At 37.7% G+C, this 144,179-nt stretch overlaps 1 protein-coding gene across 1 annotated transcript; it reads left to right on the forward strand.

Annotated features, from left to right (window-relative positions):
- The first annotated feature begins 19,986 nt into the window (after positions 1-19,986).
- On the forward strand, positions 19,987-112,926 carry LOC149224722 (uncharacterized). The gene is made up of 5 exons (XM_089388264.1): positions 19,987-20,109; positions 22,805-22,946; positions 108,252-108,309; positions 109,268-109,429; positions 112,005-112,926. The coding sequence occupies exons 1-5, from the start codon at positions 19,987-19,989 to the stop codon at positions 112,888-112,890; spliced, it is 1,371 nt and encodes a 456-aa protein (XP_089244390.1). The 3' UTR covers positions 112,891-112,926.
- Positions 112,927-144,179: the final 31,253 nt, after the last annotated feature.

The raw sequence follows: 144,179 nt of genomic DNA on the forward strand, positions 1-144,179 counted from the left end.
GTGTTCTTCCATCGATGCCTTATCAACAACTTATGGTGGTTGCTTTTCTAGTTTAGGTGCCCAATCTTCCCTTGCATGAATGCTTATATTTTGTAACAGGGAATTTTTATGTCTATAGTGTTTATATTTTTATCCTATCTAGGTTGTGCTTCTAGATGGACAATTTTAAATCTCATTTGTAAAGTTTTGCTTAGTTGTTGTTGGTGCTTGTGGAGGTTGCATGCATGATGGACCCTTTTTCGTAATAGAAGCTTTGCAAATTATAATTTTTTACTGGTCAAAAGAAACTTTTATGTCTAAAAAAAAATTACTATTGTTATTTAGAAAGAGGATCATCATCAAGTACCCCAGTATATGTGTAAAATTTCATATGAGAGAAGGCCTACCAAAGCATATCATGGTAGAGTGAGGAGATTATCATTTTCGTAGGTCTCATCATTGTGAGAACTCAACTTTTCATTGTAGTGCTTGACAAAACATAAACATTTGTAAGATTATCATCTAATAGACATGATCCTTATGGGGAAAATCATGAAAAAAAGCTAAACTAAGAGGTTGGTGATCATTGGTGAGAAGAAACCTCCAAAGGCAACTCCCAGACCACATGTCAAATAATCAAGACCATTGACATTGGCTAAGAAGCCCAACCTTTATTCGAAGTGTTTTGATGTGGATATGGCCTTAATCCCTTTCCATTCTATCCAATGAGTGAAGGGTGAAAATCCCTATGATGGGATGAAAAGACATCATGAATTGTTAGATCTTAAAAGAAAAATTAATATCTCCACCCGATGTGGTTTGAGTAAAGTGTCTATAGTCCATCACACCTTTATTAATGGTAGAGACTTTAGCTAAGTTGGAAAAATATCAAAAAGAAAATGAAGGACATAAATGTTTATCATTTCTTCAACTTTGCAATGAATTGGTTTAAAAACAATACACTTTTCACTAAAAAATGTATTCACTTATAAATAAAGTTGTTATATCCCTAAAATCTAACATCATCTGATGAACTATTGTCTTTCTACTCCATGAAGAAAAAATGAAGAAACACATATCTTGTTATGGCTCAAATGACCTATTTTTTCTACCTTGGTTACTTCAAATTCCATTCGTATTAAAAGTTCACCATAACATATTACTCATTAATTGTATTTGTTAAATGTTGTAATATATTACTTGTACTAGTAAATTTGTTAAAAGATATTATGTTTCACATATCTCATATTGAGTTAATTATTACAATTAAATTTTGTATCTTTTATCTTTCATAAATGTATTTTCTCTACTGAAACTTCAACTTTAAGAAAACACGTGTACATAACCTATCAAGAAGGAGAGAGTTGAGAGAGAATGACCTATCATGAAAGAGAGAGTTGAACGAGAAAAAAGAGGTGAAGTAAGATACATTGTGAATACTTTCCTTATTTCACTCAATTGAATTAATCTGTGAATACCATCTTAATACACTAGCAGAATATAAGAGAGACGCAGAGTCGAGCAGCTTAGCTCCTTGTCCAATGCAGACAAGCGGGTCAACCTCCTTCAAAGTTGAAGAGAGAGCTTATATTAGCTAAAAATAACATCAATAAACTAATAACTATTTGTGGATACCATATTAATGATAAAGTATATATTATCTAATGTTAACATCAATGAACTAATAAGCGATGGGTAGACTTTTAAAAAACAAAATCATTCACTACTAGGTAACGTAACAAACACTTAAAGTCTACTTGTGAATTAATATAATTTTATTATTATTTCTCTTCAATGATTAAAATCAAGACCTTAGAGAGCCCTAACTAGAAGTCCTCACCTTCCATCCAATTGAAAACACTGTAATCCCTTACATATTTCAATGAAAGGCCACCTTCTTTTATTCACCAAGCACTATGTTCCAAGAGAACTAAATAATTATCCTTGGCATTATCTATTTAGTTGACAACCTTGTAATTCCCCCTCTATTTTAATGAAATGCCTTCTTTTATTCACTAATTGATTTGTTCAATTGAACTAAAATGTATCCTTAACACCTCAAATTGGTCTAAGAATAATTATTCTGCTCTTCTTGAACATAGTGCTTCTCAATGGTTAAATAATTAATTCTTCGACTTAAAAATTACCTTTAGTTTAATAATTAAAAAATGCTCTCCAACGGCTACATGTTAAAGTCATGATTGTCTTATCTGTATAACTTATGTTAAATTTAAATTAGATGAATGTTGTATATAATATATGATTCATCAACCTAGTTGAAACCAAAGGACACTCTAATGGAAAAACTACACTTAAAGACAAAATTACATACTAATTTAATGACAAAACTATCTCATGGTTAAATTTCCATACCAACCCACTGGCAAACTACGTGATGGGTAAATCAAAATTACATACCAACTCTATTGGAAAGGCAACAGCCTTTTCTATTTTCTATCGAAAGGCAATAAGAACTATGACAACTGTTTTGACTAATAATATATATGATTGCTAGGTTGTCACGGCTTAATAATATTATAAAAGTGATTATAAGAATCATTTAAGCTCAAATTTCAATGGGTATGCTTCTTATTATAGATATGTTGCAATAAAATGTTTTGTCCATAGTTTATGAGTTGAGTAATAAAATGTTTTTGTTTATTATAGTAACAATGAGAAATAAAAGAATAATGTGTATAAGAGCTTTTTCCACAAGGATATTGATTAATTATATTGATTAATTAATGGTTAATTATGAAATATGATTTAGTAGTTTATTAATATCATTAAATAAAATTGGACTTATTGATATAGTTTATATTTTTTATTTTTTGTAATTGCTATTTAAATTTACTTTAACATAGAGAAAAGACAATTATTTTCGATTTCATTTTTTTTTCTAGATTTTTGTTGTTATTTTTAGCACATGGGTATATTAATTTGTATCATAGTTGAAAATTTCAATCTATCAATGATCTCTCACAACCACACTCTAATGCAGCTAGCCCTTAGTCGCTTTCACTATATCTATTTTCTTCTAAGGAGTATGATTGGGTCCCAACGACCTCTTTTCACCTAATCTAGTGTGTTGGGTTTCTAACAAGCATTTGTTGGAGCTTTTTAGTTGAAGTTATATGGCACCAAAGAGAAACCCCTCTCCAAAGTAGACTTAGGGAATTGATTTGAGAACATTGGTTGAAACACAACAAGAAGAAGAAATAGTCCAAGATTTTTTTCCATTTTAAGACGTCACCTACCTTAAATCCTCACCCCTTCTAGCTAGATGCCAAGATTTATAACTATAATAGCACCATAAATGTCCACATTTCAGATTCTTGGATCTCAAATTTGCAATGATTTTTGTCCTCTTAATGATACATGATAAAAGCAACTAAGCTAGAAGTTGTAGGCATGCACATGACCAATCTTGCTCACACTTGGTGGTAAACTAGAAACTCTTCAATATCCACCTTCATTATGGAACTTTATAACCATTCTACCCAACCTATGACCTTATATCACCAAGGGAAGATCACCTTTGCCGAGCAATCAAAGAACATTTCTATCCTCTCGGAAATCATTAGTAACACTTGCCATGTTGGATCCATCCTCAGTAATTTCATGGTAATTAATTTAACATTTCATTATATTCCCTTTAGCTTTAGATCCTCAATATCTAGAGGTACTCACCATTAATTTTTTCTATGATTTATTAACTCCTCTTAAGGGAAAGGTTTCCACTACCCTAGATCAAGCCTTTCCTAGAGCCTTAGATACTAAACAAAAGATTAACCTTAAGCCTCCCTTTTCAACTTCACTTGATAGAGTCCTAACCCTTTTAAAAGAGTGTGCCCCCCTATTAATTCTATGCCATTATCACGTTCAAGCAAGTATTTCCACTTTCACAAGAGTTGAAACCACTCCTTTGATGAATGCCATGCCCTTTGTAGGGCTCAAAGAGTGAAGAAACTCTTTATGGATCATCACCAAGAACCACGTCATACCAAAACTACCAAAATCATTTCAATGGAAAACCACATCTCCATAAATCCATGCTTGGTCCTCATGTCACATAATACCATGGAATATGAAGTCACGCCCTTGGGATTTTCTAATCTTATTTTGGATCGTCCCTATTAATATGATCATAGTACATAATATAAATGGTGAACTTAACACTTGTAACCTCACCAAAGATAATAATCATGCAAATTCATTTTTTCTACACCACTCTCAACTTGATCTTCACCCATCTTCTATCCATCAATATTGTTATCAAGTAAATAGCCACTAGCAAGAGCCTCAACCTTTATATAATTCACCTAATCAAGGAGACAATACTTCTTATCGAACATACCCTAGTATGTATCCCTTGTCAAAATCATATATTAATGTGTTCAAGGAACGCCATGGACTCCCTCCCACGTGTTCAATCCATCACTCCATTGATCGTATCTTGTGATCCTTGATACCTAACACTCTATCCTATAATCTTTGTCTCATGAAAGCATTCAAAATTGATGCCCAAATTTTGAAGTTTCTTGAGGAGAGTCACACCCAAGCAAACACCCCTCCATGTTTCCCATAAGCATGCATCATTATGAAGAAAGAAAAAATTAATGGTGTATGGTCACTTATTCTAAGACCTTCCAAAAATAAAAATCAAGAACCATTATCCCCTAACACATAAAGGAATTACTTGATCAACTTTGTGGTTCCCAATATTTCACTAAGATGTATTTAACCTTCAAATATCACTATGTTTAGATGAATCCATTAGATAGTTGGGCAAAATCCTTTAAAACAAAATTTATCCCTTATGAGTGGTTTGTAATGTCTTGTGGTTTATGCAACATTACTACTACATTTATGAACCTCATCAATGATATCTTTCTCCCCCCCCTTGGTTTTCTTGTTGTAAACTATCTTGAAGATTACATCTTGATCTTCAATGACACAAGGGAGGGCCATTGGTACATTAGCAACATGTGCAAACAATTTTAGAATTGGTATCTCAACACATGTTGCAAGTAAAATATAAGAAGTATTTTGGATAAATCTCAATATAGTATTTACTATTTCTCATTAATACAATAAGGATTCATATTGACAAACAAAAGGTATAAGACCTCTCATAGTGACTAGTTCCAACTTCGCTTTATTAGTAACATCAAATTCTACTAAAAATTCATGAATTATTTTTCTGATATTTCCCAATCATTATATATGCAACTCTCCAATATTCATACTTTTAGTTGGATTGATGTAGAAGATAATTCCTTCAAAATACTTAAGGTGACACTTTTCTAAGGATCAATGCTCTACTTGCTCAATCTTGAATAGTCGTTTAAGTTCAAAACACATTCTTCCCACTATTTTATAGGAATTGTCCTTAAATAGGGAGAACACCTTATTGCATATCATTATAAGGTCTTATTTGCTAGTAAACTAAAACATAACACGCATTATAAGGAATTATATTCCCTAGTTTAGGATGTCAAGCAATCATGTTATTCTTTGTTGGGCAAGGAGACAATCCTACACAAAAATCATTGTTCGCCAATATTTTTAAATGCTCAAATAGAAGGTTAGATCCATTTAAAATGGGCCTCATATATCCAACAATTTCACCTCATTATTAAATACAAGAAGGGTACCTATGACAAGGTCATTGATCTCTTCAGTTATTGACCAATTAGTGTGTCCAATATTCTAAATGTTTAGTTCATTGCATATGGACATTGGAAACATATGTTTGAAACTAATCCCTTCTTTGGATTTGTGGTACAAGCATTAGACAACCTACAAATATCAATTAAAAACCACTCTTTCTAATGGTTTGTTGTAGTGCACTTTCATTTGTTTCGTAATGAATCATTGGCACACATTCTTTATGAGAATTGGAAAACATTTAATCCTAAAAGTGAGAAGTGATTTTTTATTGGTTATTCAAAAGATGTAAAAGTTTATCAAATTATTGTGCATAATACCACATAAGTCTTTGTTAGAGGAGATTCAATTTTGATGAAGGCATCTCAACTTATGTGCCTAAAACAACATGTATGTGATCTTTAGCTTATGACCCATCCTTGGCACATGTGTCATATGCTTTTACTCCTTCAATCCAATATTTTCTTCTTTTAATCATTTTTCTTCTATTATGGATCATTCTTCTTCTTCAAATAATGATGGCAATGATGAAAATAACACTCTAATTATTCATCCTTGTCCTCCAAACAATTTCTTCTTTCAATCATTTTGCTTATATTATGGATCATTCTTATTCTTCAAATAATGATAGTGAAGATGAAAATAACACTCTACCTATTCAACATTGTTCTCCATATGATTTATTTGTTTAATCATTTTTCTTATATTATGGATCACTCTTCTTATTTAAATGATAACAATCAGGATGAAAATAACACTCTACTATTCAAACTTGTCGTCTAGATGATTGTCTTGGAAATGAGCCTAATCCATATTCACATATGCCTTAATGGGTCCATACAAAATGGAAGTTATTGATGATCTAGTTAATGGTCCTTTTGATAGATGCTAAACATGTTTATAAATCCAACAAGCCTCTTCTCTTTAGTTCAAGTTATAAAGACTCCTGATCCAAAAACCATTTAAATAGGATTTTGGCCATCCAAAATGGGGTGCAACCATGAATGAATAATTATGTTCCTTGATGGTGAAAAGAACTTTACATCAAATCCCTCTTTCAAAAGGAATAAATCTTGTCAGGTGCAAACAAGTTACAAGATTAAGTATGGCATATATTTATTGTGGACCAACACAAAGCTCAATTAGTTTCTAAATGTTTTTTTAAGTAGAAGGAATTGAATATGACAAAACCTTTTTCCCTCATTGAAAACTATTCCATATGTATCGTCCTTGCCCATGTTGTCTTAGATCAATGGGAGGCACATTAAATTAATTCCAAATCCATATTCTTGAATATGGGGATTTGCAAGAAGAAATTTATATAGGAAAGCCTATTGGATTTGTGCATGGTGACTCTAGCTTTTCTATCACTTCAAGATATCCATCTATGGCCTCAAGCAAGCTCCTAGAGCTTGGTATGAAAAAATAGATGAGTTCCTTCTTAACATTGGACTTTCTAGATGCCACTCTAACCCTAATGTATATACCAAGCAAGTAGTTGATCATCTTCTCATACTTGTATTTTATGGTGATGGCCTTATACTTACTATTAGTGATAGTAATATAAACTTCTAAACCATGTCAAATCCAACCTTAAGAAGAAAATTGAAATGATAGACTTATGAACTTGCACTATTTTCTTAGCCTCCAATTTTTGCAAACCTAATAAGTTATTTTTCTTTCCCAACCTAAGTATGCACATGACCTTTTTCACCACTTTCACATGGATGATTGTAACCCAACCTTATCTCCCTTTCATTCTAGGGTTAAACATTCTACTCTTTGCACCTCACCCAAATTGGATGCCAGTTTGTGCCATTAGCTAGTTGACATCCTTTCATTTTAACCCATACTTGCTTTTTCATATCTTTTATTATTGGTCTCATTTCCCAGCACATGAAAGAACCCAGGAAATCCTTTAGAAAGGAGCAAACATGACACTTTAGTATATCTAAGGTACAACTCAAATATGTTATTAGCTTACAGATTTCAACTAGGGTCAGGATATTGATCATCATAAGTCTACTGCAACTTATGTCTTTAGTAAGGAAATTTGTAGACCCACTATCTTCAACTTATAATCATAAGTCTATTGCAACTTATGCCTTCAACTTATGTACACCACTAGAGAGAATTACATAGATTGGTAACCACATTGTGTGAAGAGAAGGTTATGGCAAGGAGGAGAGTAGCATCACAATGCCTATGGAAGGTTGCTTGGGATATTTTGTGGCTTATTTCTAGTGGTAACTTTCTCCTATTTACCTTCATTATGCATTTCAAATGTTAGTTATGTTGTGGAACACTCTCTTGAGGATGACAAGGACATTGATGAAATGGTGTTTTGTGGTGTGGGTGGTTTAGCCTTTCATTTTGGCTTCTTTGGTCTTTTCTTTGAATTGTGGGAGTTTTTCAATGACCCTTGCATACCTTCAATGTTCTCATTGGCAGTGTCACTGCATATCTAATGACTTCTTATTGTGGCATATTTCCATAACATTCTCTATTTTATGCTTTTGATAATGGGTCCACATCACAAACTTACATTGGAGGGATTGATTTAAATTGGTAGGTAGTGTTTTCTTATGGACATGTGTTTTTTATAATGCATGACTCATTTTTGCCAACATGGAACTAATAATGTGTGTTGATTTATGGGTGTGGTTTTCATATGGATAAAAAGGCCTTTGCATGTTGCTTCAATTATCTTTTGGTAACCATAATCCTTGTTGATATTTTACCCTAATTGGTGGCACACCATTGTGATACTTCATAATGATTGATTTTTTTTACTTCAATTGGTCTCTATTCACTATGGATTGAATACATGCTCTTACTTGCACACCCTACCCACAACTTGTGGTGGTTATTTTTCTAGTTTATATTATTAATATTCCCTTACATGCGTTATTTATAAGCCAAGGAAACTTTTAAGCCTATCGTGGTCAAACTTTTACCTAATTTGGGTTGTGTTTGTAGATGGAAAATTTAATTCCCTTTTTAATGTTTCACTGGGATTTCAAAGTTTTTCATGATGCACAATTTTTTGTATAAAACTTTGTAAATTAGATTTTCCTAGTGGTAAAAAGAAACATGTATGTCCAAAAAAATTGACAACAAATAGTTTGGAAGGAGAATCATCATCAAGTTACCCAAAACATGTGCAAAGGTCGATATGAGAGAAGGCCTACTAAATCATATCATGGTATAATGTAGATATTGTCTTCCTTCCTCAGTCTCAAGATTGTGAGAATATGAATTTCCATTTTATAGCTTGTCAATACACATATCAGTTGTAGGATTATCATCCAATAGCCACAATCTAGGGCAAAGCTTTAAAAACACTAAACCCAAAGTTTGATGATAATCAACGATGAGACTTCTAAAGGAAAATATCAAACCCTAGCCACAAATTGTTGTGTTTTTTTCTAGTTTAGACGCTTAATCTTCCCTTACATGAGCTATTTTGGAAACCAAGGAAACTTTTAAGTCTATAGTTGTCAAATTTTTACCTAATTTGGGTTGTGTTTGTAGATGGAAAATTTAAATCACTTTTTTAAGTTTCACTTTCTTTCAAATTTTTGCATGATGCAATTTTTTTTATATAAAACTTTGTAAATTAGATTTTCCTAGAAGTAAAAAGAAACTTTTATATAAAAAAGAAATGACTACAAATAATTTAGAAGGAGATTCATCATCAAGTTCCCCAAAACATGTGCAAAGGTCGATATGATAGAATACCTACTAAATCATATCATGGTATAGTGTAGATATTGTCTTCCTTCCTAGGTCTCAAGATTGTGAGAATGTGATTTTTCATTTTAGAGCTTTTTAATACACAAATAATTTGTAGGATTATCATCCAATGGCCACAAGATAGGGAAAAGATTTAAAAACACTAAACCCAAAGGTTGATAATAATTAGAGAAGAAATTTCCAAATGAAATTCCCAAACTGCATTTCAAATGATTGAGACCATTAACATTGGCTAAGGATCCATCCCTGCATCTAAGGTTTTGATGTGGATATGGCCTCAATCCCTTCCCATTCTATTTTTTTTCTAGATAATATATTTTGGGAGTGTCTAAGCATTTCCCCTCATTATGAGAATAGTGCCTATATTAAACCCTAGATTATTTACAGCATAAGGCCAATTCAAAAAATCATAAATAAATTATTTATAGGTCATGAACAATCATCTCATTAAGAGAAAACATGTCACAATGTGGGATTTGAATATGAGTGGGGAGGGTAACAAATTTTCCGCACAACCACTTGAGTTACATGTTCGAAAAGAAGACCAAGGAAAATTATTGATCCAGGTGGATATTAGTGGTGACCCGCCTATTCCACTTGGAACCTCATCATTGTTTCTTTCAGATTCCTTAATTGTAGCACATTTTACTATTTTTGGCAGTTTTTTGGGTCCTTAACTTCTGGAGCCGTTTTGATGCCCTAAACGTCATTTTTTGGGAAAACAGGCAAACCGTATAGCATATATCATGGGTTTATATTTGAAGTTTGTAGTCTTTGGATAGATCTTTCTAATGAGGTATCATACGTGTCAAACGGATATCGTATGCAAAAGTTACGACCCCAGGAAGTCGATTTACCAATTTACCCCAACGGGGCCCAAAGACTTTTGGTGCTTCGTCTTCTAGGGTTAGGTTTTTGGATGTTTATGGTTTTCCATTGTTTCTCAATAATAAATAGGCCTTCGAGCCTCATTGTAATATAGTTTAGAAGGCATGTAGTTGCCACATATTTTCTCAGAGATAAGCTACCATCGCCTGAGCTAGTTTATTTCTTTTTTGCATGTAAACATTTTTCAGTACTTTATTAGTAATGAATTAAGTTTTTTTTTTTCGTTGTACCTCTGTTCTTTTTCTCATATCTATATTCCATTTTTTTCTTGCATAAATCCATATCATTGGTATCAAAGAAGTCTACTCTTTCTTTGTTTTTATGTGCATGTCCCCAACAAGTTCAGGGTATAAGGTGTTCAAACTTGAATTAGATGAACCCTTGCAAGACTGTCCCCACCGACATCGATGACCGCCCATGGGGGAAGAGAAGAAATATGAGGGAGAAGGATAGCCTGTAAAATTGTTGCTCAAAGAAGCCCTCAAGCGACAAAGGAATGAGATGATGGATAACTTTTCCCAGATCCTTCAGCGGATGCCAACAAGCGACAAATCTTCATCCAATAGTCACTTTGGAGGTGCTTCCTCCTTCAAGGCACAATTTAACTTTGACATCCATATATCTGAAGTTTTAATAGATGTAGATTCCACAGATAAATGGTTAAATCTACTAGAAGGATATTTTTCGATTCATGATTTTTCCGATAGGGAAAAGATTACTTTTCCTCTCCTAAAAGCTACCTCCATGTCAAGGACTGGTGGGAAACCCACTGTGAGCAGAAGGATGAGAGGGAACCCTCCTTGTTTTCAGCCACAACCACTTGGAATTCCTTCCGAGATTCCTTCAAGGAAGAATATTACCCTGTCAGGAGCTATGAAGATAAGTACATAAAATGGACCACATTGCAGCATGGAAGGGACCAAGATGTGCGAAAGTTCACAAATATTTTTCATACCCTTTGCAGGAAGTTGGGTATCAAGGATTATAAGCGACATCTAGTACTCAAGTACCATAGATGTCTACACAAATACATCTAGGCTGAGATGGAGTTCCTGGACATATCCTTCCTCGACATCGTATATCGATACGTTGTAAAGATCGAGCATAAATTTAAATAGAAGAAGCGAGACTTTGTATTTATGAATATGAAGCAAGGAAAATGCACCCCCAAAGTGCCAAAAAAAAGAGAAAAACCATGGCGGGGTGACCCAAGACAACCCATTGAAGCCACAAGCAAAGAATAGCACCATGAAGTCAAAGAAAGACACGGGGAAGTGGTGTGAGTTCCATAAGAGCCCATTCACAACATAAGTGAGTGTCGTGCCAAATAGTTAGTAGTGGCTAACTTGAAGGCTTCAGATTCAGATGCATGTTATGAATCTGAGTTAGACCTTGACAACGGGAATGACAAAGGGAAGCAGATTATTAACACAGAGCCCAATGCCACCATTTCCACCACTAAGGTCCAGAAGATTGACCCTAAAGATACATATGAGGGGGAGCATCCCTTCCACTCACAAATGTGGGTGAAGGGTTATCTATTGTAGTTCATTATCGATAATGGGAGCCAAAAGAACCTCATTTAAACAAAGGTCATGAAGTGGTTGGGGCTAACGAACACACCACACCTGCAGTCATATAACATGGAGTGGCTTCACCAAGAACGAGATCTCCACATTAGCCAGTGGTATTGCCTTCCCTACAACAACAAGCCCTTCACGAATTAGGTAATTTGCGATGTTGCTCCTCTTGAAGTTTGCGATGTGTTATTAGGCCAACCATACTTGTGGAAGCATCATGTTGTGTATGAGTCTAGGCCTTGCACTGTTATTATTACTTTGGGCAATAAATTATACATGATACTAGAGGTAGCCCCGCCTACCTCCATCTCTTTTATCTCTACTAAGAAATGTAGTAAGATCATCTCCTAGACCAAGAAATTTGTGTTATTTTTTATTCACTCTCAAAGTAAGGGGAATATCTTCATCACATCCATGGCCCTCGAGAAAGGCTCCTCCATGCAATGGAAGCAAGTGGATAAGGTCGTGGAAGAATATAGGGACATCTTCTCCTCACTCACAAGGGTGTACTTACATTGTTAGGTCAAGCATTTGATTGATATGATCCTCAAAGAACCTCTACCCAGTGGGCCAATATATTGCCACTCCATTATGGAAAATGAAGAGATCAAATGGCAGATCTAGGAGTTGCTGCAAAAAGGGGACATCCGACCAAGTTCCTCACCTTGTGGGAGCCCAATTGTACTTGTACAGAATAAGGATAGGACTTAGAGGCTTTGCATTGATTATCCAACATTGAACAAAATCATTGCCAAGGACATGTATCCAATCCCACATATTGATGACCTTCTTGACCAACTCAAGGGGGGCAAGTATTTCAGCAAGATTGATCTGAAGTCAAGCTATCACTAGGTTCCAATAGAGCCCACAGATGTATGTAAGACTGCCAGGCCTTTTTGAATGGTTGGTCATACCCTTCGGGTTGACAAATGTCCTTGACACTTTTATGAGGCTGATGGATGACATCTTTTGGCCCTTCACCAACTCGTTTGTGGTTGTATATTTGGACGAAATTCTTATCTTCAACAAGAGTTGGGAAGAGCACTTACAACACATTCGACATGTCCTTCAAAACTTGTGGCAGCACAAACTATGTGCCGACCTAGAGAAATGCACCTTTGGCATGAGCGACGTCCAATATCTGGGTTACATCATAAATGAGCAAGGCGTACATGTGGATCCGGATAATATCCAAGTCATTTGGGATTGGCCAACCCCGACCACTCTCATAGAGGTTTTCTTTGGGATTCTCCCATATCACTTGGCCTTTGAGTCAGGTTACCAAGAGTGGAGAGAAAGAAATATTTTCCCGGTTTGAGTCTCAATAAAGGGAATTTTTTTATCGGAGGCACCGCCTCTGCTCTGCGCTTTTACTCACATTTCTATACCTACAACAGCCATTTGAAATCAAGATAGACGCCTCCAACTATGCTATTGGTGCAATGTTCACCCAACAAGGGCATCTAGTGGCCTATCACAGTGAGACTTTCTAACACAATTTGGAAATACCCCACCTATGATAAGGAGATGTATTCCATCGTGCAAGATTGCCAAAAATGGAAACATTACATTATGGGGAAGGAGACAATCATCCACATAGATCACCGACCCCTGTAATTTATACAGACCCAAGGGAAGTTGCAGAATGATTTCCATCAAAAGTGGTCCACATATATGCAACAATTCCATTTGAATATCAAGTACTAGAAGGGAAGCACCAATCATGTTTCAGATTGCTTCAGTCGGCCACCTATTGTAGCACTGACCACTGTTCTCAGCTCTTGTGGCCATGAGACCTTTGGATGGCCGCAACTATATAAAAATGATCTAGATTTCGCAACCACATACCAGATGCTAGTGGATGGAAAGCAAGTTCCAAAATTCCACCTCCAAGATGCATTATTATGCTACCTAGGCCACCTTTGTGTTCCTTCAAGTGAGCATGCCAAGCTGATTTGGGAAGCACACTACAGTGGGGTCTCATGACCCGGATTTAAGCAAGAACGCAACAAAGTACAGAAATAACCATAAACACAGAGATGCAACGGAAATAATACTTCATTTCATTAATGTAAAATACTGAAATTTGCTTACAAACAGAAATGGAAATAAACCAGCTAGGGCGATGGTAGCTTATCTCTGAGAAGAGATGTGATGGCTACATGCCTCTGAACTATGTTACAATGAGGCTTGAAGGCCTATTTATTGTTGAGAAACAATGGAAAACCCTAAATATCCAAAAACCTAACCCTAGAAGATGAAACGCCAAACTGTGGGCCCTGTTTGGGTAAATTGGTACATCAACTTCCTGGGGTCGTAACTTTGGCATACGATCTCCGTTTGACACGCACAATATCTTTTTAGAAATATCTATCCAAGAACTACAACTTTGGGAAGACCAACATTAGTCCATGGACCCATGTTGCTCCCAGATTTCCCAAAAAAATGTCGTTTAGGGCCTCAAAATGGCTCCGGAAGTTCAGGACCCGAAAAATTGCTAAAAATAGTAAATTGTGCTACAATTAAGGAAACTGAAAAACTGAAAGAGACAATTGTGGGGGTCCTGTAGAAATTTTGAATAATAAACATTTATTCAATAGAGATTATCCCGATTATACACTATTGCGGAATACATGCATAATACATAACCTCCTCTACGTTGATCATCAATTTAGCAGCATCAAAAACAATGAAACATCAATCGCATGCACACATTAACACATTATGTAACCCGAGGAAAGCTTACAGCTGAAAACCCCACACAATATGTATATTAATGATCGAGAACATGTAACATTACATAGTACAATACTCCTCTCAAGTATCCAGCACTATCTCCACCTGTTACACACAAAACTAGCTCAGATCCGAACAAGTCACATGTTCAAATCTCCTCCGCTGCTTTTCCTGCCTCTATTGCACAATACCAAGTGAAGATCACTCACACTGAAAATCACGTGAGCACATGCTATTTCACTGGGCATATACTGGGCAATCCTCATGGGCATACTCAATCCATTGATTGTGCAAGACCTCATGCACAACTATAGTCACAACTGATGGCAATCTCAACCTCTAACACCTGTCTCCACTGAACTGTACATGCACTCAGTTAACTGATGTATTCTTCAGTTGCATTATGAGTTAATAATTAGTGAATTAATTTAATCAGTTAATTCAGATCACTCATCACTAGTCTATTTTAAATTAGACTAATTACAACTAGTTTAACAAAGTCAAACTAAACACAACTCCATCAACTCCACATCCAACTCCACAAAACTCAACCACATGAGTTCTAACTGAAGTCCTGCATGCAATAGCTCAACTGACCCACAAGGAAAGCGTATTTCCTTCTGATAGCTGCATGTGCCACATCTGTAGCTCAAACTGAAGTGCTCCAAGAGGATAAGATAATGTTTATAGTCCAAATATTATTATGAGACAATAATATTCGACTGTTCTATTTTTAGCCTGGCAGTCTAAAAATAGAAACCTGCCTATATGTCTAAAAATAAAAGTCCATCTAATTTTACCAACATGACCAATCATCCACAAATAACATACTGCAACTCATAGACCATAATCCATATGTCTAAAAATAGACATAGTCTAAAAATAGACTTTGCACCAAAAATAGCCTGTGGGCCCACTTAGTGAAGGCGACTCCTTTCCACTAAGCTCCATCATCTTGTTGCATTCTCAACAGGTCCAAGTGGGATAGGTGAGTGGCCACCAAAATCCACTAGGATAATTCCTCCCCCATTAGGAATCAATGGTTCCCATTGCGTTGAGTTCCTCCATCTGCTGAACTTGGTCCCTGGTGAGTTGTTATGCAATCTCGGATGTGTCCACTAATGGTGGGAAGCATGGTCAAGGGCGGTACACAATGAATACGTGGTTCAGTCGAAGGAATGAGTGAATGATGTGCTCCAAAGCATCATTTCCCACAACCTTGGTAATGGTGTAAGTACCATGTTGGAGTGGTCCAAACTTTTGATGGGTTTTGGTAAGGCGTTCTTATTGCCGATGCAACCAAACTTTGTTGCCCACCTAAAACTTGTGTGGTACCCCTGTGGGTGAGGATAAGTTTTTCCTGTCTACTTTCATGACCGTATCCATCTGCTGCTGCTATTGCATGGAGGAACACTTTACGAGGGTCATGGATGTGGCGACAATCTTCCCCTTACTTTGGGAGCGAACCAGACAAAAATTGAATTTCCTACTCTGGGAGATAAGCTTGCTGCCTTTCTTAGCAGTGATCAAAGAGGTGGTGGTAGGTGGGGCTACCTTCGGTATCTTGTATAATGAATTACACAAAGAAATAATGACAACGCGAGGCCTTGACTCATACACAGCATGTCGCCTCCACAAGTATGGCTGGCCTAATATTACATCACAAACAACTAGAGGTGAAACATCACACACTACCTCGCTGTGAAGGGTTTTATGCTATAGGGAAGGCGACACTATTGGCGAACTCGAAGATCTCATCCTTGGTGAAGCCACCCGATATTGTACGGCTGCGGGTGTGGTGTAGTCAGTAGGCCCAACCGCTTCACGACCTCTGCTGAAATGAGGTTCTTTTGGATGCCACTGTCGACAATGAATTGCAGCGATGAACCCTTCACCCACATTTGTGAGTGGAAAAGACGCTCCCCCTCCTTTGGATCTTCGGGCTCATTCTTCTGGATCTTGGTGGTGGCAACAATGGCGTTGGGATCCACATCAATGATCTTATTCCCTTTGCCATTCCCCTTGTCGGGTTCTAACTCAGGGTTGGAACATGCCTCTAATTTTGAAGTCTTCAACTCGGCCACGAGCAACTGCTTGGTCTGACACTCACTTGTGTTGTGAGTGGGGCTCTTATGGAACTCACACCACTTTCTTGTGTCCTTCTTTGACTTTGTCATGTTTTTCTTTTCTTGCGGCTTCGACGGGTTGTCATGGGTTGCCTCGTCTTGGCTTTGTCCTTGGTTCTGCGATTTGGGGAAGCCTTTCCCTTGCTTATGATTCACAGATCCAAAGTCCCACTTCTTCTATTTAAACTTCTGCTCGATTTTGACAGCATATCGGTATGTTGTGACAAGCGAGGAGATGTTCAGGAACTCCATCTCTTTCTGGATGTATCTGTGCAGGCAGACACGGTATTTGAGTACCAAATGTAGCTCAAAATCCTTGATACCCAACTGTGTACGAAGGGTATGAAAACTGTTTGTGAACTCTGGCACATCTTGGTCCCTTCCCTATTGCAGCGTGATCCACTTTATGTATTTGTCCTCTGTTGGGCAATGGATCCCCCACGTAATGGTTTTGGGGCTTAAAGCCCACATTTTTGGGTATTGTATTGTAAAAGCTTTGTGAAGTGCACAGAGCGCGAATGGAAATAGGCCAAGTCTAAGGGTAGTCCGCCCTAAAATATTATAAATTAATCTAGAATGTGTGAGCCTACCCATGGTCCATGGACCATGGGAATGTATAAATAAGAGCAAGGCTCTAAGTGTAAAAGACAATTTTTGGGAAGAGAAGAAGTAATAAGGGTGTCTGAAAGTCATAGTAAATCTAAGTCTGTAAGTACAAGTTTGGGTTGTAATAGGAGATAGAGGCTCTGCAGCTGTGTGAGCGGACCGCTGCAGCTCTGTGCACAGGGCAGGAAGTAGATTGTAACTGGATAAAGGCATTAATAAAGCTAAGTTGATTTTGAAATATCGTGTATCTGTTCTAGATTCTGGTTTATGCATCTGTTCCTGGTTTATGATTACACGCATGTCTGTTTATGTTAAATAGTAACTGAAAGAGCTATACCTTCGTAAGTAACAAAAGATCTATAATAATATTAAGCACAGAAAGGGGTAAATTTCATTCGCGCTTGACTAAGGTAGTTTCCCTGAGAAGACAGCTACAACGCAACGCGTAGGATCGCTCCGTGCAAACCCAGACCACATCAAGACATCCCTAGGGTGCGAAAACCTGGTTCTAGTACCCTCGCATACTACCTCTAGTGAGACTTCAGTCTGCGCTCCGCGGACTGTTGCTGAAAGGGCTGGTAGTGTCGGGATTTGTTTGGCTAAACATTTTTGAACCTAGGTCAGGCCCCATTAAGCCAACAAATGGTTCTATCGCTGGGACCATGATCTGCCTAAGGGATGTCTAATGTCGGAACACCGGAACCATATGAAGAAAGAACTTGAAGATTGGTTGGATCAGAAGCTGCACGAGTTCGTAATACAGGAGAACAAAACTCCACAGATATATGAGAGAAGGTGGTTGGATCACTTCATATATACAAAAATCCACAAGGTCTTCTTCACGACATTCTCTTCAGAACTATATGATTGGATCGCGAGGCTAGCAGACAGCCAGGGAAGGTGCAAGCTTGATCAGCCGATAGTGTGGACTCCGAAGTTGGTGCATAGACTAGAGGCATCTGAAGTTAAGATCGCGCGGGCCGTAGATCATTGGCTGGATCGGATAATAGGAGGTTTTATCATTGAATTTGCGATAGACACAATTGTCAGCTACAATAAAGTAGAAAGATGTTTTATCAAAGGAACGCGAGGTAAGTACATCAAGTCTTTGAATACCTGGATTAAGATGATGTTGTGTGAAAAACGGGTGATGTGCATACATTAATGAGCGGAATGATGTGGAGCGGAAGGGTCTACAAAGGGATCGAAGGGTTAGGAAACAGTCCTTTAATTTCACTGCCACGAGCAAGTGAGGAAGAGTGTGCTTGGGTTTCTCCAAGGAGTGCGGCCAGTTTAGTTGGGCAGCGTATTCCACAGTTATCATCTCCGCTAACACCACCACTCCCATCACCTTCTTCACCTCCAACTTCACCCACTCCGCCTCCACCAAACCAGCAGTTTAGCATGGCGAGCGCGATCAAGTTTCCTGTATTCAGAGGAGTAGGAAATGAAGATCCCGATTAGTTTTGGTTTGTAGTAAGAGCAATGTGGGAAGCACACGGGGTTATGGATGATAACATTAAGAAGGCCAAATTGGTAAGTGCGCTATAGGATTGCGCTGACTTGGTATATCAAGCACTCGAATGATCATCCGAATGCCGGAATAGTAGAAATTCATATTGCATTGAACAAAGAATTTAGCCAACCAAAATCGGAGATGCAGTTGATCATCGAATTCAAGGAGATCGCGATGCTTCTAGGTGAAACCCCCTAGGATCTAGATCAAAGGCTGAAAAGTATGATCCACGAGGCTAATATGACAATTACGGATGCACAGCACCACACGTGGTTTGTGGCATATTTGACACCACACCTGAGGACGGAATTGTCGCAATAGAAGCTCTCAACCCAAGCAGAGGCATTGGAAATGGCGATGAGGTTGCACGAAACACCGATACAGGATCCGAGGTTGGGAGTCCAACAAATCCATGCGCAACTACAAAACCTATGCTTAGAGATGCAGAGTTTGAAGCAGGATAGGGCGCCCCGGCTAGAGGCACGCGAAGAAGTGTGGTGTATAAAATGTAAAGGCCAGGGTCACGATAAGGATCACTGTCCTGTATTTGCGAACTATTTGGCAGGAGGGGGACCGATGCCGTTGAGACCAGAGGTGCAAGCAGGATTGAGTGCATCTGACGCTCTCTGGTGCGTGATTTTTCAGGTGGGAGGAGAGCACGCAACGGAAAACTGTCACTTGTTGCAGAAATATACCCAGACTCCACAACAACTGTACTGTAATTTCTGTAGTTCAGTGGGTCACGATGAATGGACATGTCAGAGCTATGAGCTAATGATGGATAGGACCCCAGCTTATCGAATGCAGACAGAAATGCGAGGCCTAGATCAGCTACAACAATCATGCGGGGGGATTTCAAGGACAAGGTCGAGGATGAAGAGGAATGGGACCAGGACGAGGGCGTGGACAGTTAATCTGCTACAACTGTGGAGGACCTGGGCACTACGCATGAGACTGTACAAATCTGACTAGAATATGTTTTCCATATTGTTATCAGTTTGACCATGAAGCAGTAGATTGTCCAACGTTGATTGCACAGATGTGCGAGAAAGGGGTACTACAGCCTACTCCAACTCAAAATATCCAAATGATGAGGTTGGAACCATGCGAAGAAGACCCCAACGTGAATATGGTTCTTAGAGGTGGTGCGACTACAGGGGAAGATAGGGGAAAGAAACCCGAGGATGATACATGGGTTCGCAAGGCCCCTACAAAGGAATCTGAACTTGACTCGGAACGCGCAAAGGAAACGGTTATGGAAGCTAAGAAGAGCTTCGAGGAGGCCTCTACTTCAAGTAGTAAGGATCAACCAGAACTGGGAATGGATCCGTCTGTGCTTACTACCTTTTTAGAGACATGCATGAAGCTGCTACGAGACAATAAGGTAGTTAAAGGACTACAAGAGCTTATTGCTAGGTGCGCAAGGTCAGGGGAGCCGCATGTAGTTCGAAAAATGGGGAAGCATGCTCTGCGCACCGGACGGGAAATGCGGTTGATAGCGCAAATTAGTGAATATGAGATGGATCAAGTAATCTTAGACCTAGGTTCGAACGTGAACGTATTACCAAAGCATACTTGGGAACGCATGGGCAGGTCCACACTACAGTGGTCTCCTATTCAATTACGGATGGCGAACCAACAAAAGATCTTGCCCATGGGAAGATTGACAGGAGTAACAGTGGATATCGACGATGCGAGCACGCAGATAGATTTCGAGGTAATAGAGATTGTAGATGACAATAACCCTTACCCCGCATTACTATGAATAGACTGGGAAACGGATATGAATGGAGTCATCAACCTAAAGAAGCAGAAAATTATTTTCGAGAAAAAGTCCCTACGTGTGATAGTTCTGTGGGATCCTACCGAAGGAGAGCATTACACAGAACCTGTGCACGATGACGGAAGCGATGAGGAGTTAGATTGTATCTATAAAATAACCGCGCGAAACCAGGATTGGATAAATCCAACTGCAGATGAAAGGACCCCGTGGGAGCACATAGAATCCTTCCTTTCGGAGTCCGATGAAGAAGATGAGATATGGCACAATCGGTTGAGTGAAGTGACGATGCTAAATTGTAATATGATGATCAAATCACTACTTTGCGTATCCGCCCAGGCTCAAGTTCTACCAACATATGATGGACTGACAGTGGTAGACGAATTCTTGAGCAAGTTTGAGAGTGCAGTACCAGAGCACCATAGGTTCGATGCACTAAAGTGGGTGTTGCACACAACACCTACACGTTGGTGGGGAACACATGAAGGAAATTTTGAAAACTGGCGTGATTGCAGGAGGATGATGCAGCTAAGGTTTGGGAAGCCAGAACTATGAATAAATGAGAAATACGATGGACACGATAACCCGTGCATACACCTCACAAAATGGACCAAAGCCTATGGCGAAGATCCCCAGCCTGAATGGGTACACTTATTTTATCATACCCTAGATGTCATCCCAAGAAACTGGTATACTAAGACAAAACTTCGACATGGTACGGGCGAATGGGATATCTTGCGCGAAGGGTTTTTATTAACGTTCTTATTTGAAGACCAATGGATGGATACTATTGACGATGTGCTGCAAGTTGTGAAAGTCGCCATCTTCAAAATACCTCAGGAACCACAAGAAATAGTTCAACCAAAATGGTCACATCAGTTAAGCCATGTGCTAGAATGTTACAACATGCAAGTGGAGGATGATGATGATCACCCCCAAAACATTAACATTCTAGAAACAGAAGGGAGTCGCGAAATTCGAGGACCATCGATTGAGGACCTCGACATCACCGCGCCACTGAAAACGAAATAAGTGAACAATGGTATAGATGAGGAGCCGAAGTACGCAACCCTTGGGGACTATTGGGATGATGCCACGGTGGATAAGGTCGTCAAGTTACTTCGCAAATATCAAGACTTATTCCCGAGCAAAATAACAGAGTTAAAAGGAATCCTCGACGACCTAGGGATGATGAAGATAACTCTAAAACCGGAAAGAGAAGCCAGTTAAGCAGTGTCCTTATCGTTTGAATCCAAAGTATAAGGAAAAGGTCCATGAAGAATTGGACAAAATGCTCGTAGCAAGAATTATTGAACCCGTGGAAGAGTCTGACTGGGCGAGTCCTATGATAGTGCAGGAGAAAAAACAAAAGGGCAAAATTCGAATCTGCATGGACCTCCGAAAACTGAATGATGCCTGCATTCACGACCCATTCCTGACCCCTTTTACAGATGAAGTCCTGGAGAATGCTAGTGGACAAGAAGTGTACTCCTTCACAGATGGGTTCTCGGGGTACCATCAGATCAAGATCGCACCAGAAGATAGGAGCAAGACCACCTTTGCGATGGAATGGGGATGTTTTCAGGACATTGTTATGCCCTTTGGATTGAAAAACGTGCCAACGATATTTTTGCGCGTAGTAGTGGCCGCATTCAAGGAATTCATTCATAAGTTTTTGGAGGTTTATTTTGACGATTGGACTGCATTTGGGCTAGTCAATAAACATGTAGCGAGCTTACAGTTGATGGTGGATATGTGTCGACAACACCAGATTGCGCTGAACCTTAAGAAGTGTACATTCCTCGTCCCTTTTGGCAACTTGCTCGGCCATGTAGTCTATAGACAAGGCCTGATGGTGGACCCTGCGAAGATTGTTGTCATACTCAATCTAAAAGCGCCACACAGTGTCAAACAACTCCATACCACGTTGGGACACACTAGCTGCTATCGAAAGTTTATTAAGGGCTATGCACAAATCATGGCACCAATGGAACAGTTGTTGAAAAATGACACTACATATTGTTGGAATGATGACAGTAAAAAAATTCTGGAGATTCTCAAGGAAAAGATGGCATCCACTCCCATTTTGGTTTTCCCAAAATGGGACATTGAATTTCATGTACATGTTGATGTGTCGGGTATTACGCTGGGCACTGTACTCATGCAGGAAGGAGTGGAAGGCATTGATCACCCGATCGTGTTCGCAAGTCGACGATTGTCTAAAGCAGAAAAGAACTACTCCGCTGTAACTGAGCGTGAGGGATTGGCGATGGTATACACACTCCAGAAATACCGCCACTATCTCCTCGGTGGGTACTTTAAAATGTATACTGATCACTCTGCGTTGAAATACCTGGTGAACAAGCTTGTGTTGGGGGGGTGCATTTGTAGATTGTTGTTACTGTTTCAAGAATATGATTTCAAGGTCATCGTAAAGTTGGGACACCTAAACACAGGCCCAGATCACCTATCCCAAACTGAGAACGGTGAGCAACCAACAGATTTGGAGGAAGGACTACCTGATGCATAGCTCTATGCAGTACGCATCGCAGATGGCCACTTCGAGGATATAATCCACTTCTTAACCACAAGGACCGCGCTGCAGGGATATTCAGTTCAGCAGAAGAAAGAATTGGTGGTATGTGAGGCAGATTTTACTATTATCGCGGGGCATCTCTACAAAATGGGAAATGACTAAATATTACGAAGATATGTACTTGAATTTGAATGAGGACAGATTCTCGCAGAAGCACTTGGGGGGGGGGGTTGTAGGAGGAAATTATGCGGGATGGGCGACAACACAGAAGATTCTTCACGCCGAACTATGGTTGCCAACCCTACATCAAGACTCAAAAGCGTATTGTCGGGCCTATGACATATGTCAATGGACTGGGAGACCATCGCGAAGGGATGAGATGCCACTCAATCCACAGATGACGCTGCAACCATTTGAAAAATGGGCCATAGACTTTGTGGGGCCTATCACCCCTCAAGGGAAGATAGGTGCACGCTATATCATCACTGCGACAGAATACTTAACTAGATGGGCAAAAGCACAGTAGGTTAAGGACTGCACAACTACTACAGCTGCGAAAGTTTTATTTGAAAACATCTTGATGCAATTTGGATGCTCGAAGATTCTAATGAGTGACCGCGGAACACACTTCCTTAATGAAACTATCAGCGCACTTACTAAAGAATTCCAGGTGTATATCAGCAAAGCATGCCATACCATCCGCAAGCGAACGGGACCGTAGAAGCATTCAACAAGATTCTGGAGATTGTGTTGACCAAATTACGTAAAGCGCAACAAACTGATTGGGATTTAAGCATAACTGCCGTTTTATGGGCATACAAAACCACATGCAAAAAATTGATAGGGTAGACACCGTTTAGGTTAGTCTATGGCACAGAAGCTGTCATGCCAATGGAATACATTGTACCTAGTTTGCGGATAGCAGCGATGACAGGCATGGCCAACCTCGAAGCCTTGGAAAAGAGGCTCACGGAACTGGAAGAACTAGAGGAAGAACGATTTCTGGCAGGCTTCCATCAGCAGGTACAGAAACAATGCAAGAAAGTTTGGCATGATCCCCACATCAAGTTGCACACGTTCAAAGTCAATGATTTGGTCTTACTGTGTGATAGCAAGTTTGAGAAATTCCCTGGAAAGCTCTGAATGCATTGGTTGCGTCCATATGTAGTTAAAGAGGTCACAAATGGTGGCGTGGTCTAGCTCGGCAAGCTTAATGGGGAGCCCTTCCCAGGAAAGGTAAATGGAAGTTGCTTGAAGATCTACACGAGTGGGTCGGCTGCTTGAATAATCGACCGAAGTATAGTCTCAACACTTCAAGTAGTTGAAAGAAGGCGTGGGACTATAAATGAGTCTGCAGGAAAGCTGCGTGGAAACAGGGTTCCACGTAAGAAGCATTTATTACAGGAATCACGGTTGCGCATAAAGGGTAGCGCTGCTGCGCAGAAAGGTGGAAAAGTGACCATTGAGGTCACTGTTCATGACAAGATGGTTAATTTGAGGCACCAAGGAGCAAACGATAGGAATTTAAGACATGAAGTCAGTATTGGATTTGAAACGTTCTCCAGTCTGTATCGCATTAATGAACCAGAACAAGAGGGAACGGTTGAATTTGAATATTGGCCAGATTATAAATCAAAGTTGGTCACCCACCAATCAAACCATGGCACTATGAGACTTAAGTTATTGAGTTACCTGATAGATATGGACCCGTCCAACTTCGATGCTTTACAGGACCTTTGGGACTGCGTAATTCCGACAGCCGAAGTCGCCATGCCGAGCCCAATGCCATTGGTAAGAGACATACCACAAATTCCCAGATGGATAGCAGGACTGGTCCAAATATCGCCGTGAAACCTGTGGTCGGGTAAGCAATCTATGAAAGATAAGGGCGAGATGGTGAATCTTGGCATAAAAGACAGAAGGTCGTGGACAAGTGCAACGAAATTTGAAGATTGGGACCTCGTGGACCACAACATCTCTCTTGCAAAAATGCAACACAAGCTGCAATAGATATTGAGTATATGGGACCAGTGATTGCAAACTTGTTGCACTTGCACAAAGAGTTCATGGCTTTAGCATCTCAACTAGAGCTAAAATCCTATGAGGAGCCGCTTTGTGTTAACCGAGCATAGCAGAATGAGCATCATCGGTTAGGTGAATTAGTAGGGGCAATGGAGCAGGAGCTTGAAGAAGTATTGCAAGAAGAAAGGATGGAACAACGAAGCGCAGTACGTCACTCACAAGGATGGTGAACCACGAAGCCTTGGAAGCACGTCTTGTCACATTGACGAGTGACTTGGGACGAGTCACAATGATTGTGTTGGGGGCCTGATGAGCAGTGGATCCCCGCATAACGGTTTTGGGGTTTAAAGCCCACATTTTTGGGTATTGTATTGTAAAAGCTCCGCGAAGTGCGTAGAGCACGAATGGTAATGGGTCAAGTCTAAGGGTAGTCAGCCCTTAAATATTATAAATTAATCTAGAATGTGTCGGCCTACCCATGGTCCACAGACCATGGGAATGTATAAATAAGAGCAAGGATCTAAGTGTAAAAGACAGTTTTTGGGAAGAGAAGAATAAACAAGGGTGTTTGAAAGTGATAATAGATCTAAGTCTGTAAGTACAAGTTTGGGTTGTAATAGGAGATAGAGGCTCCGCAGCTGTGTGCACAGAGGCTTGGTAGAGTCCGCAGCTGTGTGCGCGGACCCCTGCAGCTGTGTGCACAGGGCAGGAAGTGGATTGTAACCGGATAAAGGCATTAATAAAGATAAGTTGATTTTGAAATATCGTGTATCTGTTCTAGATTCTGGTTTATGCATCTGTTCCTAATTTATGATTACGCGCATGTCTGTTTATGTTAAATAATAACTGAAAGAGCTGTACCTTCGTAAGTAACAAAAGATCTATAATAATATTAAGCACAGAAAAGGGTAAATTGCATTCACGCTTGACTAAGGTAGTTGCCCCGAGAAGACAGCTGCAACACAGCGTGTAGGATCGCTCTGTGCAAACCTAGACCACATCAAGACATCCATAGGGTGCAGAAACCTGGTTCCAGCACCCTCCTATACTACCTCGGGTGAGACTTTAGTCCGCGCTCTGTGGACTGTTGCCGAAAGGGTCGGTAGTGTCTAGATTTGTTTGGCTAAACATTTCTGAACCTGGGTCAGGCCCCATTAAGCCAACATCCTCATATCTTTTGACAGGGTAATACTGCTCCTTGATGGTGTCCTGGAATGAATTCCAAGTGGGTACGGTTGAAAACAATGAGCCCTTACTTTCATCCTTCTACTCGTAGTAGGTTTCCCACTAGTCCTTGACGTGGGGGGCTGCTTTGAGAAGAGCGAAAATAATCTTTTCCTGACTGGAAAAATCATGAACAAAAAATACCCTTCTAGTAGATTTAACCATTTATCTACGGCATCTGCGTCTATTTGACCCTCGAATATGGGGATTTAAAAATTAACTTGTACCTTAAAGGGTGTGGCATTTCGAGAGTAGCTGTTGGGAGCTGATGCATTGCCTCTGGGTAGCCGCTGAAGGATCTGGGTGAAGTTTTCCATCATTGTGTTCCTTTGACGCTCGAGGGCTTCTTCGAGCAATATTTTGATAGGATCTCCTGCCCCCTCGTCTTTCTTGTCTTCCGCCATGGGAGGCCATCGGGATTTGTAAGGCTGGTCTTGCAAAGGTTCGACCAGTTCAAGCCCTAACTCCTTATATCCCAACCTCGTTGGGGACATGCAAAGAAAAACAGAGGAAAAGTAGACCGCTATGATACCACTAATCTGGATTTAAGCAAGAACGCAATAAAGTACAGAAATAACAATAAACACAGAGATGCAGTGGAAATAATATTTCATTTCATTAATGTAAAATACTAAAATATGCTTACAAGCATAAATGAAAATAAACCACCTAGGGCGATGGTAGCTTATCTCTGAGAAGAGATGTGACATCTACATGCCTCTGAATTGTGTTACAATGAAGCTTGAAGGCCTATTTATTGTTGAGAAATAATGGAAAACCATAAACATCCAAAAACCTAACCCTAAAAGATGAAACGCCAAACTGTTGGCCCCGTTTGGGTAAATTGGTACATCAACTTCTCGGGGTTGTAACTTTGGCATACAATCTCCGTTTGACGCACACAATATCTCGTTAGAAAGATCCATCTGAGAAATACAACTTTGGGAAGAGAAACATCGATCCATGGACCCATGTTGCTCCCAGATTTCCCAAAAAACATCGTTTAGGGCCACAAAACGGCTCCGGAAGTTCAGGACCCGAAAAACTACTAAAAATAGTAAATTGTGTTACAATTAAGGAAATTGAAAAACTGAAAGAGACAGTTGTGGGGGTCCAAGTGGGATAGGTGGGTGGCCACTGGTGAGCTCCAGTATTTGCTACAACTCCTGGGGCTTCCTGTCTCTCATTTTATCAACCCGGTAGTTCGTACAAACTTGGAAGCGACGGTGCTGTATGCACAAGTACTAGCTCTTGTCGCAGCTGTCACTTGGTCAGCTGGCACAAGTCCGCTAGGGCTCAAGCCAACTTCTATAGGCTCACAGAAGAAGATTTATCAATGATGGACGAAAGCTAACTCAGAGAAAACTACTCTACTTGGCGAAAATGATCTGAAAGCAAATCAAAGCATGTAAACCTAGGAAACCCTAATTTAACTAGTCTAACCTCTATACTGCAAGGAATGTGAAGGAAACTTCTACCAATGCTGCTGTTACCTCTAATAAGTGGAAATGCATGGATCTAAGCTGTTTGCATCATAAAAGACATGTTTTTGTATTTTCCCTTTAAATGTGTGGAATGATTGTGATTGTGTGCTAATTAGGGTTTGGTTGTGCAGATGGGATGGAGAAGGAAGGAAAGCGTGGGACAGGTTGGGAAGGCTAGGGGAGGTCCCTAAGGATCCTTAGCATCCATCCACAGAGGTTCCTCGCATTCAGATGCTCAGCAACCGAGAGAGTGGCCTCCTACAGGATGGCTGTGGAGGATCCTACAGGATACTCTGTTTTCTACAGGATGTCTACAAATGGCTACAGGATGACCTACTGTGAGTGGTTGGAGTGATGGAGGAGTAATGGAATGGTAGGGGGAGATATGCAAGGTGGGGATGAGGCTAGTGATGGATGTAGAAGTGAAGGAATGGGATAGGGAGTGAATGTAGGGAGTAGGTTGGAAGATGGAGGACTAGGTCAACAACGAGGGCTAGAGAATGGAGCTATGCGAGGAGTGAAAGTCTTTGGAGAGATAGCAGAGCGGAGTGAAGGTCGAGAAGATGTGTGTGCATGTGTGATCAAGGTGGAGGAGAAGGTAATGGGCCGAGAGGGAGAAGTGTAAATGTAACAAATGCTTATGACTATTATCAAACCGAAAGTGCATCAACCTAACTACCTGTGCTCATAATTCAATGATCAACAATCAAAAACACGAAGGAGAATGTGCATGAAGCTGTGGTAAAGGAGTGCAGTGCATGAGTGGATGACAAGGAAGCATCTAACGTAACAGTGACTGTATTGCAGCAATCATCAAGTGAAGAAATGCGTGTTTTTGGTGGCTAGCTATGGGCTGCACCCCAATCTTCAAGAAAGATGGCAGTGAGTCCTAACAGCCTTTTTGTTGGAGCTCCAAGAGATTTATTCTACCAACCTATCAAACTTGAATACTGAAAGCAAAGCATCATACCAGTCCTATCTATGTTAATGAAAACAATTAAACTAACAAGCTGGAAATCCGAATTGCATAGGAAACTAAACAAACTCAAGTGCTGGAACTAATGGTAAATGCATTACAACATTGAGGAGGTCTATGGCTCTCAGGTTGGGCCCTAACCTGAGAGCTATAGCTCCTTGAGAAAACTCAGAACTAACTCAAAAGTGGCCTTCTTTATTCATAATCTGATAACATGCCAAATTGGCTTACAAAAGAGAACGAAACTTGAGCTGTGCTCCAAAATTACAATAGTAATACGAGAGTTTCAACAACCTAACCAAGGCTAAGGCTTCTATACTTATACAAAACGATGCTCCAACAAGTATCCATGATTCTAGGAGCTCGGTTGTTCAATCTATAGTTTAACTGTTGATCCTGTAGGATGATCATAAATGCTGTTTCCTGTAGAGCAGTTTTGAACTGCTGTTCCTGTAGAACAGCTGGCCGTGTATTAAGCTCGAAGGGAGGATGGAGTGGGGCTCGGAGTTCTTGGTGAGGATCACGAGGAATGTCCCCCAAGACCGTGGACAACCTCTCCTTACGTCAGCAATGCCAACTCGTTGTCTCCTTGCCACCTTTTCGTTGTCTTTTGCTCCCTTTTAATGCCAAAACCTGGAATCACAATGCATTAGCTACGTAGATAAAGTGCCTATCCTCTCTCCTACAAACAACATGAATAAACTAAGAAGTGTATGCATAAACAATAAAAATGAATGGTTTGAGCAAGCAAAATAGGCCAAAAATGAGCCCAAATTGTACCAAAATTGGGGCTCATCAGCCACCAACATCCACATGGATCATCGCAGGACACTTTGGCGTGGAGAAAATTGTGGCCATACTGTAAAATTATTTTTATTAGCTAAATCTCGTTGGAAAATACATCATATTCTACATTGCCTGTGCCATTACCAAGCCAACTCTTAAGAAGCAAGGCTTTTATACTCCTTTGCCTACTCCTAACCGGCCTTGGGAATCCATCTCCATGGAATGTATGTCTGGACTTCCTTCTACCAAACATGGAAACGACTGTGTGTTTGTGGTCATCGACAAATTTTCTAAGATGACCATATTGGTTACCTGCAAGAAGAGAATCACAACAGAGGCCATTGTCAGAATATTCTTTGAACGAGTGTGGGTACATTTTGGGATCCCGCATACCATTATATCAGATCAGGATAGCAGGTTCCTAAGCACGTTTCGGTCAAGCCTTTGGTCATTTTTGGACACCAAGCTCACCAAGTCTACTACATTCCACCCCTAGACTGATGGTCAGACATAGGTCATCAACATGATGGTTGTGCACATATTACGCATGTACAAATCTAACAATTTGTGGGCATGTGATTAGAGTCTTCTGTATGCATGACACAACTATAACAGAGTTCTCCATAGCTCAACTGGCCACAACCCCTTTGAAGTGGGCCCAGGATTTCAACCATTATGTCCCCTTGATGTTGCACTGCCTTTTGCAATTACATAGGAAGAATTTTCCCATGTTCAGTCTGAATCTGATAAATCCACCAAGTTTATTGAGTGCATTCAGCACAACTGCCAGTTGGTTCACGACCTCCTGGAGAACACTAATGCAAAATACAAACAATGACATGATCAACACGGGTGCCCCATAAGTTTCAGGTGGGCGATAAATTTTGGTTACATCTATAGAAAGAGTGCCTCGTTGAAGCCCATCGTAAGCTTTGACCACTATGATATGGGGCTTACACCATCACCAAGGCTTTGGGAGACAACACTTTCGAGCTCAATATCCCCCCATTCCTTATATTTGACCTTGTATTCAATGTGGATCGCCTTCGGCCATACTTTCCACCATTGTTGAGTATTTAACACCAACAAAGCTCAACTCGCACTGCATTGAACATGACGAAACTTATCAGATCATGGACATATATATCGAGAACACTTACTAGCAGAAGATCCAATTATATCGGGTTGTCAAAGCTAACCAACTCCTACACCAAGACATGTGGCTCACCAAGGGCCAAGTTCAGCAGAAGTTTCCCCATCTCATGGAGGCACTCAACACAACGGGGACCATTGCTTCATGAGGGGGAGGAATGATGTAGCCGGATATTAGTGATCAACCACCTATTCCACTTGTACCCCCACTATTGGTTCTTTTAGTTTCCTTAATTGTAGCACAATTTACTATTTTTGGCAGTTTTTCGGGCCCTGAACTTCCTGAGCTGTTTCGAGGCCCTAAACGAAATTGTTTTGGAAAACGGGAAAAATTCTAGTCTGTAACATTGGTTTATAATAAAAAATTTTATTCCTTGGATTGACCTTTCTAACGACGTATCCTGCATGTCAAATAGAGATCGTATGCCAAAGTTGCGACCCTGGGAATTTGATATACCAATTTACCCCAACAAGGCCCACAAACTTTTGTCATTTCATCTCCTAGGGTTGGGTTTTTGGATGTTTATGGTTTTCCATTGTTTCTCAATAATAAATAACTCTTCGATCCTCATTGTAACATAGTTTAAAAGGCATGTAGCTGCCACATCTCTTTCTAGAGATAAGTACCATTGTCTGAGCTAGTTTATTTCCTTTATGCATGTAAACAATTTTTAGTACTTTATTAGTAATGAATTGAAGTTTTGTTTTCATTGTACCTTTATTTTTTTGTTCATATATGTATTCCATTTCATTCTTGCATAAATTTGGATCAATTGTTCCTAAGGCTTGGTGGCTAGCCTAGGAAAGAGTGTCCTAATGTGACTCCATTTACTTAACTTTGTAGGAAATAAAGTTAAAGTGAGTTTATAAGGCATAAAGTCATATGGTGACTTTATAAACATAAAGTGGCTATAAGAGAAATACAGTCATAAAGTCAAACAATACCTTTTACGTAATAAATGAAAAGGAGATAAAATGAAAAGGTGTCTCATGCCAGGTCAATGAGAGATTAGATCTCCACCCTTGATCTAATTGGCTAATATCTAATCTCAAACATTAGATCTTTGGGTTAGGTATCTCTTCTTAATGAGAAAACAAATGGGAAAAAGGATAATGGGAGAAGGCACCATTTGAACATTTTCTTCAGAGAATTGGAGAGAAGGAGAAAAGGAGGTTGAAAGGAAAAAGTTAGCACAGGAAGGAGAGCATGACAAGACAAGAGCAATGAAAAACAATATGAATTTCAAGGTAACCCCCAGCAAACTTCCACTTTACTAGCATAAATTTTGAGGGTAGTAATTGCAGACTGAAGTTGCACGATTTTTGAGGGGCTCATGCAGGAAAATAAAAAAGTTGTAGAATTTTTATTGTGTTGTTAGAGTATTAATCTCAAGAATGAAATTTGAGGTACTATTGCACAAATTTAGATAAGTTTTGGATGTGATTTTTAAGGGTTTTATAGAGTTGTCAGAGCTACTATAGTTGCATGAAAATCGAGAAAGTCTGGGTAGAAATTTGAGGGGTTATTTTTCATGAGATTTGAGGGTAGTGACAACAACATTTCTTAGTGCCAGGAAATATTGAAGTTAGCACAAATTTCTAAGCAAGAGGGAACAAGAATTGAGGAGAAAATACAACATAGCTTCCAAGGAATTTTGAGCATGAATATAAGGAGATAAGTTCATTGTACTTACTGTCATTAACTATTATATAAATTCTCTGCTAATAAATAAAATATCCCCCTCTCTCTCGCTAGTTCTCCCTTCAAGGTTTTTCGAGGGTTATTGGACCAAAAAAATCATTATGTTAAATTTGTGTGACTATTGCATTTATTCTCAACGAAAGTGAAAGAGTAGAGTAGGCTTATGTGTTTCATGCTTTAGAAAATATTCATGTTTAAAAATAAGGACATGAATCTATGTTGGGTTGGGAATTAAACTGATGTGATTCCTAAAACTTGAAACTGGGTTGGGCCTACTATTTTCTACATGATATCAGAGTAGTAGTCAGCAATCTAATGACAAACATTGAGAAACAATGACCAAATAGTGAGAAACGATGACTAAGCAAGAATCTTAAACATGGTTGTGTGGTTGAGAGGGAGTTGAGTTTACCCCTGGGACAAATCTGTGTTGGGTTGTGGAAGTCATGAGAACAAGGTTGAGGGTGGAAGATGGCTGAGTGGGGATGAAAATTTTATCCCATGGAAGGAGAGGTTTGTGCTGGTGCTTCAGTAGTTTGAACTATGGGATATTGTAGAGATTATGGTATATACCCCCACTAATCCAATACTACTCGTTGATTTCAACAAGAGGAATGTGAGAACCAAAAGACTCCTTCTACATGTTATTAATGACACTTTATTCCCCATGTTTCGAGGAATACTTATGATTTTGAGATGTGGGAAGCCTTAATTAAACTTTTCCAAAGCACCAATGAGAACATGAAGATGGTGTTGAGGGAAAAACTGGGGCAAACCAAGATGACTAAAACCGAAATTGTATCCTCATACATCACTAGGGTCACCTCAATAAGAGATGAGTTGGCAGTCGTGGGTGAAACCATCTCTAATGAGTAGTTGATTAGATCAGCCATGAGTAGTTTTACACCGAGTTGGGATGCCTTCATTGATGGAATAGTTTCCCAGGCAAATATTCTAGATTGGGGAAAAATGTGGGATGATTTCCATTAAGAGGAGATAAGATGAAATGCCAAGAGTGGTGGGCAGTGTGGTGGAAAAGATGAGGAGAATGTGGCCCTAGTAGAAAAGGGAAAGAAGAAGGCCAAGAAGGGTTCGAGGGAGGCCAAACATAAGAGTAAACATAAGGAGAAGGATATGATAAAAGTGAGATGCTTTGCTTGTCAGAATATGGGACATTATGTAGTGATGTTTCCCAATAAGAAGGGTGTTACAGTTAGCCAAAGTGGATGAGTTTTCCACCAGATTTGACTGGGTGTTTTCCTTGGTTGTTAGTCTTTCCATGAGTGTCACATCCTCTAGTGTCTACTACACTGAAAGTGGAGAATCATGTCACATGGTAGGGGTTAGGGAGAATTTTACAAGTTTTACAGAGAGGGTTATGGATCTGGAGGTGTTTCTTGGAGGTGACTCCATGGTTAGAGTAGTTTATGTTGGGACTGTGTCCTTTTATACGGAGTCACAACATCCCTTGAAAGTAATAAAGGTCTTAAATTTTCCAGGGCTAAAGAATAACTTTATGTAAGTGTCCACGATTGAGGAAAAGGGATATGAGGTGGTGTTCTAAGGTATGGACAGGTTCTTATGTATCCCAAGGTATCTAGTATCACTTATTCCAGATTGATTAGAGTCTTACATGGGAAACTTCATAGTTTCATGTTTCAACCTACTAGAGTGTTTGTTTCAAACATTAGTAGCAATGATCTATGTGAGTTGTGGCACAGGAGGATGGCCCACTTGCACCATGGGTATATGAGAGTATTAAGGCATATTGTCACATGATTTCCAAAGTTCAATATAGATTATTGGGATGTGTATAGGGGGTATGCTTTGGGAAAGTATACCGAGACATATTTCAAAAGCAATGATAGTAGGGTAGGTGGGATACTTGAATTTATTCACTCTTATGTGTGTGGTCTGATGTCTTCCTTATCATTAAGAAAATGTGAGTACTATGTCACTTTTATTGATGTATATTCCAGGAAGACCTGGATTTATTTCATGAAGACCAGGGATGAGGTCTTCAAGAGGTTTTAAGAGTTAAAAAATCTTGTGGAGAACCAAACAAGGAAGAAGATCAAGGTGTTGTAGTTCAACAATGGGGCGAGTATACCTCCAATGAGATGAAGGATTTCTATGCTAGAGTGGGCATCAAGAGGGAGTGGATAGTTCCTTACACCCCACAACAAAATGGGGTTGCAAAGAGGAAGATCAAGGCCATAGTGGGAGTAGAAAGAGCCATGCTCCATGATCATGGGATACCATTCCTTCAATGATTTAAGGCATCCAACATTGTAGTGTATCTGCAGAACAAGAGCCCACACAAAGTGTTGGGAACAAGAATCTTGAGGAGGATTTTTCTTGGAAGAAGCTTCAGATTGGGCACTTTAGAATTTTTGGGTGCTTGACATATTCACATGTCCCTAAGGAGTAGAGGAAAAAGCTAGAACTAATAGCCGATAAGGGAATTTTTGTGGGGTATAAAAAGAACTCCAAGGCCTACCACATATATATTCTTGCACAGAGGAAGGTTGTTGTGAGGCAGGACAAGAGATTTGAGGAGAAGAGAGACTTGAGGAGGTCACGAGATATAGATCATGTAGAGAAATAGTCTCCTTAGTAGGGGAGTCCATCACAGGGTATGGGACCATCATGTACATGTTCACATGGGTCTAGAGGATCACAGGCTTCAGAGGTGACAAGTCCACTGGTTACAAGGTCACAGGGTACAGGTTCCCCACCAACCACATGGGCATCATCATCATGGGTTCATAACTTAGAGGAGGAAATTTCCAACCTAATGTTGGAGGTTACTTCAGGGAAGAAGAAGCCAAGATGGCTTTGTAATACCTTGCACAAAGCCGAAGAGACAATGTGAAATCCCAAGTGGTCAGTTAGGGAGAGCATACCACCAAAGAGAATTGGTGGCTATTTGGATATGGTGAGTAGCATTGTATATACCAAGCCATCTAGTTATGAGGTGGTTGTAGGTCAAACGGTATGGTGGGATGCCATGGTGGAAGAGTATGCTTCAATCATGAAGAATGATGGGTCAGAGATAGTGCCAAGACCTAAGCAGAAATCAATGGTGACTTCTAAGTGGCTCCACAAGATCAAGTATGTTATGAATAGAAGCATTAAGAAGTTTAAAGCTTGATTTGTGGCAAGTGGGTTTTCACAAGTAGAGGGAGTTGACTATGAGGAGACCTTTACACCAGTAGCTCGATACACTTTGATTAGACCAGTGATCTTCATTGTAATAGAGATGGGTTGGAAGATCCACTAGATAGATGTGAAGATTGTTTTTCTCAATGGGATCATATAGGAGGAGGTTTACATTGAGCAAACACAAGGCTTCAAGGTGCATGGGAGGGACTCTCATCTATGTAGATTGAAGTAGGCACCGATATCATGGTATTCATGGATTATTTCCTACTTGCAATAGATGGTTTTTGAGAAGAGTGATGTAGATCCGAGCCTATATTACATTGTGGTTGGCGGGGATCCGCTCATTCTTGTACTAAATGTTAACGATTTTTTTATTACAAGAGGGGAGAGACTCATTGGTCACTTTAAGAGAGACATTGCTTCAGAGTTCGAGATCACTGATATAGGATTGATACACTATTTTTTGGGGTTGAGGTTTGGTAGGAGGATGGGCATATCTTCTTGGGATAGGGAAAGTATGTAGTGGACATACTGAGGAGATTTACTATGGAGGACTATAGGCCCATGGCCATGTCTATGATTACCAACTAGAAGAAGTTGCATGCTTCTGATTCCAATTTGGTATATACATCTTTATATTGTTAGTTGATCAATTCATTGATGTATTTGGCCACTACTAGACCAGATATTTGTTTCATAGTCAACACATTGAGTGAGTTTATGGTGAAGCCCAGGAGGGAGCATTGGGTGGCTATGAAACATGTGTTGTGGTACCTATAAGGTACAATGGATTATCGTTTGGACTACATTCAAGGGGATGCAATCAGACCTATAGGCTAAATAGACTCAAATTGGGTAGGATGTGTTGGTGACAAGAGGAGCACATCGAAGTGTTGGTTTAGGTTGGGTTTGAAAGCAATGTCTACATGGTTCAAGAGGAAGCAGTAGTCAGTAGCATTTATTTTTGTTGAGGTAGAGTATATGGCAGCTAGTTAGGCTAGTTGTGAGGCCATTTGACTTCACAAGATGTTTGTGTTTTTATTTCGTTGGGTGTTGAGGCATATGGTGATCTATTGCGTTAATCATAGTTTTGTTAAACTCATGGAGAATCTAGTATTTCATCATAGGTCAAAATACATAGTGATCATATACCACTTCATCTGTGACTATTTTCAAAGAGGAGCAGTACAACTTGAGTATTTATCTACTAATGAGTAGGTCATCGACATTCTCACCAAGTCCTTTCCAAGGGGCAAGCATGTTTACTTTAGAGATAAGATGGGAGTGGTGAGAAACACTTTCCTCTGTAAGAGGGAGAATTAGAAAACGAGTACCAAGGACAAGTGTTCTTGAGGCTTGGTGTCTAGCCTAGGGAATATTGTCCTAATGTGACCCCCTTTACTTAAATTTATGGGAAATAAAGTTAAAGTGAGTTTATAAGCCATAAAGTCACAAAGTGATTTTATTAACATAAAGTGACTTTAAGAAAAATAAAGTCATAAAGTAACATTATAGACATAAAGTACCTTTTGAGTAATTAATGAAAAGGGGACTAAGGGAAAAAGGCATCTCATGGGCCAATGAGAGATTGGATCTCCACCTTTGATTTAATTGGATAAGATCTAATATTAGCCATTAGATCTTAGGGTTAGGTCTCTCTTCATAATGAAAGAACAAAAGGGGAGAAGACGACATTTGGACATTTTCTTCATGAGAATTGGAGAGGAGCAAAAGAGGTTAAGAGGAAAAAGTTAGCAGAGGAAGGAGAGTACAAAAAGTACGGGAGAAAGGACAAATAATATGAGTTTCAAGGTACTCTTTAGCAAACTACCACTGCACCAACACAGATTTCAAGGGCAGTAATTGCAAACTGAATTTGCACGATTTTTGAGGGACTTAGGCATGGAAATTGAGAAGTTGCAACACTCTTATTGTGTTGTCAGAGTAGCAAATCTCATGCATGAAATTCGAGGTACTACTGCACAAATTTTGAGAAGTTTTGGGCATGCTTTTTGAGGGTTTAACAGACTTGCTACAACAACACAGAAATCAAGAAAGCTAGGGCAAAAATTCAACGGGTTATTTGGCACAATATTTGAGGGGACTGACAACAACATTTATTGATATCAAACATTACTAAAGTTGGCACAATTTTTTTAGCAAGAGGGCACAAAAATTGAGGAGCAACTACATCACAATTTCTAAGGAATTCTAGGCATGAATTCAGAGACCTAAGTTCATTTTGCTTAATTTCATTAACTGTTGTAATAAATTCTCTGGTAATAAATCAAATGTCCCTCTCTTTCATTGGTTTTCTCTTTGGGGTTTTTGTAGGGTCATTGGACCAAAAAAATCATTGTGTTAAATTTGTGTTATTGTTGCATTTATTCTTAGCGAAAGTGAAAGAATAGAGTAGGGTTATGGGTTTCATGCTTTGGAAAATATTCATGTTTAAAAACAACAACATAAATCGATGTTGGGTTAGGCATTAAACTGACATGCTTCCTAAAACTTGAAAATAGGTTGGGCATTAAACTGATGTGATTCCTAAAACTTGAAAATGGGTTGGGCATTAAACTAGCGTGATTCCTAAAACTTGAAACTAGGTTGGGCCTACACTTTTCTACACTACAACCATTTAATAATCCCTTCCCATTCCATGCAATGAATGATAGTTAAAAACCCCTCCAATGGGATAAAAAGTTATCGTGAATGCCAAATCCAAAGATGGAATTAGTGTCTCTACCTAGTGTAGATGAAAAAGGTATCTATAGTTCAATACACCCTCATCAATGGAAGAACCCTTCACTAATTTAAAATATGCGAAAAATAAACTTGGGTGATCATGGTGAGGGAGGGATGGGGTGAGGGGATATCCATCATTTCTTTAACTCACATCAAAATACTTTAAAGGCATTGCACTTTTCATTAGAGAACATACTTCTATAAGAAGTTGTTATATCCTTCAAATTGGCATCATCGATAACCTCTTGTCTTACTAACTTATTAGTCACATCGAAAGAAAAAGACATGGATCTTGTTAGCATTCAAATGAGCACTTGAATTTTTATCAATTCTATAATGCGTAGTACGTTCGACTCATATGGTATAGTTGCGAGCTGTGACTCCTATGGTACGTTAGACTAAATAATTATCGTTAATAATATAGTTACGAGTTGTGACTCCTATGGTATTTTAATAAAATAAGTTTTATTTTCGTCAAACACTTGCTAAAGGAAAATAAATAATTGGTGTAGGGATAATTATTTGGTTTTAATAGTGGAAATGGTTTTGTATGCTTCAAATAATTCAATAATCTTCATAATTGCAATGAAAATTATTCAAATCAAATAATATTATATAATATTTATATATTAAAGATTTAATTGTTTTATTTATATAATCACTTATTTTAATTTTGGATCTACCAAATATTAAGAGGGATTAAATTTGTTTTTATTTAAAAAAATATATATTTCAAAAGATTTAATTCTTTTTAAATGCTTACAAAATCCTAAATTAAAATAAATCTAGATTAGTTTAATTATTAATTTCTGTCTTTTATTTTATTTCCATTTCTATTTTATTTTAACCAAACCAAAATGTTAAAGAAAACATTACAACATATCTACCATACAAAATTAAAAATATATATATTTTATATTTATATTTATATTTGATTTGAATAAATTAAAATATTAAAAATTACAACTAAACAACACTTCCTTAATACAACCATTAATTACTTCCTTTTTAATAATAATAATAATAATAATAATAATAATAATAATATCCATTTTTAATGTCACAGCCAAGCCAGACACCAAATTGGTGTATGAGATCCCCTTGTTTGTGGGACAAGGGACCCACCTCCGCAACGATTTGATTACTAAGTCTACAAAAGCATACATACTCTATCCCCTGAACGTGTAACCTCTTAAGAGAAGACACATACTCTTAACCATTAAACCCACTGGAATTATATAATTTTAAATATTTTAATATATATTGACGTAATTATTAAACATTTTACACTACCATAATAATTATAATGGGTGTACGTTAATCAAGACCAAACGGAAGTTCAATGACATAACTCGATAGAACCCCACTCACAAACTCTTTTTACCAACCCTTCACAATCACCGAAGGGCTAAATTGTCTCTGACATTCTTTCCAAGAAAACATAATTTGAAAATCAATTATATTTCTAGAAATACCATCACGGGTTACGTTGAAATTTTATTCTTTTTTAACCCAGAAAAAACAAGTGAAGGATAACTTTGTCCTTTGTCGTGAGGATCTAGATACTTCGTGGGTTGTTTCTTGTCTTTTCATGGAAAGGAAGATTTTTATTTATGTTTATAATGATTAAAATAATATGTAAATTTGTTGGATTACAATTTAATGGTATTTTGGAAAAATATTATAAAAACAAATCTGTATTTAAATTTCGGTGGAAATATTTTTTATATGATGATAATTTATTCGTTAAATATTTTATTGCCATATATTTTAGTGGATATTTTTTTAATACTAGTCTAGATCTATCTTAACACCGGATCTATCAAGCGCTAAGAGGGATCAAATCTCTCAAGGTGCAAACCTATTTTTTGAGTGTAAAATTTGAGGAAAGGTTTGCACCTCAAGAGATTTGATTCCTCTCAACACTTGATAGATCCGGTGTTAAGATGGATCTAGGTTGGTTTCAGTGGTGTGCAGTCATACAAAGTTTGTTGAACATCTAATTATTGTGATCATTTTAAATATGCTAAATATGTCTAAGATTAATTTAGTCAATTTAATTTAAAATTTTCTTAGTTACCCCAGTTTGTTGAGATGAGAGAGATTGCTAGTAACTTGAATGATGAAATACAAATTTTGAGTGCAAAGTGTTAATGTAACAATTTTGATAGATAGAAAATGTGAATACTAAGAATATAGTCCATTACAAACAAGCTTCATTGCAATCAATCTGAAACTATTTTCTTCTACTGTTCCTATTGTCACACCTATTAATTTTTCCATTTTCTCATATCGATCCTATGAAAAGAGTAGTTGGAATCATAGACCATTCAAATATTTAACTTGAGCTATTGTAGTAAACAACATACATTGTCTCTGTTGCTCTCCAATATTAATAGTAGTTTTCGAAATTCAATCATTGTGACTTATGGAGTGTTAAACACCAAATAATTTTCAATGGTAGTTATTTTCTATTACTGCCTTTGAATGCAAAGTAATTAACAATATTAAATGATGGAAAATGGGAATAATAAGAATGTACCCAATTATAAATAGTTTATAGTTTCAAGAAGCAAACATTTGGGGTAAGCAAACACTTTATTTAGGATGAAAATTCAATTATTGTATTTATGGTTGAATAATTTTTATGTGCTTACACTAAGAGAGAGTGTGTATGCTTTGGGGGTGAGAAGGAGAGACAAGGAGAGATAGAGATATAGATGGGGGGCGGGGGGAGGGGCGGAGGGAAGAAGAGAGAGGCAAAGACAGGGAGGGAGGAAGAGATATATATATGGAGAGAGAAATGTTAGAGAGAGAGAGAGGGAGGGGAAAGGGAGGGAGGGAGAGAGAGATAGATAGATATGGAGAGAGAGTGTGTATGTTTAGGGGCTAAGATAGAGAGATAAAGAAGGAGAGACAATGAGAGATAGAGATATAGATGGAGGAGGTAGAGATGTGCTTACACTAAAATCAATGCACACTATTAATCTAATTACTTTGAAATTAATGTACATCATACATCTTGTTGCATCAAATCAGAAATCAACATCTACACTAAAATCAATGCATCTAGTGCAAACAATCAAATAGGATTAGAAATCAACATCTATATTGAAATCAATGCATCTAGTGCAAGTAATCAAATAGGATTAGAAATCAATATCTACACTAAAATCAATGCAAGCAATCAAATATGAATAGAAATCAACATTTATGCTGAAATCAATGCATCTAGTGTAAGGTATTAAATACGATTAGAAATCAACATCTAAATTGAAATCAATGCATCTAGTGCAAGCGATCAAATAGGATTAGAAATCAATATCTACACTAAAACCAATGCATCTTGTGCAAGCAATCAAATAGGAGTAGAAATCAACATCGACACTGAAATCAATGCATCTAGTGTAAGATATTAAATAGAATTATAAATTGACATCTACACTAAAATCAATGCATATAGTGCATGTGATCAAATAGGATTAGAAATCAACAACCACATTGAAAATCTAAAATATTCATGACTTTCTAGATCTAACTTCTATGTCTGTATTTGTCTTTGTGAGACTCTTTCTTCTTCCCTCTCTCTCCACCTTCCATTCTGTGTCTATCTCCCTCCCCCTCTCCTTCTCTCTCTTCCCCTCCCTCTCTCCCCCATCTCACTCTATCTGCCTCTCCCTAACTTTCTCTATCTTTCTCTTCTTTCCTCTCTCCCCTTGCTATCTATATTTATACCTCCATCTCTCCTTATTTGTCTCTCTATCTCAACCCCCTAAACATATGTCACGCTCTCTCTCTCTCCCCCTATATATATATATATATATATATATATATATATATATATATATATATATATATATATATATATCTTCCTTTCCCTCTCTATCTCTCCCCTTCCTTCTCTCTCTCTCTCTACCCCCTCCATCTATATCTCTATCTCCCATCTATCCCTCTTCCTCCCTCCCTCTCTTTTCCTCTCTCTTCTACCTGCTCCCCCACCCCATCTATATCTCTATCTCCCCTTGTATCTCTTTCTCACCCCCAAAACATACACACTCTCTCTCCATAGCTATATATCTCTCTCCCTCCCTCTTCCTCTCTCTCTCTCTCTCCGCCTTCTCTCTCTCTCTCTCTCTGACTCTTCATCTCTCCCTTGTCACTCCCTCTCCACCTTTCTCTCTTTATGTATTTATTCCCCTTCCAACTCCATCTCTCTCCCCCCCCCTCTCTCCTCTCTCTTATTCCTTCCTCTCTCTCCCCTTCTCTCCCACCTCCCTCCATCTCTCCCCCCATCATACATACACTCTCTCTCCACCCTCCAACTCAGTCACTATCTCCCTCCCTATCTCCTTCTCTCTCCCCCTCCATATCTATGTCTCCTTGTCTCTCTCTTCCCCCTTCTTTCCCTATCTTTATCCTCTCATTTTCTCTTTCTTCCCTCGTCTCCTCTCTCCCTCATTCCATATTCATCTCTCCTTTGTTACTCCCTCTCTTTCCCCCTCCAAATCCATCTCTCTCCCTCCCTCTCTCCCCCTTCTCTCTCTTCCTTTCTCTTTCTCATTGTGTCTCTCACCTCTATGTCTCTCTCCCACACTGTGTTCCCCCTTCCACCTCACTCTGTTTCTTAAATATTATCCCATTGTATTGTATTTAAGAAAGTTTCTAAATTAATAAAAACATAATTGGTTGTAAAATATTAAACCTATATTTTGGATCATTCATGTTAAAGAAAATACAATAATAAAAAAATAAAAGAATCACATATTATCTTTCCTCTGTAATTGTTAATCACTTTTCTTTCTCATCGCTTGGATCCTTGGTTAAGATGCATCTATCCTAGTTCTTTGTAATAATATTTATATTATATAAATTTCACATATGTATATATAAAAGTATTCTCATTGTTTTGGGCATGTGGTATTGATAAGTCATGGTATTGTAACAATTAAAAGCCTGGATCCATAACATAAGAATCCAAAGTCTAGATGGCCCATGGTATTGATTAACCATGGTAGTAGCTCATGGTATTATAATTTTTTTCCCTCATCTACCTCTCTATCTTTCTCTTGTGGGAATTGGCTCATGGTATTGTGAAAAAACCTACTTAGAAGTTAATAATATCCATGGTAAATATTCATGATTAAAAATCTTGTCATATTGTAAATATTAAGTTTTTATCCGCTTATTTATTAAATTTATAGATGGAACACATCTATACTAACTGCTACAAATATATTGATTACATAAAATATAATATTACAATATTATATGTTACCCAATATTTATAACACCCCACCTAATAAATAATGGCCAGGGGTGGGGAGAAATACTAATTAAAATGTAATATTAGTAAAATTTACCTAATATTTCAGGTCACATCCCACCCTAAATATTACATTCTACTCAATATCTCCCCTCACTCCTACTAATATTATTGAGCACCTTCCGTTATATTGACTTTACCTTTCTACAACTTAAAACCTGAACGCAACCAAATATAAATTTACCTGATTATTATTATTATTATAGAAGTGTCACAAAATATAAATTTACCTGGTTACTATTGCAAGATATGCCCAATTGAATCCTCTGCTTCCTTTACCTAATTTTCATTATTATAGAAGTGTCACAAAATATAAATTTACCTGGTTACTATTGCAAGATATGCCCAATTGAATCCTCTGCTTCCTTTACCTAATTTTCATTATTATAGAAGTGTCACAAAATATAAATTTACCTGGTTACTATTGCAAGATATGCCCAATTGAATCCTCTGCTTCCTTTACCTAATTTTCTTTGTTATTCAATGAATAAGCTAATCGATCTCTTTTTAAATTGCTTATATATTGTTTTCAAAATTGAGTTTCCTTCACCTAATTTTATTTGTTATTCAATGAATAATCTAATCGATCTCTTTTTAAATTGTTTACATATAGTTTTGAAAATTGAGTTTGTTAATATTAACAGACACATTTATTTATTTATTTAATTTTTTTAAAGTAACATTACACATATCTTCATATACAATATATATTAGCGGACACATATTTGTTTTTAATATTTTTTAATGTAACGTTACATTTTTTAAATATTTTTTAATGTAATGTTACGTGACAACATCTAATTTTTTTAAAGTAACATTACACATATCTTCATATACAATATATATTAGCGGACACATATTTGTTTTTAATATTTTTGAATGTAACGTTACATTTTTTTAAATATTTTTTAATGTAATGTTACGTGACAACATCTCCCTCATATAGGGCTGTAGAGCCCATCTGGGCGCAATCATAAATTAAGTTAAATATTTTTTAAATTAAAGTGATAATAGGTAAAAGTAAAAAGTCTTTTTGTTCGGAAAGTTACCATGGGCATCTATGGGGCATGGGTAGTGGTCGAATATGTGAAGTTTGCTTTGTATGTATTAAGCTAACTACTTAGTTTGTTAGGGTGATCTAGTCACAATTTGTAGAGGTTGTTATAAATTCGATAATTGTTGTCGCAACGACAAACACCCTCTAAATTTTTGCCTACACTTGAATTTTGTGAAAATAATAAATGAAAATAAATGATATCAAAGAGACAGAAACATGGCGGAAAATGCTTATGAGACTGAATGCATAAATCACAAAGAATGATGATACAATATAAATACATCAAGCTATGTCTCGAGATAGTTAGTCTATCTTGGACATGCAATCTATTGGTTGAGTGAATATCTCAACCACACACTAATCTAGGAGGCTAACTAGTTGGAGAGAATCTCTCAAACAACTAGACCTCAACAAATTCTCAAGTATTAGGAAGAGACCCATTCTAGAATTTGATGAGCACATCAAAGACAAGTAGGAATTATATTTTCCAAGTTTCATAATTTTATTATTTTGTGAATACTTTGGACTTATAGATTGTTTATGTGAGTATGAGGCTAATATTTCCCCCCTCAATCATAAGTCCATAGTAAGAACCTAGTACCATCTTCAAGTCTTCATGCTGAAACTGTTGAGCTAAGCCTCAATGAAATACTGCCTGAAAAACTGCCAAAACCGGATGTCGAAAAATCCAATATGAAGAGAGCGAACCAAGAGAAGTGAATCAACTACAAGTCTGACACATCGCTGAAAATGCTTAACAACTCAATCAAATGCCAAGCTACAATGCAAAAGGATTCATCTATCCTTTGATATGTCCAATGACCATCCAAGCGAGCAAAACTGCCCACATTTACTTTCAATCAACATCCCAATTGCTTGCCTACTAACAAATTTTGATTCCACCTGGAAAATTTTGTTGTTATCGAAACTTTCAGTCTGACAACCATGATCATCAATTCAATTTCAATTTTATCATCAATTCGCCCCTTTGCTAACTTAAAGGAGAGGCTATAACCATTTACATTTGTTTTTAACCCCCACCCTCCCTCTTCAAATGTATGAGAGTTTCATTATTGTACTCCCCCTTTAAGGTGCATGAGAGTATTATCTTTTCACTATTGGATGCAATATTTGTCTTTATGTGAGATTGAATTTTGTTGTAAAACATACACAATCATTTGATTGTAGATAACCACTCCCAAGGATCAATCCATGCATAATTAATCTTCAATCTAGCTAGTTTGTTTCGTTTGCAACATCTCTTTGACGAGTGATTCTTCTTGCCACAATGGTGACAAGGATGGAGATCAAAACAATGATCTTCCATATGACCTGTTCTTTGACAATGTTGGCATTTTGGCTTTTCTTCAACTTTCTCATTGATTTTTGATGTTGCTTGATCAAGAAATCCTCCACTGATGAACTTGATTGGTTTTGAATAATCAGGAATATGAAAATTGTTGTCATCTTTGTCATATACTAAACCATGTTGATTTTTGTTACATTGGATTTCCTCCCACGGTTTGATGATTGGCTTGGAACAAGAATGTTGAACTTGATCATGTACAATTTCTACACTTGAAGTTATATCATTGAGTGGCTTGGAATTATCTTCATCATTTGAAGTTGTGTTGTTGAATGGCTTATGACTCTTCTATTGCATCTCATCACAGTGTAGTTGTGATTCAAGTTGGAGAAATTCAATCATTTCACGTGCCTAATGTAGATGCATTTTAATATCAACAAGAGTGACTTTGCTAATTTTCATTGTGCCCTCAACAGTGGATAGGATCAGATTGTTCATAAACTCTAACAATTGAATACTTTGCTTAATTTGAACTCACTAACTTTAACTCACGCTCACTTGCTTTTAAGACTTGCTTGATTTTCATGCTCGCTTGATCTTAGATTTGAACTTTGCTTCTTTCAATTTCACGTTCAACTAATTTAGTTTTAGGTTGTCGTTTACCACTGAAAATACACCCAAGTTAATGATTTTTACAATGTAATGGAATGAGCAGATGACTTCTTATTTGAACTTTAAAGAACTCAACCCCCTATAGATTTGACTTAATGACTAGCGTGGATGTCGGGATCAACCTAGAATGCACCCGATACAACTCAAATTAACTTACTAAACATGATGATTTGAAAGTTACAATACAATACAATTTTGATTTGATTTGACTCTTACAAAAAATGGTTGCAAGTGCCTTATTCAAAAATTGATGTAAATGTTATTCATGTAGACTTGTCTTGGAATGTTGATGATTTCTTGAGTTTGTTCTTTGTAGCTGCTTAATTGTGGGTGCTTGAACATATGTGCTTTTCTTGTTTGTCCTTACTTGTAGCTACTTGATTACAAATGCTTAAACTCCTTGAGTGTATTGTTGTATGATGAAAAAAAATGCAACTGTAGTGTCAAAAATAAACATAAGCTTCCAAGAAGAAAATCACCATCACATGCTAGCAAAGTGTACCTAAGATCCCCTTATTCAAATTTCGGGCGGATCTAGGACACTTCAACACCACAAAAATATATCCCTTTTATTAAATATTGTGGTACATAAACTACCAAGCTTCTTCTCAACAAACATTATCTGATTGATTCTCTTAAGAACAAGAACTATTACCACTCATTTTCACACTTCACAAAATCTTATATAAATCCCCTCTCATAACTCTTGACTCTTTAAAAAAAATCTCATGTAACTTTGCCATTAATTATCTCTCATTGATGATGTCTCTTTGTACATTTGCTTTGGGACGAGTATATAATTATTTCTCCATGCAACTTTTTGATGCTACTCACAGTTTAGTTGCAATAGTCTTAACTTGACTTAACTACGTTGATTTCTCTTTCAATTGATTTGGACACAATTAAAAAATTATCTTTAACTTCTTCTAGGCTTTTTTAAAATAAAATTTTGTTTATCTAATTCCTTCTAGCACATCCATATGATTTGATATTAATATATTCAACCATGCTCGTAATAAAAAATACCTGCATAAATTGGATTTGTTTAACATGCAGGATTCAGGCTCGAGACCATGATTTGAAGTATTTGACCACGATGGGTCGATGAGATCGCAAGACCCTCTACGACTTGACTTCTAAGTCTATTCGAGTTGAATTTAGGAATCATAGTTTGTAGGATTCGAACTACAGATCTCTGCTATAAAGAGGGTTGAATAACGGATCGATCCAGCAGGAAGGCACATAGGCAGGCCATGCACAATTACGGTGACACACAACACCAACTAATGCGTGAATAAAATGAATGAAAAACTGGATGGTACATTGTTAACACTCTTCACCAACACCAGCATCAACATCGACATAGTCCATCTATCCATTCACTATTAATTGACAGCAGGCAGACCACTTATTCGATTTGACGATCGTGAGTTATCCTACCATCCATGTGATGCTTATGATGTCACTACTGTAATTTCCACTCGATGCTACAAGGAAAGTAAAGTTATAACTGAGATCTAAATATCCTGCCGCTACTCCTTAGCTCTATGATCTGAAACTTGTATTGAAATTTTGAAACCACTCAAAATCCAAGTTATGTGTTCCAGTCCTTGAATGCTACCCTGCAAACCTCATTACTGACACTAAGGGATCTCTTTCTAGAATGATCACATTCACCAATAGAAAAACAAAATTGGGTTTCCTCAAGTCATGACCGACAATTTCGAAAGACCAATGTGATGATGGTTTTGTGATGTTCGACCATGAAGTGGAATCATTGTTTGATGGCTTGAGGTGGATGGCCTCTGGAAGCCCTGGATAGTTTTGGATTGATGTGTTCTATGATATCCCACATTCATTCTTGGAATATAGCATAGGGGTGAATGGATGAAGAGATATTTGGCTCAGCCATTCTACGGTCGGGTGGAACGTGGAAGTCCCATCCTAGGTTTGGATTTTGCATCATCAATATGAGGTTATTTCTCCTTGTAATTCTATGAGTATTATACTGGTTATATGTGGTTTATATGGTTGTGATTTCATTGGTATTTCTGTTGCTATTATGCTAGTTATATATATGTTTTATGATAGTAGCTATGTATGGATCTCATCATGTTTTTACTTGTAAATGAATGAACAATGTATCTATGACCTAATGGATGAAATGGTAGTTGATGTGTTTAGGCATCAATGTTTCTTTGCGATTATCATCTAAGTATGAGACCCCTATGCTCAGATATGTTATTTATACCTGAAGATTACATATTCGTGATATGTTTGATGAAATTCCTATCATGGCTAGTAGGGACCCAATCAAGGTCGTATTTGAGTAATTTCATTTGTATTGTCATTTCTCTGTTATTTTACTGTTATGAAGATGTCATTCAATTCTGGGCAGTGACTTGGGCTCTAGGCTTGAAAAAGTGGCTCAAATATTGGGGATGTTGGCACAACACTATGCAAAATTGTCCCTGGACACTAGCTTGCAGGCTTGTGAGAGCGTTGAGAGGTCCCTAGACACTCACATGCCCATAGCATGAGAGCGTCCAGAGGTTAAGTGGTCCAAAATCTCTGTGGGACCCAGGGGATGGTTGGCAGAAAGGTTGGATTAGTTCATGAGGGTCCTAATGTTGATGTTGAATGTTTGTATGGTGTGTTTCTATCGGTTCCACTTCCTTAACGTGACTTAGGAGGTCGAATCATATCATAGTCGCCTTTCGTGACATGTTTACCCCGGCTGGTCGATTGCTTGGGTAGATGTGGGAGGATGGTGTTACAAAGTGGTATCAGAGCATGGTTCACCCCTCAAGCTGGATGGGCTATGCGTTGGTCATGCATGCATGTCAATTGCATGTGTGTCTCTTACACTTTCATTCCATGTGCTTGTTGCATTTGCATGATGTTGATCATGGTTGTAGTGATGTCGTCATGTGGAAGTTGATGTTGTCATTGTGGAGTGCATCATCATGAATGTATGATTGGTTACATGTTGTTATATGTCACTTACATATATCATTCTTGTAGGTTTGGTTACAAGTATCGTTTGTTTATGCTTGATTACATGTGTTTATGCATGTGTGTGGTTGGTTATGCATTGCTTATGCATGCTCATCTTTGCATGTGGTCAAGTGTACAATGTTGTAGTGGTTGTTGTCATGCATGAGGTCGTGGTATGCGTTGTTGATAAGGTCATGCATTGATGACTGGACCCTAGCTAGAATGATGGTTGCATGGTTGTATGCTTATGTTTTATGTTTCTATGTGCTGTCATGATTATGTTATACATATATCACGTTGATTTGTTGATGTTGTAGATGAGGTATCCTCCTCGAACTATACTAAGGTATGTTGGTTTATTGTGATTTGGTTTAGCTGACATGGTATACCTTGCAGGAAGAAATATCAAATGTCTAGCAAGATGGTAGAATAAAAAGACTCTCCCTATGAATAAAATGATTAGTATGGTGTTGGGAATTCTTCCGATTTGGCAGATACACTGAGAAGCTTAAAGGAAGAAATAAGGAGTTGTAAGGCATATGATGACAAAATCATACAGGTGCAGGAGAAGATAGCAAAGGTAAATGCAGTGCTACTTCAGAGTTTTTTAGATTTGCAGAGACAGGGACCACTTCGAATTAGCCATAAACATGAGGACAAAACTAATGGGGCATATGGTAGTAGGTTGCATGGTGGTCACAGGTCAGATAGCAATGACACGGTCAGAGATGACAGATTGTTGGACACTCCTGATAGGCTAAGGGATAAACACATGTACCATTCTAGTTCTGGTTCTGATAGGCATGATGATCGATATTGTTATCATCCGTATATGAGGAGTGACAAGGGATACTTTTCAAGTGAGTTTAAGAAAGAAAAGCCACCAACATTTGATGGAGAGATGAAGAGATCATAGGATGCAGAGGCATGGTTTCTTGGTATGAAGAAGTTCTTCAGGTTGCATGACTACTCAGAGAACATGAAATCCATAGTAGCTACATTTAGTCTCAAAGGTAAAGCAGGCATTTAGTGGGAAGATGTGAAGAATTTCAGAGGTGAACATGAGGAGGACTTGGCATGGAATGAGCTTGAGCAGCTATTCAAAAGGAAGTACCTATCAGACAGATACTTTGATGACAAGGCAAAGGAACTCTATGAACTAAAGATGGGATCAATGATAGATGATCAGTACACTAGCAATTTCTTAGAGCTACTGAGGTATGTGGCTTAGCTCAAGGAGGAGAAGGCCAAGATTTAGAGATTCACTAGTTTGTTACCAATGGCATTCAAAAATAGGATTGAGTTCGATGAGCCTAGATCATTGGAGGAGGCCATTTGAAAGCTAAAGCATTGCTATGAACAATTGAAGTGCAGATCGAAGACTAAGTCAGACTGGAAAGGAAATGAAAAGAACAAAGGAAAATGGGAAAAGAAGCGAATAAGACCACAAGATTCAGTTAATAAGGAGAATGTTGCACCACCTAAGAGGTTCAATGCATCTGACAAAGAATAGGGACATCGATATGAGGAGCAAAACAAGGATGTACACTGGAAGTTTATAGAGTGTTGGACTTGTGGCAAAGATCATTGTAGGAGAGATTTTCCACAAAATCAGGGTGGTAGGCCTCAAATATATAGTACACAGGATGCACAGACTGTTGGGGATGTTGGTCAGAGCACTCCTCATATTTATGCATCATTGGATAACAAACAGGCAGGCCATCAAGCATCTATCATTGAGATGGATGGTAAGCTTTGTGATCAAGTTATTTCTATTTTGATTGACCTTGGATCCAATTATAGTTATGAGAGTCCTGACTTGGTGGATAAGTGTGGCTTGAGTAAGGAATTTCATGCATAATCTTGGTTAGTGCAGTTGGCCAAATGTACCAAGAAGTGAGTTCATCATTGGGTAAGAGCTTGTGCATTTGATTTGAATGGTATGCCTACCATAGCACATTTGAGTGTATTACCGCTGGGATCATACACTATGTTGTTGGGCATGGATTGGTTGTAATTTCATAGAACCAAGGTGGATTGTTATGACAAGGCCATTGAGTGCTTGGATGACAATGGAGAACCAAGAGTCTTATAGGGAAAGAATAAAGCCACATCAGTTAGGATGGTAACAACTATGCAGGCAAAGCATAGTTGTAGGAAAGGGTGTATGTTATTTTTATTGCACATTTCTAGTGACAAAGGTAAGGAAGTTGAGGATGTAGATGTTTTGAGCAGGTACCTAGTTCTACAATAGTTTCAAGATATATTTACTGAGGATATTTTAGAGGTTCCACCTCACAGGGAGGTATACTTATTTATTGAGTTGGTGCCAAGGGAAACTCCGACATCAAACTCACCTTACTGGATGAGCACACCTGAGTTGGTAGAGTTGAAGCTACAATTGAATAAATTGTTGGACAAGGGATACATTAGGCCAAGTTTATCACCATGGGGCACACCGGTATTGTTTGTGAAGAAGAAGGATGGTACTCTCATATTGTGCATTGACGACAGGTAGTTGAAAAAAGTGACCATAAAGAACATGTAACTATTACCGAGGAGTGATGACTTGTTCGATCAGCTGAAGGGAGCAGCAATGTTATTGAAGATTGATCTGAGATCTGGATATCATCAGGTATGCATCAAAGAGGAGGACATCTACAAGACAACCATTCCGACCAGGTATGGGAATTATGAGTTTGTTGTAGTTCAATTTGGCTTAACTAATGCTCTAGCTACATTTATGTGCTTGATGAATAATGTGTTGCATCCACATTTGGATACATTTATTATTTTGTTCATTGATGACATATTGGTATATTCTAAAAATGAGGAAGAGAATATTGAGCATTTAGTAGTAGTGTTGAGGTTGTTGAGAGAGCATTAGTTGTATGCTAAGCTCAACAAGTGTAGTTTCTTTCAGACTAAGGTACACTACTTGGGGCATGTTGTCTCCAAGGAGGGCATTGCAATAGATCTAGAAAAGATAAGGGCCATCATGGAGTGGGTAGCTCCTAGAAATGTAGATGAGGTGAGATCTTTCATGGGGTTGATAGGCTATTATAGGAGGTTCATTAGGAACTTCTCACATATTTCTTATCCTATCACGTCGTTGCAGAGGAAAGGTAAGAAGTTTGAATGGACAAAGGAGTGTGAGGCTAGTTTTGAGCATCTTAAGTAGTTGTTGACACATGCACCAGTGTTAAATATTGAAGATCAAACAAAGATTTTGTACTATGCACAGATGCTTGCAAGAAAGGACTTGGTGGAGTCCTTATGCAGGATGGATAGGTGGTATGCTATGAGTCGTGAAAAATGAATGAGCACAAGTAGAACCACCCCACACACGATCTTGAGTTGGCAGTGGTTATACATGCATTGAAGATGTGGAGACACTATCTTCTGGGCAGGTGGTTTACATTGATGACTGATCATAGTGGATTGCCACATCTATTTGACCAACCAAATCTGAATGGTAGGCAAGCTCGATGGTTGTCTACAATCAATGAGTTCAATTTTGAGATTAGGCACATCAAAGGCAAAGAGAACATAGTGGCAGATGGTCTTAGTAGGTAGATACAAGTAAATCACTTAGCAACTATGAGCTCCTATGGGACAAACTTATAGGATAGGATCTTGCAAGTAGGTCAGCGAGATGTCAGATATATGGAGATTTTGCACAGGTTGCAGCAAAGTACTGGTATAGGTACAGGTACATGTGATATTACATGTATAGGTACATGTGATAGTACATTTATAGGTAATGGAACAGGTACAAGTAATGGTAGAGGTACATGTATAGGTGCACAGGAAGTGGAATATTTCCTTACAACATATGGATTGGTTAGGTTCAAAGACAGGATATATGTGCCAGACAGTAGTGAGCTCAAGAAGGTGATATTGAGGGAGTTTCATGTGAAACCATATTCGGGTCACCCAGGTTATCAAAAGACACTAACAAAAATGACGAGATTTTATTATTGGCTAAACCTGAAGAGGGATGTAGCAAAGTTTGTGGCTAGGTGTTTTGATTGTTAGCATGTGAAGACAGAGTGTAAACATCTAGGTGGACTATTACATCCGATTACAATTATAGAGTGCAAATGGGAAGTCATTTCCATGAACTTCATCACAGGTTTGTTGAGGACAGTGAGACAACATGATTCCATCATGGTTATTGTGAATAGGTTGACATAGGTTGCACATTTCATTCCAGTGAAGTCTACATTCTCAGCTAGCGATGTAGTATAGGTATTCATCATATATGTGTTCAAATTGCATGGTGTTTTGAAGAACATTGTGTTAGACAAGGATGCGAAGTTCACTTCCAAATTTTGGAAGGAGTTATTTGCAGGTTTGGGTGTAGAGTTGGTCTTCAATACAAATCATAATCTGCAGACAGATGGACAGACAAAGAGGGTCAACAGAATATTGGAGGACATGTTGAGGATGTATATGATGCATCAACTACAAAAGTGGGAAGAGTACCTTCCACTGGTAGAGTCTACTTACAACAATGGGTATAAGGAATCTTTAAGGATGAGTCCATTTGAGGCATCATATGGGCACAATTGCTATACTCGTGTCAGTTGGGGTGATCCAGTTAATAGGGTGTTGATTGGACTAGATATGTTGGTAGACATGGAACATGAAATGAAAGTAATCAAGAAGTATCTAAAGGCAGCACAAGATAGGAAGAAGAACTATACAGATAGGAACAGGTTGTTCAAGGAATTCCAGGTTGGGGAATAGGTGTACTTGTGCATCAAACCAAAGAAGAGTTTCTTATGGATTACATAATGTGCCAAGCTCACACCACGATTTTTTCGACCCTTCAGTATTATTGAGAGGATTGGACCATTAGCCTATGGACTTGCACTGCCTCTGACAGTGAAAGTCCATGATGTTTTCCGTGTGTCATTGCTTAAGAAGTATGTTAGAGATGTTGATCATGTGATTGAATGGTCTGTATTGCAGGTGGAACTAGAAGGAGAATTCCAGTCAAAGCCTCAATGTATATTGCAGAAAAAGGTGTGTAGAAAATCTGATGGTAGGTTAACTCGATAATGCAATATAAATCAAAGCAGAATACTATAACCTACTTCTACTATCAATTTTTGGAAGCTTAAAGATCGAGCTGAACAATATAACCAAAAGAAGAAGAATCAATGGCACAACACACATGAAAATACTTTAGGGAAAGCCTCACTAAAAACCCCACATTATTGTATTATCATACATGGTGGAAATACATAGGAATTATACAAAGCCTTAGCTCTCACAGATAGCCAACTCTCAGTACAATTCTCACAGATGCTCACAGGCAATCTTGGATTCTCTCCAGCCTTCCTCTCTGCCCTCAAAGCTCCTATTTCCTTGTGTTGTTCCTTGTGGATGGTTCTGTCTTACCAAGTGGAAAACCCATCCTTCAAAACTACTCAATCTTCAAGGATAAATCCTTGATTGCATGCATGAGATTTCTCCATGAGAAAAAAAATGCAACTGATAGTACACTGTCCTTAAACATTTATCTCAGCTGGGTCTTTCTCAGAATAGACATGCATGAGTTTCTGGTGAGGGAATCTTCAGTTAACTGGAGTAGCACTAGTTGAGTGCATTAATGCATCAACTGACTGTTAACTCACTATTAGTTCCTCAAACAGTTTGGAACTAATTTAACTGGACTTAACTCAGTTAACTGGACTTAACTCAGTAAACTGAGTTAACTAATTAAAACTCAAATATAACTCAATTTTATCTCCTTAATTTAAGGGATAACTCTTGCATGACTTCAGAAAGACTTCTAACTTGAATTTCTCCAATTAATTAATTTAAAATTAATTAATTAATTATTTCCAAGTAGCTTTTAAGACTAAATTTGATTTTAATTCACAATTTAATTCAAGGACAAATTAAATTGGAATATTCTTGTTGCCATATTTCAACACTCCCTCTCAACAAGAAAGGGATTATCTGCCACCCTAATCCTGTCTCTATGGAACTCGAATTTACACTTTGACAATGCCTTTGTCAAAATGTCAACATATTGCTCCTCTGTCGAAATATACTACAACAACAAGATCCTCTCGACCTATGAAAAGCCACGGGCAACAAATCTTGCCTTGTGCTTCTCCACACTACCATCAGCAGCTTGCTTTACCTTGTAAAGCCAACGGAAACTCACAACTGACCTGTTCTCTAGTCTCGGAACCACGTCCCAAACACTGTTACGAACTATGGAGTCATACTCCTCCACCATAGCATCAACCCAAAGCGGCTGCTGTACTGCTTCCTCAAAGGAAGATGGCTCAATCTCAACACATTCACCAGTAAGGGCCATGTATCTAGTGTGCCTCTCAGGTGACCTCCTCTGTCTGTGCTGAGAAGATGGTGCTCCCACATTCTCTCTCGCATCCTCCAACAATTTTTCAGCTTCTCTTGTGCGCTTCCATCCATTTCTAGAAGACTATGCTTGGGTGGATGTCTCCACTCCTGGAACCTCTGCATGCAGCTGCTCTGCATCAATATGAGGCTCCTCCTCCTTAGGAACCAACAGTTCCTCCACAGCCTGTAGTTGGAGCTCCCTCTCAAGGGAAACTTGCATGGCCTTCTGCTCATCAAACTTGAGATCTTTGCGAACCACTGTCCTCCGACTAGTAGGCAAGTACACTTGATAGTTGTGAGGTGTATTAGTGTACCCCACAAATATCCCCAACTTTGTTTTTGACTCAAGATTCTTCCATGCATCCTTTGTCATATGGCAATATACTGATAAGCCAAAGATCCTGAAGTGACTCACATCTAGTATCTTACCAGAGAAAGCTTCCTCTGGTGTCTTCATCCCAAGTATGCGATGCGACCTTCTATTCTGCAAATAGACCATTGTGTTGCATGCCTCAGCCCACAAGTGAAGTGGTAGGCCTTGGTCATGCAACATTGCCCATGCTGCCCCTACAATAGTTCTGTTCTTCCTCTCAACCACCCCATTTTGCTGTGGGTTATGAGGTGCCGTCAACTCTCGTTTAATTCCTTCCGCTACACAGAAGTCCTTAAACTCTTGAGAGACATATTCTCCACCGTTGTCACTTCTTAAGGCCTTGATCTTCTTCCCTGACTCTTTCTCGACCAAAGCTTTGACCTCACAAAACTTTGTGAAAGTTTGGTCCTTTTTCTGCATGAAATAAATCTAGCATTTATGAGAATAGTCATCAATGAAAATCACATAATACCTTTGCTTCATTGTGGATGCCATCGAGAATGGTCCACACAAATCAGTATGAACTCGCTCTAAGATAGCCTCTGCTCGACTGTCTCGATCATGAAAAGAAGACTTGGTGTACTTTCCCAAGGTACAACCTTTGCATGTGTCAACTTGCTCAAGTTTACCTTTGGGAAGTCCTGTAGATATCTGCTACATTATCTTCAAAGCCCCATGATGAAAATGGCCCAACCGCCTGTGCCACAACTCACCAATGTCTTGGCTTTGCACCAATTTTGCTTTCGTACTCAATGCTACACAATCATCTACCTCTAGTTTATAGAGATTCTTCACCTGAATCCCTATCCTCTTGGTCTGATCCGTGGCTATGTGTCTTAGGAACGCCTTTCCTTTATTGAAGACAAAATTGTAGCCTTTTTCCTCCAACATCGCGATCGATACCAAGTTCTTCTTCAGTCCAGGCACATACATCACATCTGTCAAAGTGAGAGGAGCTCCATGCTCCCTCTAAAAAGCAACCGTGTCCACTCCTGAAACACTATACCTTCTGTCCTCACCCATCTCTATGCACATCTTGAGGTCTTTCGCCTTCAAGGCACTGAATAAATTTTTATCACCGGTCATGTGGAATGAGGCTCCACTGTCAAGATACCAGACACAACCCATCATCGATGACACCATGCATGCGATGAGGGTAAATCCATTTCGAACTGAGAGGCTAATGCCTCACCTTCTGATCCTTCCGAGGATCCCTTCTTGGACTTCCTCGATGGGAAATTAGTCGCATAATGTCCCATCTTGTGACAATTAAAGCATCTTACTTTAGACATGTTACCCTTCTTCCCTCCATGAGAAGAATTTGACTTGAAAGGGAAAGCCTTCTCCTTCCCTTTCCTTGCCTTACTTGTTAAAGCCAAATTTTATTCATCATCATTCTTGGATGAAGAACCATCTTGTGTGCTCCTCCTGATCTCCTCCTGCATAAGATCCGACCACATTTTTTCCCAATCCGGTAGTTTCTCCCTTCCATACATAGAGTCTTGGTAGCTATTCCAACTCTTTGGAAGGCCAAGGAGAGTGAGGCTCACCATATCATCATCAACTATAATTATTCCCACACTGCCAAGCTCATCTTTGCAGGTGGTGAGCTTGTTCAGATATGTGGAAATAGTATCGCCCTTCTCCATCTTGATTCTTCGAAGCTTATCCTTGAGTGCCAATTTCCTCTGGTCACTATTGTTCTGGTAGAGTTCCTTCAATGTCTTCCACATTGAAAATGGAGTATCCTTCCCATGGAGACTCGAGATAATATGGTCTTGAACTCCCTCAAGGATGATCCATCTTGCCTTCGCCACACACTTCTTCCACTCAGCCAACTCTTGTGCATTAGTTGAAGCTGGCTTTGGGATTTCTTGATCAATGAATTCCTTCAAGCCATTGTCTTCTAATACAGCCTCCATTCTATATTTCCATGCTATGTAATTCAAGCTACCTTCCAAGGCATACTTGAGTCTCAAGCCGTAGAACGCCATTGGCTAACTTTGAAGTATGATATGAATTCGATTTGCACCTGCAACCCCGAACTTCAAACTGCGAATTCTCTTCTCAGTATACTGTTCACAGCTCCGATACCATGTAGAGAATTTCTACAAATCCAGCTCTGGTACCATGTAGAAAATATGATGGTAGGTTAACCCGATAATGCAATATAAATCAAAGAAGAATATTATAACCTACTTCTACTATCAATTTGCGGAAGCGTAAAGATTAAGCTAAACAATATAACCAGAAGAAGAAGAAGCAATGGCACAATACACATGAAAATACTTTGGGGAAATCCTCAGCTAAAAACCCCACACTATTGTATTATCATACATGGTGGAAATACATAGGAATTATACAAAGCCTTAGCTCTCACAGCTAGCTAGCTCTCAGTACAATCCTCATAGATGCTCACAGGAAATCTTGGCTTCTCTCCAACCTTCCTCTCTGCCCTCCAAGCTCCTATTTCCTTGCTTTGTTCCTTGTGGATGATTCTATCTTACCAAGTGGAAAAACCATCCTTCAAAACTGCGCAATCCTCAAGGATAAATCTTTGACTGCCTGCATGAGTTTTCTCCATAAGAAAACACATGCAATTGATAGTACACTTTCCTTGAACATTTATCTCAATTGGGTCTTTCTCAGAATAGACATGCATGAATTTCTGATTAGGTAATCTTCAGTTAACTGGAGTAGCACTAGTTGAGTGCATTAATGCATCAAATAACTGTTAACTCACTATTAGTTCCTCAAACAGTTTGGAACTAATTTAACTGGACTTAACTCAGTAAACTAAATTAACTAATTATAACTCAAATAACTCAATATTATGTCCTTAATTTAAGGGATAACTCTTGCATGACTTCAGAAAGACTTCTAACTTGAATTTCTCCAACTAATTAATTTAAAATAAATTAATTAATTATTTCCAAGTAGCTATTAAGACTAAATTTGATTTTAATTCACAATTTAATTCAAGGACAAATTAAATTGGAATATTCTTGTTGCCATATTTCAACAAGGTGCTCATGATACGGAACTGAGAAATTGAGCAAGTTAAAGTGCAATGGAAGCACTTTGGGCCCGATGAAGCTACATGGGAGATGGCGGATCAGATGTGAGCTATGTATCCTTCATTGTTTTCAGGTTGAGGCAGAGAGATTTTGGTATGGTGTTTTGGTATATGCCTTGGTATATGTTTTGGTGATGTTGCTATATGTACATATGTATATGGATGTAAATACTACCATGAGCAATGTTATAAAGCTAAAATAAGAAGTATGTGTGACATGTCATTATGTTGTTATGTTTGTTATGTTTTCATGTTGGTTTTCTTCTCAGCAGGTTGATCATTGTAAATAATGCATCGAGCTAAGTTATAAAGCTCCATCAACAATATATTTTTCTTACAATAGTTTTGTGGTTATAGGTGTTGTTTAACACCAAGGATGATGTTCCCCAAAGGGGGAGGGTTCTGTAACATCCCTAGTGAAAATTCCATGTAATAAAAGTTAATAAAGGAAAAAATAATAACCATGTTGATGGGACACATATTCTAAGTTGAATGTTGGGCAAGACATGCTAGTGTGGGTGTTCATTTGGTTATTAATGGATAAGGAAATTGGAAAAGGAAATGGAAAAGGCTTTGGAAAGGAAAAATGGCATTTTTGGCACATTTATTTGTGAAAATAATGGAAATTAGGAGTAAATGGAGGTGAAAGGTCACAGGTTGCATGTGAGGAGGAAAATGAAGAAAATAGAGGCCTCATTCATAAAAAATTTTTTGAGGATCAGTTGGTAAACCTTTTTTTAGCTCAGGTTCTGAGCTCTCTCATTATTCTCTCTCTCATACTCTTGGATACTTAGAGTTTTCTTGGAGCACTCTTGGAGGGTGTGGCATACTTGGATTTTTGGAGTAGAAGGCAAAGGAAGAGTAGGGAAGTGCAAAAGGACATTGGGATCAACAACTACAACGGATTTTTCTTTCAAGTATCGAGTTGCATGTATGTTTTCCTCACTATTTTTTGCATGCATGGCATATACATTTGGTTTTTTTGTTGTGATTTGTCATTGGCATGGAGGATGGTCGCGATTGATAGTGGATTTCCTAGCCTTTCCATATCCTAGATAGCCATGGTGATTGTGGATTTGTTTTCCTTGTTTTGTTTTGGTTGGTTCTCATGTTTCTTTAGCTTGGGTTGAGTTATTAGTCCTGGAAGCCCTGGTGGACAAATGCTTTGGAAGCCTTGTAACAACTTGTGTTGAGTTACTAGTCCTGGAAGCCTTGGTTGGAAAAACGCTCTAGAAGCCCTTGGTGGGTTGAGTTACTAGTCCTAGAAGCCCTGGTTGGAAAAACGCTCTAGAAGCCCGATAAAAGTTGTGGGTTGAGTTACTAGTTATAGAAGCCTTGGTTTGACAAATGCTCTAGAAGCCCTGGAAGGATTCGATAGAGACTAATCTAATGATGGTTTTGTGATGTTCGACCATGAGGTGGAATCACTGTTTGATGTGTTGAGGTGGATGGCCTATGGAAGCCCTTAATGGTTTTGGATTGATGTGATCTATGAGATCCCACGTTCATGCTTGAAATATGGCATGAGGGTGAATGGTTGAAGAGAAATTTGGCTTAGCCATTCTACGGTCGGGTGGAACATGGAAGTCCCATCTCGGGTTTACATTTATCATTCTCAATATGAGTTTATTTCTCGTTTTAATTCTATGAGTATTATATTGGTTATATGTGGTTTATATGGTTGTGATTTCATTGGTATTTTTGCTTCTATTATGCTAGTTATATATATATATATATTTTATGGCGGTAGCTATGTATGGCTCTCATCATGTTTTTACTGGTAAATGAATGAACAATGTATTTATGAAATAATGGATGATATGGTAGTTGATGTGTTGAGGCATCAATGTTTCTTAGTGATTCTCAACGAATTATGAGACCCCTATGCTCATATATTCGTGATATGTTTGACGAAATACATGTCATGGCTAGTAGGGTCCAGTCAAGGTCTTATTCGAGTAATTGCATTTGTAATATCATTTTTATGTTATTTTACCGTTCTAAAGATGTCATTCAATTATGGGTAGTGACCTGGGCTCTGGGCATATAAAAGTGGCTCAAATCCTAGGGACGTTGGCACAACACTATGCAAAATAGTCCCTGGATGCTTGCTTGAAAGCCTGTGAGAGCATCTAGAGGTCCTTGGGTGCTGGCATGCCCATAACATGAGAGCGTCGAGAGGTCAAGTGATCCAAAATATTAGTGGGACCCAGGGGCTAGTTGTCAGAAAGGTTGGATTGGTTCCTGAGGGTCTTAATGTTGATGTTGAATGTTTGTATGGTGTGTTTTCATCGGTTCCACTTCATTAACATGACTTAGGAGGTAAAATCATATGATAGTGGCCTCTCGTCGCATGTTTACCCTGGCTAGCCGGTTGCTTAGATAGATGTGGGAGGAGGGCGTTACAACATCAATTTCACTAATCCCACACTTAACCATATTTTAGAAAATTCCCGGCAACTTAGCCTCATCTGACCTTCCTAAAATGTGCATTGTGCAGTCCCAACCCTCACGCTGTAACCTTGCCTCTTGAAACTACGCAATGTGTAGTTCCTTCCTTTAAGGATTGCGCACTATGAAGTTTCAGTGCTCAAGCCCGAGCCTTGGCCTCCAAAATCGCATAATTCAACCCTCCATCCTGGCCCCAACATCACACTGTGCAGTCTTCGAGCTTAAGCCAAAACCCTAAGCTCTTGAACTGTGCAAATACACAATCACTAGGTCAGCTCTTCCTCTCTAGAACTGAAGTTGATAGAAATAGTGCAAAACCTTGTAGCCTGACTTACTCAGCCTCAAAAATATGCAATATGCCTACACATTCCAACCTAAATTGTGCATTATGCAGTCTCAAGGCTCAAGCCTTAGCCCTGAGCTCTTTAACTACACAATTGCATAATCACCTGGGCTCCTCTATCTTCCAAAATTACGTAATAGGAAAAATCAGTGTTCAAGCCCTTAGCCTAACTCCCTGAGCTCCCTAACTGTGCAATATTTTTGCTCATTCTAATATTGAATTATGAATTTCATAGTCTCAAGGCTCAATCTTGACCCTTGACTTCCTAAGCTGTGTAATTGCACAATCTCTAAGCCTCTCCCTTAACCTGCCACCCGATTCTAGCTCAGGTAGTCGATCATCATTCAACATCTTAGACTAGGGGTTTATCATACTGATGTTGTCTTGTCATGAGTGAATTCTAGATGCAAGAACTCTATCATGCTATGGCAAGATGATGAGGAAGGAGATGGATAAGGAGGACATGCTAAAAGACACATATGGAGCCGAATATATAAGATAATAATCAGGTGAGAAGACAAAGAAACACTAGATTACAACAGAAGATCAACGATCAAGACTACATGAAGACTCCATCTGATTCACAACCCTTTGGAGGGTGGATATGAAGAACAAAAGATATCTCTCACGAAGATGAAGCATTACACATCTCTTGTTGAAAACAAAGGAGCATCAAGGAATGGCTTGAAATTGCCATGCCATCATGCAGTCCATGTTAGTAGTCTCATGTTATGTCTTGTCATGAGTCGTCATATGCCACATCATTATGGTGGATTATGTAATTATCTATTCAAAATGTATTTTAAAGTGGAAGTTTAAAGGACATGTACAAAAAATGAAGAGTCATGTAAAGTTGAAAAGTCATAGGAAGTCAAAAAGTCATGAGGGTAGTCAAAGAGTCACAAGGAAGGTGAAGCATCATCCCATTGGTTATATATACACCCTCATTGTATGAGAAGATGAATTTTTTCAACTTGGCTCCTCCCATAAGGCATTAGATAGACAAACTAGTTCTTTTGAGGAGAAAGTAGTGGCTCCAATGCTCCATTATTGGAGCTAGTGGTGTTCATTGTATACATGTGTCTTGGAAATTTTACTTAATATCAAAAGCCTTATGTATAGTACATTTTTCATGCATGGATTATGAATATTTGTAAGACTATTATGTAGATGTTTGTAATTCATGTTTGCTTTCATTTATGCAAAAGTAGTTTAACTATTTCGATTATTTTAGTACTTATGATATTGAGAATGTGTTGTAATGGTTGTTATTGATGTCACATCCTTGTGGACTATTATTTTGGATACTAGACATATATTTCTTGTTGATTGGTTGAATGACCATCGCATCTTTGTGGACTATTCTGATGGATGTTAGATAGATCATCATTGGTTGCATGTGTCTCTACTAGGGTGGTACTATTAACTCTCTCTTAGAGGCTCACTTTATTTTCTCCCTCCACAGTAGAAGAACCTTGACACACTTACAACCAAACACTCACCAGGCACACTCATTTAATTTTCGAAGGCACATTTGCATTCCTATCTCTTGGTAATAGTTAGAGCCAAGGCAAATCTAAAATAATGCATGACAATTGGGTCGATACTTCGGATGAGGCTCCTACTGCAAAAGGTGTGAGGTCTAATTGGGACTTCACATTGAGGAGACCCCCTTGGTTGATGGATTTCCAACGCTGTCAACAAAATGGAACCAGAATTAGGGACAGACGACAGGTTGTGCCCATTGAGCCTGCTTTGAATCTCTTATTCAAAATGTCTCTTCCCCATATTAGAATCCCAATATGTTTTTCTAAAGAGCTTAATCTTACCATCCCCGCAAAAGTTATTCATAACCCATCCCAATTTATGTTTGATGGGGAGGGTGAATTAAGTATCCGTGAACATCTATTTCAAGTTGTCCATTTTTTTCTTTTCTAACGGAATACATTGTAAGGATGTCATGGCTAGATTACTCACCCTGACATTTGAAGGTCGCATTAATCGATGGTGTCATACATTACCCGCTGCTTATTTCCATTCATTTGGCCATCTTGCGAAGGATATTCATAAATCATTTGAGAGGTATGATTATCAGGATGTTCTTAAAAGAATTAATCAACTAAGAATGAAGCTTGATGAATCAGTTGAGGTTTTTTCCGATTGATTCCTTCTCCTTTGTTATGTATTTCCAGGAGGAAACACAAATTGGGATTTATTTAAATAAAAGTTTAAGAATTTGGTTTACATCTCTTTTCAAGGGGAATCTGAACCCCCTGATATTTCCACTTCCCTAACTTTTGTAAATCATGAAGCACCTCTAATTTCATAGGAGAAACCTACTATTACTTTTTTTCCTTGTCCTCATCCTTTTCCAATTCTGATGTGGTGCCTCCTTGTAGTGATAATAAAGTTGGGAAATCCTTAAATCAAATTCCTAATCCATCTTTTCATCCTACTTCTACTTCTCATGATTCATATCTAATGAAAGAAACCCCAGAGTGGCTTGTGGAGCCTAGGGCGAAGCTAATCCTTTAATTCCTCAAGATTACATTGGCACTATGAACATCAATCTTGAATTTGGTTCCACTGAAAGTTTTACTTCTTCAAGGGGCCTATATCATCCTCTATCATCTACATGTCAGGACTCTATGTATCATAATATGTGTGATCAATCTGCTCCACCAACTAGCCCGTCATGCTCTTCTGATTTTCGAGTCGCTGGTTCAAATTGTGATCAGATACAATGCAGTCACATTAATTTGGTAGAGGAGGAGGAAAGTGAAGAGACTTTTGATCTTTCCTCCCCTTTTCAAAGTACCCCATGTCAAGATGATGCACTTCCATTGTTAGGTGATTTTCAATATTCTAATCTCGGTAGTGAATCAAATGCAATCAATTCTTCCAATCAATTTGTAGCCTTGGGTAACAAACATTTTGATGGTGATAATTTTGTTGATGTAAGTGATGATGAATGCCCAAGTGCACTAGTTGATATTTCGATTTCTCATGAAGATTTAATTTAGATCTAGAATCAAATTTGGTCAAAGAAGATGTTTTTATCAAAACTTCCTCTTCATCTCACTATCCCTTATACTCTACCATTTGCAATGCATCTACTTGCGATGGAGATAATCCACGATCTTCAATTTCTTCATTCGATGAGTTAACTTCTCAATCGACACAAGGTGGTGAGATTATCCATGATGATAATGGAAACAATCAAATCATTGAGTACTCTTTCCATCCCTTATCATCTCTTCTCTTGCATGAAGACAACTCTTCCAATCAACTTCCTCATAAAAGTTCCCCAATTCATACATCTTCATATTTGCGATCAAAATAATCTTTCAACTTGAGTAATCTGGTTGTTGAAGTTGAGAAATCTGGTCAAATCAGTGACAGAGATAGCTTCCATCTAGTGAGTAGTGGTCTTATTGAACCAATGGTAGTAGATATCCTCACACCATGCACGATATGTTTCAATCTTGTAAATGTGATTTTACAATCCTTGAAAGTGTTGGGACTTTCCAGGGAGTTTAGGTACTTCAACTTCCGTTGATGGTTATGTTAGTATCTCGCGACTCTGGTAAGCCCCCTGAACTAAGTCATATCTGATTTCTCTCGCACAATCCTTCTCTTTGCATGGTTTCACTTGATGAAAATTTGTTTTTGAAAGATATTTGGTATTTTGGATGTAATATTTCAAACTTTTAAGATTTTTCTTCTGATCGGATTCAAGAATCTTCTTTAGCTCATTCATCTTCATGCAAATCTCTTGCATCAAATTGAGGTTTGGAATGTGTCTCTCTCATAAAGTCATGGAACTGTGAAATTGATCACCTCAAAGATCATATTTGGTCGAAGGATTCATATCTATCAAATTTATTTCATGATGAGCAGCTCTTGGTTTTCCTTATGAATATCATATCGTGAATCTTGTTCTTCATCACACTTAAAATCCTCTTGAGTGTGGATGAATGCATGATTTATTGTGCAAATAAAATTCTTCGTCATTCACTATATCTTGACTAGTTTCATGTGTTTGTTGTATTGGCATTTATTTTCACTTCTTTCGATGATTACGATGCTAATGTAGTGTGTTACCAGTTTCAAACAAATAGTTTGTTACATTCATCACGCGAGGAAGATGATTCTATTATGTAGAGAATTTATGAAACTATTCAATATGATCTATCTTCGCTAATTGTAAATTGGGAATCTGATGCTTTAATCAACCCATCTAATCGTGATTTTTTTTTTTATGACTATCATTTAGCTTACTATTTTCCCATAAACACATCCCATGATAGTAATTTTAAATCGTTTTGTTTTTATGGTTTAACATCTCACTATTGTTGAAAATAGCAACAAGAAATGATAAAAATAGAGTCGAGTATATTCCAATTTTAATTTGCCCTTGAATTAAAATTGAGAATTAAAATTCAAATTTAGTCTCACTAGTTGCTTGAAAAATAATTAATTAATTCATCTTGAGTTAATTAGTTGGAGAAATTCAAGCTAAAAGTCTTTTTGAAGTCATGCAACAGTTATCCCTTAAATTAAGGAGATTATCCCTTAATTAAGGAGAAAAGGATGAGTTATATTTGAGTTGTAATTAGTTAGCTCATTTTATTGAGTTAAGTACAGTTAAATTAGTTCCAAATTGTTTGAGGAACTAATTGTGAGTTCAGTCAGTTAATGCATGCATGCATCCAACTAGTGTACTCTAGATAACTGAAGATTCTCTCATCAGTAACTCATGCATGTCTATTCAGAGAAAGACCGAGTTGATATTAAAGACACAGACAATGTACTATCAGTTGCATGAGTTTTCATATAAAGGAAACTTATCCATGTAGAAGGAACAAGGTTCCTTGAGGATTGCGTAGTATTATAGGGTGTGAGATCAGTGTTACACTTGGTAACAATAGGATCACCCAGGATAAACAACGCAAGGAAATAGTAGGCTCGGAGGGTAGAGGAGAAGGTTTGTGAGAAGCCTTGTTTGCTTGTGAGCATCTAGGAGGATTGTACTGAGAGCTGGCTAGCTGTGAGAGCTAAGGCTTTGTGTAATCTTGATGTATTTCCACCTTGTATGATAATACAGATAGTGGGGTTTTTAGCTAAGGCTTTCCCCTGAGTATTCTTCTGTGTTTCATGTGCATTGATTCTTCTTCTGGTTATATTTGTTCTGCTTGATCTTGCTCAAATCTATTAAGCTTCTACAAGTTTGATTGTAGAAATAGATTAAAGTATTTTGCTTTAGTTATATTGCATTATCAGGTTGATCTATAGTCAAAATTTCTACATGGTATCGTAGCAAAGGTTATCGGAGCTGTGAATAGTATACTGAGAATAAAATTTGAAGTTTGAAGTTCGGGGTTGCAAGTACAAATCAAATTCATCTCACACTTCAGGTTGGTCAATGGAGTTCTATGGCTTGAGACTCGAGTATGCCTTGGATGGCATCTCGAATTACATAGCATGGAAGGATCATATGGAGGTTGTATTAGAAGACAATGGCTTGAAGGATTTCATTGATCAAGAAATCCCAAAGCCAGGTTCAATTAATAAATAAGAGTTGGCTAAATGGAAGAAGTGTGTGGCGAGGGCGAGATGGATCATCCTTGAGGGAGTTCGAGACCATATTGTCTCGAGTCTCCATGGGAAGGATACTCCATATTCAATGTGGAAGACATTGAAGGACCTCTACTAGAACATTATCGACCAGAGGAAATTGGCGCTCAAGGACAAGCTTCGAAGAATCAAGATGGAGAACGAAAATACTATTTCCACATATCTGAACAAGCTCACCACTTGCAGAGATGAGCTTAGCAATGTCGGAATAACTACTGTTGATGATGATATGGTGAGCCTCACTCTCCTTGGCCTTCCAAAGAGCTGGAATAGCTATGAGGACTCTGTGAATGGAAGGGAGAAATTACCAGATTGGGAACGACTATGGTCAGATCTCATGCAGGAGGAGATCAGAAGGAGCACACGAGATGGTTCTTCATCCAAGGATGATGAAGAAAATCTGGCCTTAGCAAGTAAGGCAAGGAAAGGGAAGGGGAAGGCATCCCATTCCGAATTGAATTTTTCTCATGGAGGGAAGAAGGTTGACAAGTCTAAAGTGATATGCTTTAATTGTCATGAGATGGGTCATTATGCGACTAATTTCCCATCGAATAAGTCCAATAAGTGATCCTCGGATGGATCTGAAGGTGAGGCATTAGCCTCTTAGTTCGAAATGGACTTCACCCTCATCGCATGCATGGTGTCATTGATGATTGGTTGTGGTTGGTTTCTTGATAGTGGAGCCTCATTCCACATGACTGGCGATAACTGTTTATTCAGTACCTTAGAGGAGAAAGACCTCAAGATGTGCATAGATATGGGTGACGATGAAAGGTATAGTGTTTCAGGAGTGGGCACAGTTTCTTTTCAGAGGGAGCATGGAGCTCTTATCACCTTGACAAATGTGAAGTATGTGCTTGGACTGAAGAAGAACTTGGTATCAGTCACGATGTTGGAGGACAAAGGCTACGATGTTGTCTTTAGTAAGGGAAAGGTTTTCCTTAGACACATCACCATGAAACAGGTGAAACAGATCGATTCACGAGTCAAGAACCTATACGCTCTTGAGGTTCAAGATGCATGCAAAGCCTTGAGGAACAAGGCAAATGTTAGAGACTTGGTGGCTGAGAGAGAGAGTAAATTACCTCTCAACATGCAGTCCCAGAAGAAGTCTCAGACAATTATGGAGGAGTCACAATTAGAGTTAGCAGAGGGATCACATGCAGCCATACATCCAGGTGTGAGGTGGGGCGATGTGAAGTGATAGTCTCAAGAAGGCTGAAATTGGGCAGGGTCCATTGAGAGGTTTTATCTCATGGATCGTACCTCGCTACGGGAGCCCAAAGTACATAGTAGCGGGAGGAATCAGTGGGATTGATGAAGTCAGAGATCAAAGTGATAGAGGCTCGAGCAGTTAGATATTGAAGAGTGCAGAGAAGGATTGACAAAAGTGCAAAATGGTTGAGTCAGTAGAAGCGCAGAGTTTTTATTCGACAAAGGCAATAACAGTCAGAGACTTTGATGGCAAATGCATCATACTGATTCAAGTTGTATTTTTTTTCTTTGTTTTGTTTCTGGAGTTGCTGGAGCAACAACACTAGAGAGAAGTGTTGCATGCAGAACATTCCAAATGTTCAAGATCGAGATCGAGTTGAATTCCTTTCTTGTTGATAGGGAGTGTTGAAAATATCAATAAGAAATGATAAAAATAGAATCCATTATATTCCAATTTTAATTTGTCCTTGAATTAAAATTCGAATTTAGTCTCACCAGTTCCTTGAAAAATAATTAATTAATTCATCTTGATTTAATTAGTTGGAGAAATTCAAGCTAGAAGTCTTTCTAAAGTCAAGCAACAGTTATCCCTTAAATTAAGGAGATTATCCCTTAATTAAGGAGATAAGGATGAGTTATATTTGAGTTGTAATTAGTTAGCTCAGTTTACTAAGTTAAGTCCATTTAAATTAGTTCCAAATTGTTTGAGGAACTAATTGTGAGTTTAGTCAGTTAATGCATGCATGCATCCAACTAGTGTACTCCAAATAACTGGATATTCTCTCATCAGTAACTCATGCATGTTTATTTAGAGAAAGACCCAATTGAGATTAAAGACAGGGATAATGTACTATCAATTGCAGTAGTTTTCCTATAAAGGAAACTCATCCATGCAGAAGGAACAAGGTTGAGGCACTTCCGCACTCGCAGATGGTTATGATAAGTCCTCACTGTCCTGACACGCTTGTTGAATATGATCAAATCTATTTATCCTCACAATATTCTATCTTAATCTCGTGCCTTTAATTAAAAATTCATCTCTTCAAATATTTCATGGTTTTCAAGAGGATTATCATGAATTTAAGATCCAATCATTGAATGGGCTCAACAGTCTTACCTGGAAAACTCCAACGCGAATAACAAGTTTCGATAATTCCTCATGCTTGCTATGCTAAGGAGTTCGATGTAGATGGAGACACATTTGCGAGAAGCTTCCTAGGTTTGTTGAATGACGGTTCTAATAAAAAAGGTAAGAATATGAACTGGCTAGAAGTGGTGGTTATGGCTTATCTTTCTGCTGACAGGAAAGACCTTCAAATTTTTGTGCAAGCTATTCATGTTCTATCTTTTGTTTTGCACATTTTTTTATATTTGTTTTAACCGATCACATCTTTGTGATTGCAGGTAGGGAAAAACTACGGTAGCTACATTAGAAATTCCATTATACATGACCCTGATCTTCTAGCTAGTTAGGTTAGGAGTAGGTGTAGTTTCATTTTATTTTACTTGCACATTTATCCTGCATTTTTTTCCTGTGGTTTGTCTTGTGTTTTCTAGTTTTGGTTTCACGTAATGTTTTATTTTAGCCATTTTTTGTCTTGTCTTCTAGTTTTGTTTCCTTGTTGTTTGTTGTCTTTCCTTTTGTTTCATTTCCTAAGATATTGCATGAAGATGCGCTATTGGATCGAAAGACAATGTGGAAAAATAGAAAAGGACTTTGTGACACTACAACATTTCGCTAACTCTTTCTCCTTTTTCCTTGTCTTTGTTGTATATTTTGGTCGACGATGTTCCAACGAAAAATATGATCCTTTCATTAGGAAAGCCTTGTGTCAAACCAACTACATGTCGATTATGGAAACCTCATCCCTACACTCAGGTTTTTTATGTTTTGGTGTTTTTAGGCTGATCCAATCAAGTAGATAAGGACAAGGGAAAAAACTAAATGAGAAAACCTAAATCAGAGGTCTCTATATGCTTCTTTGAAGGAAAAACCTCTCTTCCGTCCATAAATAAATAAGTTTCAATGCACATTCCTCTTTAAATAAATAAATAAATGTGAAAGAAGAGCAACGCTTCCTGCACGGAGAGGTGAAGCAAGCAACTCCACCAAGGTACTTTCTAGGCTTGCTGGAAGAGGATCAACGTTTGTTTTCCTGAAGTGACTTCGTCGGGGTACTATCCAGGACTGCTGGCAGCGAAGCAACAACAAAGATGAAAAATTATACTCTGAAAAATCTAAAGCTCGCGAACTTCATTACCATATCTTGATTCGAAACATTGTGTGATCGTTAATCTTAGGTTTGTGTCTAACCGAGTAAAGGAACGAAGGGGACTATGTTTACGCATGAGGTAAGTGTAGTGGGGAATCCATGGTAATCTCAACAATGAGTCAATACTTCCTGAAGAACTATACCCTATATGAAAGAATTGACCAAGGAAGAGAAGTTGGAGTTCTACGAGTGTGTCACCAAGTGTTGTCATTGTGAGAAACACCCAAAATTTTTCCTACACTCGAAATTTAGATCCCACTGTAGATCTTGCAATCAGTTGTTCCATAGCCACTTCCTTCCTGATTAGTTGATTCTTTTGAGCTCCCTTCTTGGATTGGAAGTGTCAAGGGTAATTGCTCACACATACTTAGTCTGTAACAAGTTCATGAAGGCATTCTTTTACACAAGATTGAAGAAGCATAGCACGATCCATTAAGATTTTTCCTGTATGATGTCCAATCCATGTTGACAGTTAATGCACACTAACATTGGTAGTTTGTAACTTCTAGCTGCGTCTATACTTCTATTTCAGTGAGTTTTGCAAATTGTCGCTTTCGTGCACCTTTGTTTTCGTGAGTGTCATTTTGATGTTTTCAACTGTTGCTTTTTCTTTCTTTGAATCTAATTAGTGTTGTTTTCATGTTATCTTTGCTCTCGCATGTGTTTCTTCCACTTTCGTTTGCATATCACAAGTGTCATTTGCACTTTATCACTTTTTGTATTCTGACATGTTAAGTGTCGCACAATGTACATAAGCTTGTTTTGGTGGTTTCAAGAGGTTCTCCTTTTGTAAATGAGTCAATCTTACCATGTAAACCTCTGCCGCACTCATTTCCAAATTTTTAAGCATTGTCACACAAGTGTCGTCACAGTCTTCACAAAGTGTATATTTAGTGTCGCACTTATCTTAAGTTGTTGTAAATGTTGTCATACTGAGGGAAGTATTTTTTTAACGTTTTCCAAATGATCTATGTTTTGTTTTCAAGTACTCTAAGTGTGTGATCACAGTAAATTCCTGTCACTATTGACATTAATTTCACTAATCCCACACTTAGACAAATTTTAGAAAATTCCCAACAACTTAGCCTCATCCGATCTTCTTGAACTTCACATTGCGCAGTCCCAGCCCTTAAGATGCCTCTTGAAACTGCATAATGCGTAGTTCCTACCTTTCAAGACTGCGCACTACGCAGTTTTAGTGCTCAAGCCCGAGCCTTTGCCTCTGAAATTGCGTAATTCATCCCTCCAGCCTGGCCCCAACTGTGCACTGTGTAGTCTCTGAGCTCCAGCCCAAACCCTAAGCTATCTAATTGCACAATCATTAGGTCTTCTCTGCCTCTCAAAACTACACAGTTGATAGAAAAAATGCAAAACCCTGCATCCTGACTGACTGAGCCTCAAAACAGCGCAATTTGCCTAGACAATCCAACCTGAAATACACATTTCACAGTCTCAAGGCTCAAGCATCAGCCCTAAGATCTTGAACTACACAATTATGCAACCACCTAGGGTCCTTTGTGTTCTAGAATTGCGCGATGGGAAAAACTAATGTTCAAGACCTCAACTTGGCTCCCTGAGCTCCCCAACTGCGCAATTTTTTTTCTCAGTCCAAGCCTAAACTACGCATTGTACAATATCAAGGCTCCAACTTGACCCTTGACTGCCTAAGCTACGTAATTGCACAGTCACTAAGCCTCTCCCTCAGCCTACCACCCGGTTCCAACTCAATTAGTGGATCATCGAGCAACATCATAGACTAGGGGTTTATCAATATGATGTTGTCTTGTCATGAGTGGATTGCATATGCAGGAACTCTATCATGCTATTGAAATATGATGAATAAGGATATGGAGAAGGAGTACATGCTAAAAGACACATATAGAGCTGAAGAGATAAGATAATAATCAGACGAGAAGACGAAGGAACACTAGATTGCAACAAAAGATCAAAGATCAAGACTGTATGAAGACTCCATCTGATTCACAACCCTTTGGAGGGTGGATATGAAGAACAAGCATATCTCTCATGAAGATGAAGCATTACACACCTCTTGTTGAAGACAAAGGAGTAGCAAAGAATGGATTGGCATTGCCATGTCATCATGTAGTCCATGTCAATAGTGTCATGTCATGTATTGTCATGAGTCATCATATGCCACATCATTATGGTGGATTATGTAATTATATATTCAAAATGTATTGTAAAGTGGAAGTTCAAAGGACATGTACAGAAAATGAAGAGTCATGTAATGTTGAAAAGTCATAGGAAGTCAAAAAGTCATGAGGGTAGTCAAAGAGTCACAAGGGAGGTGAAGCATCACCCCATTGGTTATATATACACCCTCATTGTATGAGCAGAGGAATTTTTTTAGCTTGGATCCTCCTGCAAGGGATTAGAGAGACAAAATAGTTCTTTTGAGGAGCAAGTAGTGACTTGAATGCTCCACTATTGGATATAATGGTGTTCATTATATACATGTGTCTTGGAACTTTTACTTAATATCATATGCCTCATGGCCAGCATGTTCATCATGTATGGATTATGAATATTTGTAAGATTATTTTGTGGATGTTTTTAATTCATGTTTTCTTTCATTTATGCTAAAGTAGTTGAACTATTTCAGTTATTTGAGTACTTATCATATTGAGAATGTGTTGTTATGGTTGCTATTGTTGTCACATCCCTGTGGACTATTCCATTGGATACTAGACATATATTTTTTGTTGATTGGTTGTAATTACCATTGCATATTTGTGTACTATTTTGTTGGATGTTAGATGGATCCTCCTTGGTTGCGTGTATCTCTACTAGGGTGGTACTATTACCTCTCTCTTAGAGGCTCACTTTCTTTTCTCCCTCCGCAGTAGAAAAACCTTGACACAATTACAACCGAACACTCACCAGGAACACTCACTTGCTTTTCAAAGGCACATTTTCAATCCTCTCTCTTGCCGATAGTTAGAGCCAAGGAAAATCTATAAGAATACATGGCAACTAGGTTGACACTTTGGATGGGGCTCCTACTCCAAACAGTGTGAGGTATAATTGGGACTTCACATCGGGGAGAGCCCCTTGGTTGACGAATTTCCAGTACCGTCAACAATAAACCAACCTTAAATCATGGTAGGATTTCTCTCCTCATGTGGTGGATAACCGAGTGTGTCATATAGTATAGTTCTATCATGTGTGTGATGTAGCCAAATCACCGCAAATATTACATTATCATGTGTGTTTTTGATGTATGTGTGACCTAGCCACCATTAATAATTAATCTTTTGGCCAACTAATTATGACCCTATTTCCAATGGTTTTTAAAATTATACATTTCAATGGATGACATCTTACCTTCCTCTATTATCATTATGATAATGAAAATATCATATTATTTAGCCCACATACTATACAACAATTATAGTTATGTTGGTACAATAAGATCCTAAAAGTATAATAACAACTAGGCATGAAATATACTCATTGATATTTGGACTTGAATCATTGTTGCGATTAGATATAGATATATATATATATATATATATATATATATATATATACATATATCTATATATCTATAATCCAAAGGATGGTACCTTTAAATTGAAAATAATTCTTCCACCCTAGATGGAATTTATAAGAATACATGGAAACTAGGTTGATACTCCATATGAGGCTCCTACTCCAAACAGTGTGAGGTTTAATTGGGACTTCACATCGAGGAGCTCCCCTTGGTTGATGAATTTCCAACACCATCAACAATAAACCAACTTCAAATCATGGTAGGATTTCTCCCCTTGTGTGGTGGATAACCAAGTGTGTCCTATAGTATAGTTCTATCATGTGGATGATGTAGCCAACTCACCTCCAATATTACATTATCATGTGTGGCATTTTTTATCAACCTTTTTATTGTTGATGTATGTGTGACATAGCCTCCATTAATAATGAATCTCTTGGAAAACTAATTATGACCCTATTTCCGATAGTGTTTAAAATTATACATTTCAATGGATGACATCTTACCTTCCTCTATTTTCATTATGATAAGGAAAATATCATATTATTTAGCCCACATACCATACAACAATTATAGTTATGTCGATACAATAAGATCATAAAAGTATACTAGCACCTAGGCATGAAATATACTCGTTGATATTTGGACTTGAATCATTGTTGCGATTATATATATATATATATATATATATATATATATATATATATATAAAATCCAAAGGATGGTGCCTTTAAACTGAAAATAATTCTCCCACCCTAGATGGAATTTGAGGAATCATGGAAAATTTTGAGATTAGATTGATCCATGTATGCAGCAATGAAACACATAATCATTTCATCTAGGATAACTAGTATTTAATGATATTGTGCATACAACTTGAATTTGTCTCTTTCACCCTTGTTGCTTACTTTGTTAGTTTGGCTAGCCTACATTGCCTCTCAATGGTCAATTGTTGATTACTATAATGAATCTTTTGGCCAACTAATTATGGCCTTATTTCCATTGAGTTTTAAAATTATATATTTCAATGGATGACATCATACCTTCCTATATTATTATGATCAGGAAAAATATCATATTATTTAGCCCACCTATTACACTACAATTTCAGTTAAGTTGCTACAATAAATTCATGAAAGTCTCCTAGCACCTAGGCATGAAATATACTTGTTGAGATTTGGGCTTGAATCATTGTCGTGACAATATATAAATTTGCAACTTGTTAAACCCAAAGGATGGTGCCTTTAAATTAAAAATAATTATCTCACCCTAGATGGAAGTTGAGGAATCATGGAAAAATCTAAGATTATATTGATCCATGTATGGAGCAATGAAACTCTTAATCTTTGCATCTGGGAGAGCTAATATTTATTGATCGTGTGAATGCACCCTGAATTTGTCTCTTTCACCATCAATGTTCATATTGTTAGTTTGGCTAGTCTACATTGAATTTTAGTGGTTAATTGTTGCTTTCCATTGAACCTTAAGGAACATTTATAACTACCCTTAGGTCTAGTATTATGAGACCATTTATTCTAAAATATGTTGTTTTTGTTCATAATAAATTTATTATTATTAATTATGAACATTTGATTTTTTCTAAGATGCTTTGGATGTTCATATTAAATGTATACCATAAAGTAATATAAATCCTACTAATGAATTACCTATTGATACTGTCATTAATGAATATGAAGATATATGTAATTCATAAATAAATAAATAATGCTTGATAAGGTGTGTGATGCAGGAAAGTGTTCCCTTTGCGGACAGAGGCAACCCCTCTAGCCCTAGAGTGGGTCTATTCTCAAACAAGGATAGATCAACGATAGCTTTCCTTAAGTAGTCATATTTGGAGGCCTATCTCAACCGGTGATCAATGGAGTTCCGTTGCGCTGCTCCAGCTTCCGCTTCCTTCTCCTAACGAGTGATCAACCTAAAACAATGCAAAGGAAATACAACAAAGCACGTAACCGAAAACAAAAATGATCTATTTACTCACAAAGTCAAGAAATCATGAGCTATCAAGTACATTACATACAAGACATAGGAAAACATCATTGATTGCATTAATAGTGAAATAAGAGTAAGCTTACAACCAAAGTCTTGACATCACAAACCTTCTCAGAGGGGTCTAGCCAGCATGTTCCTCAAGCATTCACTCTTTGAAGATGGATCTCCCAACACACAAGTCTTTCTCACTCACAAGTTTTACACAAGATCAAGGGCACTTCACAACCTTCCACAAGCTATCAACAATCCAACACTTGTCACACTCACACCAGCTATCTAGCAAACTCACAAACACTAACAACACTGCTCCACTAGCCAACTATCAGAAACTATCCAAAAACTAGCAGTGCATAGCAATGGTGAGAGTTTAAATAGGAGAAGGAGTCTCCATGAAAGGTGGAAGAGTGAGCTTATCCCAAAGGAAGGTATCACAAATAACGGAACAACCATGCTAGAGAAGGGAGGGTGATACAATCTATGCCAACAACCAGGTCTGGATTCATCTGGAAGGCCGACTGTTGGAACAAATTCGCCCAATCTGGATCATCGCGGGTACATAATTGATCTACAGTGTTGACATCACTATTGAATAACGTAGCTAGTCAGGTCATCGCCAAAGATTACAAGCAACCTCGCGCTTGCACATAAAATCGAGCCATCGCAGGAATTAGGTGTACTTCCGCGATGGTAGCACTTTTGGATTGTTTAGGAGCGCCCTTCAGCGCGTTTATTTAGCCAACAGATGAGATGAGGCAGATAACTTAGGAAAAGTGGGTCATTTGGCAACATCAGAGAGCATTTGTCTAATGAGCATGTTTGACTTGGACACATGGCACAGTAGGAAGACTGGAGTGAAGACAATGACAAATTATTGTGTAACACATGTTTGACTTGGACACATGGCACAGTAGGAAGACTGGAGTGAAGACAATGACAGATTACTGTGTAACGCATGTTTGACTTGAACACATGGCACAGTAGGAAGACTGGAGTGAAGACAGTGAAAAATTACTTTGTAACAGATGCCCCTAAAGTATGAAGCCCGAGAGAGAGGGAGGGGTGAAATGATTTACGAAACTGACTGAGCTAGAACACCATCTGGAAGAACCTGCAAGTACAACTGATATCTCTGATAATGAATTACATGTAGTCTAGGCATGGGCGCAGCCATCAAAAAGACATACGAAATAGGTTTGTGGTATGGACGCAGCCATCCAGCTAATGAGACCATGATAATAATAAAGGTATGGTCGTAGCCATCCATGAGGACTCAGGTATGGTCGCATCCATCCATCGACCATCCATCCATCAATGAGTCATGTAATCATAAACCAATCCACGCAGCCCAAACATGTGTAATCTGAGTTTGGGGTCTTGAACCCATCTGATCGTAGTACATATTCTAACATGCGAGTAGATGTGCTGAGGTTGAGCATGATAGAAAGTTGCTTGATTACCGGTCAATGATGAGAACCGTTAACAAGCGCGAGAGAAACCACCAATAATGCCAATGGTTCTCAAGGTACTAGCTAGCACAATCCACGAAGTGTGAAGAAGGAGCTGGAGTCTAACACTCGTGGAATCACCCAATCGACGACCAATGATGAAAGTCGACCGTCAGGCGTGAAGAACTTGCCATTGAGGCATGCAAGCTCTAAGGTACCAAAGGGGATCTCTAGATCAATCTCCTGGATAATGAGCTGATGTCGATAGGAGACGACCCGTTGCAGGAGGGCCATAGTGTTTCCCCCATCAACGACACAAGATAAGGAACAAGTGGTAGATGGAAAAACAGAGTATCAGAGGAGAAGGCGAGGGTGTAAACTGCAGAAGGATTATACTCTTGAACATGTCGGCGACATGACTCCGGAGGGTGGCAACATTCAGATACCAAGGGATCAGACGCTCGATAGAGACGGCATGAATCAAATGGAATGAGGCTAAATGACAACCCAAACCCACAGAAGGCCAAACGACAATGTATGGATGTCCCAACTCGAAAAGAAGCAAAAGTGTCGATGTTCAAGAGTGACTAGCTGCCATAGACAATCAATGATAAACCTGTTGTTCAGTCCAACCTAGTAATAGTTTAACGAGCCCTAGGAAGGAGAAGCTCGAGTCTCGTCATGGTGACGAGTCTAATGTCCTCAAGGTTTAACGAGTTCGACATAGGTAAAACTCGGAGTCTTTTTTATGTTTAGAGAGTTTGAAAAAGACACAGAAAAGAAAACTCCAGGGGGGTCCTTTTTCGTAAATTTGTGTCTCTCGAGCCCGAAAAAGTATAAAATGATACTCGAAAGAATTGCCCAACCATTACGATCGAGGAGTACTTTTCATAACTAGTGACTTTGACCCGAAAAAGTAGAAAAGCGGTCAGAATCACGTCGTTTCGTAACCGATAACGAGCTTGAAACAACAAAGGCCCAACAATATTTTCGTGTTTACACGGTCGGAAAAGAGCTTAAAGGCGACCACCTCTTATTAACTTTAACGAGTTAAGAGGAACAACTCTATTGGCATTATGATTCTGGTATGGCTCTATGTTACAGATGTTGTACTTGATGGCAACACCCTCAAGTGGCAAGGCTCTGATCAGGCTCTCAAAATGTTGGAAATTAAGAGGTACGTAGGAGAATAGTTCAAAAGGTGCGTAGCCGCAGGTACGCCGTGAAGGGATTGCGACCAGACACGCAGGTCACCCGTTCAGAAGGTGCGTACCCCCAGTTCACTTACTTCAAGGCAGAGAAGCACGTTCACGTGGGGTTTCCTATGTTTGGCCCGTGGTATTTAGCCCGCCGTTCTTGATTCTATGGTTTTGGCCCGTGGTATTTAGCCCGCCGTTCTTGATTCTATGGTTTTGGCCCGTGGTATTGTTTTATTATTATTATTGAGCCCCATGTTTTTGGGCCCCTTGTATTGGTTATCTATGGTTTTGATCCATGATTTTAGGAAGAGCTTGCCTATATAAAGCAAAGGAGATCACTTGGCTATGTATCTTTTACAAATTGAATATCTTAAGATCTGAAATATTGGGTTATTGTTTCAAAAGCTTGATCTATATAAAAGTGAAGTTGAAAGCGAATCTATGAAGGGTGATCTCTCGAGCGCATGATCAGATCTGGGCATCTGACGATCTGTAGCACACTGGTGGACTGCCAATTTAGCCCTAACCAGAGGTACGCAGGTGATTAACAGTGCAAGTGCGTGGGTACACAGAGCAGAAGAAGGCGCACTGCGTGGGTACGCAGAGCAGAAGAAGGCGTAGTGCGTGGGTACGCAGCGCGACAGAGGATCAGGTACGTAGGCACAGGGAAAGTACGCGGCGCTTCAGAAGCCGCAGGTGCGTAGGTACGCGGTGTGACAGAATCTGTGGGTGCGTGGCTACAGTAGCAGTATGCGGCGCGATAGTATCTGTGGGTGCGTGCCTACAGTAACAGGACGCATCGCGATTGTAGAGACAGTGCATGGGTACGCGGTGCAGCAGAAGGGTCCCTGCGTGTATACGCAGGGGAACAGAAGGTGAAGTGCGGAGCCACGCAGGCCAGATAAAGAAAAACTGCGTATCTGTCTTAAGATCTTTTGTTGGCTGACTTTTCTCTGTTGATAAGGTGTTCTGGGTTTAGTTTACTGTTATTGTGGATCTGGTTACTACAGTTGACTGGGTGTTTTACTTGTACTTGTTGATCTCTTGATGTTTATGGATCCAGTTTGAAAATTTATGAAGAGTGGTCCTTGAAAGAAAAGAAGTAGGGGGTTGTAGCTCCCTTCCAGGAGAGACTGGAAAACGAGAGAGAGTTGTAGCTCTCTGCAGGTTGCAGCCTGCATACTGGTAAAGGACTGCACCAGTACAAAACCATTGTAAAAGGAGTTTCTAATTTGAAAGAAGATAGAGACATATTGCAGCAGGTGGTTTTCACCCACATTGGGTTTCCACCTTACTTCTGGTGTTCTTTGATGTGACTATCTGTTTTCTTTGTTCATGCTCATTATTTTATGGTACTGACATGCAAAAATAATTCAAAGTATAAATAAGGAAGATTTATTAAAAGAACTTGATAATACTGATTCACCCCCCCTCTCTGTATTATTTCCAACAATTGGTATCAGAGCAGGTCCTTCAGAGAAGCTTGATCGCTTGGAGGAAGATCATTCATCATGAGCAACTACGAGAGGGAAGCATCAATCAGGCCACCAATCTTTGATGGGACAAACTTCAATTATTGGAAGGTAAGAGTTACTGCCTATCTTCAATCTCTTGGTACAGAAGTTTGGGATATCATAGATACAGGCTACACTTTTCCTTCAGCTACTCCTATAGATTTGGTCGAGAAGAAGAAATATGAAACAAATGCTAAAGCAGTCAATACTCTGTAGGATGCTTATCTCAAACAGAATTCGTAAAGGTTATGCAATATAAATCCGCAAAGGAAATATGGGACAAGATTGTCTTGAGCTACGAAGGATATGAACAGGTAAAGCGTGCTAAACTTCAAACCCTGAGGATTCAGTATGAGAATCTCAAAATGTATAATGATGAAAGTGTGGCTAACTATTTCCTTCGGGTAGATGAGATTGTTAATTGCATGAAAAACTTGGGTGACGAAATAAAAGAGGCTATTGTGGTTGAAAAAGTTCTAAGATCATTGTCCCCCAAGTTTGAATCTAAAGTGTCTGCAATAGAAGAAAAGGAAAATCTACGAATTCTTACTATGTCTCAGCTACACAGAATTCTAACTGCTTATGAAATGAGAAAGGGAGGTCCATCAGACAGAAGAGACGCTGCTTTCAAGGCTTCAGGCAAAGGAGACTATTATGAAGCAAGTCACGTGCCAGAAGAAGAAGAAGAAGAATCAAATTTTGTCAGAAATCTTCAAAGGGGTACTGGAAGGTTCAGAGGTAAGTTACCTTTTAAATGCTTTGCTTGTGGAAGAGTAGGTCATTATGCTATGAAATGTCCTTATAAGGATAAAGGAAAGGAACCTGTTAGATGGAATAAGAAACAGAATGCAAATATGAAAAGCTACTACACTCATGAAGATAGTGATGGTCTATCAAATAGTGATGAAGATGAACGAGGTAATGACTATAAACTGTTAATGGCATTTGAAGATGATGATTATATGGATGCTATAGATGTGGATAGCCTTTATGAAGAAATTACTAGACTCAAGAGATGTATAGAAGAAAAGAATATGATCATTGATACTCTACAATTTCAAATTGATGAAAAGGAAAAACATCTTGAAAAATTAGAAGGTGAAATTGTTGGTCTTAGAAAAGAGATTGAGAAAACAAAAGCTATTAATCTTAAGTTTGTGAAAGGCTCTGAAACTCTGGATGAGATTATCAATGTACAGCGTTCTCCACTAAACAAGACAGGTCCGGGCTATAATGGAGAAACTTCTCAAGCATCCACCTCAAAGAGTTATCTTGATGCAGCAAGAAGGAATGACCAAAAGCACAATGGAGATCACCAGGTAAAGTAGGGACCAATTACAAACAAAGACTATCAGGAAAATCAGGGGCAATCCGTCTTAAGGATGAACAAAAGCTACAACCAGCCACAGGTAAAATCCTCTCAATTTTCTTCAAGAATGAATGACAATAGAAATTACAATCGTTTGGCCGGAAGATTGGATAACCGCAGAAGTTTCTTCAATGGACAATGCTTTTCTTGCCATAACTTTGGTCACAAAGCAGCTCAATGTGTTGCATATAAAACGATCATGACTAGAGAAGCTCAAAAACAAAGAAGTATGACCGAGATTACAAAAAGGACCTATAACAACTTTTGGGTTCTTGAAAATGAAGTTGAATGTTCTATTTGCAATAACTTTGGTCATGAATATTCTGAATGCAGGAGCAGGTTTCAGCAGACAAAGGAACAAGTCTCAAGCACCAAAACATGGAGAATAAAGGAACCACAAACAGAAAGATGTGGAATAGCATTTTATGCAGAGGGACAGGAAAATCAATGGTACATTGACAGTGGATGTTCGAAGCATATGATAGGTGATAAAGAAAAACTTGAATCATATTCTGCTCTAGAAAAGGGAAAGAAAGTTTCTTTTGAAAATGATACTCCTGCAGCTATAAAAGGAAAAGGCACTGCTCAGTTAAAAGAAAAGGTCAAAGCTGGAAATGTTTTGTATGTTGATGGATTGAAACATAATCTTCTAAGTGTCAGCTAGATGTGTGATCAAGGAACCGAGATGATATTTAGAACAAATGGATGTTTTGTTCGTGATCTTGATACAGGTAAAACAGTGATCAAAGGTAAAAGAACTCCAAATAATCTATACATATTTGAAGAAGGACAACAACAATGTTATCTAAGCAAGGATGATGAACACTGGTTATGGCACCGGAGGTTGGGGCATCTAAGCTTTTCACAAATAAGGAAAGCATGCAAATATCAGGCAGTTCGCGGTCTTCCAGATATCAAAATTCCAGAAAACACCATATGCAAATCATGTCAGTTTGGAAAGCAAACCAGAACTAACTTTCCAGAGAAGGAAGGATCAGCTAGCATGCCTCTTGAGCTTGTACATACAAATGTATGTGGACCATTCAGGAAAAGGACACCTCTAGGAGAAGAATACTTGATATTATTCATTGACGATTTCTCCAGGTTTGTCTGGTTAGGACTTATGAAGCACAAAGATGAATCATTCGAAAAATTGAAATCCTTTAAAGCCTTGGTTGAAAATGAATCAGGATACAAAATTAAGTGCCTCAAATCCGACAGAGGTGGGGAGTTTACCTCAAATGAATTTTTCGATTTCTGTGAAGAACATGGGATAAGAAGAGAATTCTCTACAACTAGAACTCCTCAGCAAAATGGAGTAGTGGAAAGAATGAACAGAACAGTCCAACAAATGGCTCGTGCTATGCTTGATGAGTCTGGAACTCCCGCAACTTTCTGGGGTGAAGCTGCATATGCTGCGGTTGTTATTCTCAACAAAACAAATGTCCGGGTGAACAACACTCAAACTCCTCATGAGCTCTGGTATGGTGAGACTCCTTCGGTAAAGCACTTCAAAATCTTTTGGAGAAAATGCTATATTAAGAATATTGATGAGAAACTTGGCAAACTTGAACCTAGAGCAGATGAAGGCATTCTTCTTGGTTATTCTCCACACAACAAAGCATACAAGTGCTACAATAAAAGACTTGGAAGAATTGTTGACAGCATTGATGTAGTGGTTTATGAGAAGGGATACATTCCTAGGCAAGTAAATCATGAAGATATCGAAGAAGATGAAGACTACCCTCAAAGACAGAATGATGAAGAAGAAGAACCTCAAGAAGAACCAGAAGAGCAGATAAGGATAGAAGAGAAGACTCCATCCAGATATGTTCAGAAGAATCATCCAGAATCTCAGATTTTGGGGCAGAAAGAAGCAGGTGTACAAACAAGAAGAACAGTTGCAGAAGCTTCAAGCTATTTGGCATTACTCTCTTCCACTGAACCACAAAATGTGAAAGAGGCATGCAAAGATGAATTTTGGGTGAAAGCAATGGATGAAGAACTTGAGCAGATCGAAAAGAACAACACTTGGGAGCTGGTTCCTAGACCAAAGGATAAGAATGTTATAGGGACAAAATGGGTCTTCAAAAATAAATTGAATGAAAATGGAGAAGTAATTAGAAACAAGGCCATACTTGTTTGTAAAGGGTATGCGCAGCAAGAAGGAATAGATTTTGAAGAAACCTTTGCTCCTGTTGCAAGACTTTAGGCCATCCGAATGTTCCTTGCTCTCTCAAGCTTTCAAAACTTCAAAGTATTTCAAATGGACGTGAAATCAGCCTTTCTGAATGGAGACTTGGAAGAAGAAGTTTACATTGAGTAGCCAGATGGTTTCATTCTTGGAAATGATCCAAATCTTGTATGCAGATTGAAAAAGGCTCTCTATGATCTCAAACAAGCTCCAAGGACTTGGTACTATCGTTTGGACAAATATCTTCATCAACAAGGTTTTTCAAAAGGATCAGCAGACAACAATCTTTATATAAAAGTTGAAAATGAAAAATTGCTAATACTTGTTGTGTATGTAGATGACATTATCTTTGGCAACAATGAAGAAGCTATGAGTCAAAGCTTTGCCTTGGTGATGCAGAAAGAATTCGAAATGTCCTTGCTCGGAGAACTGACATATTTTCTTGGTTTGCAAATCCAACAAAAAGAAGGAGGGATATTTTTGTCTCAAACCAAGTATCTCAAGCAGATTTTGAAGAAATATGGCATGGAAGATGCAAAACCAGTATGTACACCCATGGTCATAGGATGTAGCCTCAGTGCAAATGATGAATCAGCAGCAGTGCATCAACCAACCTACAGATCTATGATTGGAAGTCTACTTTATTTGACAGGTACCCGACCAGACATCATGCATGCAGTGGGAATAGTTGGAAGATTTCAAGCAAATCCGAAGGAAACTCATCTTCAGGCAGTGAAGAGAATCTTTAAATATCTTCAACGAACTCAAAATTATGGCTTATGGTACCCTAGAGATATAGATCTCACACTTCATGCTTATACAGATGCAGATTGGGCAGGAAGCGTGGATGATAGGAAGAGCACAAGTGGTGGTGCGTTCTTTATGGGTTCCAGATTAGTATCTTGGTTCAGCAAGAAACAGAGTTCGATTGCCTTGTCTACAGCTGAAGCAGAATATGTTGCTGCTGCATCTTGCTGCACTCAACTCCTTTGGATGATGCAGACCTTGCAGGACTTTCAAATCACTTGTACACCACCTATCTCCATCTTATGTGACAACACAAGTGCAATCAGCATTTCAAAGAACCCAGTCATGCATTCAAAGACCAAGCACATACCAATCAAGTATCACTTTCTCCGGGAACAAGTACTTGAACAAAAGGTCAAGTTGGAGTATGTTCCTTCTAAGGAACAAGTTGCTGATATACTCACCAAACCATTGCCCAGGGAGACCTTTGAATACCTCAGGGAAAAGCTGGGGGTTGTTGATGCATCATCTTGTTGAATCTCTTCTGATGGTTGGTTGTACGCAAGGCTCATCTGGGGTATATGCGTACATGTGCTGGGTTGCGGATTGGTTGAAGATCGAATGGAACAGGTTCAGGGGGAGCATATAATGCATTGTTGGCATTATGGAGGACATACAGAAGGAGATCATGGATGCTGGTATGAATATTGCTGCAATATGTCTCTATCTCTTTCATGGTCATTTATGGTGTTTTGGTGGCTTATGGTTCTTATTTGCAGATCTGGTTTATACTCAGGGGAGCATAACCCTTTGCCCTTGATGTCAAAGGGGGAGAATGACGTTGAAGATCTTGAGGTTGCCATCAAGTCCAAAGGGGGAGATTGTTGGCATTATGATTCTGGTATGGCTCTATGTTACAGATGTTGTACTTGATGGCAACACCCTCAAGTGGCAAGGCTCTGATCAGGCTCTCAAAATGTTGGAAATTAAGAGGTACGCAGGAGAATAGTTCAAAAGGTGCGTACTCGCAGGTACGCCATGAAGCGACTGTGGCCAGACACGCAGGTCACCCATTCAGAAGGTGCGTACCCCCAGTTCACTTACTTCAAGGCAGAGAAGGGCGTTCACGTGGGGTTTCCTATGTTTGACCCGTGGTATTTAGCCTGTCGTTCTTGATTCTATGGTTTTGGCCCGTGGTATTGTTTTATTACTATTATTGAGCCCCATGTTTTTGGGCCCCTTGTATTGGTTATCTATGGTATTGATCCATGATTTTAGGAAGAGCTTGCCTATATAAAGCAAAGGAGATCACTTGGCTATGTATCTTTTACAAATTGAATATCTTAAGATCTGAAATATTGGGTTATTGTTTCAAAAGCTTGATCTATATAAAAGTGAAGTTGAAAGCAAATCTATGAAGGGTGATCTCTCGAGCGCATGATCAGATCTGGGCATCTGACGATCTGTAGCACACTGGTGGACTGCCAATTCGGCCCTAACCAGAGGTACGCAGGTGATTAACAGTGCAAGTGCATGGGTACGCAGAGTAGAAGAAGGCGCACTGCGTGGGTACGCAGAGCAAAAGAAGGCGCAGTGCGTGGGTACATAGCGCGACAGAGGATCAGGTGCGTAGGCACAGCGAAAGTACGCAGCGCTTCAGAAGCCGCAGGTGCGTAGGTACGCGGCGCGAAAACATCTGTGGGTGCGTGGCTACAGTAGCAGTACGCGGCGCAATAGTATCTTTGGGTGCGTGCCTACAGTAACAGTACGCAACGCGATTGTATAGACAGTGCGTGGGTATGCGGTGCAGCAGAAGGGTCTCTGCGTGTATACGCAGGGGAGCAGAAGGTGAAGTGCGGAGCCACGCAGGCCAGATAAAGAAAAACTGCGTATCTGTCTTAAGATCTTTTGTTGGCTAACTTTTCTCTGTTGATAAGGTGTTCTGGGTTTAGTTTACTGTTATTGTGGATCTGGTTACTACAGTTGACTGGGTGTTTTACTTGTACTTGTTGATCTCTTGATGTTTATGGATCCAGTTTGAAAATTTATGAAGGGTGGTCCTTGAAAGAAAAGAAGTAGGGGGTTGTAGCTCCCTTCCAGGAGAGACTGGAAAACGAGAGAGAGTTGTAGCTCTCTGCAGGTTGTAGCCTGCGTACTGGTAAAGGACTGCACCAATACAAAACCATTGTAAAAGGAGTTTCTAATTTGAAAGAAGATAGAGACATATTGCAGCAGGTGGTTTTCACCCACATTGGGTTTCCACCTTACATCTGGTGTTCTTTGGTGTGACTATCTGTTTTCTTTGTTCATGCTCATTATTTTATGGTACTAACATGCAAAAATAATTCAAAGTATAAATAAGGAAGATTTATTAAAAGAACTTGATAATATTGATTCACCCCCCCTCTCAGTATTATTTCCAACAAACTCGGCTATCTTTTCTTTTTTAAGTCAGAAAAGAGCGTTAAAGACAACTTTTTCGGACCAAGTGCACACAAAGCTGACATACTTTCACTACCTGTAGCTCTGCACAATGCACGTCAAACCCATTTGATATAAAATGAACAATAATCATGGAAACATAGTTAAAAAACCATATTTTGACTAACCATGTGACAAAAAATGAGAAAAACCCACATTTATAAAATATAGTTTTTTAATTTCCAAAATTACTATACAAAGGGGTTAATCCAACCATTTTTACCATTGTTACTGTTCATTTCACAATGGAGCATTTTGGAGCACCAAAGTTGGCGAGCTAATTTCGGCCATGTTCGTCCATCATTCACTTTGAAACCTGTTCCAGGTAAACAAACCTCGTCTTGTGCTTCAATTCAATACCTTTTTCATGCATTTCAAACGCTAAATGTGTTAGTTTAGGTGGGTTTTTGAACCGAGCTCCGCTACTCGGTCATCGCGGGTATAGCCCTCGGGTCCGCGATGACCGAAAAAATTGACACATAACGTGCTCTGATCATTGCGGAAAAGTGATGTACTTCCGCGATGACCGCGAAAAAATAGAACTAGCGACCTCACGTCATCCATCTGTTTTAAAAACAGATGTGATGACGACACGAACTTATATTTTTATGCAAATTACGCGTTGAATTTTGCAAACGAAGTGCTAATCCGTTTTTTCTTATCATGCAGGCGATAATGGCATTTTTCTGGCAAGAACGAACACATGATGACAATGATGTGGAAGCTTTCGCCGACGTGGGGTGCCGAAATGCATTACGGGCATGCGGATTGCTCAAATTCTTCCTGACTCCACACCTTCAGTCACAACCTGATTTACTGGAGCTACTAATTTGGGCCTAGAATCCCACAAATGGGAAATTCATCATCTAAGGCTAGGATATCGAGTTTGATGCTACAGACATATATTTTTTGACTGGGCTGTCCCATCGTGGTGAGAGGTCCATTCTAGAAGGGCAGCGACCTGGGGGTGATTCCTTAGAGATGATGATGGCTCAAGTGTGCCCACGGGCATGCAAGACGAGGAGTGGGAAGGTGGCATTCCCAACAGTGGACGACGTGGTACTTTGTGCTATGCTTTTCATGGTGACACGGGTAGCGGGCTCCCAAGCCCAACACGAGGCTTCGAAGACCCATCTCTGTCTGGCTCTCGAATGTCTCAATCCAACCATGTTTAACTGGGCAAAAACGGTGACGGCGAACATGAAGAGGCAACTCACCAACTGCCGTTGAGGAGAGATGAAGCAGTTCGGTTGCTGGTCGATCTTAGTCTTGCTCATGTTGGAGCGGGTGCCGGCATTGCAGTTAGAGGACATGGATCTGGATTTTCCCAGACCACGTGAGCCCAGGGCCACACGGTGGGCACACGTCATGCCGCGAGGAAGTGGCGGACGACCAGTGTCGTGGGGGACACTGTTTCGAGAGTGGCTGGAGCACTAGACGATCTTTGTGGAGGATTGGCCATATGCCGGCATGGACTTCCATGAAGATCCTGACATGCAGCTGCCTGCTGGAGAGCAGTGGGATGATGGTGGTGAGACACTTGATCATATTATTTCGCATTTTATTTTTATGATGTTTTTTTAATTTTTCATGTATATGCCCTAATAACGAACACTATGGTATGCAGATGTAGGACCAGTGAGACCCGTCGGGCTAGCTCCAGAGGCGCGGAGGGATGCGTAGGGCATTGCAGCACTAGCCTTGGCTCCCCCAGTTGATGATGCGATGGAGACAGTGGCCTGGAACCTTGAGGGCCTAACAGCAGGGGTTCCAGATTACATGGGGATCGAAGAGGTCCCCATAGAGTTCCAGATCCACACAGTAGGAGTGGAACCCAGGGTGCACCGCCTGTTGAGGCGGGTGGCATGGGTGGTGGTATGCTATAGGGAGCATAACCCACCACAGTAGACACCTAGGTTTTTATTTCCTGCTGGTGATTTTTTGAGAGACATGTGTCTCGGATGTATGGAGAACACAGACTCTATTGGGACATGTACACTTATTTTTTAGCGCCTCGGTGCACCACACGAGATATATATATATATATATATATATATATATATATATATATATATATATATATATATATATATATATATATATATATATATATATATATAGATAGATATAGATATAGATATAGATATATATATATATATATATATATATATAGATATAGATATAGATATATATATATATATATAGATATTCCTATGGTTTATTATTATGTTTGACATGCTTCTTGTATGCTATTTTGATTACATGTTACGCAAATGTCTGTCTAATACAGGTTAGCCAATGCATCAGTTAGCGTGTTTAATCTTCGTGGAATATGCTGATATGTGATGAAATCAAAATTCCTTTCTAACAATTTAACACGTAAATACAACCTTAAAATCCGATGGTCTTTGATGGAATATCAACCATTGAGTTGGTGGACGACAAGCTGAGAGTCCAGGTTCGTAACCAATGTACGAATACCAAGATTGATCGCCTCGACCAGTAACTCAATAACAACACTATATTTAGCGACATTGTTCGTGGTACAACCTAGACAAACACCTTGGAGGTCTATCAAATCACCATGAGGATCATAGATCACCCATGCCGTAGAAGACAACTTGCAAGTACTGCGGCAGGCACCATTAGCGAAACCAACATAAGGTGCACCAGACATCTGCACAAGAAGCAAAAGACACAATAAGCGGCAATCATGCCTACACACCAAGTCAAAACATGAAAACACACACACAACACACCTGCTAAAAACACACGTATGTACAAACCAAAGTGCATGAAATTCACGCATAATACTTTTTCAAGTAAAGCCCATTTCGGGGCTTATCCAGAGGATTCCCTTCATAATCAATCAGCTCGTAGGCCCCTTTTTGCAAAAATCGCTTGACAATATAGGGCCCGTGCCACATGGGATCGAATTTGCCTGCCCCCAGCTTATCATTCGCTTAATTATAGAGCAGGACTAAATCTCCTTCAACAAAAGAACGAGGATCGACAGTATGATCGAAGTGAGTTTTCACTCTCTTCTTCTGTGCTTCAATAGCTAGAGAGGCTAGTCGACGGGTCTCATCCAGGTGCTCTAGGTAGAGAAGGCGTTCTTCTACTGGAGTAGTGTTGGGGAGTAATTCGACGGCTAATTTCAAAGAAGGGATCTCACACTCGATGGGAAGGGTAGCCTCCAGTCCATAAACTAATTGGAATGGAGTGAAACCGGTGGCATCCTTCACAGAAGTTCGGTAGGCCCATAAGGCAGAGAACAACATCAAGTGCCAGTTAGACTTGTGCATGCCAATGGTATGTTGAAGCATCGTAACTAGAACCTTGTTGACGGCTTCTACTTTACCATTGGCCTGAGGATAGTATGGAGTCGAGCTATCATGCCGCAAGCCTAGCTGGGTTGTTAGCTCAGTCATCATGTGATTATGGAAATGCTTACCGTGATCAGTGATGATATCCTGAGGGACTATGAACCGTGAGATAACATGATTAAACAAAAAATTGCACTGCTGTGTGACCGTCTTCAGATAGTGTGGGCATCACCTTGGCCCATTTTGTGAAGTAATCAACGACAACGATGATATACCCATGCCCCCCGGGTCGAGCGAGGGTTACAGGTCATATAATCAATGCCCCATTTTGCAAAAGGGCTGATGGTAACAATAGGGTGCAATGGAGTGGGAGGCGCAGGCATCTTCCGTTGGTAGATTTGGCACTCATGACATGAGCGGACGACAAAGAATGCAATCCTTAAAGATGGAGGGCCAAAAGTAACTGGCACAGAGGATCTTTTGAGCAGTAGCATGTCTAGGCATGTGACCACCACAGGCACCAAAATGGCAGTCATTTAAAACTCACTCAGCTTCCTCAAGTGTTAAGCATCGGCGGAGAACAGAGTCAACACCAAGACGGTATAGGGCGTCCCCAATAAAACGATAGGGCTGAGACTGATGATGAATCCGTTGCCAACCATCCTTAGACACATCGAGATGAAAAGAGGATGTCTGCAGATAAACGATGATATCCCCGTACTAGGGATCGAGGGTGCTGATTAAGAATAGAGTTTCATCTGGGATATGGTCCTCTAACTGAGAGGGCGTGGTAGGAGATGGCAGAGAGCAAAAAAACTCAGCAAAGACAAGGGATTTCTTAGACTTGGCGGTGGTGAATTCCAAGTCCAACTCTTGGAGGATAACGATCCACTTCGAGTACTTGCCCCCCCAGTAACTGACGTGACAAGATGTACGTCATCAAGTTGCAATCAGAAACCACTGTCGTAGTGTGCAACAAGATATAATGGCGGAAACATTGGATGGCACAAATGGCGGCCAATGCCAACTTCTCGACATAAGCGTATTGAGTTTCCGTATCTAGAAGATTGCGGTTGAGATAACAAATGACATGCTTAGTGTCATCATCATCATCTTGAACGAGAACCATGCCAATAGTGGTATCGGCAGCGGCCAAATATAGAGTATAGTCACGATGATAATTAGGAGGACGCAACAATGGAGCAGAAACAAGGAGAACCTTGAGACATTTAAAGGACTCTTGAGCAGTGGCATCCCAAAGAAAAGGGGTACCCTGCTTCAATAACCGCGTAAAACCTCGGTAACTCGGAATGAATCGTCGTAAAAAATTTGCTTTGCCCTGCAAACTTTGAAATTGTTGCAAGGAAGCATGGGGAGCAAGATTCAAAATGGCCTCGACTTTAAGGGGATCCAAACAGATGCCCCCTCGGGAGACGATAAACCCAAGAAGTCTGCCTAACTCAACGCAAAAGACACACTTATGAGGATTGAGCCTGATGCAGTAATGTCGACAACAGAGAAATATTGCGCAAAGGTGAGAGGGATGGTCCTGGCATTTTGCTGAATGAGCTGGTAGATCATCCAGGTACGGTTGCACAATGTGTCAGATATCATGAAATGCATAAGACATTGCACGTTGGAAGGTAGCAACGACGTTTTTCAAACTGAAAGGGAGCTTTTTGTAGGCGAAAGTGTGCCATGGACAGATAAAGGTAGTATTGTGCTAATCTGCGGGCGCAATATTAATCTGGTTATAACCAGAAAAACCATCCATGAATGAATACATTTCACTCCCAACACACTCATCAATGAGCTAATCAATGAAGGGTGTGGGGAAGTTATCTTTGGGACAGGCCCGATTAATATCACGGTAATCAACACAGACTCTGATAGTACCCTGTTTTTTAGTCACAGGGACGATATTGGACACCCAATCTGTGAGTGGGATGGGGTAAATAAAACCAGCCTTAAGAAGCTTTCCAACTTCTGATTTAATAGCCACAACCTTTCGGGGTGCACGGGGCGTAGACGCTGGCGAACAGGCTTAGCACCCGGATATGTAGGTATCTCATGCACTAAGATGCGAGGATCAATGCTGGGCATTTCTTCGTAAGACCAGGCAAACACATCACAGAATTTGCCAAAAAGATCGGTATATAGCTGAATCTCCTCAGGAGTACAAGTTACTCCGACATGGATGTGCTCGACAATCCCTAGTTTAACAGAGATATCGATTGGCTGGGTTTGCGTGATGTTTCCCATGTTCCCTTCAGAAGACACTTGATAAACTTGAATGGGTGTTTGAAGGGGTTGGGATGGGAGACAAGGAGCAAATCGCTCGAGACAGGTAAGCATTTCCCGGTGGGCAGAGAGAAATGAGGAACGATGGTGATGATAGGACCAAGGGGGTTCCTCGAGAGACATGGTCTCGATAATGGCTTCATCAGAAGGAAATATTTCCTTTAAAGGGTTTGTAGAAGTGTTGTCTCCAAGCTAAGGGGAATGAGCGTACGAGTTGAGAGCTCTGCTCGAAGGAGAAGATTTAGAAGATGGAGCCGATGCAGCAACAATTTCAACGTAGTTGAGCTCGGCAGGACTCAATGGCATCTCATCACCCCATGAGTCTATCTGATCGGCGGGGGGAAGAACCCAAGGATTAGAACGAACAGAAATCATATTAATAGGAGCGACGTTAGGAGGTGGGAGTGAAAAAACACCCATAAGGGCAGGATCTTTAAAAAGTCCAGCTCCCACACTCTCACATGGGATGGAGGTATGCTCCACAAAAGGCACGTTGCCTTCAGAAGAGGAGGCAAAGAAAGACAGCTGGTCTACTGTGACGATCTTCCCCTGATGAGGGAAACAAATGACACGAAATAGAGATGAAGCCATGGCTCGCATGGCATATGTCCAGCTGCGTCCCAGAAGGAGGTTGTAAGTAAGATTAGCATCAACAAATTCAACTTCCACTTCGACTGTCTTCCCTTCCAAAGTAATAGGCAAATGTTGGAGTATACCATAAGGGTGAGACTCTCTCCCATCAAAGGCTTCCAAAGTTGTAGGAGATTGGCTCAGAGTCGGAGAACCAATAGCCTTCCAACAAGCAACAGACATTATGCAAGTTGAAGCGCCTTCATCAATCATAGTACAATGAATCGTTTTAGAATTGATGATGACCTGAATAAGGAAGGTAATTTGGTGAGGTAGTCTCGGTATATGGCTCTCTACGTCAAAAGTGATCAGATCCGAGTCAGCCGGGTCAATGCCACAGATGGCCGATAGCAAGGACTTCCTCTCAGAGGGGTAGCTCTAGAGAACTTCTAGGGCGGACATAGCTGACGGAGCCTGGGCTATGTCCTCAATGATGTTATAGTGCTAAGCAGCACGAGCATTAGGGTTGTAAGAATATTTCTGGAGTACACCTTTAGGAGGGGGTCAGACGGGTGTCTCAGTGCTAGGTCTCTCGATATGGAGCGGACCAGAACTGGATGGAGGAGCGCTAGAGGGAACCTCAAGCTCTTTCCTAGCAGGCGACGGATACTATTTTTCCTGAGTACTAATGTGGACGGGAATCGTCCCAGCCATAAACACTTGAGAACCGAAAGGAGAAGAGGATTGAGATGGATCAACCACCATTTGCGTTTGCTGCGAGGGAAAAGGCTCTTTGAGCATGGCAGGAGTCCCGGAAGCACCTTTCAACAAACGACTACCTTCAGACCGCATCAGGCAGTCTTTGGTATAGTGATCCTCATCACAGATAAGGAAAGGATACTTGGTCTTGCATTTGGCACCTTCCTCGGGTGGAGGTTTAGGGGAATCTTGCTTAGGTTGATCAGCTTTATTCTTTCCTTTTCCCTTGTTCTTTCCTTTCGAGGCTTTGTCCGCTGTGGTGGACTGGACGACGTTAACCTCGGAAGTATTACTAGAATTGGATACAGCCTGAGAATTATTTTCATTCGGAGCATTCGACTTTTTCTTCCCAGGGTTCACGAAAGATTTCTTAGAAGGCGGATTAACAGAACCAATGACACCGTCAACAGATGGTGTTGGCAGGGCTTTGGAAGTTTTAGGTCTCGGGGCATCAGGAAAATAATCATATAGCATACTGGACTGGGAGTAAACCAAGTCAAGGTACTGAGCGCGCGCAATAGCCTACTCTTCAGTTGCAATGTCCCGCGCTATCAAACCGACAAATGAGGTCGTAAACCAGTCGGTCAGAAGTTGATCGGGAATCCAAAACTTAATCAAATGGCGACACCGTCTCTATTCATGGATATGATCAGAGATATGCATAACCGTTGTTTGTTTTAAGGATGTCAGGAGGTGTGTGCCCATTTCATATCAAATCGGCAACTGAAAATGAGTTAAAAATTCCATAACCAACGAATTAAAATCCTGAAAAGATCTACGAGTTAACTCAATACCATTTAGCAGCAGAGCCAGTGAGGGTCCTTTGAAAAAGGCGGAGCCGGATTGAATCATGAAGCCATGAATTTGACGAACACCATAGATGATAAGTCATAACGTGGGCTTGGGGATCTTCTCCAGATTTACCATCAAATTCTGGACAATCACCGGGAATCTTAGTTGGAACCGGCAGCCAATACGGATTATGAAGGATAGGATCATTTGTCAGTTTGGACACATTTGGTAATTCCAACGTTGCTAAAAAGGGTAATTGAGGGTTAAAGGACATCTGAGCCATGTGTAGGAGGTAGTACCAGAGTTCCAACCAACTGCTTGTTGCCCCCATTAATTCTGTTTGGACGAATTTGGCCCAGGAGGGTTTTGTCCATAGGGATTTTGTCCATAGGGGTTATAGGATGGGTAACGCTGGAATTTTCCCCCAGCATTCCATTGATTACCAACTTGGTCTGCAGGAGCAACATACGGTTACTGGTAATTCTGATAAGGACTCACCTGCAGTTGTTGATAATTTTGGTATGAGGCAAATTGGGTTTGCCCTTGGGATTGTTGGAAACCATAAGGCGGCTAGGCTCCAAACTGAACCTGAGAGCCAGGCTGCGTTTGATAAGCAGGTTGAGATTGGGATCCAACTTGCATTTGGAAACTGGATTGGGTCTGGAGCCCAGACTGGGGTTGAAAATCGGGTTGAGCTTGAGAAGCAACAATCATTTCAGTGCCCGGTTGAGCAGGCCCAGATGGATGTCCTTGAGAGAATTGAGGCTGAGCCATCTGGCCAGAAGGTTGACCTAGTTGAGATTGAGATTGACCCATTTGCCCAGAAGGTTGAGCTTGTTGGGTATTGGGTTGTCCTTACACAACTAAGGGTTGTCCTAATGGACTAGATGGTTGAGCGGACTGGACAGTTGGTTGACCTGTTTGGATTTGAGGTTGACCAACTTGTCCAGATGGTTGACCAAACTGGACAGCAGGTTGGCCTTGCTAAATGTAAGGTTGACCGACTTGCCCAGAAGGGTAACCTTGCTAGACACCAGGTTGGCCTTGTTTCATGTAAGGTTGTCCCAAATTACCAGAAGGTTGCCCAAAATAGGTAAAAGACGGACCACCAGAGGCCGAAGGTTGTCCTTGGAAGGGTTGTCCTTTTGGGCCTCCAGGTTGCCCTGGATAAGGCTTCCCGTGATACTGCTTCCCATAAGAAGGTTGTGTGTAAGACGGTTGACCTTGATAAGGTGGTCCTTGAGAATTCATAGGTAGTGCTTGGCCTCCATGATAAGTGGTGGTACCCCAAGCAACGGATAACAAAACCGAGACCTCAACCGCGGGTTGAGATGGCATGGGTCTGGGGTAATAGATATGAGCCCTTCTAGAATCGTAGTAATGAAATGGATTTTGAGGATCCGGATTCTGAAAGCATGCAGATATTGATCGTATGCCCCCCCTACTGGAATGGAACCAGAAGAAGGTGGGGCACTTAGTGTAGGATCAACAACTCTGGGTACAGATGCCGATGGGCCACTATTTTCCGACTCGGAAGAAGGTCCAGCAACAGTGGTCATGATGCAGTAACGACACCAACAACAGGAGTTGAAGAAGCCACACAGACAATTGGAATAGTCGGGACGGAAGTGTCAGACACATTGTGAATTTGAGGAATAAAAGACTCCGAGGTCGGAGTGACGGTGTGAGACCACATAGAATTCATAAGGGAGGTCCTAAAACCCATAACATCCCTCAAAGCCTTATAGCATAAAGGCAACGTGACACCAAGAGGGGTGATACGAAAAGGTGTAGTTTCCGTTGAGACGCGAATTTCACCACTCGTCGCAACGGATTCTTCACTCGTGACGGGGGATGTGTCCTCCATGTCAGAAGAAGACATTGGGACTGAAACACTAGGAGGAGTACCGGAAATATCTTCTTCGGAAGGCTCCCAAATGGTGTTCCAGTGAATATCGTAAGACTCGTCCTCTGGAGCGCGAGAGTTAATTGGTTGGATACTCGGAATAACAGGGAGAGTATCACTAACAACCGGTACCTCAGGAGCAACAGAAGAAGGAGACCCTTGGTCACTTGGAACGGGAGACGGGATCGATGATTCCGCCAGGATGATGATTCAAAAACCCTAGAAAAACTAATAAGGACCCTACTCAAGCTAATGCAAACAAGATCTAACAGGGTAAATGTGAATTGTGGCCGAATAAATTTTAAGACACAGGAACAGAACTTGACCTTTTCATCTTTAACGAGTCGAGAAAAGGACAAAAATATGACTCTAGTCGCCTTCGAATATTTAATGAGCATGAAGTGACAAGTGCTCAGATGGAACTTTTCTTTTAGGGAGTTCGAAAAGGAACGAAAGTGACTACTCTGGAGAACTAGGCAAAAGGTTTACCAGAAAAATCCGTAAAACTGCATATACACCTTGGCAGTCATATGAAAACCAAGGACTTTTCGTACGACAGTCAATCTTCCCGAATGCTGTGTTCGGTGCGTTACAGCTTGTAAGGCGATAGACATGACTTCCTAAGGATAAAGGATGATAACCTAGTGGGGTCTCCCAGCATATACCCGACGGTACATGGGAGCGCAATTCCGTGCTAGACCACTATTGAATCGCAGAAGGAGGAATCACCCAACCTTGAGTGAAAACAAAAGTGACTAGTTTTAACGACGTCGGAGCACGTCTCTAGCCTAGACCTCTAAATAGTGTGCGTTATGTTCCAATGCATTGTTAGATTTATTCAGTTCATTTTAGAGTTGATCTTGGATGATGTTTCAGTTTTCAGGCATTACCGTATGTATACAACAAATCCTAGGATGCAGCTAGAATGAATGAAATATCCTTTTTCTTCGATGAACACGTACCTACAAGAGGGTAAAGAGATCATTCCCAAACCAAGAAAACTAAGACAACAAGGCAGTCACTCAATGCAAGCAAACATCAATTCCTAAAGTTCACAGATACTACTAATGAGAAATTTAAACATTCACTTTCCAATATGTAAACTTGAAATGAAAATTCACTTTCACTTTCGTATACTAAATGAGTGCAATTATTTTGAATTTGATGTCTTTTAAACCTAAGAGAAATAAAAAAGCAACAAGCAAGTGTGGAAAAACCCGGTTGACCCCAAACAATTGTGATCTATGTTCGATAGTGAAGAGAAATCGAATCAATGCCAAAGATTGGTTCAATAACAGTCACTAAACAATCAACCCAAAACAAGCAAAGGGGAAGGCTCAATCAAACCAACAACAAGCTGCAAACGAACCTTGAGCAATCAAGCAACCAAGCCAAACTGATCTAAAGGACTTGAAACAATGAACTAGGTCACATAAGCAAAGAAGCAAGATTCATTCAACAAAGCTCACAAAAAGTGCCTCAACCTATAAACAGTGAAAAACAAGTTATCAAACAAGTGAGAATAGCAAGGGATTAGCAGGACTGATGGACTCAGGAGGCAGAATTGAGAAAATCAATTCTACAGCAATCATCGCGGGTAATACACAAGCAACAAGCGCTGGTAAAGGACATGCCGCAACAACAGAGCGATGTCAGCGTGGAAGTACACGACTTTTCTGCGATGGTCTGATTTTCAGAACTGTCGCGACTATGAAGCGTAATTACGCAATGAAAAGGATATTACAAAAGGGTGGACGCGGTTACAGCACGACTGTTAAATTTAAAGCCGCAATGATGTTCAAAACAATAATAGGTGAACCAAAACTCCCAAATAAAAAATAGTCAGATCTTTAATCAAATAAGGGCAATTCCCAGATTAGGCGAGGAAACTCAGAAAACTGATAACTAATCCCCAAAAATTCAAAAGAGACCAAATCAAAAAACCAAGACAAGAGTAAACAAGAAAAGAAAAAAGGCCTAATCTCCCCAGCGGAGTCGCCAATTTGTGATGCAATAAAGTGTTCCCTCTGTGGACAGAGGCAACGCCTCTATCCCTAGAGTGGGTCTAGTCACAAACAAGGACAGATCAACAATAGCTTTCCTTGAACAGTCATAGTTGGAGGCCTACCTCATCTGGTGGTCGATGGAGTTCCGTTGCGCTGCTCCAGCTTCCGCTTCCTTCTCCTAACGAGTGATCAACCTGAAACAATGCAAAGGAAATACAACAAACCACATAACCAGAAACAACAATGATCTATTTACTCACAAAGTCAAGAAGTCATGAGCTATCAAGTACATTACATACAAGACATAGGAAAACATCATTGATTGCATTAATACTGAAATAAGAGTAAGCTTACAACCAAAGTCTTGACGTCACAAGCCTTCTCAGAGGGGTCCAGCCAGCATGTTCCTCAAGCATTCACTCTTTGAAGATGGATCTCCCAACACACAAGTCTCTCTCACTCACAAGTTTTACACAATATCAAGGGCACTTCACAACCTTCCACAAGCTATCAACAATCCCACACTTGTCACACTCACACCAGCTATCTAGCAAACTCACAAACACTAACAGCATTGCTCCACTAGCCAACTATCAGAAACTATCCAAAAACTAGCAGTGCATAGCAATGGTGAGAGTTTAAATAAGAGAAGGAGTCTCCATGAAAGGTGGAAGAGTGAGCTTATCCCAAAGGAAGGTAGCACAAATGATGGAACAACCATGCCAGAGAAAGGAGGGTGATACAAACTATGCCAACAACCAGGTCTGGAGTCATCTGGAAGGCCGACTGTTGGAACAAATTCGCCCAATCTGGATCATCGCAGGTACATAACTGATCTATAGCGCTTACATCGCTATTGAATAACGTAGCTAGTCAGGTCATCGCCAAAGATTACAAGCAACCTCGTGCTGGCACATAAAATCAGAACATTGCGGGAATTAGGTGTACTTCTGTGATGGCAGCACTTCTGGACTGTTTAGGAGAGCGCTTCAGCACGTTTATTTAGCCAACAAACGCGATGAAGCACATAACTTAGGAAAATTGGGTCATTTGGCAACATCAGAGAGCATTTGTCTAATATGAGCATGTTTGAATTGGACACATGGCACAATAGGAAGACTGGAGTAATGACAATGACAAATTACTATGTAACGCATGTTTGACTTGGACACATGGCACAGTAGGAAGACTGGAGTGAAGACAGTGACAAATTACTATGTAACAAGGTGTTATGAAAAAGTTGTGATAAATAATTTGGGATAAATATAATGCTTGAGAAGGTGATGTGAAAGGTTGTGATAATGAATTTGGGATAAAAATGTATAGGAACTACATAGGTAACATTATTTCAACATCGAAAAATTTATTAAAAAACATAGGTAACATTATTTCAACATCGAAAAATTTATTAAAAAATATTTTCCTTTTCATTTTATAAAAAAAATAAATTAATATTTCTTATAAGGATAAACTCATTGCATTATCATTCCAAATTAAACATTTGGACCTCTCAATTATCTTCAATCTTGGAACTTCTAAGAATAAGCTTGTCACATTATAACCCCAATTTAAACATTTTTATTTTTACTAGAGATCCAAGTTATTTTCAAACCTTGAAAATGTATTGACGTCACATCGCAATACTTTATTTAATTCTTATCAGTCTATAAGATGATACTCTTAGGAAACATGTCCTAGTTACCTTCCTCACATCACTCTCTGTAAATTATTATTGGTATATAAGATGATACTCCTAGGAAACAAAATTTTAGCGAAGATGCTTGTAAAAATGATTTTTAGTCATGATTCGTAAATCCCCAATGTGGGTGACTATATGAAAAAAAAAAATCTAGTAAGATAATTAACGATTATGATGCCAAAAATGGTGATGATGTTCTCCCATAACTTCATTTTTCTTATTAGCATTATAATTTGCATGCAGTTTATTGTATGGCTAAAGGAACGACGACCTCAGTGATAGAGCCAGGCTCTACACATGGCCTTGCATGGAATGCCTGTGGCATCTCCATGCCTCACGTACCTTGGGTCACCTACCCAGGTCGTCTCAAATAAATTTCTTGCAACTGGGACTTGGTGGTTTTGTTCACTACGGGATTTTGAGTATGGTCATTCATTTTATCTGCTTCAATATGGCATGATCCTCCCATGGTGGATTCGTTGCAAGAAGGGAACTATCTTACAGGTGGGGAAAGCTCATTTATGAGCTCATCATGCGACAATGCCTTGGAATGGCTGAGCTCTGGTTCAGCTTGTAAACTTAGCCCTTCTCGTCTAGGTTGTATGGTGCTCACCTCATTCAACGTACTTGTCTCATTTCGTCTGCAATGTATTATATAGGCTCTACTTTGCTCTCAAGGTGGCGAAAAGGTGGTAGTTTCGTCATGTGTGGCCTTGAGGCTCATGCATCTCTAATCATATGGTGGCTACAGGATAACTAGGTTAGAGTGTTTAGAGGTATCTTTCCACTCTTATCCCCTCAACTTGTCATAATAGGGTCACGCTGTTGTTCTTCTCATTATTGGGTTTTACATTGTCCTGTGGTCATTTATAACTAGGAGTTAAGAGCTATTTACAGTTGTTTCCTTTCTCTTCTAAAGAGTCAATGTTCTTTATACTCTTTCTACACAACTTGGGGACTAGTCTGTCCTATGAATTGGTTGCAGAATTACCCTCGATGACTCACCAAACCTTTGATCCTATCGGGATTTATTTTAGTTTTCCAATGCTCGTATGTGGGGTGTGGTACCCTGGTACATTCTCCATTTGGTTCTGAAAAACATTATGGTCTTTCTCAATCTCTGGTTTTTCAAGTTGTTGTAATTTTGGTTGCTTTGGGTTCACAAACAATTAGGGGCTTTAGGTAGCTTGGACATTTATTAGCTTGGGTTTGTGACGGGTTTCAATTAATCCTCTTTGACCTACCTATATGTTCCTCTTGTTTTACGATTGAATTTACAGTTAGAATCATTGTGGGATTTCACTCTTGGTGGGTCGGGCATAAGGTAGTTGTTTGTTTCTCTATTGTTATTGTTGTGCTGTTTGTTTGCGGGTACTATATGACTCCACGCTAAAGATTACCCACCCATAGGGGTGGTGCTACTGGGGCATCCTCCTCAAGACACGTGTCTTTTCGTGTGGGAATCAATAGCGAACTATTTTGATTCTGCTCCTCTTGAGGTTATAAAGGAAATTTTAAATATGGAATCCAAGGAATTCGAGGATCGCAAATATTTCTCTGATTCAAAGATTTGTGGTAGAATCTATAAATGGGTTCTTGATCTAGGAAATTTTTGGAGAAGAAGACTATATTTTATTCACTTTATCACCTAGAACCATCAAATGGAAACGTTGCTCAACATGGTAATCTGTGACAAGCAAGTGGAAAACTACAAACTCTTCGCAGGGCAGGAGGCGATTAAGAGAATCTTGCAGTACATTAGGTATAATATTGATGATATAGTGGTAAGATTGAGCTGTGTGGAACGTTTTGTGGTTTCAAAATTAGACATTAGCTCAAATGATCATCAGTAAGAGGCAACATTCATTAACACTCTTCCTCTCAACACCATTCATGCAAACTCTGATATGCCTAGGAACAACGTCCATGCAAACTCTTCTCCTCATTCGCCAGTCATCATTTTGGACTAAAATGTCCACCAAGCAATCAGTTTTGGCCTTTGTGTTGGAAGTAAATAGTCTTGTCTAGTAATCTTAGTTTATTTTGTTAATTTTTCCAGAGCTTACTGCTTGTCTCCTATATTACCTTTACTCTGGATTTTGGTATGTCCCTAGTTCACAATCCTCTGGATACTCTGTAAGGTAGTTCCCTTTTATAAAGTTTTACTCATTATAGTTTCCCCTATGTGCATGGTAATACTAGTGGATTAATGATCCTCCAAGTCATATGATGAATTGAAGGGCTCCTAATGTAATATCTTATGTAATACTTTTTGCTATAAATAGAAATACAATGATGAAATTTACCAAAAAAAAATTGTCGTGATTTGCAAAGGATTCTTAGTAGTGGTTATTATCAAAGTGGAGGGTGGATATTTTTTAGCAAATTTGGTTACAATGTTCCAACTTGACATGAGCCTTAAGGAGCCTTTATGAACTCAACATGATTGAACGTTGAGAAGGCCCAACAAGACAATCATGTTGTTGAAATATGTAACTAGGTTCGGTCTTCATAATGACATATGTAATCATGATTTTATGTATTTGATGTAAAGAGAAAAATAAATTTATTATTGTTATTCTTGAGCCATGGGTTTCATGCTGAAGGGAAATTTATTTTTAGGTCAAGCACCCATTGAGTGCTTCTAGGGATTTTCACTGAGTCTACAAGTCAATTGAGTCATTATCATGTATGGAAGACCCTTTTGGGCATGTTACATATTGTACAGACAGTTTATTTGAGTCAAATCTAGAGTCGAATACCCTCCAAGACCTCTTCATAGTGAAAATATCAAGTCGGCCTCGATGGGAGGACAAGTCAGCCTAAAGTTAGCAATTTGACCTAGATAAAGACCTATATATAAGGGAGACCTTGACCTCACTTGGAGGACTCACTCACTACACACAAGTTAGATCAAGGAAGAGAAAAAAGGTGCAAAGAAGAGAAGGACAAGAAGAAGAAAATATGAGCGAGAATTTTGGATTGTTTTTGGGCTACTACTCTTCACATGTGTGAAGAAACGAGGTCGAATGTTGCAACATCTAAAGTCGAATTGCAAAAGTAAAGCTAGGGCATAAAATTGTTATTCTTTACAAGTCGAGTTTCCAAGAAGAAAGAACCAATCCAAGCGAAGGTGAAAATAGAAGGAAATCCTCATCTCTTCCACACGTGCAAAGGCTAGGGTTTTACAAAAGAAACTACTAGAGGTCAAAGTTGCAGAAGAAACTGATGGGGGGTCGAAGTTGTAGAAGAATCTACTAGGAGATCGAAGTTGCAGAAGAATCTACTGGGGGTCGAAATTGCAGAAGTTGTTGAGGTCAAAGTTGCTGGAAAGAAAGACTCGTTCAGAAGGAAAGATTTGACTTGGTCTTGGAGGGGCCTTGGTCAAAATTCATAGGTCTTGTAATTCACCATTTGAATTTCTATAAGAAGATAAGAGTTATTGTGAGTTTTCTTCTCAAGTGGAGAGGTTTTGGCCCTGACTGATCACCTATATCTTGTGTCCTCTTGTCTTATTGTTCTTTATGGTTTGGTAGTTGTGTGATGAAAAGAACACTAAATATAATCAAGTGAATGAAGAAGCTAATTAAATTGAGTAAAATACATCACAAACAATTATTAAAGTAAGAGGAATCACCCAACTTGCTGCCATAATCTCCTTCACTTAGTTCTTTTCAGTTTTGAAAAATATAGCTATCATGGTAGGAAGCATCACAAGAATAATAGGATGCATTAGAATTGGAATTGATATGACTTTACAATAGACGGCATGGAAGGATAATCAAAGTAGAAGTCTACATGAATGTAGCAATCATCATAATAAGGAAGTAGCTCTTGGTAACCTCATTAAATCATGAGTAGTATATATGATTGAAATAAAGTCATCTAGCATGATAGACGATAAAAATAATTCATCATACATCATCATCATTAAAAAGGAGCATTTGCAGGATGAGGACAATTAAGATCCTCTGTTCGAATCTTCATTATAAGGTTCAACTCTCTTGGAAGAAGCAAGTGTCTCACTGAATCATTCCACCTTGTGTGGGATCCATTGTTTAAAAGGATGATGATATGGTGACAAAGAAGTGCAACATGTCAAGAAAGATTTTATGTCAAAAATATGACAAGTTGGTTTGGAAAGAGATTCATGATTGATTTTCACTTGCATAGATGCATCTTAGCTTTGAATCTACCAAGAGCGAAGAGAGATCAAATCTTTCAAGATGCAAGGCTCTTTTTTAGTGCAAAACTTTTGCACCTTGAAAATTTTGATTCCTCTTGGCTCTTGATAGATGTGGAGTTGAGATGGATCCATGCTGGTTTTGAGAAAAGTACTAATAAGATGTTTTATCTGAAATAATTTTTTCATTTTCACTTGTTATATATATATATATATATATATATATATATATATATATATATATATATATATATAGTTAACACTGAAATATTTTGTTTATGATTCACATTCTCCACATTAAAATGTTTATACATGCCAACAATATTATTTTACATGTCATTTGTCAACTCAATATTAAGTAGTAAAGGGATTACATATCTCCTTCTACTAAAAAGTAAATTATTATTTTTTATCACTTTTAATTACTTTCTCTCTATATAAAGTTGATTTAAAATGAAATTGAAATATTTTATTTATGGCCAACATTTATTTTTTTGTTCTTATTATTTTTAAAAATTTCAATGTAAATATTATTTTACTATTTTTAAATGTAACATTATGTGACAACATCTCTTCCATATTGGGCTACAGAGTGCCTCACGGCGTAAAAAATGTGTAAAATATGATCTAAGTGGAGGCATACCATAACATATCATGCTATGATGTGGATACTATCTTTTATTTTGGTTCTTAGGAATATGAGTAAAATATCTTTTGTTGTAGGACATGTCAGTAAAGGGATTAGTGGCAATATTCTTATCTAGTAGCCTTGATCTTTAGAGAAAATGCATCCAAATGCAATGCCTAATATACAGGTTAAATTATTGATACTAACAACATGATTTAAATGTTGACTTAATCATGCCACTTTTTGATGTTTTTCCTTTCTCACCAATTCTTCTAGCATGCATTTGACTGGAAAAATGACACTCAATCCCTCCACTCCAAAGATGAAACCCTACCACTTCATAAATGCTAACTAAGGGTTTTGGGGGTTTTCATGCTCATCCAAATCATCAAAAATTCAAACCCAATAATTGTTTCTTTAGCAATTACAGATCTTTGTTGATTTAACGAGAATGGAGTGTTTTAGTTACACTTAGACAAAGCCATTAGTTAGTGATGGTATCTTCCTTATGTTAAGTCTTGAAGTTCAAATTTCCCAACATTTCTTGCTTTATAATCTTATTATGGTTGAGATTATTAAAACTCCTTATCTACTTAGGGTATAAGGGTACTATCTCAATGATCACATATTTTCTTGATAAACTTCCCAAAATTAATTAGTCAATCCCTAAGGCATTAATATAGTCATTGATTTGATTAGAACCATTACTCAAAACAAAAGTTCTAGCCCTAAAAACCCAAATCTTTATGTTAAGAATACCAAAATCAACCTCTTATTCAAAAAATGGTGCTAGTGGTAGCACATTTTTATCCAAAGCTAAAATTACAACTTGTTTGAAACCTAACCTCAACAACCAATATCATTACAACCAATATTCTAAAACCAACTATAAAATTGAAAAGCAGTGGTAGATTAATAACACCTCATTTTTTCTAGGCTAAAATTTGTAATGGTTTTAACAATTGATTCAATTATAACACAACACATAAAATCATCCTCCATTTTTTATGTTTAAAATTGCAATATTTTTAAAAACATAACCTAAAAAAATTTCTATAAACAAATCATACAATAAATCTTAAAATTTCCCATTGTCATTATTAATTTAAAAGAAGAAAATAAAAATATAACAAAACATTTCAATTTAATTTTGATGACTTTTTTATCTTGGAAAAAAGATAGTTTGGATTATCCACAATATTATATACATCTTTTGGACTTTTTGAATTCGAAAAAAAATCCATCTTGAAGATATTTTATTTATATTAAAATAATTAAATAAATATTAAAAAAAACAAATAACTATTAACTTTTTATTTATTTATTTTTGTAGACTTATTATTTTTTTTATTTTTATTTTTGTAAAGACATAAAATTTAATGATAAAAAAATATAAATATAAAATATTTTTTCAAAATACATTAAAAAAAAATCTAATATAAAATCGGAATAATTTTAAAAATAAATAAAAATTAACTATTTAAAATAAAAATAAATAAAAAATCGGAATAATTTAAAAAATAAATAAAATTAACTATTTACGCCGTAAGGCGTTCCCTCTGAGAAAGACATCCCTAAAATGTGACGTGTGCGATCCTGAGCCATTGATTATGTGTGTTAGATGATTGGAGTGTTTTCTGCCGTTCGTTTAATCTGTTTTTTTCATAGAAAAATGGTTTTTTCCATGGTAATGGGCCATGAAAGGCCAGGCCTGGCCTGCTGGCGATGAGACTCTTCGCAGAGACTGCCTGCTGGCGATGAGACTCTTCTGCTGGCGGTGAGACTCTTCGCATAGACTCTTCATGTCTTTCTTCCCTGCATGCGTAGCCTTGTGCTGTTATATCAATATTTGTACAAATGTTAATACCCTGTATCGATGATCCAATATGGATCCAGACTCTGTGATCCATCTTGACAAAGTGTGCGAGCAAGTTCTGTGACTCTTTTATATAAGATCCATGCGAACTCAGTGTCTCCTTTACTGGAAGCCTTCTATAGCATCTAATTTATGTGATTCCTGAGGCACGCAACTCCTGTAGATTGGTGCAAAATTCTAAGGATCATATTCTAAGGATCATATTCCTTTGAAGTGGACGATTACTCGAGAATTGTCAACATTTTACATAAGAGGTAGCAATATCACTCCCGTTCACCAGAACAAAACGGAATTGTTTTTTTTTTAATATTTATGAAAATTGATTGTTGGCATTACTGTAGATAGAGCGGGATCAAAGAACATTTAAAACCGGGTATAAAGGGAAATTTTTGTTGTTTTATTACATTTAGATTCATTAAAGAATTCAAAATAAAAAGCTCAATTGGAATTTTTATGGTTAAGTGATGAAAACATTGTGATTTTAATGTTGGGATTGAAATCTTCATTGAAAACAGGGTATAAAGGAAAACTTTTGCTGTGTTATCACATTTAGATTCATTACAGAATTCAAAGTAAAAAGCCCAATTGGAATTTTTTTGGTTACGGGATGAAAACATTGTGATTTTAATGTTGGGATTGAAATCTACATTGAAAACAGGGTATAAAGGAAAAATTTTGTTGTTTTATTACATTTAGATTCATTACAGAATTCAAAGTAAAAAGCCCAATTGAAGTTTTTTTGGTTACGTGACGAAAACATTGTGATTTTAATGTTGGGATTGAAATCTACATGAACAGTTTGTTAGTCCCTTAAATTCCTGAAGTTTCACATCTTCAGACCACGTGCCTTAAGTTTCATTATGATCCCCCATTTACCACATCAATATGTTGATGGCTTAACATGTAATCTATGAAGGCAGAGAATTGGATCCCCTTTCAGTAATATAAATATCAGGTTTTTCTAAAACAAACTGTGTATGATAAAGACTACAAGTTTGATATATCTTGGAAAGATTCTAATTGTAAAAGATGAAAGACTTCAGTATTGACGGTTTGATTTCTCTGAAAAAAGTTATGTTTGGGTATATTTGGACTGAAACTGGCTTGAAATTTTCCTCCTTGTCCTAGGAAATGTTGAGATTTTGGTGACATGAAAACAAACCCTCCTGGAGGTTTGGAAATAACTGAACGAAGAAATGTTTGTACTGCCAGGTTGGCTGTCTCGGATACGAAGAGTTGGAGAGAGGCTTTCAAAACATTAGTACTTTTGGAGTACCTGTTAACACATGGTCCAGAGAGTTTTGCAGCAGACTTTCGAAGTGAAAAGGATGTTCTTCACCAACTCACTCATTTTGAGCATGTGGATGAGCTAGGGTATTTCTATATATTATCATTGTTTTTCTAAAATTAGCTGGTAATCCTATTCAGGTTATATTTATAGATCCAATTCAACGCAGAGATACTTTACAAATTACCATATATACTTGGTTTGTTACTTCTACTTGGAAAGCGATTCCAAACACCAAAACTTCAAGGGTGTTCAGAGTACACACTTCGTTTTGATTTTGGGTAATATGACTAGATTACCAGTACAGTGCCTGAAATTTATGATTGAGGATACACACTATTGTCTTCGACGTTTCATCTTCATTAGCAGTTTGATTATATTTCATACTGACCTGATATAATTCAGAGCGTGAACATACAATGATACGGACCTCAAGTGCTATTCAAATTTAGTTAGTCCTTCACAAGGCTAGATTCATTTGAAACGTTATTCAAATTTAGCTAGTCCTTGACAAGGCTAGATTCATTTGAAGCATTTTTATGATTAGACTAATGGCTACATCACACAGGTCGATAAGTTAATTTAGACGGGAATAATCTGTACTTATTAGAAATTTAAAAAGCAGGATATGTGACAGAAGCCTTTTCCAGCTGCTATGTTAGAAAGAAAATCTCTTGCATTATGCACAGTCACCTCGACATATGCTCATTCTTTATCTCAGTGAATTTATATAATCTCATACTATCAACCAAACTGTTTTGGTGATTTCCAAATGTTTTTAAATCATTCCCCCAGAACAAAAGGGGTTTTTCACCTTGTTAATTAATTTTTTACCTCTTCATTCATAAGGGTCATTATATTGTATTTGTATTGAGTTGGGGATGTAGAGTAAAGTTTGAATATTGGGGTGGGGATGTGGAGTAGGAAGGTTTATGGATATTTCGGGTATAAAAAGACATAAGCAGGTATTTGGGTTTGTAGCTATTGGGGTGGGGATGTGGAGTAGGGATGTTTATAGGTATCGGGGGTAAAAAAGGACATATAGTAGGTGTTGGGGCTGTAGGTATTGGGGTGGGGATGTGGAGTAGGGAGGTTTGTAGGTATTGGGGTGGGGATGTGGAGTAGGGAGGTTTGTAGGTATTGGGGTGGGGATGTGGAGTAGGGAGGTTTGTAAATATTTGGGGCATAAAAAGACACATGGCAGGAATTGCAGTTGTAGTTATTGGAGTGGGGGTGTGGAGTGGAATGATTTATACTTATTGGGGCATATATTAAAAACAACTTTGGCGTGGTGGCTTGAATACAATTTATTTTAATATTAATTTGAGTGGGTAATATTTATTTTAATATTAATTTGAGTGGGTAATATTAACTTGAGTGGGCTTAATGGTTAAGAGCATATGTTTCATCTAATGAGTTACAAGTTCAAAAACAATCTATTTTAATATTAATTTGAGTGGGCAATATTAACTTGAGTGGGCTTAATGGTTAAGAGCATATATTTCATCTACTCAGTTACAGGTTCAAAATCAGAGGAGTTCTAATCTATGCCTTCATAGACTTAGCAGTCAAATCGCTCTTCTGAAATGGGTCCCTTGTCCCACAAACAAGGGGGTCTCATATACTAATTTGGTGTTCGGCTTGGCCGTGACTTTAAAATTGGATAATAATAATAATATTACATTTTCCGGGCAATTGAAGAAAGTCCTTTGCTGTAAGGCTTACACAATTCAATAATAACCGTCTTTAATTAAAATTGGATAATAATAATAATACATTTTCCGGGCAATTGAAGAAAGTACCTTGCTTTAAGGCTTACACAATCCAATAATAACAGTCTTTAATTAAAATTGGATAATAATAATAATAATAATATTACATTGTCCGGACAATTGAAGAAAGTCCCTTACTATAAAGCTTACACAATCCAATGATAATAGTCTTTAATAATAATAATATTACATTTTCCAGGCAATTGAAGAAAGTGCCTTGCTGTAATGCTTACACAATCCAATGATAACAGCCTTTCACTGCCTAACTGCTCAGAAAAAATTTAAAATTTCTCTTTCCACTAGGAATAAGATGTTTTTCTCCAAATCCTGCTGCAAATGGGCGAAATCGTGCGAATAAACATTCTACAGTCGTATAGACAAATGAAATTGTTCCAGGAGATGCAATTAATCAATGAAATTGTTCCAAGAGATGCAATTAATCGTGCGAATAAACATTCTACAGTCATACAGACAAATGAAATTGTTCCACGAGATGAATTGCAGAAACGCAAAGTTGTTGCATTGAATACCCCAAATTGTTATCTCACATATGTTCACTGTTGTTCCATGCTTTTCTTTAAAAAAAATGTATGTATATATATAAATAAAACATTCAGATCAATCCTAGAAATCAAGCAAGTGAAATATTAGTCTGCCTATTGTTGGTCTAAATCAATCAATCCAAATTTTATTTAATCGTGTGTCAGTGAAGAGTGGCAGGCTGAATAAAAAGTTTATCATTCTGAATCGAAGTTAAGAGTACGAAATAAACAAATTTGAATTTAGCCCTGAACATATGATGCTGATTACCCTCCGATTCATAGAGTTTTCATGTCATCTCCATGCTTCCTCGTCCTGTTTATTAATCCTTTTTAACTTTCTCATGCAGGTTTGATTGGGGCCAGAGTATCCAAAGAAAAGCAGAGAGAATCCTAGAACTTCTTAACCAAAAGAAACTGCTGAAAGAAGAGCGCGATCGCGCTCGGAGAGTTTCGCGTGGAATAACGGGATCTGGAAGCTTTTCTTCAAGAGCAGCCTCTTCACCTGCTTTTGAAAGTTTCGAATCAACTTTCAATGATATACCAGAGGGAGCATCACATGAAGAGGGACTTAACGAGACTACACAAATGAAAACCAAGAAGTATGATATATCAAAGGATGAGGGGGCATCATATGAAGAGGAAGTTAATGAGACTACACGAATGAAAACCAAGAACTATGAGAATGGCATCAAAATATATTCAAAGGGATATTCTAGCCCTGGAATTTCAACCAACATTACTGGTCAAGATGAAGAGTTAAGTTCTGGCAAAGTATATACAAACAATATTGGCCCAACATCTGATCATGTGGGAAGTTCTGAAACTAAAAATATTAATAATCCATATCATTCCAACACCGAATGGCAACCATTTCAAGGAAGAAAGTTGTTTACATCTACTAGCCATGATTTTAGAAAGCCTGATGTTGTTAACTTGATGAGTGATCAAGATAAGGACCAAATTCCAGTCCAAGCTAATGGTAACCCTCCCCAGACTAATACTTCTGATAGATTTCATGCATATGGTTATAGGCTTCAAAGTGAGTCCTCTGTGAATTGCAGCAAAGGTAAGCAGGATATCAGCCCCACAACTTGTAGTGGCAGTGAAATTGATCCATTTGATGATAGTGATAATGACACAGCAACTCAATGTTTGCTACCAGACAAACATAAAAGGTGTCCAACTAGTATTTGGGATTTTCATGATTCTGCTGGCTTAGCAATCAAGATCTAGTGCTCCTTTACAATATAAAACAAAAATGTATATGCTGCCTACAATAATTGTTAATATATCAGCATGTATTTTGCTTCTGCTCTATCTTTCATCTTTAGATTATCCAAATATTTGTATGCTTGACCAATGCTTGCTCTATCTTTCATCTTTAGATTATCCAAATGTTTGTATGCTTGACCAATGCTTGTAAAGTTTATGTGCTTAACCTAATGGTTTATTCGCTGTTCGTCTCAGTAAAGATCTTTCTGATAAAGATACATATTGTTTTCCCTTTCTTTCTTTGGAATGAATTGAAAATTTAAATCATGATTCATTTTTTTAATTATTATAAAATTTGTTTATTTCTTTATATACTTTTCAAGCATTTTCTGTTAATTGATTTGATACATCCCAAAAGTTTGACAAAAATTCCCATCGCTGGCTAGCATTTTCTGTTAATTGACTTGGTACATTCCAAAAGTTTGACAGAAATGCCTATCGCTGGCTAACATTTTCTGCTAATTGACTTAGCACATTCCAAAAAGTTTGACAAAAATGCCCATCGCTAGAGTGTACATTCTTTGCATGTAGTATCATTGCAAAACTCTATGATACCATCTTAATTCCAGTCTTAGCACTTTAAACCTTTTCATACTATTTTCATTACATCCCACCATTTTCATTACATTTTTATCGCTTTAAACATTACATCCACAGATAAACTCCATTAACATCACCCGTCTTAATATTAATAAGTTGCCATAGATATTATTCCATTAGCATCACCCATCTTACTATTCATAAGTTGCAACATGAATATGTAGGGTAAAGTTGTAAGTTTGTTTGTGGAGTAGGCAAATTAATATCAATGAAGTTGTTGACACCTCATCTAGATTGGGATTTATGGTAAATAGTTTCAATTATGTTTTAGAAAAAAATCTAGATTTGTATTATTGTAAATTTGTAAATAGTTTTAATTACGCCGTAAGGCGTTCCCTCTGAGAAAGACATCCCTAAAATGTGACGTGTGCGATCCTGAGCCATTGATTATGTGAGTTAGATGATTGGAGTGTTTTCTGTCGTTCGTTTAATCTGTTTTTTTCATAGAAAAATGGTTTTTTCCATGGTAATGGGCCATGAAAGGCCAGGCCTGGCCTGCTGGCAATGAGACTCTTCGCAGAGACTGCCTGCTGGCGATGAGACTCTTCGCAGAGACTCTTCATGTCTTTCTTCCCTGCATGCGTAGCCTTGTGCTGTTATATCAATATTTGTACAAATGTTAATACCCTGTATCGATGATCCAATATGGATCCAGACTCTGTGATCCATCTTGACAAAGTGTGCGAGCAAGTTCTGTGACTCTTTTATATAAGATCCGTGCGAACTTAGTGTCTCCTTTACTCAAGCCTTCTATAGCATCTAATTTATGCGATTCCTGAGGCACACAACTCCTGTAGATTGGTGCAAAATTCTAAGGATCATATTCCTGAGTTGCAAGGTATCAAATTTCTATGTGTGCGCTGTGGAATAACACGAAGGTTAAGGCCATAATCTATAAGGAATGATGCGAAGCTGAGGATCTATGTGAATAAAGAAGCTGTGAAAGAAGGACCATGATCTTAGTTCTGTGATCTGAATTTCTCTGTGGTAAGGTCCTAGCTCCATGTGGCATTATATCTTTTTATCTTAAGTCGAGTCCGATAGCGATTCATGCATTATATCTCTTTAATACTCACTCGAACATTCTAAGGAGTAATAACTCTAGATGAAAGCCGAAGTTGTCATGAAATGTGAATCTCTATGGAAATATCCGTGATCCAAATTGAAGAAGGAAGGCCTCTGTTCTCCTTTTGTGACTTGACTAAACTCCTTTGAAAGGTTTAATTCGATTTCTTTCCAAGTCTCTATGGCAATACAAGCCTCTATTGCACTCCTCTTTGGAAGCACTCCTCTTCTGGTCACAGAGCAGAATTTTGCTTCTAGACCTGGCAATCCCAAGATTAGGATTCACATGGCGATATTTACGTGTTGGATTTTCCATTGCTCCTGGAAAAGGAGTTGATTCTAAAGTGTACAGGGCAATTGTAACAAAATGACATGAAATTCTTTTACAATCCATTGAGCTTCATCTTATTCTTTTCTCTCAATGTTAATTATAATTATAATGAGCGAGCACGAGGAGGTCCCTGAATTGACCGAGTTGCCTGACGATTTAAACTACAAAATACTGGTGTGGCTTCCAGTGGAATATATTTGTAGATTTCGCAGGGTATGCACGGAGTGGAATGCTTTCCTTTCGTCAACCAAATTCATAAGTAAATGGGGAGAAGCGGCCCCCAACAGTATGCCATGGCTAGTTCTGCAAAATGCCCAATCCAAAATGCCTAATTGTTTGCTTTTCTGCGGAGGTCCCTGAATTGACCAAGTTGCCTGACGGTTTAAACTACAAAATACTGGTGTGGCTTCCAGTGGAATGTGTTTGTAGAATTTGCAGTGTATGCAAGGAGTGGAATGCTCTCCTTTCGTCAACCAAATCTGTTTATCTCTGTGCTCTCTTTTTCTTTGTTTCTGGTTATCTGTAAGATTGCTCCTGTACACGGTTGAATAGATGCCGCAGCATGTATTTTTCTTTGTTTTTGGTTATTTGTGAAATTGCTCTTGTACATCGTTGAATAGATGCAGCAACAGATCTTGTAACCTGTGGGTATGGATTTTCAGAAATATTTAAAGGTTTAAGAAATGAATTTAACGTTTGACCATTCTTAGTAATCTAGTGATACGGTGTTAATAGAATCTGGAAAATGGTTAAGGGGAAGCCATGATAGAATCTTGAAAGGGGTTAAGACTAAGGCATAATTCTTTCGAGAACTTAAATTATTTCCCATTCCCAAATTATAATGATTATATATATATATATATATATATATATATTTTGTTGTATGCCAGAGGAATCTGATAGTTCACCTTACAGGTAGCTATTAGTGAACTTCTAGGTTTACCCAGTGAAGAAGGATTTGGGTTTCTCTGTTTTCTCAAAACTCACATTAACTCCATCACCAATTATCATGATAATATCTTTATTATTATCATATCTTTGAAATATTAAGACCTGTGTTGGAACTTCCTCCCTTGGCTCGTTGGGCTTGATTTGATCGAGTAATAAAAATACACAAAACTGGTTGGCATTTGCCATTTTGGCCACTTGAACTAAGTGGCTGAGAATATTTTTGTCTTTCTAAGTTTTCACACAAGGATTTTTTTGATAGAAACAATGGAAACATCTAACATGTATCTTAAATTGCGAGATGTGTAATTCATTAGTTTATGGCTTATTGGACTCACCCACATAGATCTTAATTTTAATCGTGCAACTACTTGTAATTTCTTATTCAAAACATAAAACTCAATGCAAGAAATCCACTAACATACACAATGTAGAGATAAAGATTTATTTTAGAATGCTATATGGAACTAATGTTAACTGAATTCTATATGGAACTAATATGGAACTAGTGCTAATGATCGTTGGAAGCAATGCTAACTGATCATTGGAAGTAGAAAAATTTAATGTACCCTAGAAAATCAACATGGTTTCAGAGCAGAGTTGAAGATCTAAGAACAGTGAACATGGTTCAGAGCAGGGTTGAAGATCTATCTGTAAGATTGCTCTTATACACGGTTGAATAGATGCAACAGCATGTATTTTTCTTTGTTTTTGGTTATTTGTGAGATTGCTCTTGTACATCGTTGAATAGATGCAGTAACAGATCTTGTAACCTGTGGGTATGGATTTTAAGAAATATTTAAATGTTTAAGAAATGAATTTAACGTTTGACCATTCTTAGTAATCCGGTGATATGGTGTTGATAGAATCTTGAAAATGGTTAAGGGGAAGCCATGATAGAATCTTGGAAGTGGTTAAGACTAAGGCATAATTCTTTTGGGAACTTGAATTATTTCCCATTCCCAAATTATAATGATTATATATATATATATATATATATATTATATATATATATATATATATATATATATATATATATATATATATATATATATATATATATATATATATATATATATATATATATAGATATATATATTTTGTTGTATGCTAGAGGAATCTGATAGTTCACCTCACAGGTAGTTATTAGTGAACTTCTAAGTTTACCCAGTCACAACAAGAAGGATTTGGATTTCTCTGTTTTCTCAAAACTCACATTAACTCCATCACCAATTATCATGATAATACCTTTATTATTATCATATCTTTGAAATATTAAGACCTGTGTTGGAACTTCCTCCCTTGTCTCGTTGGGCTTGATTTGATCGAGTAATAAAAATACACCTTTGCCATGTCGGCCACTTGAACTAAGTGGTTGAGAATATTGTTGTCTTTCTAAGTTTTCACACGGGGATTTTTCGATAGAAACAATGGAAACATCTAACATGTATCTTAAATTGCGAGATGTGTAATTCATTAGTTTATGGCTTATTGGACTCACCCACATAGATCTTAATTTTAATCGTGCAACTACTTGTAATTGCTTATTCAAAACATAAAACTAAATGCAAGAAATCCACTAACATACACAATGTAGAAATAAAGATTTATTTCATAATGCTATATGGAACTAATGTTAACTGAATTCTATATGGAACTAATATGGAATTAGTGCTAATGATCGTTGGAAGCAATGCTAACTGATCATTGGAAGTAGAAAAAATTAATGTACCCTGGAGAATCAACATGGTTTCAGAGCAGAGTTGAAGATCTAAAAACAGTGAACATGGTTTAGAGCAGGGTTGAAGATCTAAGAACAATTTGAAGTTAACGAAAGATAAGGGTGGTATTGGATTTAAGTGAATTGTCTCCGATTCCCTAAAGGCACTTGAATCCATGACCTATTCGATGGCCTATCTAGCTCTAAGATATGTGACGTTTTGAGAATAGTTGTCTCTACGGAGCTCTCTCTATAGTCTGCATTGAATCCAAGGCTATATTACAAATGTTAATACCCTTTATCGATGATCCAATATGGATCCAGACTCTGTGATCCATCTTGACAAAGTGTGCGAGCAAGTTCTATGACTCTTTTATTTAAGATCTGTGCGAACTCAGTGTCTCCTTTACTGCAAGCCTTCTATAGCATCTAATTTATGGGATTCCTGAGGCACAAAACTCCTGTAGATTGGTGCAAAACTCTAAGGATCATATTCCTGAGTTGCAAGGTATCAAAATTCTATGTGTGCGTTGTGGAATAACACGAAGGTTAAGGCCATAATCTATAAGGAATGATGCGAAGATGAGGATCTATGTGAATAAAGAAGCTGTGAAAGAAGGACCATGATCCTAGTTCTATGATCTGAATTTCTCTGTGGTAAGGTCCTAGCTCGATGTGGCATTATATCTTTTTATCTTAAGTCGAGTCCGATAGCGATTCATGCATTATATCTCTTTAATACTCACTCGAACATTCTAAGGAGTAATAACTCTAGATGAAAGCTGAAGCTGTCATGAAATGTGCATCCCTATGGAAATATCCGTGATCGAAATTGAAGAAGGAAGGCCTCTGTTCTCCTTTTGTGACTTGACTAAACTCCTTTGAAAGGTTTAATTCGATTTCTTTCTAAGTCTCTATGTCAATACAAGCCTCTATTGCAATGTGAATTATATCCAGGTATGAGATTATCTATGGCCAGGAACAAAATGTGGCTTCGTCAGAATTGAGTGCTTCTAGTCAACTAGAGCCTCCTAAATCTACTGATGTTGCTCTTGAAAAGGCACCTTCTGTTACAGCTCAATCTGCACTGCCAACTTCAATGACAACAACCACACATGAAAGACAACTCACAGAATCCTCATCTTTCACCAAGTCCTCCCAACAAGTATCTACTTCAAATGCTACAACACAAAAAACAGGTAATCCAAATATTTCTGAAGATAAAAGGCCTCCAACTCAATCTTCATTTCCCAAAATGCCGTGTGTTTCAACTACTGGACTAGGCCCAAATGGGAAAACAATCAATGGATTCTTGTACAATTATAGCAGAGATGAGGTTAGTAGAGTTTGTGTGTGCCATGGCACATTCTTGTCACCTGCAAAGTTTGTGCAGCATTCAGGTCGTACAGACCTTTCACATCCTGAAAGGCACATTGTTGTCAATCCATCCCCATCTTCAAATGAAGATGCATCAACCCTGCAATGAAAAGTTATCCAAATAAAATCTTGGATGTATACCTAAAAAAACGTTTCCCTGAAGGATTATCTCTATGCCACTTGCCCCAAAAAAGGTTTTTGAAATTGAGTGACTAGACATCCAATTTGGAAGCACTCCTCTTCTGCTCACAGAGTAAAATTTTGCTTCTAGACCTGGCAATCCCAAGATTAGGATTCACATGGCGCAATTTACGTGTTGTAGTTTCCATTGCTCCTAACAAAGGAGTTGATTCTAAAGTGTACAGGGCAATTGTAACAAAATGACATGAAATTCTGCTTGTAAATTTTGTTGAATGCAGCGAATTTTGTTGGATTCAAAGTTCTCAAACTACTATTCGCCACATATCAGCTTAAACATTTTTAGCCATCACAACTTACATCTTAAAAGTAAACTAGTACAAATTGGATTGTAATGCTAAGACATATATATCTGTCACATACTAACAAATAATATATACACCAACTATGTACTGGATTGATAGGTTGATTTTAAAGTGTACAGCGCAATTGTAACAAAATGACATGAGAGTCTTTCAAAAAACCACATAGTAAATAAATATACATAATAGATGAATATATCTTTTAATTTAATGATTATATTTTCCAACAACGACACTCAAAACCACATAGTAAATAAATATACATAATAGAGGAATATATGTTTTTCTTATGACTATTATGTATTTTGAGTATTGATTGGTCTATATTAGTCAACCTTAATGGACTACCCTTCCTAGAAGTCACCATATACAGAAGTGTATAAAGACTTCTTAAGAAAAGGAACACATCATTATTGCTCCAAATTTCTTCGTAGAGCCAACTTTTCATTTCCGTCATCAATTGAGAGTACCTATTTCTTGAGTCTCTGGTGTCTTCTATAGACATAGTCTCCACCTCTATCATTTTATTGGATTCCCTAAGTTCTCGTAAATCTTCCATTATCAGGGAACTGCAACCATAGATTTTTATTATTTGAAGTGTTTCCAAATTGAAATAACTCTTTGGAAATACCTTCAATGCTGAGCATTCTACTATGATAAACGTTTCAAGTACTGGCATTGCTCCTTCCTTTACGATTGGCAACTCTTCTAATTCATGTAACCCAACAATTGAAAATATCTTCAATAAAGAAAATGCTTTCTTGTCATCGAATTCCCGAGGAAACCTCTTTAATCTAGAGCATTCAATTATTTCCAATCGTCGTAGATTGTTGAGCTTATGCAGATGTGAAAGTTCTTCCAACATATTACACTTGTATAATATAAGACTAGTCATAGTCTGAAAAGCACAAAAACTATTTTCCATTCTAACCAAGTCAGGACACTCCATGTACAGTTTTCTCATATACAGTTTTCTTAGCTTTGACATATTATTCATGTCACTCGGCAGAGATCTCACCTTTGTGAGCTCTAACACGAGGGTGTTCATTTCAATCATATTCCCTAATGTGCCTTCCCTAATAACGCCCCCATTGTTTGTTAAATGGAGCTTGGTGAGTTGCTTTAAGTTGGCCAAACACGCTAATGCTGGCAACTTTTTTCCATTTCTTGGGCTCACCTTTTTCCCATAGATTGGTGCATCCATATATTTTCAACACTTTTTTCCATTTCTTGGGCTCACCTTTTTCCCATATATTGGTGCATCCATATATTGTCAAACCCTGTAAAGAGGTGAGCCTTGAGATGCTGCAAGGTAGATACTGCAAATGACCACATTTATCCATGGCTAGATGCCTTAAATATTTCAAATTATGAAGGCCAGACGGTAATTCTGTGATTTTAGAGCGGCTTAGATCAAGGATCTCCAGGTTTCCAAGATTTGTAAGAGATGCAGGTAGAAATTTGATGGGCATACTTGATAAAAAGAGGCATCTTAGCTATTTCAAACACCCCACACTCTCCGGTAATGACTGCACTAACGTCCCACTCAAATCCAGAACCTTAAGAGAGACCATTCTCCCAATAACTCTTTTTGGATTTTTTGTTAAACATTTGTTACCATCTATTAACAACGAACATAGTGTCGGAACTTTCGTTGACTCAGGGACTAAACACAGTTCGTTATTACTGAACAAAATCTGACTGCATCCGGAACATTCATTTTCATTCAACGTGCTCAAATCCTGACCCACATGGCAAAAGAAAGTTTCTTTGGGCTCGGCAACACGGATTCCCAAATCATGCAGGAAGTTGTGTATCTTGAAGAAGACTGCACCCGTTAATGCTTCTCACAACGGGTTCAATCAAACAATGATCTGCCAAAAGGTTGAGATAAACCCCTCCCACTGTGAATGGGTTGTAGCTAAGTTAATGGCGATCTTTTCGCGCCAGCAGCCCTTCTCCCACCCACAATGGAATCACATGGTTGGCATGAATAATTTGGTCTTCTGCGAATGTTGCAGCCATGTATAGAAAGCATAATTGCAAATGAATATCACATTTAACTCATGGAATATAGATGCAAGTGTCCAATCTATGCTTTATCATCGTCCACTTTTGCATGCAATTTTCTTTATTGATTCTTATTTTCAATGACCATTTACATTTATGCCTTACGGTGTTTCTTTTGCAACATGTGGTGCAAATGCTAGTTAAAATAAAAATAAAAACAAAAATTGAAAATGATATTAAAAAGGAAACACACAAAAAAAACATCTTCTTAAGCTGGTAGAAAATGCTTAGGAAATCACGCACCACCCAAATGCCTCTGTAGGTTAACGTGCTTAGGAAATCACGCACCACCCAAATGCCTCTGTAGGTTTTCGTTTTTATTTATTTGTTTTTTATTTTTATTGTTAATTAAGTTTTTTTTGTTTTTCTCTTTTAGATTTTTTTTTAAGAGTATGTTCATGATATATAAAATATTAGATGGAAAAGTAATCTACTCATTTGTGGAATGTTTTTATTAAGATGGATGCATTATAGTCGGCTTCCACTTTCAAATTCTTTTATAAAATTTAAAATAATAATTTAATAGAGACTAAATTTCACACAAACCAATTGATTTTCATCTCATGAATGTGTATGTGTGTGTATAAATAAATGCACGCTCTAGAAAAGTGTTTATTATTATTATTATTATTGGTCAAATATTTGTAAAAAATTTAAGATGATATTTTTAAACAGGGGCTACATAGTAGCTAGTACCTGCCACTTAGCTTAGATATAGTTTAATTAATCTAAAAATAATAAAGATAAAGATTTCATCACAAAAATAAAACAAATAATAAAATATTATATTGTTCACCAAAAATTAAGAAATATGATTAACTAATATTGTTTATATTAACATATATACACTTTGATATATATGTTTATTTTTTTATTATTATATATGTTTACATGTTTATTTTGTTTAATATATATATTTTGTATAATTAAATTTATTAAAATATGTTTTTAATATAATAATAAGGGCCTAGTGTAACTTAAATGGTCTTTCTCACGACTAGTTTTTTGGTTAATTTTAATCAAAATCTGACATAGATTTTTAAAAACTTGAGTTTAAATTGTTTAATCATAAATCCAATGCCCCAAGGTTTTTCACGGTGCTAAATCCATTTATGCATTCAAAAATCTATTTTAAACAATAAAAAATCTTGAAATTGTATTACCAGATTTTAGTGAATTATGGTGAAAATGGCTATTTCTTTTATAAGTTAGACTATCCCTAATAATAAGTCATCTTAAATTGAAATTATGGAGAGAAAAACTATAATTCATGAAGAAAAAAAAAATGTAACTAATAGAAATGGTAGTTATTAAAGAGCCCATAATAAGACCTCAACCTATCACCTTACAAATAAATAAATTTAAATAATAATAATAAATAAATAAAATTGAATTCCCAATGTTAAAATATGGATACATGACAATTTTTTTGGTCAAAGACAAACTAGTAACTAGAGAAAGCAAAACTGAATGCTTAATACCATGCCCATGGGCATTCATACCATGCCCGGGGTAGATATAATAAGTTGTGTTTTTCTTTTAATATTTATTTTTATTTAAAAAGTTACAAAAATAATGTGTGTGTGAATTGATAACTGAGTTGGCCTCATACTCGCATTACATAGGGTTCATTCTGGTCTCTACCACTATAGCCTCGAGGTGAACCGTGCAACCTCAGAGCACACAACCATGGGTAAGCAATCAAAATTTTGAACATAAGACCTTGTACATACATTTAATTTACATTATCACGGGCATGCCAAGTGAGCTCCCTTGGAGGGGGCTAAAATGAATAATATTTTAAATCAATGACTATATAATTAGATGAAAATGGAAACTTTTAAAAAATAAAAACATAATATTTTTAATTATATTAGAAATGACAAATCCATTGAGCAGGTAGCTCAACTAGTGATGACAATGTTATGCAGTATTATGTAATGTGATCCAAAGTTCAAATCCCCTCGATTGAGCCCCTAATCCATGTGTTGAGATATGTGTGATTTCACCTAGAGGTTATAATGGTAGTGATCAGAATCAACCCTGCCACATGAGTATGAGCCCACCCCATATTTTGATTCCTCTAGTCACAAAAAAAGAAAACAAAATATTAAAAATGAAAATGCCCTCATGAGGCAACTCACTTGGAAAAACATGTAAAGTTCTTATGTAAAATATTATGAATTCTTTGGTTTGATTCCCACTATTAGCCCATGTCCATATTAGGGAAAGATGTGGTGCACTTAATGGTTATAGTGGTAGCAGACATAATCGAGTCTGTGTTACATGAGACATAAATTGACACATTGACACATATATATATATATATATATATATATATATATATATATATATATATATATATATAATAAGCAACATTAGAAGGTAAATCTTGATGCTCTATAGATAAGAAGATTCAAAATGTCTTATCTTCTTTTAAAATAGTGTTACTAATAATAGCACCTTTGAAACAAAGTAAAAATAACTATTGTAAATGTTTAAAAGATGAAAGTATTGGAGAGTTCTCATCAAGTTGGTAAATACTTCCTTGAGGAGCAACAGAAAGAAGTGAGATGTCAATTGAATCCCTCTCACACTAATGACGCCTGCCTCATATTCTTTAGGCAAAGCTTAAGCAGTAAACAAACTTACCATAAATACCTACTCTAGAGCCTTTGAGGTAATAAGGTTTATATCTTAAACCTTGCAAAACCTCAATATTCTACCTACATTTATGGAACATTTGGGTGGCCCTTAAGGTTACTCCATCCTTTATTGTTTCACTATCAGAGTGCATGGTATAGATTAATGGTCACATTTTGTGAAGAGGATGTTGTGGCAAGGATAAAAGTGGCATTGTAATACTTTTTGAGCGTCACTTGCCATTTGTTGGCTTAGTTCTAGTGGTGGATTATCCGTGTTTACCATTCTTTATGCATTTTACTTCTTAGTTATCCCTTGGAATGTTTTGTTAGGGATAACTAGATCACTTATGAATTGATGTTTAGTGGCATGGGGCTCTTTAGCTTTTTACTTTTTCTTCTGTAGTGTTGAATTTAGATGGTGAGAATTATTTTTTGATGACCCTTGTTTGAATCCATCATTCTTAGAGGCAATGAAATTGCATATCTAGTGATTTCCTACTATGGTATATTGCCATGGCATTCTCCACCCAATGATTTTGACAAAGGGTCCACATTAGAAAGTTGTGTTGGAGGTGCCTACTTTTTTGTTGGTTGCAGTGTTTTCTTATGGGCATGCATTTTTTATAGTGCATGACTAGATTTTGACAACATGGGACTTGTGACTTGTATTAATTGTTGGGAGTTATTTTATGTGAAATTACCTTTACATGTTGCTTCCATTAGATATTGTGAACCGTAATTCTCATTGATAGTTATCCTAATTGATGGGTTTGCATTATGACCCTCCACAATAATAGAGAGTCTTTTAGTTCAATTATTCTCAATGAGTTATGGCCTTTGGTGTGTGTTCTTCCATTGACACCTTACAAATAATTTTGTGGTGGTTGTTTTTGTAGTTTAGACACCCAATCTTCCCTTTCATGGATACATATATTTTGCAAAGGGAAATTTTTATGTCTATAATGTCTATAGTTTTACCCTATTTGGGTTGTGATTGTAGAGGTGATCATTGGATAATACACCTACAAAGGAAACTTTCAAACCACATGTTCAATAATAAATACCATTGACATTGACTAAGGATCCCACCATTCTCTTGAAGGGTTTTGATGTGGATATGGCCTCATTCCCTTCCCATTCTATGCAGTTAATGAAGGTAAAAAATCCATACAATGTGATGAAAAGGCATCATGAATTGTTAGATATTGAAAGAATCAATGTCTCAACCTAATGTCGTTGAAGCAAGGTGTCTAATGTCCACCACACCTTCATCAATGTTATAGTCCTTAGCTAATTTTAAAATATATTAGAGAGAAAACGAGGGGCATGATTGTCTAGCTTTTCTCTTTATTCACAATGAAATGCTTTAACAGTCTACACTTTGATTAGAGAGTGTGCTCACTTATGTCGGAAGTTGCTATACCCCTAAACCAACACCATCCATAGCCCCTTGTCTTACTACCGCTTTATTCTATTAAATTGATACATGTTGGATCATTATATTATTTGTCATCTATCTGAATGCTTTCATAGTGGAAAAAATTTGAGGAATTAACATTTAGGGTCATTTTAATGGTAGGTCCTAGTTTAGAGAATTGGTGTTTGAAACCTTCCATATCCATTTTGAGACATTAAATGATGTTTTATTTGGCTTAAAACATGTCATTTTGTTTTATTATTTTATTTGGGTTAGTATATGATGTTTTATTTCACATAAATATCGAGCCGCTAGGAGAAGTAAGGGTTCCATTGTATGTTATTGTATTTTGTTCCATAGTTGACCAAAGCAATTGGGAGTAGGAAGTTAGAGAGTAGAATATAGGACATTGAGGTTTTGTAGTATCCTTACATGCCATATGTCTTAGGTAACTCCATATAGAATAACCCTTCCAATTTACTACCATATTTCCATACCAGAGAAAAGAGAGCAGAGCAACCTCACCTTCCACCTAGCTTTTCTCCAGTGAGAGTTTACCAAGGAAAAATTTGTGTCTATTGTGAATGATGTGTGTATTCTTTTTGTTCTATATTTCTTGTAGTTCAGCTAATTTATTCATTTAAGCATAAAAACAATAATAAAGAATTTGAAAACTAAAAAAAATTAACATTCAAAATAAATATCTCAATATTTAATCAAATAATTGTGACAAATTATTCCAATAAAATATCCACAATAATTTACGAATAAAAAAAAACATATAAATCATATTAATATTCAAATAAACACTCTACCTTTTATCTCTCTTCTACATTGTTTAACTCATTCCATTTCTATTAAAGATTCACTATGATATATCAGTCATTCTAAATATTTTAAATTTAAAAGATATTATGCTTCCCATATTTTTTCATATATCGCATACTAAAGTTGAATCTTGTATCTTTGAGCTCTCTCTTATAATTGGTGTAGATAGAGCGATGTCCACATGTGTTTTGGAAGGCAAGGTTTTGGGTGGAAGAAAAACCCACAAGGGAGTGAAAATGTTTTCCATATTGCATTCAATTAAAACCATTTTTATGAATACCATAGTAATGAGAAAGTATACATTAGTTGAGGTAAAATCAATATTTTATTTTAGTTTCCCTTCAATAATCTCCACTCTCTACACTCTCTATGTAGCTAACAATATTGTAATCCCTTAACATATTTTAATGGAATGCCAGCTACTTTTTATTCACCATGCATTATCAATGAACTCTTTATTGATGGGTAAAGAGTCATTCTACTTATAAATCATCAAAGCCATTCACTACCAAATAGCAAACACCTAAGTCCACTTGCAGATAAATATATTTTTTCTCGTTTCAATAATTCACATCGAGAGCCTAGGAAACCCAAATCGAAAGTCTTCACTAGCTGACAATATTAATCCCTTAACATATTTTAATTAAATGCCACCACCTTTTTATTCACCAAGCACTATCAATGGACTCTATTATTGATGGTATAACACCATTCTACTTATAAATAATCAAAACCATTCACTAACAGATAGCAAACACCTAACTCCGTTGGTAGATGAATGCATTTGTTTTTTCTCTTTCAATAATTAACATCAAAAGTCTAGAAAACCCAAACCAAAAGTCTTTACTCTCCATCTAGTTGGCAATATTGTAATCCATTGACATATTTTAATGAAAAGCCACCTTCCTTTTATTCACCACACACTATGTCCCCAGGGAGCTAAATAATTATCCTTGGCATTATCCATTAGGTAGACCCACTATGTCCCCAGGGAACTAAATAATTATCCTTGGCATTATCCATTAGGTAGACAACCTTGTAGTTCTTCTTGTATTTTAATGAAATTTCTTCTTCTATTCACTTATTTGTTTGTCCAAGAGAACAAAATATGTATATGTATCCTTGACACTTCAAATTGGTTTAAGAATAATTTTTTGATTCTCATACAACAAAGTGTTCCTCAATGCCTCAAATAATTCAATAATACTTCAAATTAAAAATTGCCTTTGCTTCAATAGTTAAACAATGGTTTGAAATGGTTGCATGTTAAAATCATAGTTGTGTTGTTTGTAAAACTAATATTAAATTTAAAATCAATAGACACTGTATATAAAATATGATTGATACACATTGATCAATAGAGACAAAACCAAACGACACTTCGATGACAAAGCTACATACCAACCTCATGACAAAATTACATACTAACTCGGTGACAAAACTGCCAACTGGCTAAATTGTCTCATAGGCTGTGGCTTACATTCTTCCCAAAAATATATAAAATTGTACTTTAAATCTGTTATGTTTTTATAAATGGCCATCTCATACCTTTTTTTTAATTTGTTTTATTTAGGAAGGGAAAAAATGTATATATACCTCTCTTTATGAAATTATACATATTTTTAGGTTTTTTTATTTGAAAAAGCAATTTGATTATTTTTATTTTTAAATTTAAAAGGTAATGAGTATTGTAGAGTATATTTATTTTGATTAATTATATATAAAATTGTTAGATTACAGTTTAATAATAATTTGGAATAATGTTTATAACAATAATTCAATTTAAAATTTTAATGGGCATGCTTCATATCACTTATTACTTACGATATATTGTTTATGGGTTATATAATAAAATATTTTCTTAATTCTATTAATAATGGGATGTAAGAATGACATACTAGCATTTTTAACCTTTAACATAGTTAATAATTAATTTTCAATTATTAAGTAGTTTTTAGTAATATCTATTAATATTATTAAATAAAATTGAATCTATTGACAAGTTATTTTTAATAATTTTGTATAGGTAATTTAAACCTAAGTTTAACATAAATAAAATGTAGATATGTTCTTCTACAAATCTTAGTTTTGATGGTTAGCTCAATTGGTCGAGTTCCCATGGCTAAAGCACCTTGTTGATGGGAGGTCATAGGGTCAATTCTCCTTGATGCCCTCGAGGTTAGACTTTGCTAATAAGCTAGCGGGATGTGATCCTTTCGGGTGAATATTCCTATATATTTCCTCGGTAAAAAAAAATTCTTCTATAAATTTCCTCTTCTTTTCTTTTCTATAATTTGATTATTGTTTTCAACCTGTCGGTATATCATTTAGTATTAGAGTCATCAATTGTGACCTCTATATGGAAAATTTAGTGCATAATGATCTCTCACAACCACATACTAGTGCACTTGGCCCTTTGTTGCCTCCAATATATCTTTTATTTCTAGGGAGTGTGTCTGGGTCCTAATGAAATCCTCTCCACCTCAATCTAGTGAACTAGGGTTTCTAACAAGCCCTTGTTGGAGCTCTTTATTTGAAGTCAAATGGCACCAAGGAGAAATCCATGTCCAAAGTAGACTTAGGAAACTGATTTGAGGATACTAGTTGAAACACACCATCAATAATGACAACAACAACAAACAGTCCAAGATCTTGTCATTTTCTTCTAGAAGTTACCTACCCAAGATCCTCACCCTTTCCAATTGGATGATGAGATCCATAACTATAATAGCACCATAAATTGCCACCTTTGGATAATTTGATTTGAAATTTGTAGTTAATTTTCTCCTCTCAACCATATATGACAAAAGCAATCAAGCTGGATGTTGTAGGTATGCACATAATTGATATTGGTGTCACTTAGTGATAATACTGGAATCTATTCAACATCCACCATCATCGTGGAACTTAATGACCATGTTATCCTCACCTTTGACCTTATATCACATTGGTACAATAATCTTTCTCAAACACGCAAAGCACATTTTACCCTCAAATATCATTAAATTGCTTGGCATGTTGGATATATAATCGGTAATTTCATCGGAAATTAATTCAATAATTCATTGGAGTGGCTTCAAGTTTAGATACATGATATAAAATAGGTACTCACTATTAAATTTTTATATGGTTTATTACCTTATCTTAAGGAAAAAGTAGTTATTTTTTAAACTGCTACCTATATCAAGCCTATTATAGAACCTCAACTATTAAACAAAAGACTAACCTTAAGAATCCCTTTTGTGGCTACCCTCAATAGAGTCCCAACCTTTTCAAAAGAGTGCTCTCCCCTACCGAATCCGCCTCACTATCATAGTCAAGCAAGCGTTGTTATTTTCACAAGAGTTCAAACCACTCCTTTGATGAATGGCATGTCATTCATAATGCTTGGAGAGCAAAGACGCCCTTTTGAATCATCATTAAAAACCATTTCATACCACATCTACCCAAATGTTTTCAACAGAAAACCACACCTCCATAGATCCATGTTTGGTCCCCATGTCTAATGCTTCCTTTGCCACCTTTCTCAAATTGCTCTTTGCCCAAAGTTGTTAAATCAAGCATCATCTTGTTGTTGCAATCTTTAATAATGACATCCAAAATAATTTAACTTTCTAAGCTCTTATGGATTCCTTATAGTTCCTTGTCACCCCGCATTTGCAACCCTATCCTCTTGGATGGGTTAATGACGAAGGACAAATATTACTAATTACCAAATATTTTAGCATCATCATCACCATCAGGCCTCTCATTAACTCTATGGAATATGATATCATACCCCTATAATTTTTTGACCTTGTTTTGGGATGTCCCTATCAATAAAAATATGATGGATTATATAATGGTAAATTGAACGCTTACATCCTCACCAAAGACAACAAATAATGAAAATTCACATCTACTACACCACCCCACACTTTTTCTTCACCCCATCATATATCCATCAATATTGTTTTCAAATAGGTTGCCACTAACAAGAGCCTTACTCTTATATAATTCATCTAGTTAGGGAGGGAAATACTTTTCCAACATAGCCTAGTGTGTATCCTTTATCAGACTGCTATATTGATGTGTTTGAGGAATATGGACTCCCTCTTATAGGTTCAATCCAACACTCCAGTGATCTAAAGTTGGGATCCTTGCCACCTAACGCCTGTAAACTATCACCTTTGTTTCATGGAGGCAATAGAATTTGAGGCCAAAATTCACAATATGCTTGAGGAGAGTCACATCTATGCCAACACCCATCCATATTGCTCACTATGATTCACCATTCTTTTGAAAGAAAAATATGAATGGTGTATGGTAACTTATTACATGGTCCTCAATAAAATTAAAATCAAGAACTCGTATCCCCTATCACACATTGAAGACTTGCTTGATCATTTGATCACCTCTATGGTGTTCAATATTTCATCAAGATGGATTTAATGTTCAAATATCACCATGTTCAGATGAATCCATTATATAGTTGGACAAAAACCTTTAAAACAAACTTTAACTTTTATGAGTGGCTTGTAATGCCTTTTGGTTTGTCCAACATTCCTACCACATTGTGCACCTCATTAATTATATCTTTCACCTCCACCTTGGTCATCTTATGGTAATCTACCTTGACCATTACATATTTATCTTCAATGACACATGGGAGAAACCATTAGAAACATGTTTATACAGTTTTAGAACTACCACCTCAACACATTTTACAAGTTAGAAACATGAAGGATTTCTTGGTTAAATCTCAATCTAGTAGTTGGGATTTTTTATTAATACAATTAGGATTCATTCTAACCCACAAAAGATATAGGCACTCTTAGAATAACCAATTCCAACTTCTTCTACATACATTACGATTTCTATTAGTGAAATATAGGTAATAAGTTGAACATTTGATGATAAACTAGGGTTTGAGAGGCGTGATGGGGAACACTGGGGTTTGAGAGGTGCGATGGAGAACACGAGTTCTACTATGGTTTCTTTCCTCTCTATTTTTCTATTGGGTGCCACCGATGTTCATGAGTTAGGGAGAAAATAGGCTTTTCTTTGCAGGAAACCAAGGCTAGGGAATGTCACAATTGCTCTGATATATAGAAATGAAAGGGGGTTGTTTTAGATCTTGCACACAAAGAATCAACATCTTTTCCATTATTGCGTGGTTCTAGATTAGAAATGATTGAGAGGGCAAGACCTCGTGAAAGTTTCTCAAGGATGGGCATGTCTTGAGTGGGATTATGAAGGACCTATGGTTTGTTTAGATGATGACTGTGAATGGGTGAAAAGGTTGCGATGGGAATCTCTACGTTTTTTCATTGATGATATTGTGCTCTATTTGTGTTGGTTGGGTCAAGCATGCCTTAAGGGGTTATTCACTATTTTCCTTTCTTTCAGTAGGAAGAGATCTCTTGCATTTATTTTTTCACAGGGTATGAAGCCACCAAAGGAGAAAACCCCAATGCTAGATTTGGGGTTGGTAGTATTGAATCTTGTGGATCTGCCCATGGGATACCCTTCTATCTTTTTCTCCAAGATCTGGTCAAGAGACAGAAAGAGAAGGAAAAAATCTATATTTTGTTTAAAAACTTCAATTGGAATACTTTCATCTATTGGATCCAGGGTTCAGATCTAGTGGAAATTTTGAAGCAAACCATTTTGAACAATCTGGGTATACCTATATTTTTACAAAAATTGATATTTGAGGGGAAATTGTTGCAAAACACCTTTTAGCTGAAAGATTATGGCATTAAAAGGAACTTCACCATAATATTAAATCTAAGGTTGTGGAGTGGAGCTTCAATTTTAGAAACCCTAATGGACCAATCTCATACAAGGATGCAGTCCAAGGGAAGGTTGTCGCTCCTACTAATTAGATCCAAAATATGCTAGCACCTGACATAATCGAACAAACAGAAAAAACACCAGCTATGGACATCAAACTCCTAGAGGTAAAATCAATTTTTGATGATCTACAATCTCAAGCATTAATATGCTGGTTTAATGGATTCTAGTCGAGATTTGGAGATAATGGGTGTTTTCTTCTTGGACACCCTACTATGATCTCTAATTATGTTCCAAGGTTTTTTTCATAGTTCAATTTGACACATAAAAATATATTGGGCAAGTCCTAAATGATGGCCCATGGTTTTGGGGTAGAGTTGGGCTTTTCATTACTCCATGGTTCCCAGATTTTGATGCCAAAAGAATGGTGGTCACAACAATGCTATTCTGCATGAGATTACCAAATCTCCCTCTCCATTTATGACACCATAAAGACCTAGAGGATATTGTAAATACTTTGGAAAAATTCAAAAAAATGGACTATGATAGAACAAAAAAAGGTATCATTACATTTTCCAAAATTTGTGTAGAGATACACCTTAGCAAAGGTCTACCTGATTGTATCCAACTAAAACATGAAAAATTTCAATGGACCTAGGTTTTAGATTATGAGAATAGAACATTTAGATGTTGAATCTATTTTCAAACAAGGCACCTACAACATACATTCCCATAGGCAAAAGGGATCCGAAAAAAGAAAAGAGGCAGGCCCATAAGCCAAAGGGATGGTAGGTATCTGACATATCTAAAGAATAAGAAGATACCATGGAGAATACTCCAAATATGAATGCTCAGGCACAACATAGTAGCCAAGTAGGTGGAGGTGCTGGGGATCAGTCATGAACAGTGACTCATATCTAGAAGGCTACTAAATTAGTAGATATCAAATCATCAAAGAAACAAAAAGAGGAAACACTCATCAAAAAGGGATCAGGCATATAAAAAGAACCATGTATCTGAGAGCTCAGATTCAGACAAATAATTCACTTTAAACACATTTAGAAATCAATTGGAAATAGTAATAGTTGATCCCAACCATGGGGATTGGAAAAAAGTTCAGAAAAAAAGAAGGAAAATAGGGATAGTTAAGGGATTATTATCACACTTAGCCCCGACAAAATTATGTATTTTTTTATAGTTTTTCTTTTGTTGTGCATCATCCAAAAGGTTGACATGATTGAATGCTTAAAAAGATCTACATAATGTAATTTTGTTCCTTGCTTCAGTTTGAATAAAATTATGTTTTTTTTCCTTCGAAAAAAAAAGAGATTTATTAGTGGCATGAAAATCTATCGAAAGTTCATGAAACACTTTTTTGAGATTACCCAATTGTTGTATCAACTCCTTAATCTTAATACTTTCAATTAGATTGATGTAGAAGACAATTTCTTTAAAATACTCAAGGTGACACTATTCTAGGAGTGAGTTCTCTACTAACATGATATTCAATAACCAGTTGAGATCGAAAAAAATGCTTCCCACTATGTTATAGGAATTGAATTAAATAGGGAAGGCAACATGTTTGAGGGTTTATTTGTTGCTAAAACTAAAATATAACACCTATAATAAAATTTATATTCCTTGGTTTATGCTCTCAAGCAATGACTCCATTGTCTACTACGAAAGGAGATGATCCTACTCGCAAATCATCATTCACCAATATTTTTTAATCCTCAAATATAGGATCAAATCCATTTAAAATAGGTCTCAGATATCCAATAATTTCACCTTTTCATTAAATACAAGAAGGGTTTTTATAACATGGTCATTAATCTCCTTAGTTATTTCCAAAGTTATATGTTCAATATTCTAAATGTATGTTATCATTAGAGAAAACACCTCGAAAGTAAAATCATAACCATATGTCACCATTGACATCAACTAAGGAACCCAAACTTACCTCTAATGGTTTTGATGTGGATATGACCTTAATCTCTTCCCATTCTACTTTTTTTTTTCTAGGTAATATATCTATGAGGAAATTACATGAGCATTCCCCTTCATTTTGAGGATGTTATCTAAGGTAAACCATAGATTCTTTACAACATGACACTAGGTCAACAACTCATGAATAGGTTATTTCTAGTGCATCAACAATAAACTCACTAAGAGAAAAGATGTCACAAAGTTAAATTTGAACCCAAGTAGGGAGGATAACAACCTTTCCTCACAACCACTTGAGTGACATCCAATTAGCAATCCTTTCTCATCTTATGTAGTGAGTGGTGGTTTAAAACACATCGAATGGGATAAAAAGGCATTATGAATGTCAAATCCAAAAATGGGAAGTGTGGCCACCTAGTGTAGATGAAGTAATGTGTTTAGAGTTCATCACACCCTCACTAATGATAGAACCCTTAAGTAATTGGAGAGAGATCATAAGGAAATTTGGGCTGGGGTGGAAAATATTAATCATGTCTTCAAGTCTACAATGAAATAATTCAACATAAAAGTGTTATTCATTAGAGAAAATGCTCATATAAGAAGTTTTAATACTCCTAGAATCAATGTCATTTAAGGCCTCCTATCTTACTACCTCGTTAATAATGTAGAGAAGAAGACACATAGATCTTGTTATCATTCAAATGAGAATTTTATTTTTTTTTATCTATTTTATTATACTTAGCTCAAGTTCCACTCATATTAAAGGTTCACATCAATGTATTACTCACTTCTGGTGGATATCTCAAATGTTAAGAGATAATACACTTGTTTTCCTTATAAACCACTAGCTAAAATTCAATCTTGTATATTTGTATCTTCACCGAGTCTATTTCTACCACCACAACTCTCTACCTCTAAAGTAAATATGGGTGTCACTCTATTTTGACTAACCAAGAGGAAGAGAACTCACATAAGGATATCATAGCAATGAAAATGTGTTCCATACCACATCTAACTGAAACCATCTTTGTGGATGCTAGATAATTTTATGACAAAGTGTATATTACTCAATGTTAAAATAAATAGACTCGTTGTTTTTTTGTAAATAAACAACATTATATTCCATTAACAGAAAAAAGGATACATCAATGAAGACATCAAACGCACAGGCCAAAAGTTGGCCAAAACCATACGAAGAAGAAGAAAAAACACCACCCAACACCATGAGCACCAAAGGAAAGCTACACTAGTATAATCAAAGCCAAACAAGTGTCTAGTCAATGCATGAAGCATATCAAAAAGTACATAATGACAACAACAACCTGAAATCAAACCCACAGTAACCATGTCGAGTAATACCAAAGGAGATCTATAGAGAAATAGAGACATTGACATGATGTATGTGTAGAAATAGAGACATAATATATTTCCAATAGAGTGACCAACAACCAAGAGCTATACTGCCTACACCATATGCATAGAACCAATGGAAAAATCTTAAAAATCCATAATTGTCCACAGGACTATAATTTCATCCACCCAAAGTTTGAACCAGAAAACATGTGATCGAAAGCAAACAAAAACCTTCATTTATCTACTCTTGACGAGTCATGGTCTGAAGAAAAGAGAATAGGTGTGTGCCCACTATGAGCATGGGGATCCACGAGGTCGCCTAAACGTAAATCAATAACCAGAAAGGAATCCACCTTTACCAATTGAGAATCTACATTATTTAGACAAAAACAAATGTTTCCAACCATACTCTTGATGTCCTCCAAAGAGGAGAAGACATTGTAATTCTCAATCTTCTTTTCCCTAAACAGAAGAAGTAAGAAAGTATATGTTTGTTGATTCAAGGCCAGGGAGCCTAGAAAAAAAACCTACGCTTACAAAAATGACCCAAGTTTGGAAACCACTTAACATTAACACCAGCTAGTTTAGAATCTGAAGCATAAGGGCGGCCACCACTCTACAAATATTCCAAATATAAAATTTCACGATGGACCTCCAATGGAAATGAATCAAAAGCAGAGGCAACAAAATGATAAGAGAAGGGGTGTAACCTTCTCAACCCTGCCAAAGATATGCCACTTCAACGATTGGGAATTCGTTGGCGAGGAGCCATAAAAACTTGATATGAAAGATAGAGAGAATAATCAGAGGATCAACAATGTCCAATGAAAGAAACTGAGGGACAGGGAGGGAGACATTGATGACCAGACTTGAAAACAACAAGGTCATCAACAATAAAACATTCGATAGGGCCTGGAACCAAGAGGCTTAGAAACTCACTATTCATCCAAAAAGAAGAGTCAACCTTCCACCTTTGAACCTTCACACAGTAAATTCCACATACCACTGCACGAAGGCATCGAAACAAGACCACCAAGCTATTGCCACTAAGAAATGAAAGTCGTCATCTTGAATTGAAAACACACTGAATAGGACTGTGACTATAATTGAGCGAATAAGCCCAAACATCCAAGAATGACCGCAAAAAAGGAGCAAATAAAATAATGGCATCAAAGAAATTCACTAGAAACCAAGTTATTGACCCCCATAAACAGAGAATAAAATGATTCACAAAGGTTAATAATGAATAACTCACCAAACAAAGACTACTTGCTAATGCAACTCCTCCACTAACCATGACCATTGCACAGTTATAGACGTCCACCATCCCAACGATAAGGAACAACTAGAGCTAGAGGATGAAGTGGTAACCACACCCCCGTACCCAAGATGTCACTGCAAACAAACATTCCTCAATCTGAAGCAAACTTTGATACACTTAATGGCACACATTTCAACTACAACTACATTAATTGCCTTTAGAGGTTGCGTCATAATGATCAACCAGGTGGTACTCTAATACTCATCTCGAAAAGACAAAATCGCCCACTTATACACCCCATCAAGGAAAATATATTCATTGTTACTAACGAAAAGACCATTCCATTAATAATTATAGAAACACAAATCCTTTAACTACTAAGTATAAAACACATAATCCACCCATGAATAAAAAGATTTAAAAAAAAATTCTCATACAATAATTAACCGAAGTCTTTAAATCTTTACTTATAAACCTTTAATGATGGTTTAGTTTTGTATTTTTTTTCAATCTGCTTTCTCCAAACTCTACATCAACATCCAAAACACATGGGGCGGTTAGTATGTTTTCAAGGCTTTAGGAACATTTTTTTAACAATAAAGGAGATGATTGCTAATATGATTGAAGGAAAATACAAATAACATGGAATATAAACCATAGAATATAGAAAGCTCTTCAAATATGAGTAATGATGGCAATAAGCATTGGGAGATTTAGCAAACATAAAAATCATATGTCAAGGACTTTGAATTAGACCAATAATGATTGAGAAAAATTGTAAGAGTTGGAGAAAATTAAAAATGTTTTCCTCATTATGTCTAATTGACCCATGTAATAAAAGAGTATGTATTAGCCTAAATTAAAATAATCAAAGCTACAAGTAATAGGTGTAGGGTCATTTGGCAAATTGAGTATAAATAATTTAAATATATTATTAGATATTTTCCCAATATAAATTATTTAATAAAGAAAACACTTTATTTTATAATTTCAATTAATATCCTATAACCTTACCTAGAGTCGACATGGTCCACTATCGATGTGGTTGACAACCTTGCCATTCTTTCAATATTTTAATAAAATGTCTTATTGTAAACCATTTAAATATATTATTATATATTTTTGATATATAAATTATCTAATAAAAAATACTTCATTTTCTAATTTCAATTAAGATCCTATAACTCTACCTAGAGTCCCCACTCTCAATGTGATTGACAACCTTGCCATTCTTCCACTATTTGCCAAGCACTTTGTTCCATAAGAACTAAAGAATTATCCGCTCAAATAGGTCCGAGGACAATTATTGTAGCTCTCAATAATAAAGTGCTTCTTCATGATTCAAACAATTCAATAATCCTTCATCCAAAAATGGTAGGCCACAAATTTTTATCTAAGGGATAAGAAGTCAAATTTAATACATATTATCAAAACATATGCACGGGTAAACAGCATAAAAATAAGTGTAGATACATCGATAGACACAATGTACATAAACAATGCTTTAAAAATATTAAATAAATATTTATTTTTTTATTTAATATATTATTAAATTTATTCACGGTGTATAAAGTAGATGGTGACATGGTGTTATGTTAAGGTACTCTGTGGTGTAAAGGTTATTGGTTCTAAATTTTATGGGAAAAAATCCAGTCATGCTGAGCGCTGGTGTGGCCGAGTCCAAGTGTGATCCATGGATGATTTTGACAGCTTAAATGCCCCTAGGTCACAACGACTCAAGCCACAAGTTAGACGTACTAGTCATCTCAAAACTCAAATAACTTAGCAAACTATAGATATATATAACACATTGAGTTTTGATTTATTAAAAAGAAAATCAAAATAAATTGTCACTCTTTTCATTAAAGTGCATAATTCCACACATATTTGAGTATGTTTTCTTCATGATTAACATGATGCATTGAAAAAATATGGTTGATTTCATTGTTAAAAGGGGAAATAGTTACAGAGTATTATTCCATGCCTTATTTGAACAATTCATAATTCAATAAGTTGTAGAGAAAAAATAAAAAATATAATGATAAACTCTAAACCTTTGGCTTAACATGTTGTGGGATGGGAGAATAACATGATTATGTGATGTTTGTGTTTGTTACTGATGTTGTATCTAGACGATACTCCATGAAGAAGTGAGGGCACAAATTTTCACCAATTAATAAAATACTACACAACACAGATGGTGCATATGAATTACAAGCAAATGCATTCAACTATGGTATTAGTTAGTTGTAGTGGATTCAACTATAGAGGACAGGCGCTATCTCTTTAACCCATGAGTCATTTGGTTAAGAATAGTTTATGGGTGAAACAAACATTATATGTAATGTAGAATAATCCCCCCAAAATAAAATTTATATGTGGGATATATTAGACTTCTCAAAGGATCTATATTAGGGATTCCCTTATGTGAATTGTTGGGAGTGTTGTAATCAAACTCGTTGTCTTATAATGTGCAAAATATTCACAATAATTGACGGGCCTTTCAATTACCTCCTAATTACTTAACAAAGAACTGAAGAGATGTATATTTAATTATCAATATGAGGTTCATATGGAACTTGTGAATTGTCATGCACGGTATATGTTAGTACATTCGGTTATATGTTATCGTAATTATGGTATTCTAATTAATGTCACAAGGAAATATATTAAAATGTTTTCACAAGTCACCAAGAGAAAACCACACCACACTTACAATCAAAACCACTCTTGTAGGAAAATAAAGAGCACACTCGATGACAATTAAACACACCTGCAAGAAAGTAAACAAGCATGTAGGAAATTAAAAATAATGGAATTAAAGGGTGACTTATTCAAGTGTTTAAATGATCTTGAATTATGTAATAGGAATACACACAAAATGCAATTGCTAACCAAATTGGTAATAAACCACAAGATGTAGAGATTCATACCATGTTATGCTACAAAGAATTACACCATAAAAATAATTGTAATTTTTGGAAGACATGGTAAGGTAAAAGGTGAATATGAAAACATATTAGCTAATTTTGCAAAACATAGCACTATAATGTTAATTGCAGGTTGCACCAATGTGAGTTGTAGCAAGAACCTAAACTATGAGTTATAGTTGTGATTGCGCGTGAATTGCAGCAATAGTCAAGTCATGAGTTAGAATAGTATGAGTTGTAATTATGTCTATGATAAAGAGTTGGAGCACAATGTTGTAGAGTTCTAGCACTATGCAAATGAGAGAATTATATAACAGGATTGCACACAAAATGCAATTGCTAACAAATTTGTAATAAACCACAAGATGCAGAGATTCAAACCATGTTGTGCTACAAAGAATCACACCACAAAAATAATTGTAATTTCTGGAAGACATGGTAAGGTAAAAGGTAAGTATGAAAACATATTAGCTAATTTTGCAAAACATAGCACTATAATGTTAATTGCAGAGTTACACCAATGTAAGTTGTAGCAAGAACCTAAACTATGAGCTATAGTTTTCATTGCACATGAATTGCAACAATAGTCAAGTCATGAGTTAGAATAGTATAAGTTCTAGTTATGTCTATGATAAAGAGTTGCAACACCATGTAAATAACATAATTAAATGGTAGAGTTCCAACACTATGTAAATAAGAGAATTATGTAACAGGAATGCACAAAAAATGCAATTGCTAACAAATTTGTAATAAACCAAAAGATGTAGAGATTCAAACCATGTTGTGCTACAAAGAATCACACCACAAAAATAATTGTAATTTCTATAAGACATGGTAAAGTAAAAGGTAAATATGAAAACATATTAGCTAATTTTTCAAAACATAGCACTATAATGTTACTTGCAAAGTTGCACCGATGTGAGTTGTAGCAAGAACCTAAACTATGAGTTATAGTTCTGATTGCATGTGAATTGTAGCAATAGTCAAGTCATGAGTTAGAATAGTATGAGTTGTAGTTATTTCTACGATATGGTAGAGTTGCAGCACTATGTAAATAAGAGAATTAAATATCAAAGTTGTAGCAAGATAATAAACAGAGGAATTGCTAGAAATAAAATAATGTAAATGAAACTAACTACACTATAAAGTTACATACAATACCTCGCTAAGGAGTGGGGGCTACCTCCTTAGGAAAGGCACTGGTCAAGGAATTGTTGTAGCGGCTACAACCACCCTCCAACATTTTCCTTCGCTTCGTTTTGGAGCCTCCCTACTAAATTCCCAGTAGCTTATCCTACATAGCTCACGTACTTTTGCTTTCATTCGAGTTTTATCTTTCACTTTACAACTTGTGTTTACTTACCTGCTTTTCTTTCTAAACACAAGCTCACCTCATGACTTGGCTGCAAACCAGTTCTAGCATTTCCTTGATGATTTTGCACAATCCTAGAGGGAAATCAACCTTACTCCCATGAAATGCACAGTTCAACCCAACAGTGAGCTTCGGCTCCAAAATTACGGAGACCTAGCTGGAAGCTTGTCTTCAGCTAGAAAATTGCACAAAGAATGAAAGGCATCCAGAGCCACTTGTTAGCCCCCTAATTTGCTCTCTTTTTGCCATTTTCCCCTTCCTAAATCATAACCATTTACTGCTATTTTACCTCTCTTATACACCCTCATCTTGCACCAGTCCAAGAATGGTGACATATTTCGTATGCCCTTTATTTTTCATATTTTAAACTTAACTTAGCATTAATTAATTATTTATTACATGATTTCTTGCTTATAATCACTCTTTGTAACTTATTGATATCTCCAATGTTTATTTGATAGTCAAAGTACTTACCGTGACCACTGATCCTAGTGCAGGATCGGATCTTGCACCGGTGCCAGCACAGTAAATCCTTGCAGCAGATATGAACCTCCTTGATCACCGCCTCGTTTTGTGCAACTTCAGCCACGACAGCAAGACTGATATAAAGGCAGCCGAACTTCAACCACGAAATCAAGATCGATCCAAAGGCAACCAAGATCAAATTTATGAGGAACGAACAACTGGAGATTGGCTACGACCAGTTTTGTTAAACTGTCTAATTTTGAAGGCCGAAAATCTAAATTCTGCATTTGGTTATGTAATTGGTTAAACGATCTATTTTGGCCTTCGACCAAAGATCTATATAATGAAGAATGTAAATAGGACGAGATAGTTTTTGGATAGAAGTTTTGTATAGAATAGAGACACAGCCAGAGAGGCGGTAACAGGTTGCTATATTTTGTTATCGCCCTAATCTAGGCTGGACTATGTATTCACACATGTATTTGCCTCAGTGAATTAATAAGAAGGGAGCTCCGCCTCATGTTTTATAAATTGCATTTCCGTATTTGACGTTGATGAATTGATTAAAGTACTAAGCAACGTTTTCATTTGAAGGGGAAACACACTAGTTGGCTAGGGCCCAGCCAACTGAGCATGTTTACCCTATTTCCTGTTTCTTGTAATTTGTGTTTATATATTGTCAAGTGTGATTTGATTTCCAGCACATGCATTCCTATCCGAGTGAAATCAGATCCATTGTGTGAAATAGCTAAGTTTACTTTTCCTGCACCTGATTTTAGATTGGTTTCCCCACATGGTCCAAGCAGGAGAAATAAACTTGCACCAGTGCACGTTGGTGTGATATTCCTTTTTTGCAGTTTTGTTTGGTTGGCTTTCCCTGCCCGGTCCAAGCAAGAGAAATGAACATGCACTAGTGTATGTTGGTGCGATGCAGCAATCCTTTCTAGTTTACTTCCCGCAATTTTCTTGCTTTCATTAAACACTTTATGATAGGATAAATGTATATGGATTGTTTCTTTATTTCTGCACTCTGTCAAGATCAGAAACATTCATTTTTATGTGTGCAATTTGATTTAACAGTATAATAGCACTCGTAGTAACTAAGCACTCATTTTAAGAATTAAATGCTAAGTGCAAGAAGCTCTGATCCAGTGCAAGAACTAGTCTCTTGCCACGGGATCTGAGTGCTTTGAACCTGGAAAAGTTCAAGCCCTTGCAAGAAGTAAAACACCTTTAGTAAAGACACCATTTATACCTCCTGCATAAATCTCTGTTCCTGCACTAGTGCAAGAAAACTACGATAGTGCAGGACAAATTAGTGCAAGAAGGAAATCTCTAAAGGATCAGGTTTGAAGGGTCCATCTGATGAGACTGCTAAGTGTCTCTGCTAAAGGAAAAACATACTCAATAGTTAAGCAATAAGTTAGCTAGAGTGATTGCCCTTTATTTCTAATTCCCTTTTGCAAATACATTCTTCCTTGTTCCAGTCTTAGATTATTTTGATGGTTCAAGTTGCCTTTTTCTCTTTTTAGTTTGATTTTGCAATCTTTCCTTTAAAGAAAGTAGGGATTTATATTAGAAATATTCAGACCATCTCTGGCATTGCCTGTGCTTCGTCTCTAAGTTTACAGATCCCCAAGTTGACTATTTAAGTGTTGAGGAGTTTTCTTAAGTGTAATTCATGCACCCAACATTTTGGCGTTGTTGCCGGGGAGGCGATTTGATTTGGTAAGAATTTTCTGATTATACAATAGAGATAATTTTTCCTTCATTTTTGCAGTATTGTTTGGAAAAGCTTCTTTGAAGGAATTTTACTGGTGTTGATTGATTTCTGACAGCATTTTTTATTAGAAGTTGTTTTGTTATTTTTCTTTCTTTTTTTGAAATGAATGCCTAGAAAAGGTAAGGGTTCAAAGCCCACTAAGGGCCGAAAGAATTTTGAAAACAATTCTCATATTGGGTCTCTGTCTATGAGCAGGAAACACAATCCAATTCAAACCCATCACGCAGGAACAATCCACCTGGATTCTGGTGACAACAGCTCAGGTGTGGTTCAGTCTGTTGGGAGCAAAAGGGAAACAATGGTAGACCATGAAGATCATGTGGAAGGGACTGGTGAAAACCAGGTAAGTAGGGAACAATCCACTTTTGTGTTTCCAATTGTGGACCCTGATACTGTGGCACAAATGAAGAATATTCCACCATCAGCTCTCCCTCATTTCCATGGTAAAGTTCATGAAGATCTTGACTCTTTTTTATTCGAGTTTGATATTTTGTGTAGAAGTTATGATTATTCAACTGATGCTCAGAAGCTAAGATTATTTCCTGTTACTCTCAAGGACTCAGCTCTACGCTGGTTTATGGGGTTAGGAGGAAACACTATAGCCTCTTGGGATCAGATGAAGAGAGTGTTTTTGTCTAAATATCAAGAATATTGCAAAACTTGAGACATGCAGGATGAGATTTTTACAATCATACAGGATGATGATGAAACTCTTGAAGATTACCTAGAAATATTTCTATATATTTTACAAAGGTCGAAACTTAAGCTTGATTCCAGTACTATTAGAACCTTGTTCTTAAGAGGACTTACTGATAATGCTAGAAATAATTTAAATCTGTTAGGACAAGGTGATATTTCTCAGCAAA

This window comes from Pinus tabuliformis, chromosome Q (genome assembly GCF_031772625.1).
Source record: "Pinus tabuliformis cultivar Carrire ecotype Pingquan chromosome Q, CPIR1, whole genome shotgun sequence".
Taxonomy (NCBI): Eukaryota; Viridiplantae; Streptophyta; class Pinopsida; order Pinales; family Pinaceae; genus Pinus; species Pinus tabuliformis.

Excerpts from the sequence above, each read along its gene's own strand:
- LOC149224722 (XM_089388264.1), top strand. The coding sequence starts at position 19,987 with ATGGTTCTTAGAGGTGGTGCGACTACAGGGGAAGATAGGGGAAAGAAA. Across the intron at positions 22,947-108,251 it reads ATACCGCCACTATCTCCTCG|GATCATATTCCTTTGAAGTG; the intron begins GTGGGTACTTTA and ends TCATATTCTAAG. Across the intron at positions 109,430-112,004 it reads GAGCATGTGGATGAGCTAGG|GTTTGATTGGGGCCAGAGTA; the intron begins GTATTTCTATAT and ends TTTCTCATGCAG.